This window comes from Copadichromis virginalis, linkage group LG12, assembly GCF_057382275.1.
Source record: "Copadichromis virginalis isolate Kocher_CV1m ecotype Utaka linkage group LG12, C_Virginalis_male_GT1.1, whole genome shotgun sequence".
NCBI lineage: Eukaryota > Metazoa > Chordata > Actinopteri > Cichliformes > Cichlidae > Copadichromis > Copadichromis virginalis.
This window is the reverse complement of record NC_140629.1, coordinates 13,040,249-13,183,703: the sequence shown is the minus strand read 5'-3', so window position 1 is coordinate 13,183,703 and position 143,455 is coordinate 13,040,249. Positions and strand designations below refer to the sequence as shown.

At 42.1% G+C, this 143,455-nt stretch overlaps 7 protein-coding genes across 10 annotated transcripts in view; 3 read left to right on the top strand and 4 right to left on the bottom strand.

Moving 5' to 3' along the window:
• The window catches only part of anapc5 (anaphase promoting complex subunit 5), an 8,284-nt gene extending 6,914 nt beyond the window's left edge, over positions 1 to 1,370 (top strand). Inside the window, exons 14-17 of one of the 2 annotated variants that reach the window (XM_085474755.1) lie at positions 57 to 164; positions 403 to 550; positions 665 to 827; positions 938 to 1,370. In XM_085474755.1, the coding sequence (XP_085330881.1) occupies positions 57 to 164; positions 403 to 550; positions 665 to 827; positions 938 to 1,158 (640 nt within the window). In that variant the 3' untranslated portion in view covers positions 1,159 to 1,370. Of the gene's footprint in view, positions 1 to 56; positions 165 to 402; positions 551 to 664; positions 828 to 934 lie in introns of both variants that reach the window. The other variant, XM_085474754.1, reaches the window with a different exon arrangement.
• A 3,540-nt stretch (positions 1,371 to 4,910) lies between these two features.
• On the bottom strand, positions 4,911 to 13,947 carry LOC146696597 (glutathione hydrolase 1 proenzyme-like). The gene is made up of 12 exons (XM_085474136.1): positions 13,775 to 13,947; positions 13,570 to 13,700; positions 13,395 to 13,484; positions 12,867 to 13,059; positions 11,875 to 12,035; positions 11,630 to 11,779; positions 11,082 to 11,218; positions 10,732 to 10,919; positions 10,473 to 10,600; positions 10,003 to 10,115; positions 9,796 to 9,909; positions 4,911 to 5,933 (listed from the first exon to the last, which is right to left on the bottom strand). Exons 1-12 carry the CDS (start codon positions 13,945 to 13,947, stop codon positions 5,787 to 5,789), a joined length of 1,725 nt encoding a protein of 574 aa, XP_085330262.1. The 3' UTR covers positions 4,911 to 5,786.
• A 4,506-nt stretch (positions 13,948 to 18,453) lies between these two features.
• lrrc75ba (leucine rich repeat containing 75Ba) lies at positions 18,454 to 33,423 on the top strand. The gene is made up of 4 exons (XM_085474752.1): positions 18,454 to 19,198; positions 21,955 to 22,083; positions 23,037 to 23,149; positions 31,068 to 33,423. The coding sequence occupies exons 1-4, from the start codon at positions 18,917 to 18,919 to the stop codon at positions 31,663 to 31,665; spliced, it is 1,122 nt and encodes a 373-aa protein (XP_085330878.1). The 5' UTR covers positions 18,454 to 18,916; the 3' UTR covers positions 31,666 to 33,423.
• A 56-nt stretch (positions 33,424 to 33,479) lies between these two features.
• Positions 33,480 to 49,886, bottom strand: LOC146696595 (glutathione hydrolase 5 proenzyme-like). The gene is made up of 12 exons (XM_085474751.1): positions 49,642 to 49,886; positions 49,125 to 49,252; positions 48,940 to 49,035; positions 47,982 to 48,168; positions 47,739 to 47,899; positions 47,364 to 47,510; positions 46,999 to 47,129; positions 45,520 to 45,704; positions 44,583 to 44,674; positions 36,719 to 36,825; positions 36,462 to 36,572; positions 33,480 to 36,369 (listed from the first exon to the last, which is right to left on the bottom strand). Exons 1-12 carry the CDS (start codon positions 49,806 to 49,808, stop codon positions 36,223 to 36,225), a joined length of 1,659 nt encoding a protein of 552 aa, XP_085330877.1. The 5' UTR covers positions 49,809 to 49,886; the 3' UTR covers positions 33,480 to 36,222.
• A 3,107-nt stretch (positions 49,887 to 52,993) lies between these two features.
• On the bottom strand, positions 52,994 to 56,776 carry LOC146696594 (uncharacterized). The gene is made up of 4 exons (XM_085474750.1): positions 55,734 to 56,776; positions 55,051 to 55,206; positions 54,844 to 54,936; positions 52,994 to 53,778 (listed from the first exon to the last, which is right to left on the bottom strand). Exons 1-4 carry the CDS (start codon positions 56,076 to 56,078, stop codon positions 53,479 to 53,481), a joined length of 894 nt encoding a protein of 297 aa, XP_085330876.1. The 5' UTR covers positions 56,079 to 56,776; the 3' UTR covers positions 52,994 to 53,478.
• Positions 56,777 to 81,699: 24,923 nt separating this feature from the next.
• On the bottom strand, positions 81,700 to 83,523 carry LOC146696593 (uncharacterized). Its single transcript, XM_085474073.1, has 4 exons — positions 83,347 to 83,523; positions 82,960 to 83,202; positions 82,304 to 82,393; positions 81,700 to 82,133 (listed from the first exon to the last, which is right to left on the bottom strand). The coding sequence occupies exons 1-4, from the start codon at positions 83,474 to 83,476 to the stop codon at positions 82,057 to 82,059; spliced, it is 540 nt and encodes a 179-aa protein (XP_085330199.1). The 5' UTR covers positions 83,477 to 83,523; the 3' UTR covers positions 81,700 to 82,056.
• A 4,542-nt stretch (positions 83,524 to 88,065) lies between these two features.
• LOC146696592 (histone-lysine N-methyltransferase EHMT1-like) lies at positions 88,066 to 142,868 on the top strand. Of its 3 annotated transcripts, none has more exons than XM_085474747.1 (23): positions 88,066 to 88,119; positions 90,514 to 90,883; positions 90,990 to 91,125; positions 97,781 to 97,863; positions 98,485 to 98,713; positions 98,855 to 99,000; positions 99,986 to 100,129; positions 101,512 to 101,816; positions 101,945 to 102,028; positions 102,119 to 102,207; positions 102,307 to 102,413; positions 105,873 to 105,995; positions 107,837 to 107,938; positions 108,029 to 108,133; positions 119,335 to 119,489; positions 120,207 to 120,374; positions 120,520 to 120,664; positions 120,833 to 120,910; positions 121,205 to 121,320; positions 137,757 to 137,843; positions 137,950 to 138,028; positions 138,819 to 138,994; positions 142,390 to 142,868. In XM_085474747.1, exons 2-23 carry the CDS (start codon positions 90,521 to 90,523, stop codon positions 142,484 to 142,486), a joined length of 3,117 nt encoding a protein of 1,038 aa, XP_085330873.1. In that variant the 5' UTR covers positions 88,066 to 88,119; positions 90,514 to 90,520; the 3' UTR covers positions 142,487 to 142,868. The 3 variants fall into 3 exon arrangements, with proteins under 3 accessions (XP_085330873.1, XP_085330875.1, XP_085330874.1); XM_085474749.1 differs by having other exon boundaries at positions 88,096 to 88,115; XM_085474748.1 differs by lacking the exon at positions 88,066 to 88,119 and adding an exon at positions 89,217 to 89,409.
• Positions 142,869 to 143,455: the final 587 nt, after the last annotated feature.

Below are 143,455 nucleotides of genomic sequence, written 5' to 3'. Positions count from 1 at the left end.
TGCTGCCCTATACACTTTTTATTTGAGCTGCACAATAACTGTGTGCTCTGTGACAGGAAAGCTCAAGTTCTGAAGGCTCTCAACCGCAACACTGAAGCATACCACATCTTACAGCAGCTGCAGGCTCGCTGTGAGAAGGCTAAGTGTACAGAGATGGTTATCAGGTAGGACCCGGTTTTCTCATACCGTTACGGCTCCATTCAATTTGAGTAAATGCACTTATTCTACTATCATTTATTTTTATTTGTCCAATCAAACTTGTTTAAAAGGAATTAAGTTCAAACTATACATCACCGTTGCAAGTCTTAACTGTTCTCCTGTAAGATATAAAGATCCCAACATAAATGTATTTTGACCTTTATGCTTCAGAGATCACACAAAGTCATTTTATGTCTCTTTCAGAGTGATGCTGTCCACTGCTGAGCTCCACTGGGAGTCGTCTGGCTTCTCCACAGCTCTTCCTGTCCTCCTGCAGGCCTTGGCTCTGGCTAGACAGCACCACCTCCAGTCACTGGCCTCGGAAACCATCCTTCACCTGGCCTTCACTCAGGTCAGCTGCAGCATTAAAAGAGACTTCACTTAGCTGTGCAAATACCAGCTTGCGTTTATGCAAAAATCCCCCACATGGTTTATTTATTGCATTTGTTGTCTCTCGTTTCTGCAGCTGATGTTGGGGGTTCCTGAGCAAGCTCTGAATGTGCTGCATGAAGCCATCGAGCCTATTCTGGCCCACAGAGCAGTCATGGACAAAGGTCGTGCCATGCTGCTGGCAGCCCGCTGTCAGATGGCAGTGGCTGGGTTCAAGCCAAACAGACAAGGGCAAGCAGGTAACAGTTTGCTCCCCTGACACACCACCTCACCACATATATTGGTCCTCTGCTCATAATGCTGCATGGTTTTCATCTACATTTGCATACTGCTGTTTATGTCCCAGCAGATTTGTGTTTAGCAGCTTCGGCTCTCGACACGCTAAACGAGGCCGCCGCCTATTTCTCCCAGCTGAACTGTAAGGAGCGGCTGCGGGACGTGCACTATCTGCAGGCTCAACTCCACCGCTCTCTGGGACAAATCTTGGAGAGCAACAAAAGTGCCATGCTCTTCCGGCTATTGGACCAGGAGCTGCAATCGCCAGCACCGCCGGTCTCCATGCGGCTCTAAACTGCTCCCACTGCCCCATCAACAAAAACTGAACTGAATCACTGCAACTCACCACTAGATGGTGCCGAGGCTCTGTCCTGTTTTCTAGACTAAAACATTTCATTTGTGGCTGTGTTGAAAGAGAGGTGTTTGTGAAACATTTTGCACGGAGTAACAGGATGATAACTAAAAATGTAACATGACAGCAGCCATGAATTAAAATGAGTTTCCAGTACAAGAAGAACGTGTCCATTGTGTGTTTACTTACAGATATATGCGAATTTGAATGATGGTCCTAAATATAACATGTGCTTTAATGCCTTCCACCATAGCAAGTTAGTCTGACAGAAGTACATGTCACGCACCTGTGTAGGTTTAAAAAGAAAAGAAAGAAAAGTCAAAAGTTTAGATCAAAAGCCGACACGTGGCGTCCCGATGCACCCGCTGCGTTTTGATGAATGAGGGTAATATCAGAGTTGGCGACGAGATTAATGCATTCACTAGTGTGGATGATCCTGATTTTGCAGGAGGAATACTGATGAAGCCAAAGGCCATATTAGGAAATCATATCAACACTGTGTATATAAATGGCACATTTTTCTGAATTGTTTGCAGCAGTTATGTTGATTTATCAGAAACAGAATACTTTATTGATCCCTGGGGGAAATTATTTAATGTGTTCTGCCTGATGCGTAATACATTCATTGTGTCATGTGCTTCCTTAAGGAAAATAATTGGCTTCATCTTGGTTAATTTACATTTGGTCTGGCAAAAGTAGTCACAGGAAACACCTGCAGGAGGAATATGCTCACGCTAAGGTTCTCAGTCGTTGTGCTCGAACCCCAAAAATTCCGGTTGAATGAGTTTAAGTGGCGTGTTTGTCTTCCTGTACTTCTGTTGATAAACAGATTTCTAGTAAAGGCAGCCTTGTTGTCTATGCAAATACCACAGTGCTGTGGTAATTGGCACAGAGCCATAAAATACATGTATTTACATGTTTAGCATAATTGCAAGTGTCACCGAGTAGACTTCATGTAGCAGTTCCTCAATTTAAAAAGTGACAGTTTGTGTTATCATAGAGATTTGTAGCATGTGGATTTCAGTGCATGCTTTTTTACTCAGTCAGAGCGGAGCTGTCTCCAAGAATAAAGGTAAATTTCACAAAAGTAACGCTAATAGACCTTAAAAAAAACTTGTTTATAAGAAAATGATGCCATTTCTCCTTTTGAGTTATTTTCAGTCCTTTGCCTTAAAAGCCACACAGGGAAAAAATAAGTGTCTAACCGATCCACTAAGCCTTTAATCTTTGTTCATTGTGTGTTCTGCTGATTAAAGTAAACAAGTTAATAGTGTATTGTATAAAATGTATCTATTCATAGTTTGTGTAGCTGTTATATATAAAACGGCAATAGAAGCAGTCCCTGCACCCCTCCCCCCACTCTGTACAAGGCTAATAAGTTCGCAGGTTTTGCTTCTTACTGATCTAGTGGAAATAATCTAACTGAATGTTGCTTTTGAGCCCTGTCAAGTCCCTGAGTGCTTTCCATCTTGTGAATGCCTGTCTAAGGTTCATACTTGTCTTACTTGCAGTTTCCGTGACTCTCTTGCTTTGACTTCTTTGCCTCCCCCAGAAGGGCATTAAAGAAGGCAGATGCAGGGTGGCTGATACAGGTTGCAAGATTACTCCAGGTCCAGCATCCATTATGGAAAGCTATCTTGAAAACAAAAATGCTTCTTTTTTTTCTGTTTTCAAGATTGCACCATTACCTTGGGAGATGTTATTCCCAGTGGGAGACAAAATTTCATTGCTAAAGTCAGGACAAAAGGGAGTCAATCTGAAGGCTGATGTTGTCATTAGTCTACAGCCATAATGCAATTGACATTTAATGTCTTAGCACAACTGTCCCATCTGTTTTTAGTTGGTTTCTAGCAAGTCAAAGAAGGTGTGCAAATAAAACAAAAATAGAAAAAATAACAACTCAAGTAAAGTACAAATCCCTGAAGATTGTACTTAAGTACAGTAACAATGTATTTTCACTTCATTGCTTCCCGCTTCTATATAAAGACCAATACAAGAAGTTTGTGAAGGATATTCCAAATTTTACCAGTGCTGTTAATCACACCAGATGCAAAGTATAATTTCCCATTGTCTACTAGTATTTCATCATGTTGGAAACCCTCAAACATTCACCCCTCACAGGACACAGGGTGAGGCAGAGTACAGCTGATAATTGGAATCACGCTTCTGAAACCTCTTTTCACAAATTGTTATCCTTACTGTTACCATCCTGTGATTTCACTCACTTCTCTCCAAGTCCTTTTCTTTCACTCCTCAGCCATATAAGGCTGGGGTATTGTTGTCTGCTTACCAGGCAGGTGTGTGGCCTGAATATGCAATAACTGGACAATGAGGCCACATAGGCTTTTCAAATTATACCATAGGAGTATAATTGCTAGGAGCCTGAGCAAATACTCCTAGCTATTTGTTTTTTGTTTCGTTTTTTTGTCCATCTGAAAGAGAAATTGAACCTTATAGTTCTACCTGCTTTTCTTATTATCAATAACATCAGAAGACTGTTCATGACTCTGATGGATCCCAACTGATGGATTGTTGCAACACAGTGTTAAGCAAACTTTTTGCTGTAGCTGAAATATTTTCACTTGCACACAATCTCACATCAAAAAATCTTGTTACACAGAGTTTGCATTTTGAAATAATGTTGCTTCACATTTGGTGTGAATGCACCAATAGAATCTGTGGAAGCAGCTTGCTAGCCAAGTTTGCTAGCGCTAGCTAATAACATACACCCATTTGTGCTCAAATGGTAAATTCTGCCCCACCAAATTGCGCTAACAACACCAACACTGAGGCTCTCTCCAAAACCAATGGGTGACAACATAGTGTCAGTCTTTTATATTGAGTCTATGGTTTATTAGGCTGCTGTAATCGAATGACTTTAAAAACGGCTGTTCAGTTAGTCCAGAATTTCAGACTGAAAAGTCTGAGCAGCTGGAAGAAGCTGGCAGATATTTGTTGCCATCACAGTCATTCTTGTTTCACTGTGAGCTTCATAGTAAAATTTGTCAACAACTACTGATAATTTTCCCAACATTTGGCATTAAAACATATTTTCCATTACGATGGTTCAGTAACTCTTAACTTAGGCAAAGTACTTGAATTTGTTTGTAACCTCTGTAACTACTGACATTTCTATGAGGTTCAGCTGTAATTGTTGTTTGTTTTTGGCAGATGTTATTATATTAGTATAATGCACCAAGAGAAGCGTAAACATTCTATCTCGCTCACATTATGTATGATTGGTATTTAGCTAAAAAACAACATTATAGCTCTGTGTGCTTATAGTAGTTTTCTTCAGGTCTGGATATTAATGGTTGTTGTTTGTTTTGTTTTTTTAAATTGATTTATTAACCTCCTAGGACCTGGCATCCACATATGTGGACATCACATTTTGGGTGATGTCCACAAAATACTTAAATTTTCTCTGCAAGGGCCTGATATCCACTTACGAGGACATTATACTGAGTTCAGGTCTTAGGAGGTTAAAAATGAAAAAGAATTGATGATAGCGCTGGTATACAGACAGACAGAATCTGAGTAACATTGAATTTTGGGTCATTCTGACATTGAATCCATGCTCTGGAAAACAAACTCTCACTAACCTCAGATTTCTTGCCAAATATCCCGGTTCAGAAATAGCACAGCTTCTGTGGTAAAATATAACATCTTTGTTCAAAATGTTTAATAACAAGCATGGCAACAAACATGGCATATGAACAATGCATGTTTAGAAAAATATATCTGCAAATGTATTTTTCAGAATACACTATACATCGACTTAACCTCTACTCGATATTAAACATTTACAATTCAGAAGTGATAGTGTCACGGTAGAAAACAACACGGGCAGTTTCCTTTTGAATAGTGTCCATTTCAGGATCAGCTTACGTCAGGAGAAAAATGTGGGCAGACATTCGAGTAAAACAGGCAAACAACCTGAGATGTCTTCATGGTATACCTGCTTGCAGCTGTTTTTTTTTTTTTTTTAACTCATGCTTCTTTATTTTCCCTTACCAGTTTCACATAAACAAACCCTCCTTTTCCAAACAAACTGTCCAGGTATTAACAAGAGTTTTTCCTTACAAAAGAAATGATATTACCTCGCGGACAACCTCCAACTTGTTGTTGAAACCTATGAACATTTCTTAATATGACATTCCCAGCGTTGGTTTATATTTGGATGTTTATAATAATGATGTGTCATACATGAACTGAAATGAATGTTCAAATGGTTTCTGCTTCAGTTCTCAAATACAACCCTGACCAGTATCCAGTAGTGATGATACAAGAGTCAAACTAGATACAACCTCTCATTTTACTTCAGAACACAAAATTAATGCCAAAAAAAAGAAATGAAGTGATGTTAAATAATTGAGTAAAAGAGGTATTGAAGTGGAGTTAATTTCCATGTTTGATTAAATTAATCTCAGAGAAGGCGCAGTGGCTGTGTCTCCGTAGCTTAAATAATGCTTAAGTCTTCAGTGCAGACACCGTCTCATTGTGATTCTGTCCAAGTGTCTTTGAGGAGACTGTCCCGCTGAGGGGAGCTGAGAAGAAATTGCAGCAATGCTCAGTATCCCGCAGGATAGCCTCCTTTCCTGGGGTCAGACTCTGCACAGAGACGCTCTCCCTGCCGCACCACAGCCTGGACCACCGAGTCTGGAGTCCTTAGCAGCTGCGTTACATGGTTCTTCTGGACCAGACCCTCCAGGACACTCTGGCATAGTTCCACCACACATACAAAAACATAGAGAAATAGTCTTGTGCAGGAGTTTTGGCTTTGTAATGCATAGAACACATGTGGAATTATTTTTTACCTTCCTGACTGCTGGCACATGTGTAAAAGTCAATGTGCATAAATCTAAAACTTGGTTGAGATAAGTAATATATAAAGAAACACTTGATTCCCTTTCCTTATTATCAAATCTCATTGCTATGTGTTTTTAACCCTGCTAAAGGGATGTCTAAAAATGTGTAGACCTTCAATGTGTCCAGAGGATGAATCCTTGTAACTCTGGTGATGTTATGGCTTTTCTTTCAGTACAAGGTCTGGATCAAGGTCTGATGACCAATTGCCAATTTAGGGAAACTGAAGGCCTCACAGAAAGAAGGAAATAAAAAATCGAACACTTTCATGCCTGAGTCATCTTAACGGTCAGAATCCTCGGAGGTGGGAACAGAGGAGTAGCAACAATCTTTCACTCTAGCTTCTTAATCAACCAAAGATGGAGACAGAGTTTTAATTCATTTGAAAACCTGACTCCTAACCTACACTCTAATAAAAAAAAAATAAAAAAAAACATTTTTAGTTAAATTTCATCCATCTCCCCATCCATTCTATCCAATTTGCCAGTGTTTTTATCTGTTTTGGTTCAACTGTTTGGTTTTGTCAGTTCAATTGTAGTGGGTGATTTTAACATCCATGTAAACTGTAAAAATGACTGCCTCAACACAGCATTTAATCTATTCTCTCAAAATGTTAATGAGACCACTCACTCTTTAACCATACTTTTGATCTTACTCTGACATGTGGCACAGAAACTGGACATTTGACTGTATCGACATTAACTGCCGTAACTAAGTTTAATATCTTCAACACCGTGTGCCAACACAGTACAGAGCAGCTACCCAAACTTTGCTCCCACAGTGGTTGATTATTTTCTTATAAGTGTAACATCCTCACAGCATACAACCCTAGATAGTGTGGTTCCTCTTAAAAAAAAAAAGAAAGCATCAAATCACAAGCGCTTGACTCCCTGGTGTAACTCACAAATGCACAATTTAAAGTACGTAACTGGCAGAGAAATGGCATCTGATTAACAACGAGTTTGTTGCTCTATTTGTTTTTGTTTTTTAAAAAGGACTCTGATTGATCTTTCTGAGTTAATTTCAATAATTGCTTCCTAAAAATCATCGACCTGTCTATTAGGACCCATTAAGACTGCTCAAAGAAGTCTTACCGTTAATTAATGCTTCAATCTCAGATATGATCAGTCTGTGCTGGCAAGTGTCATCTGCTCGTCACAGTACACAAAGAGTGCTAGCTTCTGTACAAAGGATCCTTTTATTGCCTGTGACAGTGGACTCTTGTCCTGCTTGACTTCAATGCAGCATTTCATACTGATGACCATAATATTTTATTACAGAGATTATAGTGTGCTGTAGGTAGGGAGGGATTCCTCCTTAGACACCAATGTTAATTTTGGTGTCCCACAAGGTTCTGTGCTGGGATCAAGTCTGTTTACATCATATAGGCTTCCATTTTGTAACATTATGAGAAGGCATAGCATACATTTTCCTTGCTATGCACATGATACCCAGCTTTATCTATCCATGAAGGCAAATGCGAGACACCACATTGAAGGAATATCATAGAGACCTAAAGGTCTGAATGACCTCTGGTGCTAAATTCAGATAAAATTGTTGTTATTTGGCCCTAAAAATCTTAGAAACGTGGTCTCTAACCAGATACAATGAGTGGTATTATTTATAGAGAACATATATATAGAGAACACTTCTTCACTGCTCTAGAGTCCAGTGTTGGCATGCTTTATATCACTGCATTCAACACTGCATTTGGTGATGTAAGGCTTGCATGCAGCTGCTCGGCCATGTTAACCCATTTCATGAAGCTCTCTACACACTGTTCTTGAGCTAATCTAAAGGTCACATGAAGTCTATAGGTCTGTAGCAACTGACTCTGCAGAAAGTTCGCAACCTCTATGCACTTTCTTCATCCGGTGATCCTGCTCTGTGGTTTTATGTGACATACTCCTTTGTGACTGAGCTGCTGTTGCTCCCAGTCACTTCACTGTGTTATAATACCACTAACAATTAACTGTGGAATATTTAGTAGCAAGGAAATTTTACAACTGGATTTGTTGCACAGGAAACATCTTATAATGGTACCACACTGAAATTCAGTGACTTCCTGAGAGCCACCCATTCTTTCACAAATGCTTGTTGAAGAAGTCTACATGCCTAGGAGCTCATTTTTATATACCTGTGACCATGAAAATGATTGGAACTGGAATTTAATTATTTGGATGGGTGAGTAAATACTATGGGCAGTATAGCGTATTGCATTTCAGTAACATTTGTGATATCATAACATCTTGTCTCAGGGTGAGCTTCAGTGGAACCAGCTCTGCCCATATGGAAAAGAAATAGTAAAAACATATATGATTTACTCATGAAAGTGGCCACTTTCTCATTACTTTCATATATTTTTTTAGTAAGTATACAAAACATAGTTTCATTATATGATTTTTCAAGGGATCTTATATGTGTTTTCACTCTTGTATGCTTTTCATACAAGTTTCATACAAGACAGATAAAAACTTTAAAATATTTATATATATCTTTTCCATATGGGTGAGTTTGGATTCATGAAACAGAAAACTTCTGTACCTCTAAGATTAGGCTTAAAACTTTCCATTTTGATAAAGCTTATAGTTATGCTGTAATAGGCCTAGGCTGCTGAGGGCTTCCCACAATGAATGGAGGGTTTCTTGTTCACTCACTTCTAATCATTAGTTGTTATTAATCTACTGGCTCTCTTTCATAGTGTGTCTTTTGCCCAGCCTTGCTCCCCTCACCCCAAACCGGTCATAGCAGATGGTTGTCCCTCCCTGAGTCTGGCTCTCCTGCATGTTTCTTCCTGTTAAAAGGCAGATTTTTCATCCAGCTGTCACCAAGTGCTTGGTCATAGAGGGTTGTCAGATTATTGAGAGTTTTTCTGTATCATTGTGGGATCTTTACCTTACAATATAAAGCACCTTGAGGAGGCTGTTTTTGTTTTTTGGTTCTTTATTTAAAAAGGATTCGATAAATGTAATTGAAATGAATTGTTTTCACTCTTTTAAGGCTAAAAAAAACCTTTTTAAAGAAGTGTCGTGAAAATCAGTACACACGTTCTAGCATGAGGAGGATTTGTTATAGCTCTAGTGACCCTTTTGTTTTGAACTTTGTTTTTCAAGTCAAAGATTCATTCTTTTATATTATACTTATACTACATACTATATACTTATACTATACTACATTCTTTTATACTTCCCACTACACTCAGCTAAGTAGCAAAATGCTGCACTCTAAAACAATAAACAACTATTGTAAACAATATACAATCTAAGTATGAGCACAGCAAATTCATTCTACAAAATATGCATAAACATTGCGGTGGGGTGTGGTTTGTGGCTCAGCTGCAGGAGTGGAGCAGTGGGTTCAGGGTGTATTGTCAGGGGAGGCTGACTCACACACCTGACCTCATCACCTAATCATGCGTCCCCTGTTAAAGATGTTGTTCAGGAGGCTGTGTGTGCCACAGAAGCAGGACAGCTGGAAAGCTGCACCTTGGAAAAGTGGTCAATAAAAGAGGTTTAAAAACTGCAACTCTGCTGTCGTTGGATCCTCGTTGTCACACATATTTTTGTACTTTTGTACTTGATCCTGTTTTCACAGCAATTTTTATAGTCATAGTACACTAATGGTCACATGCATGGTACATTCATACATGCACATTCTTTGCTTATGATACAACTGTAATACTGCTAAGCTATGTTGCTGTCTGTGTGACCCACCTTTTCAAAGCCCTGCTCCACTACTGTCATATTTGGATTAAGCTGATTGTGAAGTCGTGGCTCTGTCACGGCTTTCTTTAGGTCATAGTTGAAAAACAAGGAGTTGAGGATTACCTGTTTTTAGGTAAGAAAAATGACAACATGTATGGGAGGTTTCACATTCCCAAGTCAACATGAGGGTGATGCATTTGAATGAATTAGACTTACTAATGCTGTGGCTGTGGTTATTTTTGTGCCCCCGGATGCTCCTACAACCATCTTCACTTGGTTTTCTTGGTCAAATATGATAGTAGGACACATGGAAGACAGCGGCCTTTTGCCTAGAAACAGATTGTAAAAAGAAGGTGGATTTGACTGCCTGATAGTTTTAGCAAAGTCATGCTGAATGTCAACAACTCAGCTCAATCACATCATAGTCTATTTGAGACACTACAACAAGCCGGTGACCCACAGAGTGAGAGAGGCGATTAGCTTATTGTATGGCAGCAAAACTGAGGATGAGTAAAAGGCCCTCCTCTGAATCATCCTAACCAGAGGAAGAATCTAGTAACACCATCTATCTTTGAAAAACATGAGGCTTAATTTAGCAAACACTGATATCCATCAACACTGACTAAAGGTCACTGCCCCACAGGGGATTAGAGAAGTACTAGTGTGATAACTCATTTCAGTCACACCTGGTTGAATGAAGTTGTTGGGTGAAGGGGGGATTCCAAACCCATTGGTCATGTATGGAGAGCTGAAGTCATCCATTTCATCATTAAAAATGATCCCAGTAGATCGAGACATGACCTTTGAACCAAAGCTGGGGAAATAAAGCCATTTTTTAAACCTTCACTCAGTGCGCTACATTGTAGTGAAGACAGTTCATTTACATGCATGGCTTTTGAGAGGCACATTTACTGACTTGATGTCAGCCTTGTCAGAGAAACTCACTATAGATTGATGGTGCTGGTTGCTGCCACAGCACTGCCATCCTCAGCAATGACTGACAGATGAGCTGTCCCGTGGTTGTCTGGAACAAAATACTCGGGCTCATAGTAGCTGTCTGGGTGGGTCGTGTCATCTGTAATTTTGCTCCTTATGCCATCAGCAAAGTAGTCTGAGGTCATGTTTTGGATTAGCTGAAAGGAGCAAAACAAATCAATTAAAGAGGAGAAAACAGGCATTTCAGACTGTTTAAGAGTTAAAGAGTTTCCAGGAGACAATTTTATGGCCACAGTGAGAAAAATTATGCCGTAAATGCTCAAAAAACGAATGAAGAGGATTATAGCTGGAGCCCTTACATCAGTAATGTTGAGATACCGAGGGTCCCCCAATCTGCTCCTCTTGGCGTAAGCAAAACGAAAAGCCTCTACAATGCGATGGTACGTCAGAGTTTTCTTCTCTGCTGTAGAGACGCTCGTGTCTGAGAAGTTGTACCCTGCAATATATCCACAGGAAAAATACATCTGGAGCGAATGACAGTTAGATGACAATTTACTGGCCTGATCTGATCTTCTCTGTTATTGTGCTAAAAGTCAATGGCATGTTATTAAAAACTGCAATACAAATAGAATAAATGTGCAGGCACGCACCCCTCCAACTTCTTATATGAACACATTCAGTGCTCAATTTAAATGAATGATGCCACTTTTATTATGAAGCATGGCTTAATGATTCTCTGCCTGAACAGATGGAGTGTTGATGGTAAATTAAATTTGGCAGGCAGAACTAAGCAGCAGCTCAGTTTTCTGCTTCCAAAGAAGGGAAAGAAACATTCTAGAGATGACCTGGGGAAACCTGACATCCTCTCTTCTGCATGGCTGCACAAACACTCAGCCAGGCTGCTCACCATCCACTATGTTGAGTATGAGTGCCAGCACAGGGCCACTGGAGGGGGCATCTGGGACATGTATGGTGTATTCCCCGACGTTCAGCTTCAGAGGGTTCTCATTCAGCACGGGCTGGTACTCCAACAAATCTTCCAGGGTGATGATACCACCTGGAACCAGTACAGAAGTGTCGTTGTGAATTCAATAGGAGGAGTAACAACTGAAGCATCTGAAGACAACAGCGGATGAGGATACAGCAGAGCACCTGCCGCCTGGATGTCCTCAACAATGTTCTGTGCCATCGCCCCGTTATAAAACACATCAGGCCCCTCTTCTGCTATTCTTTGGTATGTTTCAGCCAGCTTTGGGAATCTAACAATATCATTCTCCTTCAGGATGTTTCTCTGAGAATCACAAAAGACCTCGCTGAGAGAGGGAAGAAAAGAAAACATGTATTAAAGAATATTAAAGCCATTGTAAGTAGAAATTGAGACCTTTAAAAAGAACCGCTGTGGTAAACAGCAATGCACCCAATTATCAGAGCAAGATAAGGGTGTAGAAAAGAAACACAGAGCCACTGAGTAATATCTGAATAATTTTCACAATGTGTTTTTAAAAGATATATATATATATATATATATATATATATATATATATATATATATATATATATATATATATATATATATATAAATAAAGGCACAGTTTGACATGAAGCACAGTTATTATAGATATTTTATTTCCATCTAACATTTTGATTCATTTAGGTTTTGGTACCTCTGTCATTTCTGCTAAAGCACACCTGCTATGCTCATTTCCATCTTCTTATTCTTGTATTCTCTAAAGTAGAGAATAGTATATAGTATATAAATGGTAGACTCTAGGAAGACTGTTTTTATTTCAGTGAAATAAACAGGGTCAGCCATTTATTTGGCTCAGATTCTGAGGTAATGATGAGGCATTTATCATTAGATGTGCTGCTGGGTGGGTTGCTTTACCTCCAGCAGCAGCAGATTCAGACAACTGTTTTCCCCTGTTTCTGGTTTGATGCTGAACTAAGCTAAGAATAGTCTAATAAGCCAAGAATATCTACTGCAACATGTATTAGGCTACTGGCTGTAGCTTAATACATGCTGGCATAAGCATAGTATTTTCTCCTCTAACTTGTAGTTAAAGTGAACACATTTCCCCAAATATCTATTTCTTTCGGTTTACAGTGTATTATTAAGTATTCAGATATGAGAATATCACCCTCACCACATGTTGGCGTCTCCTTGAATGGAATCCTTGCTTTTTAAGATTGCATGAGCCAGGGCTTTTCCAATCGGAAATCCGTCACGAGCCAAGGCAATGCTGGGCTCAAACAGCTCCTTCCATGGCAGCCGGCCATGCCTTTTGTGTGCCATCTCATAACCGCGGATCTCTCCCGGAATGGCTATGGACAGTCCACCTGTCACGCAGAAACAGCAGTACCACTGATTTTAATTTCACAAGCTCTCTTTCTACCCCTTCTCTGAGTGAGGGACCACCATGCTAAGAGACATCAAGATAGTGTGCGATATCTATCGCTAAAGTGTTCTCGTCCCAGAGCTTTTAAATGGGGGCAAAGGAAGGTATAATAAGGTTGTTAAGAATGTGAGAACATCTGACGAGAGCTCGATGGACTCTAAATCCCTATTTGATCTTGGGTAGCATCAACAACCTTTGAGAATTAAATGAAATCTGGTCTACATTTGGCCAATCAGCACCCGGGAAATACTCCAGCAGAGCACAGCAAGGTGCTACCTGTGCGAGAAAGCTTAGTGTTGTTGCCAAACATGTCTTCAGTGGCGTTCATGGGTGCAGTCTCCCTCGCATCAATGGTTTCCACCTTTCCTGTTGAGCAGAAAACGAGGACTGATTGATCAGCGTCTCCTCGGTTGTCTGTGCTGGCAATTTCTAACTAATGAGGCACGCTCACCTGTGGAAGCGTTATAGATGACAAAGAAGAGCCCTCCTCCGATGCCCATGCTGTGAGCGTTCAAAAGGCCAACACACAGCAAGGCAGCGATTGAAGCATCCACAGCAGAGCCGTTTTTCCTCAGAATGTCCCTGGAAACAAGAGAATACACTTAACAGCTAAGACGCGCACAGAAGAGCACGGCATCTGCTATATGTCGTCTTACCTCCCCACTTCCGAGCACTTTCCAGCATCAGCAGCCACGGCGGCCTTTGAGTAGAAGTGGTCTGAAGTGGGAGGTGTGTTTTTCTTCCCCAAACCCATGAACACCCCCAGGAACAGGCTCACTGCAGCCACCAGAAGGACCACCAGACCAGCAATCAGGGACTTCCCAACCATTTCTCTGCCGGGAGGGGAGAAATCAGCACACCTCGGAAAGACACCGGATTCTTCAGCTCAGAAGCAACAGTCTTCTCCTCCAGACATCGCCTATCATTATTTTTTAATTGGGAGCCAAACATTTACATATGTTTAACAATCTGAAGCAAAAAGAACACCACATTTTTATTTCACTCACCTTTGGTTTGTTTGTTTCACAGACTCATTGGAAATGCTGGACAGAACAGAAGGAATGACCTGACTCTTACTGAGCCTTAGCAATAATGACAGTGTTTTATATAACTAACTAAAGTCTCCGCTGATGTGTGCTGTGTCATCTTGGTTTGAAGGTGTGACTTCGCTCGGGTGTCACACTGTGATTCTGATGAGCAGTCCTTTCATATGAGCAATGCTGTTTTTTTTTGTTTGTTTGTTTTTTTATTAAGAAGAAGAAAAAGAAATGTGTATATATATGGAGAGAGAGAAAAAAAAGCATAGAGGAAGATGAGAGGTGGAAAGCAATCACCATCAAAGCTTTCTGGAGTGCCTACTGTGTGTGTGTTAGCTCTTGGGGATGTTGGAAGAAAAACAATAAGGTTCAAAATTCTGACAGAAAAAAAAACACATTTCCAGACATCCACATTCAATTCTTTAAAAAAAAATCTGAATTTAGGTGCTGCAATCTATTATTTCCATCATATTTCTCTCTCCAAACAACAACTGCTCTTTGCATCACTGATCACTTTGGAGTGAAGCTCTCAAGTTTGTCTTTCTGGTGCTCTATAACTTTCCATTTCACTCGGATATCAATATGCCAGGTTTGACAAAGTGAAGGTGAGAGTGATCTGTTTACAGATGCAAGCAGCATTCAGCTCTGACTCGGGGCTCTGTGTGATTGGCTCGGCCAGCAGCGTTGCCATGCTCAGTAACCGTGTCACATTCTATTTGGCTTTTTCTGCAGGCGTCCTCAGACCGATTAAGATGCCTTCGCCTTCGCCCGGGAGCACAAGTCCAAGCTGGCAGTGTCGGTGACGGTAGCTGCAGAACAGCAAATACCCTTCTGTGGTACCTCGGCTAATCCAGCGTGCACTCCTGTTGCTGGGCCACACTGATAAAGTGCTGTCAAAGGAGCCTGTGGTCTGCTGCTGCTGCTGCTGCTATGATTGTCTCTAAATCTAATTACTATATCCTGTTCTGGATCTCCCATGTTCAGAGCCACCCCAAGAGAGGGGAGTTTGTTCAGCAGGCAGAGCTGATTTATAGCAGAAGAGAGCAATTATATTTCTGTTTAGTTACAGATCACAGTGCTTCCTTCAGTTTTAATGCGAACAGCACTGTCACTGCACCGGAGTTGTTGTGTGAAATATCAGCTGGAGCTCTTTTCATATTTTTATCCGTCAGCTTAGAGGCTTATAGGTTTCGTTTTGACTTTGATGGGAGCGATGCACTCACACTACCCACCATGTTTCCCTCCAGTTGTTTTTCGTACAATAAAGAGGGAGGCTTGTTTATTCCTGTATACGCAGCAGCAGATCTGATCACACGCTGCTGTTGTTCCTCGGCGACAGGTGAAACGCAGCCTGCAGAAACATGGAGAGCAGAAAGGTGATGTAATGTGTTTTTATGGCCGGCTGCGCTCCTTTTAATGATAGGGACGCCACAGACAGGCTCTGGGATGTGTGCTGCAATTAGGTAGCTAAGCTGCTTCTGTCATAGCAGCACTGTACAAATGAGGGAGAACAGAGGCCACCCAGTCTTTTTTTGTTTGCAACCTCTTACAGTGTACATGAACGGGTCAAATTTAACACAGTGTGCAGTGTTGGGGGGATTTTTGACTGATTTTGTGAGTTATAGGCCAAGGGGTGCAATTTGAAGTGACGGTATCGCTGCTAGGTGGAGTGGGAAAACTGAAGGCCACAGCCACTACTTTAATAGGCCCACACAACAACAGTGAAACCTGATCGGTGGTATGTGCACAAATTAAGAGAACTGGAGTTACATTTTTTCTACAGCAGCTGTTTTTGGATATATGTATGAGGACAGGGATCGTAGGGTGAGGTGTGCAATAAGACTGAAAGGTGGGAGTGAGATTTTATCAAGAATTGACTCTAAGACCCTTCTTGTTTGGAGTGCTGATGGGCAGGCTGACAGATGAGGTCAGGCAGGAGTCTAAATGGACTGTGATGCTTGCAGACAGCTTTGTGATCTGTAGTGAGAGCAGGGAACAGGTGCAAGAGAGCCTGGAGATGTGGAGGTATACTCTAGAGAGAAGAGGAACGAAGCAAGAAACAATACATTTGTGTGAATGTGAGGGAGACAAGTGTAACAGTGAAGCTGCAAGGAGTAAGGGTTATGAAGGTGGATGAGTTTAAATACCTGGGTTCAACCATCCAAAGCACAAGAGAGGGGAAGATGAGAGTAGAGGTAGGGTGGAGATTAGTGACAGGGGTGATATGTGACAGAGGAACAGCAGCAAGCATGAAAGGGAAACTATACGGTAGTGAGACGTGCTATGATGTTTGGTTTGGAGACAGTGGCACTGACAAAAAGAGAGAAGGCAAAGCTGAAGATGCTGAAGATTTCTTGGGGTGTGACGAAAATGGATGGGATTAGAATATCAGAGAGAGCTCAGGCTGAGCAGCTTGGAGATAAAATCAGAGCGGCAAGGCTGAGATGGCTTGGACTTGTGCAAAGGAGGGATAGTGAATATATTGGACAAAGTGTGTCCGAGATGGAGCTGTCGGGCAAGAGGAAAAGAGAGAGACCACTAAGAAATGAAGGACATGCAGAGGGTTGGTGTGACAGAGGACGATGCTGGGGATAGGGCGTGATGGAGGCTAATGTTCACTGTGGTGATCTATAGGAGAAGAGGCCAGAAGAAGAAGAAATTGCTTATTATATATGAGTCATCATAATATAATTAGATGTGACAGTAGTAAACGGCCACAATAGAACATTACTATTGAGTCTACACGGATTCAACAGCAGAACAAAAGCTCAGTTTTGCCAACCCCAGAAAAATGGTTGCTACTCAGAGTCAGCATCCTAACCACTAAGCTGCTTGGGGGCAAGCAAATGACATCACTGTTTCACTGTTATCCTCTTGGGCTGCGTGATTTCTTTGCTATTTTGACCATGACCTGTTTTTTGTTTTTTTGTTTTTTTTTACTATTTCATTTGTCGTGCTACATCATGTTGATATCAATTAACCTGCAGTTCATAAACATCTTCAGGTAGAACAGTTATAGATTAACGTGCTTTGGCTTGTCAAGACAGAAAAGGACAACAAATACTGAATATTACAATAAGAGAATTCCCCATATTGTAGATAATGGGCTGATGCAAAGCTTAGAAGAGCTTTAAAATAGTAATAAAAATGTATGTATGTGTACTCATTAATTTGTCCCATTAGACCCTCTCTGCCTGTTAAATGCGAGTCTCTTTCAAACAGCGATAACCCTGCTGCCACTGTGAAGCTGCAATCACACAGGATATAATAAAGCTGACAGAGTAGTGCTCCCTGCGATATGTAAATCAAACAGAATCTGTGCACCTTAATCATCACCAGACCCCACCAAAAGTTGGCCACTGGGTTGAGAATCTTTTTTTTAATGTCCATTAACTGTTTCTAGGTGCAGATTTAATTCTCTTGTCACAAAAACTTTGCAAACCTGAAACAGGAAAGCAGCATTTAGAGCAAGGTGTTCAATTGGGTCGCTTTACCGGCATTGCTCCGAGAGTCAAGGATCTGACAAAACAAGTCAGTGCCGTGAGGATGCTGCATTAAATTAAGGGCACTGGTCAATCATAATTACAACCTCTAAAAAAAATATGCAGCTGGGCCGGTCCAGAGCCAGGGAAAATAATTATTAGACAACAGATCACAGCGCTGTGCTCTCCACTAAACAAGAGTGAGCCTGAATCATGAGAGCAAATAAGGTCAAGTCAGGCTCAAAGTCCTTAAAGCCACAATGATGGGAGCTGGGCTACAAATAGAATAGGTGTGGATGGGGGCTGAAATAACTGAGAGCTGTCTATTATGTCGCTGGCTGCACCTCAGGGGCCCCCCATTCACCGACCTCCGTGGAAATAAATAAAGAGAGATGGCAATGTGACAAAAAGACGAGATGTGGACATTTTTCAGTGAATTCTGTGATTTAGTGAAGCTGTGATTGATGCAAACAGGAGCTGACAGCTCATGCAAAGGCTGAACAACAACAAGACTGCCAAAAGAGAAATTTCAGATTTACACCGGGGCCCATGGCGAAGCACGTACTTGAGAATCTGGAGCTAAAAGACAAACTTTCAGGTCTTCTGGAAGATAAACCGAAGACCCCCCTAAGAGAAAAAAAAAATCAAACTGAAAGTGGCACATTCAGAGCATTTTTTAAAAATCCCTTTCTTTCAACGATTCTTTTGCTTACATTGGTATCACGTGCTGAATATTCTTGTGATTTGATTCCCCTTTTTGCAGCTGCACGGGGAGGAGAGGGAGAGGGCTGAGGGGGGTTTATGGCTGGGAGGAGAGACGCGCAGCAGGCACCAGATGCTGCGATTGGTCGGACTCTCCACGTTGCACAAATCTAAACAGCAGCGTAAAAGCAGACACGACCGGAGGATGAAGCAGCCGGAGCATCATCATCATCATCTGAGCCTGGCGCACGTAGCGCACAGTGGCGGCGACGGAGGAGAAAAACAAAGCGAGATATACTAACGCGTGACGGGTGCACAAGGCAACGATGATCGTTTAGAGCGTTCTAGGATATTATGTGGCTCTGTACCGGATCCCCAGCCATCTGACAGCCAGTCGCAGAGCCAGACAACACGACGCTGTTGTTTTTTGTTTTTTTTTTTCTCTACCATCCACTTAGGAGCATCTGCTGGAAACGGGCAACTGGAGCTCGTCATGGGATTGTCCTTTTGGTAGTGGTGCTGTCTGACTGTGTCAAAAAAAAGAGAAAGAAACAAGCCAACAAACAACAACAACACCATGGGCTCCAGACTGAGCAGGCAGAGCAGCTTGGACAACGAGAATTTCTCCAAAAGGCGACGCAAGCTCCTGAACAGCGCCGGAGAGAGCGAGAGGGGAGGTCGGGGCGGCGGGGACTTTCTGTTTGCGCTGATGCTCAAATCAGACAAACTGCCTGGAATGCTGCGAAGGACTAACCACAGCCCGTACATGAGGAGAGTGGCGTGGATCAAAGAGATCCAGAAGCTGCTCCGTGACCGCAGGATAGACCAGGCGACCGACGTGCTCAAATTACTGAGGAAGGTAAGGAAGAAACCTGCACAGGGCATGGTGAAGTCGGACGTTGTTTGCCAACAGCAGCGCTGCCCTAAAGCCTGCTGTGGTGTTGATGCGGGCATGCATTGTTTTCCCATCTCACAGAGAGCGGTGAGGGACTGTGTACGTGCGTGAATGAGTCTTTTGCATGCATATCCAAAATGTAGCGGTGGCACAGGTGCACTGTAGTGTTCTCCAGCATTTTCTGTAACGGCCTCTGACCTCTGACCTAAGCCCACATTATTCGTTCATTTCCCTTTGCGGTTATATACACGCGTGTGTGGGCTCACTCCTTTGGCCACTTCCTCCTGAAGCATTTGTTTTTTATGGAAAGTAGGCCACTGGCAGAGCACTGTACCTGTGACACAGTGTTTCATTGGCAGACACAGCACGTGACTCACCACTCTCTCTCACTGTGGCTAAACGTGCTCAGTGTTGACATTAGATTTGATAGGATTACCTACCCACCAAATGAGGAAATGTTCAAACTCCACACTGTGTCATCGCATTACCTCAAATTTGATTTTCTCCTGATGGTTCTGGATATTTCCTGAAATGCAGAGCACAAATAAATCTCCATCCCTGTCTGCATTTGTCCTTGTTTCCCTTCTCTTCTAAAGCCAGAGTTTCACCTTTTCCTTAGGCTGTTCTAATGTGCCCATTAGAGCGACCTAGCACCTCCATCACTCCCCACTCTTAATGTCTCTCTCTCTCACTGTAATGGCCTGTGCTCCAGCAGCAACAATGAGAGCCCTGAAGTCTTGTGTTCACCAATACAAAATATTATTCCACTTCAAAAGGTTTTATTAACTCTTACCTAAAGAAATGAAAATCTAGGCCACTGTCATTGCTTTCCTTATTTATTTATTTTTGTAAATATTCTAGTGTGTGTGTGCCTATAGTCATGTGAAGATTTGGTATTTTTGTCATTTTAAAATGAATTGAGGAAACTAAATCAATTACCTCTAAAATGCATCATCATCAAGCTAAGAACACACTCAGTGCGATGATTTGATGTAGTTTTTGCAAAATTAAGTAGGATGAGTTTTCTACACATGACCTCAAATGTCCTACACTCCACCATACAGGATCTTAATCAAAGGGCTTCTTTAAAGCCTCTTCTCGCCTGCTTTGGCAAATGTGTAAAACACGCATGAAAGGATATGTGGACACATCAAAGATACAGCAATATCCTAAGTGATCTCATTTGTTTGCTTGCCCTTAGGGCTTTCCTCTGTCTTTTAGCTGTCCGGTGTTAATTACTCTGAAGCCTTGACACAGGAGAGAGTGGAACCTCCTTAATCAAGCCAAGGAGATAAACTGGCCTGGCCAGGCTCCATGACAGCCACATCACAGGGGACGGGAGGCTCACTTTCCCCTAAATGAGCTCTACTTTTATTAAATGATCCTCACTTTATCTTTTTTTTTTCTTGCAGAGTTTGCAGCAGATATTGACGAGATTCTGTTCTCAGAATTAGCTGCAGATTTAATTGGTGTGTAACAGCGAGCTCTGCCGCAGATAGGAAAGAGATCTGAGCTTCGTTGCAGATATGAGGACGGATCCAGGCTTGGTTTCACACTCGCACGTGACAGTTGATCAGGCATGAACACTGAAGGGAGATATTTTTACACCTTCTCTTTCTTAGAAGTCTTTCTTAGAAGAGCAAAAGCAGCTTCTCCCATGCTTTGGGTTCAGTCTGTGTTTACTGCCACCCTTGTTAAAAGGACTGCCAGGAATGTGGAGCTGCAAGCCTCCCACTCCAACTGTCTTTTACAATCAATGCAGATTGTGTTTAAGGAAGGAAAAAAAGCGGATGTGTCTGAATGTGTGTGCATGCGCGCAGGTGTGTGCGTACCGTATGTAGTGTCGCAAAGGCTTTCTTTTCTCATTAAACTTGCATGGGCTGCACAAGTGCTCGCCATCATAGATTGGCTCATTAGGACCTTGAGGATGGACATGTGGATGAAGGCGAGTTGGTATGGTTCAGCGCGCACAGCAGCACCGCTGACTGCTGCTTGTCTCATCACTCTCGAAAGGTCATCTGACATCTCCTCTTTTTAGTTGGTTTGATTTCTTTTTTTCACCGCAGATCCTCTCGGATTCATCATAACTGCGTGCAAGCTGCCGTGACAGCTGTCAGTTCTGACCTCTTTGCAGATGTATTTACGTGCAGCACAAATGAAATGTATTCAAACTCTAACATATTGAAGTGCCACGGCAAGAAGAGAATTATAAATGAGGAAAAATAGATGCATGTGCACTGAGATATTAAATGCATTTGAAAGTTATTGGGTTGAGTTGTTTTTTCCCCAAGTTTTAAACAACCAATGAAAGTAGAGCATGTAGAAATCAGAGGTTTGATCTGAGGTATTAAACATGAGGTCAGAGAGAGTCAGGCATGGGTTGCTTTCTGCAAACAGTAAGCACTATGGTATGTCAAGATATGCCCTGTGGATAAGTGCCACCGAGGGGTGATATGTCCAAACACAGCCTCTCCCCAGTGACTCCCCCCCACTTATATTTCACTTTGCTACTGTAGATGAAAACGCAGCCTGTCTTCTTTAATGAATATTTAAAACAAAACGCTTCTTTTATCTTTCCATTAGGAGTCACGATGCCCTTGACACAGTAGGGACCTGTTTGTCGGACTAAATCAACATTCTTAGACCCCTAATTGTGTATTTCTGCAACTGCATCTTGCTGGGTTTGTGATTCTTTTTTGTTATCTTGTCTTCTCTGGTAGGATCTGGGTTTAGAAGGCACATCGCTCAACGACATCTTGTACAAAAACGCTGCCTTCCTCAATCTAGTGGATCCCATCTCACACGAGCTGCTGCTCAGTCTGGCTCGAGAGATGCAGTGTCCTAAGAAGGTCAGGTTTCTTTCCTTTTTTCTGTGTGTTTTTGTGTTTCCCTGACAAGCTTGGTGTTAGCACTCTGCAAAGGAAAGCTTTCTCCTAAGAACATTTCCCTTATGAATTCCGTTTGTGAATCGCTGTCTTCTTAAGAAAATCTCATCCGAGGATGTTATTGACATTCCTACAGACAGATGCTCGAAAGAAATTCCGCCGACACATGTTACTCTCGAGGAGCTAGAAATAGCTGCTCAGTAAGAATCCTGGAAAACCGCTTAATGCAGTTTGTTAAATTTTTCATACCTGAAACTCATAAAGCTGGAGTGACCTGACAGTGCCAGCAAGATTGAATAAATCAAAATAGCACCTTGAAACAGAATAAGGTTGAATTTTATGTACAGATGGGAATGTGTAATTCAGCCTGTCTGAAAAATCAAAGATGAAAACTGAATCATTATTATTATTTTTATTTTTATTATTATTATGATGATGATGATGATGATGATGATTATTATTATTATTATTATTATTATGTAGGCAGTGGTCACCAGGAGCCACAGCATGATTAATACATTGAAATTATCTGGGTTTATCAGTAGCTGCTGTATCTCACCTCTGCTTACTACTTCCTGTGTTTTGCTTCCCAGTGCATGCTGCATGTGATTAGATTTTCTTGCTCCAGCAAGTCAGTTAAATTGTGTTTTGTTCAGGAGTAGCTCAAGGCTTCAAGAATAATAATAAACCATTAATATTTCTGTTCAGGTGAAATATGGTGGAGCTACAGGTTGATGAGTGTAAAAAAAAAAAAGAATCGAGGAAACTTGGCAGGATTTAAAACCTTGAGAGGTATAAGAGCTGCAAAGAACTGTTTTTCTCTTTTACTTCCACGGGCAGAAAAAGCTGCTGCCTTAGTACTATTACTCTCATGCTCTGTGTTCCTTTATCAGCACTCTTTCTGTCCTCGTCTACAGGATGCAGACACCATAAAGTCTTCTGATAAGATTTGCAGACAGCTGATCTATCACCTGACCCCACACTCAAAGTGGTTGAGGCAGAGCATGTCCAGACGGAAATCCCAGGCCTGGTAAGCCCTTCTGTCCAGACATTCAGTCTGTAATAAGTCAGCCGCCGCACACACAACAGAGAACAGGGCTCGGCTCCATGTCGAGCAGTAGAGATTTTCATCTTTGTACCTGACACTGAAATACGACGGAGCTGGCCATGGGCTGACCTGATAGAAACGTTAAGAATAACCACAGCTGTCAATCATATCTGAGAGGACCGTGCGGTGGATTTGCATCGCTACTGGCGTTTCGCTCTTCAAAAGTGGCAGCAAACGTGTCATCTGTATGCCAAAAAAAGCTGGGAGGGTTGTGCTAAAATGTAATTGTAGCTATTTTCATGAAAAAGTGCATTGCTTTTGATGTGCAAATGATGAATAGAGAATTAGGTTGCACACAAATAACACAAACAAAATTTTTTGTGTCTAGGTGTTACTTGGTAATCCTATTCATGAACAGAAAAAGCCTATCATAATTGTTTCTCGTGTAATTGCTTATTCTACATCTGACTACACACTGCAAATAATGGATTAATTTTAAAGAGATGAAAACAATCTGAGGGCTGAAAACGAGACGATGTGAGCTCAGCGAGATCAGACGGGTTTATTGCGAGTCATTCAGAGGTGACACGCAAAAACTGGAAGAAAAGCTTATGTAGATCAGACATTTCACTGTTTAGCTGCACAGGCAGGGCTTTGTTGTCCTCACGGACATTTATTTCAGCTCGGAAGAGGAAAAAAACACGACTTTACTGAAACTGACAGCTTCTCTGAAAATGTGTGGAATCATACAGTCGCTAAATTCCGATAGCTCTTTTTCACTTAGTCTTGTTGTTGGCTTCATAAACCTGCAGTGAGACGGTGTGACACTGGCTGAGACAGCAGGAACAACATGAATCATTAAAACAAGAAATCCACCCTAAAACAGAATATTAATACAGCAGGTGTTGTGAGCTCTGACAGCTTCGCCTGCTGTTGTGTTCATGAACAAATACCTGTCAAGGCTAGACAGAGATGAGACAGGTCCAGTCTGCTGCTGACTGTGAAAAGGAAGTTCACCTCCCAAACTTAAGTTTTTGGAGATAGCCTACTTTTTCCAGTTAAGAGCTTAACTCGTCATTTTATTTCTGATTCAAATATTTATAAGGTCATTTAGAGTAACTTGCATTGCCTCTTGGGAACTCTGCTAGCAGTTTAGCTTAGCAATTAGCTTAGCCTGGAATAACTACTAAAATTAGGCACAAAGATTGACTTTGTTAGATATATTTAGGACATCTGCTAGCATCTGTGAAGCTCACAAAAATCAAACCATATAATTCATTTTTTCCTCTAAGATGTAAAGTAAATAGGAAAACATGTGTATTCCCCAAGTAAATTGCAACTGGTTGCTGGCTGTCGCTGGATAAGATCGGTTGTAAAGATGGTCATGTACCAAAACCCTTCATGTATCCAATCAATTTCCCATCAACTGTCAGGCACCACTCACCAGCAGGTCAGGGAATAAATATTTTTCCCCTCATTACTAGTGGTTGCTAAATTGTCACAATCCAGTCTCTAGGCCTTTGTGACCGGAAACAGTCACATATCTACAAAACGTTAGTAGCTATTTTGCTTTTGTTGAAAACTAAAAGGTGAAGATTTCTTATATAACTTAAAGCTTGTGAATATTTTTTTTACAGTAACTAAAGTATGTATTATACTGTGTGGCATAATTTTGTGCTTGTGTTGTAATTACTTGCCTTGTAGGTACAGAAAATATATATTATTACATTATTGTTGTGGCCAGAAGAAGAAAGTAGTGCTTTTAGGGAATGGCAGCTTTGAGTGACAACTGGGTGCTGTATCGTCGAGTTTCAGTCACACAAGAGAGTCGAATTTGGTTTGTCCAGTTCATTGAGTACAGATACAGTCAATTATATGTGCCATGCTATCCAAGCCGACTAGTCATCGTTGGCTATAAACTGTAAAAAGAACCAACCCCACCACCCCCTCAAAAACGAATTTAGCCAAGGTTTAGCCAATACAAAAACATTGGCTAAACCTGCATTCTTTCTAAAGGTCAGCAGGAGGCGACTCCTCTTGTTACTAAAAGAAGTCCACACTCAAAAAAAAAGAAATTGGATGGTTGTTACATGTACTAAATAATTTCATGTTTCTATGGTGAACGTAATTAAATCATGTAGCATCTGCATGAAATTCAGCAACTTAATTTGTTCTTTTTTTGTTTTTGTTTTTTTTTATTAATTTCACCTGTTGAGAATGAAAAAAGAAAACAAGCAGAAGAAAACGAGAGCAAAAGAATAAACAACATCACGATGACATATGGGAATATAACAGTAAATACTAAATATTAAACATTATTGTGCAGCACGTAAGATTGACAGCGCACAGTGTGCTTTGAGGTAGGACTTAATTTGTTCTTGTTGAGATGACATGATAATCTAGTAAGAGTGGTTAGTTGTTAGTTGATCACAAGATCACATTAGATCTCAAACTGCAGGAAAATCGCTGGAGTTTTAAGAGCCAGACAACTATACCCACACCATGTATGTGCTATCGCTATTTATTGTGGTTTAACCTGTCAAGGACAAAAACGTACGGAGAATTCTGTATCAAGCCTTGTAATCATAGCTTTCCTAGTTTTGTTAAGCCTGGCTTGACAGTTTTGTGGCGTGATGGTTAGTGCTGTTGCCTCACAGCAAGAAGGGCCTGGGTTCAAATCCACATCTGGCTGGTTTGCAGTGTGTTATTAGAGTTAGGTTAATTGGTGATTCTAAGTTACCCATGAATGTAAGAGCAAATGGTTGTTTGTCTCTATGAAATCATCAACCCCCATATTGGTTCATTAAGCAAGACTAGCAGTAATTGCCTTGATTAACAAAGTAGTTGTTCAAACAACAAGATTTCATTGTGTTTTCCTAAAGTTTTTAACTTGTGTAGAATAAATTAAAACAAATTTCACTCTACATACTTATTTAAATCACTTCAAGTAATTCCAAGTATACTACGTTGATCCAACGTAATCTGATTACATTAAACCACCAAATGCCAAATGTGTTGGTTTGACATGGTCAAAAATGGGTTATTGTACTTGGTTAAGTCACGTGGAAAAAGGTGCCATGATTAAATTGTGTTCATTCAACAACTGATTTTTTTTAGTGCAGCTGTAGAGATGTCTAAGGAAAAATTACCTTTTGACTCCCTGGTTCTTACTAGTTATAAGTCTTCTTGATTATAATTATAATCTAATGTTCATCATGTAAATCATGTTCCACATTAGAGTCAAAAAGAAGGTTAAAGCAGGATATGTGTGATTATTAAGTTGCTAGCCTATACTGTAACTATCCAGTGTCTCTTGGCTTCTCATTCAAATCTGCCGCTTGCTTACATCTGATTTTAAACACACAGATGACGTAGGCGAAAACCCTCGGCTTTTTCACAGTAGCTATGTCCATCTTTCATATACAGTCTGTGGCTTAAGCTGGCAGCTCTAAATGGCCTGCATTTGTATAGCGCTTTTCTAGTCCCTAAGGACCCCAAAGCGCTTCACACTACATTCAGTCATTCACCCATTCACACACACATTCACACTACAATATCACTCTCTTGTCTGAAGTCGAGTGCTAAACCTAAGGCAACAGAAACCAGTAGGAGACAAACTTATTACTATGTCCATCTTTTATAAACAGTCTATCAACTTTGAGTGTAATAAAACATTAGAACCGTGTTTTTTGTCAATAATTAAACAAAAACATCATATTTTGTTTTTAAAAAAGTGAACTTCAGAGGTGCAGCTAGGCCGCTGCTTGTGTTCTTGGCTGTAACTTTATAACTATCACACAACCATAAGAGCATTTTTGTAGAAATTCCAAGTCTATCCTTTGTCAAATAAGGTTTTATTGGTCTACATTTACAGAGCAAATAAACCAAAGAAAGTGTGTCACAAATACAAATTTAGAGTGGATTTATATTCCCTTTCTCTTCCATCTTTGTTCAGCTGCAGACAGCCTGGCTCCTCTGTGCAAGAAATAAAATTTTTAAAAAAAGCAACAAATCCATTTCTGTGGGGTTTCTCTCCACTCAGAGGAAACAGAAACAGCTCAGTCCTTTTTAATGCCACGGGACTGTTCATCCCTTCATTATCTAGCATTAGTGCGGCACACGCAGTCCTCTAAGTACTGTACACACTTGTGTGACTGAAATGCCACACTGAATTAATATCTGAAACTCAGTAATCCCATTAATCTCAATCTAATCTAATTAGTTTATTTAGGATTGGCTAGAAAACTTTCCTTGGTTTTTTTTTCCAAGTGCAATGAAAAAAAATGGGCTTGATGGATGCAGTGACCCAGATACGCTACTGAAGTGCTCTCACCTTAAGGCTAAATTCATGTCAGTATAAAATTTGCAGACACTTTTTGTGACCTTTTCTCTTTTTTGACTTTTACAGAAGTGTTTTTCTTTCCCATAAGCTTTACGTGACTTAATAATTTGCTTTTGTTTTCTCACCTAACACTCAGAAACAGAATAACCTGAACTATCATATAGTTTTTAGGCTTAATCTGTGTTGTATGGTCATTAAAGGATCCTCAAAAGCACCACAAGTTCCCTCAAGTACTTGCTTGGGGCTTGTATGGACGGGTGTCAGCCAAGTCTATAGGGATGTTAGGTAGGCAGTATATGTCAAAATAATGTCCACATAAACGCCAGGATCCAGCATTTTACAGCAGTCCATTACACTGCAACAAGCTATTCAGAGTTATCCACTTTCCCTGTCAGTGGCTTTAATGTTGCGGCTGATTGGTGCATGGGAGGGAACTGCCTTTAGCGATACGGATTGTGAAGTGTGAGGTTGAATACCCTGCAGCATGAAGGACAATGCAGTGCTGAGAGGGATTATGTGCGTGTGATTTCTATCTGTAGTGCACGCCGACCTCATCTGTACGTCTTTATGATGAGCGTGCAGTGGAAAATATACGTGACATCAGGGAGCAGGTGTGACGAGACTGCTCATCTCGTGCAGATGGGCTTTACCCACCAGAGGACTGAGATGAATAATAGAGAAAAGTTTGAACGTAAATGACTCGACAAAAAAGACAAAATGGCGTGAGTAATGCAATAACAGCCCAGAGGGGAGATGAGGAGGAAACTGAACTGCATGTTTAGAAAAAACTGTTTCTTAATTTAAAAAAATATATATATACAATCTCACTTCTACTCAGCAAGCTTTAGAATGAATATTTACTTTATTAAATCCCAACAGCGATTTGATTTGTGCTTACTGAATTAGAACGCGGCCTCGTTGAATTAAATCGCTGACACTTGGAGACTGATGAGCCACACGTAGAGACAAGCGGTGCACTCTTGGTGGGAATACTTAATATATGGCACCACAATGTAAAATTAATTGATTTCTTAACTATGTAAAGGGTGTTTATTAGGTTGCTTGTTTGTAAATATGCATTGTTATTAAAGGCTGATGTCATTACTGTAAGTCCTTACTGGATTCAGTGTATAATTATTATTTCTTTGGGCATCTACTTAGCCACAGATATCCAGCATCATACCTCTGCACTGTTTCTTAATTTAAACTGAGCCCTGATATTCATGTTCTTGGATGTAAAATTCACAAGAAAAACCATCTACTCAAAGTTATCAGTAGCGCTCATGTTTTGTGGTATCAGATCTTGACGCAGGATGTAAGAAGCTTCCAGTGTGTATGCCTCAGACATACTTTTTTTGTGCAGACTGGGCTCAAAAGCCTGTCTGAAAAGGAAGGAGCTGCGTGATCAAAACCTATTCACACCTGGAGCGAAGCCTCTGCCACGGCCATTAGGACCTTTGTGCCTCTGGTTAAAATGAGGTTTCTGTCATGTAAAAAAGGATGCGAGAGACAGAAGAGAGAGAAAGAACTCTGGCTCACAAGAGTCTGATAGAAGTGCAGCATGCTTGGCATATTTCTTGTCCTCTGCACCTGATTAAAACTTCTTTTTAAATCCTGGTGATATCTGCAGATTTTGGGGGGGTTTTCACGAGTTATTTGATCATCAGCCCATCACCTGCTTTTAAAAAAAAAAGGAGCTGTGCATGCTGCTGAGGGCACATCCATTTTCAGCACCACAAAAAAACCCCACTTGGGTGCATAACAAGTGACAGGTGCATGTCACAGTAAGTCGCAAGGGCGCTGGGAATGCTTTAATTCACTCTGACACCAAATCAGCTTGGAGGCCACTTCAGTAACAGCTCAAGTTAAACACACTGCCTCCTCTAGGGCTGGGGTGAGGAGGTGAGTGAGGAGTCGGGCGCTTGTAAATGTAAGGGACTGCAAACAAAGGGGCAAAGGAGCGTGCAAGTAATTCAGAAATGTTTTCGGCACGAATGCTAGCTGCAGAAAGGGATCATAATATCGCCTATATTTAGATTCAGCTTCAAATCGTGCTTTCATTATGCAATGTCCTGAAAGGATTTCGAAGATATTCCAGGGGTTATACCGAGTATGCACTGAAACAGATAGAAATCCTGGGCAGAAAAGTAATCATTTAAAGCTTCCCTGATTGAATTTCAACTCAGAAATCCCCTTTAAAGACAGAAAAATCAGGCAGAGGGACTGAACTTTTCAAACATGCTATAATCCTGTTAAAGCATCTGCTGAGCTTAAACAATGTTTGTCTGCCTTGTTTATAGCAGGTGTTGTAAAGTCACTGTAGTCAGATCAGTGTATGTTCATGTGAGCAAATTAAACCAATCTGCCAACAATTAATGTCTGTCAGTATCAGAGTTAATGCACTCATTTCTATGCCACCAAACTCACTGCAGTTTTCCACTGCGCTCAGTCGACCTTTATGAAAGTCCTCATACATAAGGTGCTTTGAGAAACCTGGCTGGCAGGTGTACATCTACATGTTGCTGCATGAACCACTGATCCACAGATACAGTACTGAGTAATGCTGACAAGCCACAGTCAGAAGCCAAAAACAAGATTGATATCAAGTTTTCCTTTATGAGCTCATGATCGTTTATCTGTGACATTATTCATCACCTGCTAAATGTTTTTGGCTACTTCAAACTCACATTGCATGTTCTTCCCTCTCAAAGAGGCTTGTCAAAAGCTGCTGTCTACAACAAACAAACAAAAAAGCACTTTTCTGTAATAGAATCACAGTTATTATGATACAGGTTACTTAATGGGTGAGATCATATTTAGCTTGTAATTTATTAAGTGTTAGCTATTTGCATGAATAGTCATTCTGACGTGATAATTTATTAATGGCGAGCAGTGTGAATTAATGACGCATTATTCATTGCTGCATTCCTGCGGCATATGTTTTGTGGCCTAATCATGATGTGTTACAGACATTCATACACAACATGTCAGCCACGGCTCATGAGAAGATTCTGTTATGTGTAGCAAACTGGGGACGTTTTGTGTGATTCCATACTCCTTTGCTCAATTGCACCAAAATCTTTTATCAGGTGGCACGTCGCTGACCAACAAAAGAAAAGAGGCAAAGTCATGTCTTTCTTTAGCCTCCCCATAACTGAAATGGCCAGATTTATTCAGATTAGTTCCTCCAAAGCACTTCATAATTTATCTCTGCAGGGGGAAACGGTTGTGACCTTGCACTATAAGGAGCCCCGTGCTTCTGGCCCACATAGCTTTAAGCTCAAGCTGCTGGTTCGCTCGGATGTTTTGACTCTTCTGTTTACACTAGCAAATCCCCATGCTGGAGTCTCTGTACCAGCCTTCCGCTCAAGCTGGACCAGTTACCCCCCTCCTTTATACAGCTCAGGAAACACAGCATAAAACTACTGCTTTGTTTTTTTCATCAATCGGGGAATCATTCAAAGATCATTTCATCCTCCAGCCAAAAGCAATTTCTGTCTGTGTATGTGCAAGAGACATCTAAGTAATACCACTCTCTTCTCTTCATATTCCCAACAGTCTCAAGACAACCCTACAGAAAAAAATGTCCAGCGACTCCGTCGACTTGTCTGGTATTCCCCTCTCGACCCGGGACGTCCGTCAAGTCGCCTTCTACCTCCAAAACAACAGAGACAGTGTGGTGGCTGTAGACATCAGCTTCACCGAACTTGTTGACGAAAATTTGAGGTTTCTCTTGCCTTTCCTCGCCTCGCTGCCCAAACTCAGCACCTTAGCCCTCAATGGCAACCGCCTCACCCTGGCTATACTCAAAGACCTCACCGAAATGCTCAAAGACCCCAAGAAATTCGCCAGCCTGGCCTGGATCGACCTAGGGAACAACATGGACATTTTCACCATGCCTCAGCCTCTGCTAGTCGCATTGCGCCGGCGCTGCAGCCTAAAGAGCAGCCTGCCGACGATCTACGAGTACACCGAGGGTCAGCCCTACTCCTACCACCTGGAGACATCCATTGAAGAGCCCAGCCACTATGAGGAGGACGAGGAGGAAGATGAAGATGATGAGGATGATGTGGGGGACAAATTTGAGCTGGAGCCCTGGGGGTTAGGGGAGAAGCAGCTCTCCAAAGACTTTACCCTTCACTACTGTGAGAGGTGATGGGGTCATTTTGTCTCCGAGGTTCTTTCAACTGTGGTTGAAACGTCGTCCCACAGCACTCCGCTACTTCCTTCGCCTTCTTGCCCTCACACCACGAGCCCAGTTACCCCTCAAGACATGAGGGAGACCAGTGCCCACATTGTGAACTTCTTGTCCCAACACAGCTACCAAGCTATTCCTAACCATCTCTGAGTTAACCCACACAAGATAGTGACAATGAAGCGACAGCCGCAGCGGCCATGACTTACCGTGTTGGTGGATGGTGCTCTTGGGAACGAGGTGCGGTTTCATTGGAGGGGGGGCCGGAAGGATTAACAAACCAGTGCTCTCTCTCTTTCTCGCTTGCTGTCTCTCTTTCTCTCTGTCTCTCTTTCTCTCTGTGACAGTGGCAGCTGAGAAGCCAATCTTGAGGAGGTTTGAGATCAGTTGCTCAGATGGAGGAGCAGCATCCCGGCGGTAGCTGAAGAGGAACTCGAGCCAGTTTGGAAACAGTGGGTCCCCCCGGGTTTCTCTACCAGGACTGAGTCTATCTCTGGCAGGCAGGGCCTAGCTCCACATTGTGTGTTCTCTGTTAATCTCTCAACAAAAGCTATGACACAAGTTCAACAGACTATACAGCCGACGACCCATCACGTGACGCCCGGCAAAACTGCTAGGTCGACTTTTTGCGTTTTCCCCCCCTTTCCAAATGTCCACTTGTGAATACCCACGCACACCCTTGTGTAGTTGTAAATGAGGACACAAAACATGGCTCTGTTGTGTTTCCACAGGCTATTTTTGTGCACTTTTCGGTGAACAAAGCAATCTTAGAAGACAACAGGTAGGACCAAACAATGGATAGCGGTCACTGATTGCTTTTGTACTCGCCCGAATGCTCTTATTCCCTTCTCTGTGTGATTATTGAGATGTTGTGCTCATCCCCACTGTGTGTTTCAGTGCATTTGTGACACCACAGCCAGCTGTTCATGCGGGCCACTAAGTCAGAGCAGTGTCCAAGCTGCCCTTTCCTACTGCTGTGTGTCTCTACAGATATGTTGTCGTTCCCATTTATTGATGCTGTACTTTAGTGGTCCTGTGTTTTCTAATCAGACGCAGCCATGACTGTTATCTGTTGGTTCTAGTCTGCTTGTAGTAGCACATGATGTTTAAGTTAGACTGACCGAAACACTGCGATGCACTTTAAGGCAGTTTGATTTTTTTTTTATATATTTCAGTTTCACCATAGCATAGCCTCTGTGTACATCGATTATAAGCAGTGAAGCAGAGAGCTGAAAGTATACCTGCAGACGGGGAAATGACGGCTCCTGATTGTTGAAGCAATCATTAAAAAATCATCACTAGATATATAATAAATGTTTGCTGTGTGTTATATGTGTGTATCCGTAATTTGTCCGATTGTTGCTGTAATGATTTGTGTTATTGTTTCGGTGTTTTGTCACTTGTCCAACTCAGTAGTTACAATAACGACTATGAAACTGAGCCCTGCGACCCGCTGTTAGCTTGAACAATAGAGCAAAAAGGGAAGCGGCCGATGGGACGACGCAATAAAACAGAAAATAGATCAGTGAATGTAGTTCACAGTCAGAGCGGACACCTCTTTCCATGTCGAATGTTTACTGGGAGTGATGGAGAAGGCTGTCCACCTGGTTTGTAGTTTGTTTTCATGTGTCAATGTCAAACTCTTCCTTGTTGTAGCCTTTGTGTATCTGTCTCATGCCCAACACTGACTGCCAATAAATGAACCAATTCAAACTAAGAGCAGATGTCGGGTTTTATTTTAACAGTCAAAGTACACACCGAACAGCTGGAACATCTGGGTCACCAGAAGAGCCTGCACCTGACCCCCAAAAGGAAGATTTATTTATTTATGCAGATTAGTCTGCAAATAGGGCAATCAAAGAAATCAGCTCAGCCCGTGCTGTTTGGGATTTGTTATTGGAATGTCGTGCTTGTTTCCCAGCCAGCAGATCATCTGCGCTGCTGTGAGCTGTCAGTGAAATGCCTGAACTGCCACTGTTTGCCAGGGAAAAGCAGGGTGGTCATCGCATGAGGCCCTACCCATGATCCTCTCCTGGCAACCTTTTGTTCCTGCTGCCAGACATGGTAATGTGACATTTGCAGCAGGTGGCTCCTATAAGGTCAGGGCACAGTGTGACTGTCACACCCCCCGAGGTCCAAATACCATGTGACGGGGCAAAGCAGCCCACCCTAAAAAACACCAGGATCTTATCATCTGACCTTTTCCCTTCAGGATTGATTTATTTTCCTGTATTATGAGTAAAATAACATTTTATCTGTGTTGCTGTGAGAATTGATTGCGTGCTGTAGGTGTTCACTGGAAAGTGCGTCAAACTTTCGCTCAGCAAACGTCTCTGCTGAATGTATGAGTCAACGTTTGATCGGATTATCTTGTTCCAACTGCTACAATGTCCCCCACAAAAAATTTCAAACTGATCTATGAGAAACAACATAGACAGGCTGCACAGACTACATTACGGGGCACACATCAATAACAGTGACCTCAGGTTGGAGGGAGAGACCAACAGCAGAAGGGCACATTGGTACATCCACAAAAAAGCCATTACTGCCCGGCTGTCAAACATCGACTGCGACCAGAATTTATTTTTTCCTTTTGTTTACTTTATTTTCAACTGTATATTCATTTTTTAATCATTTTGGTTTTACAAAAAAAAAAATAGAAACCAGATTTTCAATGCATCTATAACATTTTAAGGTGAAATTTAAAGTACTGACCATTCAACCATTTATTATAAAAATGAGCAACTTTGAAGATGTATCCATTACTATTATACACACAGGGAATATGTTTTGCACAAATGCAAAATTTTCATTTGATATATGTACATAAAATAACAGTGACAAAGCAGCTCATGTGCAAAGGGTAAAAATGCTATGCATGAACAGCTATTTATATGTCAGACATAAGAACCTCTGATCCAAAAGAAAAAAAAAAACTAAAGTTAAGAAGCAAAAAATATTTAGTATTTCATTTTTTTAAAGAATTTTAACCTCCTAAGACCTAAACTCTTTCATGGCATGCATTTTTCATTTCTCTTTGTTATTTGGGCTTTTGGGACCTGATGAATGTAAAAAAATTACCTGATTTTTTTTTTCCTGATTTTTGTTTCTGAGAAAAATGAGATCCACATAAGATGACATTCTATCTAAATTTCGATAGAACAGTGGCAGTATAATGTCCTCGTAAGTGGATATCAGGCCCTTGTAGAGCAAAATTTAGTATGTTGGTCTAGACAAACCAAAATGTGATGTCCACTGATGTGGATGCCATGTCCTAGGAGGTTAAACTGATGCCACACACCCTGCGACCAAATGGACGAATATCTCAATTTAAGACAACATTATGAATTAATCTCTATAGTCTGTTGCCTCTAGATTTTGTGAAGCTGACAATGACAATCGCACCAGTGTTATTTGGTTTAGCCTATTAAGTTTTAATTGTGAGTTTTACAAAGCTTGAATATACAAGTGGGACACGGGCACTGTGAAGTTACCCACTACTTTGTAGTGTTCTATTTCTAATGTCTTATGCCTGTCACCATTTTTTTTGTTTCATCCATCTGAACAATCATGTGAAGCATAGTTTACAAAACATGTAATCTATAAGACTTAAAAGCAAGAACTGAGCCTATAAATCCACCACAATCGAGCCGTTTTCCCACAGATTTCTATACAACTGTCTCTAGCTGGCACGACGCTTAGAAAAAACGCAGGTTTAAGTAATTTTAAACTATGTGCTTCTTTCACTTCTTTTATCTGCAGTCTATGTGAATGATTGTTTTTTTTTTTATTCAGTCTATTCATGTCCAAATTTTGGCATCAAACAAAGAATATTTTTTGAATATTTGCATGATTGTGAAATCAACATTTAAGAGAAAGATTTGGCTGTTAAATATCAGACCAACTATTATCCTAAATTGGCTGATAAAAATTTAGATAATGAAATTCAATATCAATATATCCCCAATAATTTATAAAATATAATAACATTTTTTTCAGTTTTTATGATGTATTTGTTTTCTTTGTACTCTTTTGGCTTTATGATTTGAACATTGAATTATTTTATCATTAAACTCAGTTTTATTATGCACATGCCTGAAACACGAGTGTAGTATCATGTACCTTACATATGTATCTGTTGCTTTTACTACAGAAAACCTGAAAGAAATGCCAGAGAAGAGAGAAATGGCAGAAGTACCAGATGGTAAAATGTGTACAAATAAGCAGAAGAGTGAAAGGGGGGGGGGTCAGGCACAGTCACAGATAAGGCTGTTGCTTCTTCTTGTGCAGCAAAATCCATCATGTTACTGTTAGAGTCAGTTGTGTCTAGAGGCCACGAGTTCAACTGCTACATGCTTCTGTAGGTACTCAGCTGAAGAAGACAGATAATCAGCATCTTGTTCAATGATTTTCCAGCAGGACAGACACCATCTGCTACAGATTTTGTGGTTTTGTGGCTGCAAGAATTTGTATAACCTTAAAGCTATGCTATTAAACTAACATCCCTGGCTTTTGGCCTCAGTAACCAGCTGCTTTGCCTTTTTTCCTTTCATCAGACCATGCAGAGATACAGCTGTCTTCCTTTTCCACAGCGTTAACTACATTGTAGAAACGTGTTGCTGGTTGATGATTGTGTCCCTTTTTCTTAAGAGCCTCAATTACATCCTGAAGTACAAAGAGGAGAAGAGATTCAGATAGAACAAAAGCAGAATTTCTTATTGTGCTATCATTTAAATACACTGAATATTTACACGTACCTTTTCAAAGTTGGGTTCAAACTTTACTGCATTTTCAGAGTCGACATAAACAACTGGAGTATTAATTGCGTCCTTAAGGCTCTTTCCAAACCAAAGGTGGTTTATGAGCGCCTTGAAGAGAAATAGTAGAATACATTGCAGTCTTTCAGATGGGAAAGTGATGATTAAAGAATGGATTAGGGTGAAAATGCCTCTGACTACAATGTTTACTCTAACACCAAAGAGGGTTTGCATCATTTTATCTCCTGGACACGTACCGAGGCCATTCCAGTAGTGATCATATTCCCACCAGTCGATCCAATCACCAGTGTCTTCGACTGAGACTTCAGCACAACTGGAGCCATAGAGGAGGGAGGCTGCTCTCCTGAGAAATACAACAAAAGCCTTGAGTGACAGCACAAAACTACAATCCACACTCATCACTGTTAGGAGAAAAATGATCACAAAATGATTGCTTCTGAATGATGTGAAGCAGAGGGTGAAGGGCATTTATTCAACCCTGACATGTGCCGTTTACTTTTGTTCAGCATCTGACATCAGACATCAATGTTCACATTGGCATCCTCGTCTTCAAGCAACTTAAAGAAGTCCAGACGCTTTTCTTTGCAAGCTCCTTTCACCAAAATAAAAGCTTTCCAAAAACCTCCGGTGCAAAAGTGTGCCGGTAGTGGTCAGACACGTTCTCACTCCCAAAGCGTAATAATTTTCGCTAGGTGACAAATTGTCAACATTTTATGCTTTCGGGTACCCAACACGTTCCTAAATTACGGCATCGGAAAAAGGAGAGCACATGAGAACCGTTTGGACTCAATCTACACATGTTGTTCATTTTCTAAAAATCGATTTGGAAAACACTATTTTACGTCATTTAACTGCTAGTAAAGGTTAGGAATAAGGTTATAGTTAGGGATAAGGTTAGGTTTAGGGCTGGAACACATGGCTGGAACGTCTATTATGGCGGGACCGTCATTCCACTGGAATTCAGCCATAACCCGACCATGAGAAAGCACGTCCGGCGATTTAGCTGACAACATCGGAAGATCCGTTTTGTCGGCCATCCAAAGGTTTAGCAGTAGTGCACTCTTAGCAGCTGCAGTCTCCACTTCACAATCGCTGCAGCACATGTCCAGCAAAATCGCTGGACATGCTCGTAGGCAAGAAGTGAAGCGGGGAGAAGTGTGGAGGAGAACAGACAATTTTGCACCGGAGGTTTTCGGGAAGCTTTTATTTTGGTATTTCCATTGATCCGTACAATTAATTTGCATATTAGCCTAAACATTTAGGTTTAACATTTAACATTTAGCATTTAGATTTAACATTTAGATTTAGATTTAACATTTAACATTTAGATTTAAATATAATATTTAGATTCAACATTTAACATTTAGATTTAACATTTAACATTTAGATTTAAATATAATATTTAGATTTAACATTTAACATTTAGATTTAACATTTAACATTTAGATTTAAATATAATATTTAGATTTAATATTTAACATTTAGATTTAATATTTAACATTTGATGAAAAGTTACAAATATTTTACTAAATGTTGTAAAAAATTACTCAAAAAAATACGTTTTTGTAAGGTTTTGAGCTAAATGTGGAAAAATGTTGCCGTTAATTTCAGCATGTTTCACTTTACAAACGGCGCCCCATAGATATCCACAGCTCCTAAAGGTGTAAAAGGTGCTAAAGCTTCATATTAACTAGCTCTAGAATACAGCCGTAGCCATGAATCCCTGCTTTGGTACAGAAGAGCTTTTAGCATTTAGCTAACAATAGCATGCTAATTTTAGCTAAATGCTAAAATGCCAACATGCTCACAACCTAACATGCTAATATTAAATATGCATTTTTATCAGGTATATAAATACCTCAGTTACATCAACATATGATACATCGACAGAAAAGTGCCAGTGTAGCTAAGTACTCACACGTGTTTGTACAGAAATATAGAAAGAAATTTCGAATATGTCTGGACCAATAATAATATCCAAATAGAAAATGATTTATTCAAATGCCCAACCACAAACGCATAAAATGTGCCGCTAAGTAAACAGATTATTTCTAACCTTGGACAGCTTGGTATGTAGACTATTTGAAGTTGGCTAAATCTCTATTACAATTACTAGCAAAAACACCATTCTGTATTTAGTGGTGACTTAAACAATACACAGATGCAAATGTTGGTCACCTTTAAGTTAGGTATAGGTGGGGTACACTGAACGTGACATGTGAAACAAAAAAAATGGAGAACATAACGTCGCATTCGCAGAGGAATGATGGAAAAAAAACATAAAAATTGCTGTATTAATAATATTAATAATCGCTGTATGTGTGACGATGTTTGTGCAAAGTTTTGTTCAGATTAGTCCACCGGTTAAGGAGGTGATAGGGTACATACAGACATACAGTGGGGCAAAAAAGTATTTAGTCAGCCACCGATTGTGCAAGTTCCCCCACTTAAAACGATGACAGAGGTCAGTAATTTGCACCAGAGGTACACTTCAACTGTGAGAGACAGAATGTGAAAAAAAAATCCATGAATCCACATGGTAGGATTTGTAAAGAATTTATTCGTAAATCAGGGTGGAAAATAAGTATTTGGTCAATAACAAAAATACAACTCAATACTTTGTAACATAACCTTTGTTGGCAATAACAGAGGTCAAACGTTTACTATAGGTCTTTACCAGGTTTGCACACACAGTAGCTGGTATTTTGGCCCATTCCTCCATGCAGATCTTCTCGAGAGCAGTGATGTTTTGGGGCTGTCGCCGAGCAACACGGACTTTCAACTCCCGCCACAGATTTTCTATGGGGTTGAGGTCTGGAGACTGGCTAGGCCACTCCAGGACTTTCAAATGCTTCTTACGGAGCCACTCCTTTGTTGCCCGGGCGGTGTGTTTTGGATCATTGTCATGTTGCAAGACCCAGCCTCGTTTCATCTTCAAAGTTCTCACTGATGGAAGGAGGTTTTGGCTCAAAATCTCACGATACATGGCCCCATTCATTCTGTCCTTAACACGGATCAGTCGTCCTGTCCCCTTGGCAGAAAAACAGCCCCATAGCATGATGTTTCCACCCCCATGCTTCACAGTAGGTATGGTGTTCTTGGGATGCAACTCACTATTCTTCTTCCTCCAAACACGACGAGTTGAGTTTATACCAAAAAGTTCTACTTTGGTTTCATCTGACCACATGACATTCTCCCAATCCTCTGCTGTATCATCCATGTGCTCTCTGGCAAACTTCAGACGGGCCTGGACATGCACTGGCTTCAGCAGCGGAACACGTCTGGCACTGCGGGATTTGATTCCCTGCCGTTGTAGTGTGTTACTGATGGTGACCTTTGTTACTTTGGTCCCAGCTCTCTGCAGGTCATTCACCAGGTCCCCCCGTGTGGTTCTGGGATCTTTGCTCACCGTTCTCATGATCATTTTGACCCCACGGGATGAGATCTTGCGTGGAGCCCCAGATCGAGGGAGATTATCAGTGGTCTTGTATGTCTTCCATTTTCTGATGATTGCTCCCACAGTTGATTTTTTCACACCAAGCTGCTTGCCTATTGTAGATTCACTCTTCCCAGTCTGGTGCAGGTCTACAATACTTTTCCTGGTGTCCTTCGAAAGCTCTTTGGTCTTGGCCATGGCGGAGTTTGGAGTCTGACTGTTTGAGGCTGTGGACAGGTGTCTTTTATACAGATGATCAGTTCAAACAGGTGCCATTCATACAGGTAATGAGTGGGGGACAGAAAAGCTTCTTACAGAAGACGTTACAGGTCTGTGAGAGCCAGAGATTTTCCTTGTTTGAGGTGACCAAATACTTATTTTCCACCCTAATTTACGAATAAATTCTTTACAAATCCTGCCATGTGAATTCCTGGATTTTTTTTTTCACATTCTGTCTCTCACAGTTGAAGTGTACCTCTGGTGCAAATTACTGACCTCTGTCATCATTTTAAGTGGGAGAACTTGCACAATCGGTGGCTGACTAAATACTTTTTTGCCCCACTGTATATACATAAATATGCTATAATCATTATAGTAATGTCATGGTCCTGCGACCATGACTCGGTGACTTTGTGTTTGTGTTCTTTATTGTTATTACTTTTATTATTATTCATGGCTGTTTTGGGATGGTTTGTGTTTGGGATTTTAGATACTGGGTTTTGGGTTTGTGCTCCCTCTATTGGTCCCTGGTGTCAGTGTTCCCCTGTCTCGTCAGGTTAACCAGGTCCAGCTGTGTCTCCCACCTGTGTGTGATTTCCCAGTGTCTCTCTGTGTACTTATAGTGTGTGTTTTCCTCTGCTCCTCGTCGCGTCGTCTGTATTCATACCTTGTGAAATCCCCTGCGTGCTCTCCCTGCTGTTCTCCCTTCATGTTCAGGTTTGCCACTCCTCTGTGTAGTTTATCCCAGTTTAGTTCGTCCTTAGTTCTGTTTGCCATCTCCACTTTATGTCTGGTATTGTTAATAAATCACCCTTCACATCTGAATAAGTGCTGCATCTGAGTCCTCCTTTCCACTCTTCACACGGCCGCTGCCCCGGACCGTGACAGTACGACGTGACCACAAGATGGACCCAGCAGCGCTTAATCCGTCCAGGGAGCTACGGGAGACGCTCATCGATGCCACACAGGAGCTCATCGACCTGTGGCTGGAAAACCCGGGTGGCACGTCCCAGCGCGCTATAGAGAGGCGGCTACAGCGTCTGGTGACCGGTCTCCCATGGCTTCTGGGCTCGCTTCGTTCGTGGGAGCAGGAGTTTCTTCTTTTGGACCTTGGACTTCTCCCCCCATCTGCATTCACTTTCGAGCAGCCCGATGCGGTGAGTGAGCGGGATGCATTGCTTTCCCCAGTTTCCGGGACTTTGTTTTCTGGGGCTATTCAGAGCGGGATGGGAGACTGTATGGATCGCTTACCTACCTTCGTGGTAACGGATCCTTCCCAAGTGGGCGTGTACAAACCCGCTGCAAAACTGACAGACTGTGTCTGTCTGAGCCAGGACTTTATTGCCATTCTCCGGCTCAGTTCTGTGTCCAGCCACAAGCTTCCCAGTCTGTAGCTCAACCATTAGCCTCCCTTAAGCCACAATTTTCACACTGTTTTTCCACCGCTGTTTCTGAGCAGGGAGACAAACTGTTTCACTACGGACCTGTTCCTCAAAAGCTGGCTACATTAGAGACTATTGCTCACTCCGGGGCTTCCCCAGAGGCTGGGTTACTGCCCTCAGCTTACTCTGGACCCCTGGAGGCCAAGATGCCAGCTGTGAACTGCACCGGGCTGTCACTGCCTGAGCAGGGTCAGTGCTCTGCGCAGCTGCAGCCCTCCTTATGTGTGCCGGAGGCCCACGTGCCTACTGGTTTTGTTTCATACGTGCCAGAGGCCCACGTGCCTACTGGTTTTGTTTCATATGTGCCAGAGGCCCACGTGCCTACTGGTTTTGTCTCATATGTGCCAGAGGCCCACGTGCCTACTGGTTTTGTTTCATGTGTGCCAGAGGCCCACGTGCCTACTGGTTTTGTTTCATGTGTGCCAGAGGCCCACGTGCCTACTGGTTTTGTTTCATGTGTGCCGGGGGCCCCGGTGCCCACTGGTTCTGCAGCTGTTTTCGCTGGGGGGCCCGAGGAGCCCGTCCAGCCTCCTGCTTCGCCTGCTGGGGGGCCCGAGGAGCCCGTCCAGCCTCCTGCTTCGCTAGCTGGGGGGCCCGAGGAGCCCGTCCAGCCTCATGCCACACTGACTGCCACGTCGGCTGGGGGGCCCGAGGATCCCGTCAGGCCACCTGTGGCTGCTTCTCCACCTGTGGCTGCTTCTCCACCTGTGGCTGCAGCGCCGCCTCCTGCAGTACCATCACCTGCAGCGCTACCACCTGCTACTGCCACGCCTCAGCCTGAAGCTTCAGCCTCGCCTGGTTCTGGTCCAGCTTCATCCTCACCTGGCCCAGCTTCAGCTTCAGCGTCAGCTTCGCCTGACCCAGCTTCGGCTACAGCTTCATCATCGCCTGGTCCTGCTTCATCCTCGCCTGGCCCGGTTTCATCCACGCCTGGCCCGGTTTCATCCACGCCTGGTCCGGCTTCATCCTCGGCTTCAGCCTCGCCTGATTCTGGTCCAGCTTCATCCTCACCTGGCCCAGCTTCAGCTACAGCTTCGTCCTCGCCCGGCCCGGCTTCAGCTACAGCTTCTTCATCGCCTGGCCCGGTTTCATCCACGCCTGGCCCGGTTTCATCCACGCCTGGCCCGGTTTCATCTCCAGCTTCATCCACGCCTGGTCCGGCTTCGGCTTCTGCTTCAGCATCGCCTGGTCCAGCCTTTGTGTCTGCATCCTCGTCTGGTCCAGCCTTCGTGCCCGCATCCTCGGCCACAGCATCCTCATCTTCACCCACTGCGCCTGGTCCAGCCTCCGCTTCAGCATCCTCATCAGCCTCGCCTGGTCCAGCCTTCGTGTCTGCATCCTCGTCTGGTCCAGCCTTCGTGTCTGCATCCTCGTCTGGTCCAGCCTTCGTGTCTGCATCTTCGCCTGCAGCAGCGTCTTCAGCATCCGCACCATCGCCTGCAGCAGCGTCTTCAGCATCTTCGCCCGCTGCGGCCCCGGCTTCCGTGCCTTCAGCCTCGCCTGGCCCAGCCTCGTTTGGGTCTGGAGCTAAACGGCCGTTTTCTAGACCGCTGGCTAGGCTACTGGCCGGGCGCCATCGCCTGAGCGGCCGCCGTTGCCTTCCGCACAGCCGGCCCCCGGACCGCCATCGCCTGAGCGGCCGCCGTTGCCTTCCGCACGGCCGGCCCCTGGACCGCCATCGCCTGAGCGGCCGCCGTTGCCTTCTTCGTGGCCGGCCGCCTGAACTGTGTTTCGGACTCGGCTCCCCTGTGGGTTTTGTGAACGTTTGTTTGGGACTCTGGGGCCTTCGTTTTGGTCATGGCCCGGTCCCTCCGTCCTGGGCCCCCTGCCACCCGCCCGGGTCTGGTGGTGTGTTTCTGTGGCTGTCAGGGGCCAGCCCTTGAGGGGGGGGTACTGTCATGGTCCTGCGACCATGACTCGGTGACTTTGTGTTTGTGTTCTTTATTGTTATTACTTTCATTATTATTCATGGCTGTTTTGGGATGGTTTGTGTTTGGGATTTTAGATACTGGGTTTTGGGTTTGTGCTCCCTCTATTGGTCCCTGGTGTCAGTGTTCCCCTGTCTCGTCAGGTTAACCAGGTCCAGCTGTGTCTCCCACCTGTGTGTGATTTCCCAGTATCTCTCTGTGTACTTATAGTGTGTGTTTTCCTCTGCTCCTCGTCGCGTCGTCTGTATTCATACCTTGTGAAATCCCCTGCGTGCTCTCCCTGCTGTTCTCCCTTCATGTTCAGGTTTGCCACTCCTCTGTGTAGTTTATCCCAGTTTAGTTCGTCCTTAGTTCTGTTTGCCATCTCCACTTTATGTCTGGTATTGTTAATAAATCACCCTTCACATCTGAATAAGTGCTGCATTTGAGTCCTCCTTCCACTCTTCACACGGCCGCTGCCCCGGACCGTGACAAGTAAGTTGCAACCTTACTAATTGTTTTGGAACTGTGGAAATTTCTCTGTATTTATGTAACTACATCATAAGTGTGAAGTCTCTCCTTTGGGTCCCAAACTGTCCCAGTGACCTAGATGAGCAGCTGGCTGGCACTGACATTACCTGATTTTGAGGAATATGTGTCTTAATGTTACGGCAGCCTCTTCTGAATCTTTGACATAATTACATAAAAGAAAAATATGTTGTGTCAGGAAAATGATTTCAGAACTGTGAGATAATAATAGGTCACAACAAGATGTGTTTACTTAGTTTATCTTGTTTATCTTGATGTAAGGTATGATAACGTTTTGGAGGGTTTTTTGTATCAAGCTCCTGAGTCTCCCGTTGCTCCAGTTTAAAACTGGTCTCACAAGATTTGTCTAACAATGAGGCAGTGTTTCATTAATCCCACTGCTGAAAGGGAAAATAACAGTTACCACTAAAAAAATAAACTCTTTGTGCCATTAGTAAAAAGCCATTGAAAGAATCCTCACTGTGCCACCTCTTCTGCCTAATGCTCTCCCGTGATTGTTTGAGTTTCATAAATATTAAATGTAAAATGGATCGTGCTGATCCTTTACCTGTAGAGATACTTTCAGCTCTTCTACAGAAGTCATACAACTGGTTGTTGAGGATGATTCCAGTACTTGGAGAGAAGACTTTGGAGCCAAATCTGTAAAGAAAACAACATTAAATCAACTAGATCTACACCCTGTGACGCAGACAACACAAACTCATTCTGCAGTACAGCCATTGTACAAAGCAGCTTCTAAAAATAATCTCTTAAACCTTTTTAATCTTTCAGTTTCAAAGGAAGACACATTTTTGATAGCTGCTTATGTGCGATTTTTTTCAGTCGCGCGATTAAAAGTTCATAGGTCACGATGCAGGGTCTCACACTATACGGCCCGATGCTCTGATGCGACCTGAGTGCTCACACTGTGCGTACATAAAACGAAGGTTATAACAGAAATTCTATCGCTCGCTCTCCCTCTCTGTCTTTCACTCACACAGACACGCACACCACCACCATCAACTTTGCTAAATTGCTAATGAAAAACATTGATCAGGCAGCTGTGATTGAGCAGCAGTGTAGATCCAACTATTTTCACGGTTGTTGTGGTCGTGATAATTTTGTGAGGCCACATCGAAAAGGCTCGGATGAGCTTTCCAAAGTTCTACAAGTTGTGCCTCCATCGCTTGTGTCCAGATCACACGCTGCACTGCCGTGCTGCGCCGTCTTTTTCGCTGACATTTGTGTTTGCGCGTGCGCAGTGTGACAAACTGCAGTGACACCCTCACGACCAAGCGATTGATGATCTGGAGCTGGTCGTGAGGTGTTAATCGCGTCTCGTTACCCCACGTATACTATACGATGCACGATGAAGGCCAAAATCGGGCCGATCGCCAAAACGGTCGCACGACTCAAAAATCGGCTCAAAATGGGCCAAAAATCGCACAGTGTAAGCCCAGCATAAGTCCAGCATAACAGTGAAACAGATTCATCCAGACACTGACATGTGGTTGATGCTGCTGGTGACAGACACAGCGGATCCATCTTCAGTCAGCACAGACACATGTGTGGTACCCATGCTCTCCAGATACGGAGTGATGCCGTAATACTGGAGATCGTGAGTCTTGTCGCTGCTGATCAAGATCCGTATGTTGTCTGCAAAGCTACCCTCTGTGAAATTCTTTGCCATCTGTTAGAAGTACAGATGGCAAAAAAACAAACGCATTACAGAAAATACAGGAATATCAAGACAAACAACAAATTAGAGCCAAATCTAAAAGGGATTTGAGTTCATCTGCTTTTAAAACTCTTATTTGTTACTTATTTATTTCAAACATTACACTGCCTGTCAGAATTATCATGTTGAAATGAAAGATTTATGGGAGAAAGCACTCTATGCAGTAATGTGAAAAACTAAGTACACCCTTACTGCTTCCATAAGAATTAAGAGGGTAAGTAGCAGCCTGATGCTGTTAATCAAATGCACTTGATCAGATGTAAGAGTGAGCACACATACATGTATAAAAGAAGACGTTTGCTAGTCTAGAGTGTTCCATTGCTTTAACACAATGCTACAATCTTCCCACGACTGGAAATTGCTGTAAATTTACCCTAAAGTCAAAGTGTGCATTGCTCAAAGAAATTGATATAAACTAGAGAAAACCTCTAAACTCACAGTACAGCGAGGAAAGACTAACACTAATGGCTTGTTTAGAAGGGTTGACAGAAGAAGGCCTCTTCTCCAAACCACCTCAACTTGAGGAGTAGTGGCTGTACTCTGAGCCCCTCCTGAGCTCCTCATCCTAACTCAGAGGCTAAGCACAGTCACCCTTCAGAGGAAGCTCATTTTCACTGCCTGTATCTCTTCCTTTCTCACTACCCACACAGCATATCATCACAAACACCTCATAACGAACTGTCAAGCACAGTAGTGGAGGAGGGACGGTTTGGGCTTTGGTACCTTGTGAAGCATGTAAAAGGCAGACATTTATTTGCAAACGTTCAGTTTTGCAAATGTTCAGTCATGATCCAGACCCTAGAGAGGGCCAGATTCCTCCACAGTAATGTGAGAGACTGATAAAGCCGTATAGAAAATGATTGTTTTAAGATAGTGTTGCTAAAAGTGGTTCAACACACCACTGAATCATGGGATGTACTTAGTTTTCTACAAGACTGTACAGCAAAGGTCCTGCAAGTTCTTTTTCACATTACTGTACAGTGAAGGGGAAATAATTACTTGATCCCCTGATTAATTTGTAAGTTTACAAAGAAATGTCTCTAATTTATGGTACTTTTGTTTTAACGGAGACAGAATATCAACCAAACATCCAGAAAAAAAACCAAAAAACAAAACACACATTACATAAAAGTTATAAACTGATTTGCCTGTTACTGAGTGAAATTAGTTTTGGTAAAACATGACTTTGTACTTGTTGGAGAAACCTAATGCCTGAATCTTCTTGTTGGTATTTTCAGATACTTACTTTATTTGAGTGGAACTTTGGATCTCGGATATGTTTCTTTAATCCATTGGAAAATTTGAAAGCTTCAATATAACGATGATAATATAATATTTTTTCATCAGTCGTCTTAAGTTCTGAGTTCATTTTATATCCTGAAAATATAAACAATTGTTATTTCTTTTATTTAAAAATATATTCTCACTGTATCACACTTGTAAAGATTTGATAGGACCTGTTTCTTCCATGCAAAAAACACCATATGCAACAACCAATAAATGCAATAATTTGAACAGCTCAGCTCAAAAAATAAAATGATCCAAAAGCATCACATAGTGATTTCGAAGTATAGATGATCAGAATCTCTGCAGTCAGTGTCTAACAGGAACCTTTCATGATGTTGAGGATGAAGCTGAGGATGATTCCTCCGGCAGGGGGCGGAGGGAAGTACATCTGGTACTCTCCCAAAGGAACAGCCCACGCATCAGTCACTGTAACTTTATATGAGGCCAAGTCCTGCAGTGTGAGTGTTCCTCCTGAGCAAAAACATTGAAATAAATGGTTCTGCTAAGCACAACTGAACACAGTGCATCTCATAATCAAAACTTTTAATGGATCCAGACAGCCCACAGTGTAGCCTATGAGGGATCATGGCAGAGATTCACAGAGCCAATTGATTTGTTCGTTTGTAATTAGATCATTGTGCCTGGCAGACATAGAAAATGGTCAGAAAAGAGAGCAGGATAAAACCTGTCTGACAATACCTTCTTTCTGTATGTCACTGATTAAATCCTTCGCTATTGTTCCGCTGTAAAACACATCTGGTCCCTCATTTGCGATCATCTCCAAAGTGTCAGCCAGTTTCTCAAATTTCACAGTATCACCGGCTTTAAGAAGGTTTCCGTTCTCGTCTGAATATAGTTTCCTAAAAGACAAAGACAGGGAGATAAAACATTGATTGCTTGCTCCTCATATTTTTGAACTCACATTGTCGACATATTTCATACCGCAGTGACTGGGTGCTGCTTGTATTGATGGTTGGGAGGTATAGACTTTGGACGTAAGGAAGAGGGAATCCTTCCCTGGCCAGTTTGATGGTCGGCTGAAAGAGGTCGGCCCACGGCAACTTCCCATAAAGCTGATGTGCCTCTGCATAACCTCGAATTTCCCCAGGAACCCCAATCCATCTGCTATCTGATCACAGTAACACATACATTTACTCATGTTTTGAGTTTACTGTAACTCCTTTATCATCCATATGTAGCGCTTCTCTACTCTATCTGAGCACTCAAAGTATTTTATACAACTTGTTCATTCACCCAATCACTTTGCTAGGTTTTTAGTTCTATCTAACTGACATGCATCCGTCGAGCTTCTCGATGGATGCATCAGAGAGCAACCTGGGGTTAGCATCTTGCCCAAGGATATTTGGCATGCAGACTGGAGCAGACTGGGATCGAAACAACCTTCCGGTTAGTAGGTGACCCGCTCTACTACCTGAGCTACAGCCACCCCATGTTTCTATTTGACTATTTGTTTTTACATGTCTACAGTTTTCCTGGTTTAATAATGTTTACACAATATAATTTACATACTTTACTTTCCATTTATGTCCGCCTACATTAACACTAAACTGAATAGAAGATTAATCACTTTGCTGTTCTAGCACGTGTGATCTTGCAGTGCCTTGGGTATGTAACCGCAGCTACTTGAAGTCATCCCTGTCAAAGAAAATATATCTGCAGAATGGTCTGACAGGATCTGCTGCTTATGTCATGACAAACCACCAAACAGAAGTCTTTAAACTTTGAGCCCTGAGCTTGTAAATTCATTACTCAATGTGGAGCTTCTCAAGCCGGTAATTGGGCATGACACATGGAAGATTAAAACAAGAAAGACAGCCTACAAAAGACGCAGGGGAATAAAAAACTGATGCAGAAGTCTTATAAAAGAAAAGCAGCCTACCTTTTTTTACTTGAATAGTGCTGTTACATGACTTAAGCAGGTCAGGGTTCAAGTTTGCAGGGGCGGTCTCTCTGGAATTGATGATTTTCACTTTACCTTTGAAAAGATGAGACATTATAACTTGATCCTTTCCGGCAGGCCTGAAGCGCTGCATTAGAATAAGGGGAGTGAGGGTGTCTTGTTACCAGAGACGTCCATAATTGTGAATATGGACCCCCCTCCGATACCAGCACTCTGTGGATTCATGATTGAGGTGCACAGCAGCGCAGCAATGGCGCCATCTACTGGCGAGCCGCCTTTCTGAAGAATGTCCCTAAATGAACAGAAGAATGTCCTTCATCACTTTGCGTTCCTATTTTCGTTGTCGAGTGCGCCTTAAAAGTAGGGAAATGTTTATGTTTTGCATAGACCGCTGTTTTGCAAATCACCTCCAATTTCCACTCTTATGAAATGTTACATGGTTATGCAATCGCATACTGAAGCGTGCTCATTGAACTCATGAACTCATTACTTGGGTGAGGAGCTGCCTCGTAAATAGAGAAACACCATAATCCTCCACTTCCGTGATGATGATTATCCGGGTTAAGATCCCCAAAATGTTTTAGTGTTTGCCAAACTTTGGTTAAGAAACCAGCATATTTTGCCTTAGTTGGAACATAGTAAAGAGAGCAGTTTGGTCGAAAAGTTTCAAATGTCACTCACCGTCCGATCTCTGAACATCTCCCTGAGTCTGCGGCCACTGCAGCTTTCCAGAAAGTGCCAGTTGGGCATTTGCGTCTCGCAAGTACAGCAATACACACAATTATAGCAACCAAGCAGAGTAGTATCAGTGCGCAACAAGTGTACACTCTCGCCTTAGACCTCGCCATGGCTGTTGTTTCTCTGTGTCACCACTTCATCTGACCGACTACTTCTCTAAAATTTTACAACCTGATGAATAAATTGGGACGTGCTTGGCTCCACCCACCGCGATAAGCGCGCGGAGAGGAGGACAGGAAAGAAACCAGCTGCTGATCCAGTCTCAGAACTTTGCGCAGAGAAATCATAGAGTTGATAGAGTCGAGTAGCTCGATAAAACATGCTTATTAAAAAAATAGTGCAGCATTCTGGGATTTGCTGGAGATGCACAAAAACATTACAGCTTAAATCGTCAAGAATATGAGGTTTCATGGGAGGGGGGGGGGGTCTTCTTTTAGTCTGGAAGCTGCTTTTTGTGTGATATCTTCACAAGTGTTTAAGCAAATGTCTGCCTTTTACATAAACCAGCCAGGGCCTGTCACAATGATATTCAGGAAGAAGTCGCAGGTAACAGTGTCATATCATGTTACTATATGTTGTTGTGCTTGTTCTACAAGTGAGGCTCGTTTAGAAAGGAGAGTGCACAGCTGTAGATTTCCCTGTGGTGGAGCCAAGAATGATTGTACGGTGTCCAGCTTTCGTTTTAACGACAGGAACATATATTATAGACATACTCCAGATCTCCAAAATAACCTTCTTTTGGACCTTATTGCAAGCTTCAAAAATATGATAAAGCTGACAGATGTGCTCTGGAAAGTAAAAATGATTTCATCATCACTAAAATGTGTTTGCAAAAGAATTTGCAAAGTCATGCCGATTCATCACGAAACACTGAATCAAACTCCTTTATAAGTTAAAAGTATCCCTATTGGTATTGGCAATAGTGGCCCTGTATTTACTTGGTTTCAGATCAATACCAAAATGTATTGTATTGCACAGCACTACCAAACTCTCAAACCACAGGCGATGGGTGAGCCACGAGAAGGACCTCCCAGCTCAGTGAAGAGATTATGAGACAAAAAATGGATATAAGTCCATTGGGCTATTACTTTACCTTCAAGGTAAAGTAATAGCCCATGGCAAATTTGGAAACTGTTGGCAGTTGACTATCTTCAACACATCTGCATTTGTTTTGCAATTTTCAAGTAGGCTCATGTGTTAAAACTACCTGTGCAAGCTCAAAGTACTTCCCAAAGTCTGCATAGGCCCATCTGCTCAGTGTCCTCCTCAGTCACGCTGGTTACCATGATTTCTGGTACGATTCAGTTTAACTTACACCCACAGTGTATCAGTGGAATTCAGCTGTGTGTGTGTGTGTGTATCAGTGGACATAATTTTATACATAGAGGTTAGAGTGTGGCTATGAAGAAAGCTTTTCTTAAAAAAAAAGAGTTTAGGGACAGTTTAGGACATAATTACAAAACTTGTCCCATCCTGACGACCTCTTCCACTGTGATCTGGACCAATCTGTATTTTATCTCTTCTACACCCTCCAACTTGAACTTAAGTATGTGAAATATACTTTTATCAAGATTAAAGAGAGTACTGCTTGCTACTGACTTTAATGTAAATTAACTTTACTGTTAACATTCCTCGTCTTTTACTTTGAAAGGTACAAATAGAAATAGTATTGGACATTCCTTTCTTTGCTACAGGCCGGGTGGGCTCCTAGTAAAGTTTGCAGTATTTACATCAGTGTTGTCTGAAGCCTGTCCATCACAGACAGTGAATCCACCCGTTGGATCTTTTAATGAATTTATTCGATGGTTCTTGGTTCCAGTCAGCTCTGTACATTTATTCGCCCCAGTCTTGGTTCCTGTATGACTGTAGCACACACAGAGTGTGTCTAGTAGAAACTGAAGCATAAGTTACATGACTCTTCTATAATTAACACATCAACTGTGAGCATTCCCTATTTCCCTTACCTCTCTCTCATGTTGGCCACACACCTGAGACTATTCAGACAGATCTGTTGATCACAGATAATTATGTTGTTTTCTAAAGCAGACTTGCATTTGACAACTGAAGAGCATTTTAGGCCAGTAAGTTTCTTTCTGGAATCAGTGGGCCATTCAGAGTTCATTGATGCACGCTCATTAAATGAGACCACCTCTTCCTTAAAAATAAAGTCTGCCAACTTTGACAAGAAATGAGTCGAAACACAAGCATTTTAAAAAAAAAGTAATAAGAAAAATGTATGGATTTATTTGAACTGATGAAAGATGAAAAGCATTCAGTTATGTTACACGCAATAACTCCATTTGATGTTACATCTTTATGATATATGTGATCAGTGGGAGCAGATGACTCCTCAATCCCTCATTGAAAGACCTTGTGGTTCATTAAACATGCATCTCCCTCCCACCATCACCACCAAAGAATATTGTAAATACAATGCAGCAAACAAAGTGGTGGCCTTCCTGTACCGTGTCACATTTCTGCAGTTTCAGAACCTCAATAGAAGCCCCACATGGACCAGAAGAGTGGTTTTCTTTGTCATCACTTACCTTCCTTAGGTTTTTGTTTCTCCTATGCCAAACAAGAATCTATTAAAGATCCTTTTTTGTCTACATCTGAGTAGGTGGGGCGATCGTGGCTCAAGAGTTGGAAGTTCGCCTTGTAATCGGAAGGTTGCCGGTTTGAGCCTTGGACAGTTTCGTTCGTTGTGTTCTTGGGCAAGACACTTCACCCGTTGCCTACTGGTGGTGGTCAGAGGGCCCAGTGGCGCCAGTGTTTGGCAACCTCGCCTCTGTCAGTGCGCCCCAGGGTGGCTGTGGCTACAATGTAGCTTGCCATCACCAGTGTGTGAATGTGTACACTCTAAAAACTATTGTTTAAGCTCAACAAAAAAAATTAACGCAACAGTTTCCATTAATCTTTTTGCGTTAAGATAACTTGTGTAGAAATTACGTTGAACCAACAAACTACATTGAGTTAGAGGAATGAACTTTTCCTCTATAAGTAAAGGTAATTTTAATTACCATATACTTAATAATTGGTAACTTAAAAACATGTTTTTAAGTTGTTTACTCAAATAATTTATGTTCCTCCAACTTCTTTTTCCATATTATTCAAAACTGTTTTTTAAGTGTTATGTAATTAATGATAGTAGTTACGAAAACATTTTTTTAAGTTAATCATTTAAAATATTAAGTAGCTGATTTTCTTCATTATCATCATAATTTTAGCTTTTTCTTGTTTTTATTATTGCACTAGCTTTTAAGAATTGAATGAATTCCACATTTTTAAGCAATTAACTTTTTTTATTGTTTGTACAGTTTGTACAATTTATATTTTACTTTAGGCAATTCAACACCTTATAGTTAAACAGTGAAAATAAACCAGAAATCCACTTAGAAAACATTTGTACTAAGTGTTCAGTAAATGTTAACTTTCAGTGTTCAAACTTTCATGCAGTAAACACATTTAAGATTAATTTTACACATACAGGACTCAAAATGGTTAACAATTTTTGAAACAGAGTCAACATGTTTAACATAATGCTGGTTCATTCATCAGCACATCTCTTTGAGGATTAAATGCAGGATAAGTTTTAAGGACAGGGTAGTACAACAACTGTCAAGACACATTTCTTGAATATAATATCAAAAATAACTAGATAGAAAAAAATTAGTGTCTTCTATTTTTTATCAACACTATCATTTTTTTCCCAGTGGACTTCCAAATACAAAGTAACACAATCTGAATAAAATTTCTTAGTGCTCAAAACAAGTGACATCTTTAGAACATACTGTTCTTGAGACTTACTTTTGCACTGGCTCTCAGTCCATCAAGATCAAGCAACAGCTTCTGAAAGACTTCGAAAGTATATTTCAGTTCCTTGCAATAGCTCAGATTGAGAGCATATATTATGCCCATGAGTAACGCACAGCAACTTGGGATATCCGGGCCCTCCAGGATTTTTGTTCCTTCTACCACAATGGTTGCAGTCTTGTGGTCAGATCCAGGGGTATACCGGTCACCGATGATGGCAATTTTCATCACCTGCCTTTCTAGGTTGGCCTCAAATTCTTCTGTGTCCTTGTAAAGCACATTTTAAAAATAGGTTAGTTGATTATAGTGTTGCAGGAATTGCTGTCTTGTGTGTGACTGGGTGCAGTAAGGAGTGTATGTGATGTGTGTGTGAGCATGCGCGTGAAGGAAACGCGGGGCGCGAAAGAGGGAAAAGAGAGAGAGAGAGCGTGTCATGGGTAGAGAGGGCGACCGGGAGCAGCGTTCTAATGGGCTACAGGCTATGCAGTGTGTTTTCAAAGTGTGCAGTACTGTTATTAAAGCCTCATCTCTTCAGTACTCTCCGGTGCCTCGGCTGATTTCTGTCTGCCTCACTACTCCACAAAAGTGAAGGGAGTTAACCCCGGAGGAGGACAAACTTCGGCCCTGGAGGAAGCATCTCCCCTCGCGTCTCCCGACCACGGTCAGAGGACTGACGGCGAGGAATGGTTAACAATAGATTAGACTTTTATCCTTGCTGAATCTTAATAATTCAGAAGATCAGTGCACACACACACACACACACACACACACACACACACACACACACTGACCCAAATAGGATGCATCAATAAGCATGAGACAAAATTATGGTATCATAAGACAAATCAATAAAAACACAGCCCGTTTTTTGTTTTGATTTTTTTTAACCACACAACATGAACAACATTTTCTATGACCAGTTTGACCTGCTCTACCTAAATCGATTTCTAACATGGGATTTACTTGCTTAATGTGAGGTTCACTTGTGTAGGCCTAAAGACAACATTCTAGTTTGTTTTTAAGAAAACTAAACAACTGTATGCCAGGTTTGGTCATCAATTTAGAATGTAAAACTAAGGAAAACAATAAACTCAAATCGAACATATACATAATTATTAGCTTTGACATATTGGATTAGCTGAAATGATTAAGTGAAACGCTACAATCATTAGTTGAATTGTTCAAGGAGCCTTTTGCCATGCCCAACACCTAAGCTGAATAGGCCATTGCTATGATATTATTGGTCAGGGTGTGACCTTAAGTGAAAAATATTTACAAATTTACACTGTGATTGTGTGGATTTATTTGTGTTTAAGATGCTGAATTACTTACACCAAACTCCATGAAAAGGTCTTCTTCCTTCTCTCCAAGGTATGTGATAAGGCAGGGGATGGCTACTTCTCTGCGCATTTCAATTGTATTGTGCTATTCAAGAAAAAAAAAGATAAAGTATGAGTATAAACTACATGGGTGACTGCCAACAAAGTGCATTTCAAAGATAACACAAAGTGCAACACAAAGTCTAAATAGTTATCATACCTCAAGAAGCATGTCCTTGATCTGCCTGATTCTCACTCCTTTAGCTCCTCCCCTTGATGAAACGACATCCATCAGTTTTGGGATGCAATGGTCAAGTTTAGCCATTAACGTGGATTCCAGGCTTACAGTGGTTATTCTCTTGAACTCTTCCTTTATCTGTAGATGACACAAACAGAAGAATTAATCCTTGCAGACAATTAGCTATATTGCATTAATGAATGTTCTAATACATTAGTTAAAGAGGAACAACTAAATCTGTATGAACCACAGCAGTAAAATGGACAACATCAAAATGGCCCACTATTACTGATTGTTTTTTCCCCATACTCTTTAAATGAGTCACTTGTGAAAACCTGGACCAGTTAAATACTCTGTTATAGGAAACTGCAGACTTCACCAAAATTATCTTTAAAAGAAACCTGTTGTTTTTAAAGCATTTAGGATAAACTTGCTTTAAACTGATAATCCACCACATTCATCTTTTTTTTTTTCTGTAATGTTGGAGTCATGTTTCTGCTTATTTACTGTTGCATTCAAAAATATTTGTGTATGAGAATGTTTATTTATTTATTTTTTTACTTTGTGCATTAGGATTAAGATTGTAATCAGAAAATCAAATATAGAACATATGGGGAGTGATATGAGTGTATTATGTATGAAATGTAAGAGAAAATTTTTGTTACCTGTGTCGCATCAAATAATGCAGGCCAACGCTCCATGAAGTTCCTGATAGCGGGTGCCTCATATACGATTTCTTGCCTGCGAAGAGAGAATGTCTTACCCATTTTCCCTGCAATCACCTGGCAATTATCCCTCTTCATCACTTCACACAAGAGGTCCACTCTTTCCTTCTCCAAACTTCCACTTGTTTCCCCTTGAGGATGTGGAGGTAGGTAATTTACTTCAGCCTTTTTAGGCTTTTTAACATTTTTAGCAGGAGCCTGCTCATGTGCTGGTTTCCTCTTGAGTGAGTTCACCACAATTTCGGGGCAGCCAGTACCTCGAAGATTGGATCTGAAGTTGTTCATTTTATATTTGAGGCGCTGAATCCATCCATAACATCCATGAAAAGAACCTGGTTCTTTGAGGCAGGGATGTTTTTTAGTCAAGGTCTCTGCTACTTGATTTAGTTGTGCACTTGATGGATAAGCAGTGTACTCAAAAATAGCCTCAGCTAAACTTCCAAGGATGTCTGGAAGTAGTGTGATGAGATCTTTAGTACCAAAAACAGTCCCAGAACAAATGAAGTTTTGATTGCCGGACTGCAGCAGAATCTCCGTACTGGTAGAGAAACGAGGGATTGGAAATTCTATGGGCCATCCATTTGATCGCTGGACTGGTATTTCTGTCTCTAATTCTGAAGAGACAGGCAATGTGTCATGTGACAATGCAGATGAGCAGGCATCATCAGAAAATTGAAGAGGATCATCAGCAAGGCTTGTAAAGGATCTGTCTACATCTGTTAAGGTCAGAGTTAGTGTAGGAGGTTCCTGGATATAGATCACCTTGATAGTGTCCTTATCCTTAATGTCAGTTGTTGAAAGCAAGGAGAAAAACTCATTACCAAAATCAGCATCCTTGTAATGAAAACAGAAATCCCCAGAAATCCTAAATGTATCTTGAACAACTGTTTGAAGTTCCTCAACTGTTCCAGGGATTCCAGATGGTAATGCCAGTTTCTCGACATCATGTTCTGAAAGAATCACTCGTAGATGGGCTGGTTGTGACATCTGTAATAATAAAAAAAAAAGGTTTAAAATGTTTCAGTGAGCACCATAACAATGAAGGTAAGTAAAAAATGCACAATAGCGTTTCCCACAGAGTTGGCTTCACAAAATACCAGGCCAACACCAAACTCTATTCCTTCTAATTTTTCTCAATCTGTTTTAAATGCAAACATGAAGACTACATTATAACAACGTCAACAACAATATCATACTATGTTCTTGCACTTTATTTGCATCTTGTACCCACATCTTAATGTAATGTCAAGGCTGATCATCATATAAAAGTTACAAATGAGAAAACCCTGTTACTGTCTTTTTGTTCTGGACTTTTGTTGACTTCCAAATTTGACAAGTCAAGGCTATGTTGGCATTCTATGGGACATAAATGTAACGTTTCAGGGTTACAATGCTTTTTCCACCAAGCATGTAAGGTGTTAAGGGGAAGATATCAGACAGCTCTGATGGCTCTAGCACTTTCACAGTGTGTGTTTTCTCAAGAACATAGCTCCTGAGATGCTCAATTGACCAAGCACTTAAGCATTTAACAATGAATACAAGCATGCCCTTCAAAACAACTATTTGGATCAACTCTCCAAAATCTGTCACACCACCTGTCGAGCCATTAGCCAAAATCATGCCAACTGCATACTTTGTGCCGCTATAACATACATTGTTGGCTATCTGAATGCGTGTTTCACCAGCAAATTTAGCATGCAGTGCTTCCTTGATGTCTTCTCTTAGCACAGTAACATCTACAGTAGACTAGAAAAGCGCTATACAAATGCAGGCCATTTACCATTTTACCTCCTCCTCCAAGCTCACAAGGTCTTTCAGCAGTGGCTCCAGTACAGTACTGTAACCAAATCTTTTCACATCATCAGCCTTGCAGAGAATTGCTAAGAAGATGGAGGTCAGTGAAGATCTGAGCTGTGCAGGAATATCAGCTATCACCCAGTACACAGCAGTGACTTTGTGTTTTTTCCTTGACGTACCCAAGGGATTGCATATTTCAAAGTCATCAATATACAGAATAATAGCAATGGTAGGATCTTCTCCAGAAAACAACTCATTTGTTTTATAATAAATGCCATCACAAAATGCCCTGTACTGTGTTCCATCTTTACCTTGAGGTTTTTCATCATGCAAGATCAAATCCTGGATCTCTTTCCGTGTCATAGCCTGAAGCAATGACTTCAGAATAGGAACATACTGGAAGCTTCTGTCTGCCTCCCTACTAAGTGCATACTCCACTGGTTCCACTACAGCAAACTGCTCCCTAAAATATGCCCTTCTCTTGTAGGCAGAAGAAAGTGAACCACCACTACACAAGGTGGAGGTAAAGGGGTTGGCCTCACAAAGCTCTGTCACCATATCTGACACAACAGATTCATCTATCTCACAATTGTTCTTCCTCAGACAGGACTGTAAAATCTCTTTTATGAGGGGGCCTGATGCTGTTTCGGTGATAAAGTGTAATTCCTCAATAATCTCATCAATACACTTGTTAGATACGTTAAATTTGCTCTCCAGTTTTAGAAACAACAATGCCATGTTTTTTTCAATGATATTTGGTAGATCTCTCACATCATCATCGTTACCTTGACCATCATTGGTAATCGATAATTCCTCATCCTGAACATCCATATTACTACAATCTTCTGTGTTTGAAGAACACACATACCTTTTTAACAGGTTTTCCTTGAAGTCTTGCAGTGAATGAGGAGTATGCCTTTGGCTTCTGTGGGAGGCAAATGTTCCATAAACATTAGTGCTGAAATTGCAGTTTTTAAATACACAAATGACCGTTTCGTGTTTTTTCAAATGTCGACCAAGGTGCTCGAAAAACATTTTTTCTGTGGAGATTGCACTGGTGCTACAACACTGGCAAGTGAAAGACAGAGTTTCTGCAGATGTGACTCGTTCCTGAGTTTCCTGAGAGTGATTTCTTGATAGATGTGATCTAAGGCTACCCCAAGTTTTGAAGGAACAAAAACAATCTTGGTGAGGACATGGGAGACATCCCCCTCCATAACTATGGCGTAATCTATAATGTTTTAGCAGCCCTGTTTTTGTAGTGTTTTTGTAGTTAGAAATGTACACATTTTGCACACCCAGCCCATTTTGTAAAAATGTGTACTAACTTAACAAACTACTAATGACCCTAGATAATCATACTATGTACAAACTGCTTACGTAAAGTCTTAATGTCAAGTAGGTTTACATAGCCTATGCCAGAATGATGCTGTCGGAATCACATTAACAATATTTCACACAACCTGTGTTAGAAAAAGTAATAAAGCTAGTGTTGGGGGAAAACTCTGTAAAAAACCCAGGAGAAATAAAGACACAATGAGACAAAGTTACTTTCTTTATCAAACGTGTACACGGGTGAGCTGCTAAGAACAACTCACACCGTGTACAGAGGCTGGGCACTTTTTATAGGAAAGACAGTGAGAACAGGATAAGAAAATACAAAACAAATAAAATAAACAACTCCATATGTGGCGCTAGTCTCGTCAGCAGAGAGCTGGGAGAAGGCTGTGAGAGATAAAACAATCTAAAACAATATGTCCCAAAACAGTATGTCTTTGCTGAGAAAGTCTAAAAAGATAATTCTAAACTAATCTAACCATAGACAAAAGGGCATGCTTGCACATTTAAAAGAAGGTAAAGAAACATAGAATCATTTTTCCTGTAACATTCCCTCCTGTTTTAACTTATTTTAAATGTATACAACAATTGTCTGTGAAGGTTATTTATTAAGTATCTTAAGCAATTTTTTAATTTTCAAAATGTCAGCATAGCAGAAATGGAAATCATTTGGTCTAAAGAATAAAACAAAATAAAATAAGAAGAAGAAAAAGAAAAAGAAAATCATAGTAAATGAAATAACAAGTGGAATAAACAAGAAAAAATAATAAAACTAAACTACAAAAAAAATAAATAAATAAAAGGATGAAAACTAAAATGAAAACTTTGTATTTAAAAATGATGAAAACCTAATATGTAAAATGAAAACTTCAAAAAATAAAAGGATGAAAACCTTATATTGTACCTGCATAAACTACTAATGTGTTAATCAGTGCATGATCACTTGAAAAAGGCAGAAGTCATTTTTAATCACCACGTCATTCATTAGCAGTTATTACAAGTTCTCCTCTAACAGAATTGCAACGGGATGCTGTTCTTCTTTAGGCACGGCAACATAAGCAGTCATTGTAGTTGTTATCATCTTTGAAATCATTACTCTTAGGCATGGCGGTGTAGCTGCTCCAGATGTGTGGTCAGTGACATATTTTTGCAAAATGGACAAATTCTGCAAAGCTTCATAAATGTCTCCTCCAGTTTCGTATCCATCAGGGATAAAAGTGCAACATGTTTCCCCGATCAGCTTGCAAACTCCTCCTTGTGATGCTGTTAGCAGGTCTAGTGTCAGTCTGTTCTGCAGCACCATCGTTCTGATGGCCTGCTGTTCTCCTGCTAAGGCCGTTCCCAGGGCCTTAGTTAAGTTGATGTGTCGTAGCAGAGCATATCGGTTGATTTCCACGTGATCCCACACCTCGGCAACTCCAATGCCGGGGATCAAGCTCTGTAAGAATTTCACTCCTCCTCAGATGCGAAACTCTGGTTCCTTTACTGCTTGGTGCCGTCCGTGCACATCCTGTCTGGTAATGAGTCTTTGTTTGTAGTATCATTCGGTAGCTGTAGTTGGAGCGACAGTTGAGGCTCATCAGTGTCGCGTTACTGGCACAGGTTTCGTTGAGTGAACAGTCCATACACTTCCTCTCGTTCCTCGGTGGGCAGAAAGTGTATATGTATTTGCATAGCAGTCAGTTTTATTATTCAAGTAAGCTGTAGTGTTCATAAACTGCCACCAGAAATTAGTGGCATAGCCATGGGGAAACTTGGTGTACTTTCCTTTGTCATACAGTGTCTGCCTTTTCTTCATATAGCGTGACTTATTGTCCCTCACGGAAGCAAAGATGAGGAGCCCGGCCATGGTCAGGGCCGCTGCAGTTATTAAGAGCCACCACCTCATGACGACGGGACACACCCTCCTGTTGCGAATAGACCCCCCGGCCAGGAAAGCTGACCCCTCCACCGGGCGAGATCACAACAAGTGGGCAAGCCTGCTGTCAGCTGTGTTTAGATGGCTTCACTTACTGGCTCTGATGGATGCAAGATGGTCGTTCCGCTATTTTGCAAGCTCCAGTTTTTCCTTTGGAGCACTTTGATCAGAACCCAGTCACCGGGCTGTGATCTGCAAGACACTTGATAGACATCATTACATTCTTCGTCATTTACAATCATCTCTTTATTTTCCTACAACTTAGACATACATTTTGCTACTGAAATTGTATCTGCCTTTTTCACTGGGTAGATTTCTGGCCACTTTGAGAATACATCTATAACCACTAGGGTGTATTTTTACCCTTGGCATTCATTTAGTTCAATAAAATCCATATGGATTGTGTGGTCTCAGGTTTCCCTGAGCATTACATTTTTGACACGTCATGCATGTTCTGACAAATTGTTTTGCTGAGGTTTCAAAATTTACAGTGTAGAATTTACAGTGTAGAAATGAGAGTTGACAATACTGGTCAGTCCCCCCGTTGACAAATGCGTACAGCCATGAGTCACTAATGCCGCCATTTTGTGGAGGAATTTTGGCAACACTGGCTTGCCATAACACATCATTAATTCGTTTGTCAGAACTGCACCGTGTTTTAGCCATTTTGCCTGCTCTGCTGTGCTTGCTGCTTTTTGTTCATTTTTCAACACATCCAGTGGAATCTGATGTGTGTTTACTGCCATCAATGTGATGTTTGCCTGTTGTGCCGCCTATTTTGCTGCTCTGTCAGCAAAATTGTTGCCTGTAGTAATGAAAGAGTCAGTAGGCGTTGTAAGAGGTTGGCATGCTGGTTTGCCAGTTGGTGTAATCATTCCTCTGGTTTTCCAGATTTTTTGCAAAATGATGCACAGCAGAGAAAACATACTGGCTGTCTATATAAATGGTTATTTGTTTATCTTTGTGTATTTCACATGCGCAACAATCTCGTGTGAAGTGACCTTCCTCTCCACGGTTCTAGCAGGCGTTGTCTCTATGTTATCTGCTGTTTCTGCGTGGCTGTCTGCGGCCTTGGTGTTTGTGACTTTGCTCGCCTCTCTGTTCCTGATAGCCACCTGCGAATTAGTGTTTTAGTCTGTTGTCAACAGTCAGCCTTATTTTTAAGTTACAGAATGCTTCTCCCTTTTTTTGTTTTTTGTTTTTTTGTTTGGGAGAATAGATGCAACTCTACATTTTCACTTAAGGCAGTTTTAGATAATTTCTAGTTCTTCAAACAATGCATGGATCTCACACATTTCAAACTTTCAAGTTAGGGTTGTTTCCCATTTATACAAATATATATATTTAACTTTGCATTGCTCACAGCTCATAGCTCACAGCTCTAAACCTAGGCATTTTTCAATCATATGCCTAATCACTATGTGTCACTGTGATTCTCAAGTATGGTCACAAGTTCGTTTAAATTCATTTCCAAAACCAACAAAATAATCAAACAAAACCAAAAAACATAAACGTGTCAGGACACAAAAGAAAAAAAGAAAAATGCTGCCACCCGAACAAGGCAGAAGTCTGCATATGTTGGCTTGTAATAGCATGCAGCTTGTAACATGGTAGACTAATGTGCCTGTGTTAATTCAGCTCCATATTATTGTGTGAAGTTGCACTGGGTTGGGAGTGGTTTTGTGTGTGTCACATTTTTGGTGAGCCAATGGCTGGAATGGGGTTGGACTAATTAGAGGCAGGTGTACTTGATTGCACTGATACACTGGTCTTCTTATAGCCCACACTACAAACACTGCTGTGTTGTTTTGTCTCTCTGTGCAGGTATGTAATGTGATGAAATCAGATATGTTTGGGATGGATGGGTTTTGCGCTATGAATTTTATATTAGGTGTGTCGTTTTGTCTCTCTGTGCAGTCCAGGGCCTATTATATGCCACAGCCTAAAGGCAGCAGGGTTGCAGAGGCTTGAGTGACCACTGACTATATGCTTGCAGGGTGGTGGGTCTCCAAGGACAACTTCTAACCCTGTTAAAGGCAACATGTGGAGTGCAACTTGGCTATGTGGCATAGCTGGCTCTGGCCTTGGGACTGTGTGTTTTTATACAATTCATAAGTGGGACACTGGACTGTTTTATCTTTTATCTCTTGATATATTTTTCGTCAACAAATTATCTTTTAGAATTTTATTGACTGACATCTTTTTGCCCACGACTGAGACGGTTGGTCAGACCTAGAGTCTTTCTTTGGGTGTGTTACAGCAGCTTCTGCTCTAAAAGAAACAAATAAATAAAAAGAAAAGAAAATGTGTAACATGCTCATCAGCTTAGCAGTGTCTACATATTTAATTCAGCTTCTCAATCCTGTAGTTTTAGCTGTTGTCTACAGGGTTTTGCTTATTGGTTGTTATTATAGGTGTGCTCTATATCTCAGCAATGTGTCATTCTAGGATGATAGGTTTCAAGCTGGTCAAGTGCCTCTATGCACTTCATTAGTTTAGTTATTCTCTGTAATGTCTTCATCTCACATGTCATTACACTGAGTTTTAGCAAACCTTAAGCTTGATGCAGACTACTGCTTAACAATTATCCACCTCACATCATAACCGATTAAGGTGCCTCTTCATATTAATATTATGTCATTGTTAATATTATACCCTTTGTCTTATATAACAGCAATAGCATAATATTTTATCAGTGTGTACCACTATACTACTTCTGAGCCAATTTGTTAGTTAGGATCATCTTATTCAGCAAACAGATAATTTAGAATTCATCCAATCTGCGGTCACATTTGTTCTCTCTGTTGCATGGCGGACCAGGCAGTTCTATTATAATATATTATTTATATTTTATTTTGTATCCATCAAGGGCTTCAGATGACCTGCAGAATCATCCTTTTCCCAGGGTGGAGACAGTTACCTTTTCACACACTGTCCTTGGCTGAACAATGACACAGCCTTAATATACCTTATTTATTTTATTAAAATATTTTCGTGTGAATTATTTGCTTTATATTCATTTTATACATGCTGGGCATGGTCATCATGCCAACTGTGTTTCATTGTTAATATCACTTTACAGGTTGTTATCCTTGCTATTATTAATTTCAAATACTCTAAAGATCATTTCTACTGTAATTTTCCCTTTGTTTATCTTTATTTCGTACTTTTTATATTTATATCTACTCAGTGGGGTCTGTTTTCAACCCTTTTAAACTACTTCAAACTACTTTGATCTCTAGTTTTCACCTAATAAGGGATTATTATGTTCTTCCTGATATGGGTGTTGCTGCAGATGCGGCTGCAGGAATGAGTGATGGTTTACTAAAAGGATTGTGGGAACTGCACAGTGTCTCGTCTTCTGGTTTTACTAAACTGGCAGTTGAGTTCTGTTCTTCTGACTGTTTATATTTTGTTTTCTTAAATCTCTCAGTTTACAGACACTGTTTTTGTCCGGCGTCTGGACTTTTCTTTTCTCACCACTGCTCGTCAGCAGGAGTGAGTTTTAATTTCACTTGCTTGATTACCCATCTTATTTATGTATTTACTTATTTTTGTTTAAGTAATATATACACAATACAGCTGCTATCACCTTCGCTGGTATTAGAGACGAGAGTGGTTGCTCACACGCCCTTCTACTTTCGGACTATTTCCAAAAGCGGTGTGAACTTTACGAGACGGAACTCGACCGTTCTCTCAACTCACCAGCACGTCAGTGAACAGCAGTAAAAGAAAAACACAGTAGGAGCAGCTCAGTCTCTTACTGGACCGTGAAAATTCAGCTTGCTCTGTTAATTAAAACAATACACACACACACATTCACACCTATTCGCGCGATCGGAACCCTTATCATAAGGGGAGCTGCCAGTCTTTCTGTAGACGAGCTACTTATTCCCTTGACCCAGCTGGGGGAGCTACTCAGAGCTCCAAACCTAACCCACAAGAGTGGGGAGCTTCCAGTCGACGAGCTCCAAGCTACCAGCCGACGAGCTACTTTAAACCCACAGAAGTGGGGAGCTTCCAGTCGCGACGAGCTACTTTCGCTATTTTAAATTCCCTGAATTTAAAATACGTTTTTACGCAAGATTGTGTCAGTGTGTCTGTATCTACCTGGTCAGTGTCGCCGGGTCTGGTCCACCTCGATCGGGCCCCACCACCGTGGGTCGCTTTCTAAGAACGTTGGCCAAGACTCGAATTTAATGCCCTTGGTCTTTGACCACACACCTAGTGTGTGGGCTGTCGACAGACGAACAACGTGGACTGGTCACGGAGATGGGACACGATGGAGGCGCTCCGGCTCCGAAGGACCAAGAAATGTTGGGGGAAAACTCTGTAAAAAAACCCAGGAGAAATAAAGACACAATGAGACAAAGTTACTTTCTTTATCAAACGTGTACACGGGTGAGCTGCTAAGAACAACTCACACCGTGTACAGAGGCTGGGCACTTTTTATAGGAAAGACAGTGAGAACAGGATAAGAAAATACAAAACAAATAAAATAAACAACTCCATATGTGGCGCTAGTCTCGTCAGCAGAGAGCTGGGAGAAGGCTGTGAGAGATAAAACAATCTAAAACAATATGTCCCAAAACAGTATGTCTTTGCTGAGAAAGTCTAAAAAGATAATTCTAAACTAATCTAACCATAGACAAAAGGGCATGCTTGCACATTTAAAAGAAGGTAAAGAAACATAGAATCATTTTTCCTGTAACAGCTAGATACAACTTTAAAGATCAAGAACAATACATACTTTAAGCTGTATCACAATAGTAACCACAATAAAATGTAATATTATTTATGGCGTCTCGTTATGCAAGTTTTATAAAGACATAAAATAAGTGAGCCAGACAGAAAAAAAAAGGTTTCTATGGTTATCCCACTGACAAAGCTATTCACAGCTTAAAGGCTTCTAATGTTGGTTTTTAAAAAAAGTCAGCCTAAAAAAAGTCACAATTTCTGATCAAAATTAGATTGCATTGTGTAGCAAAACTTCAACCATGCTTTTCCTAGCCACAGCAACACTATCTAGCTAAAGACTTTTGTCAAATGAAACTTTATAAGTCTTAACCACACCTGTGCTAAAGTTTAGAATGGCTAGCATTAGCTACATGTGGTAGTGTAAAATATTTCCTCAAGTGTATCAGCATAACATCATACACAAATCCACCAATGTGACTAGCACAAATCCTTTGCTTTAGTAGAACTGTTATTTGTAAATTAAATGTTACTTACCTTGAAATTTCTTTTACATAAGCTTGCAAGTCCGCCATGCAAGCACAGTCTTAATATGTGAATTTGCCCGGGTACGTTAAGTGGGTAGGGGAGGGAACTTGAAATCAGAAGTTAAAATGGAGAAAAAATAAGTTATCTATTCAATTTCTTTGAGTAATTGCAACTTGAATTTTGTTTTGGACACATTAATATTGGGATTTAATTTCATATTACATACAAAATTAATTTGATGTAATTACCAAAATTATTAATTCATCACAACCCCAAAAATAACCATGGATTTAATCAAGTGGTGGTAAACGGCCTGATGAATTAGCGCTTTGGGGTCCTAGGAACTAGTAGAGCGCTATATAAATACAGACCATTTACATCTGAGTAAAGTGCTCAGGCATTGAAATTAAGTTTTAATTCATATGGAAAATACCTGATTCATTCACTATCTGTGTATAAAAGGCTCTGGGAATTTATGTTCTGCAATATTGTGTGGGGTGGAGCCATAGGAAATGACATAGGCGGAAGTTTAGGGTACCGCGCAGTGTTGCCAACTTAGCGACTTTGTCGCTATATTTAGCGAGTTTTCAGACCCCTTAGTGACTTTTTTTTTTTAAACCAAAAAAAGTCGCTAAAAAAGACGTGAAAGCGCGTATCACTTTTACTCTGAACAAGCAGCGGGTGCTGTAACGCAGTCAGTTCTTTTACTCTTATGCTGTTACTCTTATGCTGTTTTGTGTGTGTGTTTACTTATAAACACACACACAAAGTAACTCCACCAGAGTGCCTATTTCGGGTCACTTTTGCCGGTCCAAGCCCGGGTAAAGGAGCAGGGTTGGAATTGTGACATTAAAAAAAACAATAATTGCTAAAATAAATTTAATTTGTAGTTCTAAATAAACTCTAAATGCATTTAGGACGTTTTTTTACTCACTTTATGTCTCTTCCACGATGTTATTTCTCTCTCCAACAACATAGGTTACAATTAGATTAGCATGACCAATTTTGCAAATTAGGCGATGACGTCATTTAGCGACTTCTAGCGACTTTTAGGACAACCAATAGCGATTTTCCTTACTGAGGAGTTGGCAACACTGGTAACGCGCTGCTAATCCAGAAGGGGAGATTGTTTTCCGTGTTAGTTCTGTTTACCTTGTAAGCTATGTTCCAGGGGCCCGTTCTTCGTACCTCGCTAAGTAAGTTAGCTGGATTAGATTGTTGACGATTTCGCGTGATCTTGGATCGTTCGGTTCCCCGAAGCTCATCCGGGACTTGCTGTCATAGCAACAGAGCCGTAAGCGTAAACCTGCTCGGGAGCAGGTTTACTTTATGTAAACAGGATTAGATCGCGGCCACGCAGGCATGTCCGCTTCAGTTATACGAAAGCAACAGCGATATTCCACCACTGTTTCCACCATAAATAAATAACATCAATGTAACTAAAGATAATGCAGCACTTGATCCTGTTATTGATGTCACACAGATACATACAGGTCATTTCCTAAAAAAGGGAAATGTACTATTAACATTCTATTACATGTATGTGATTATTACAGATGTAATTCATATTTCAGAGTAGTAATAGTAAATTACTTCATGTAAGCAAGATGAGAGACCACGGCTATAAAAGCGAAGGTGGATTTGGGAAGCCTGTCGCAGCCATGTCCTGTCCGTATACGCGAGCCACCCATTGCGGAAGGTGCAAGATTGATAAGGAGAGTCCTCAGAATTCAGCGTATATTGCGGGATAGACAGGATCCTTTAGCTCAGCGCGACAGTGTGCTCATTGAGAGATATCAATATTCCTGTGAGGGTATTATTTACTTAACCAACTTGTTGACGAGGGGGTGCAGGACCACCACCTGTCTTTTTTTTTGCTCTGCCCTTTTCTTGGTTGCTGTTATGAACAAACTAACAGATTATTCCAGGGTCTCTTTCCAAGAGACTAAAAGCAATATAAGTGATAAATATTACCATTCTGTAGAATATTCTTATATTTCACTTTTACTTGTTCCCATGTTCTAGTGGGTCCTGTTGTGGCTCCAATGTGAAAGGGGATATAATATAACATAATTTAACATAATATAATATAATGTAATATATTATTGGATAATATAGTGTAATATAATAAATCTACCCTACCGCCTACTGGTGTTGGCCAGAGGGGCCGATGGCGCGATATGGCAGCCTGGCTTCTGTCAGTCTGCCCCAGGGCAGCTGTGGCTACACCTGTAGCTGCCTCCACCAGTGTGTGAATGTGAGAGTGACTGAATAGTGGCATTGTCATGCGCTTTGGGTGCCTTGAAAAGCGCTATATCAATCCACTCCATTATTATTGTTATTATTAAATTACTTACGAGTTTAATTTGTCAGCAACTTTCTGCCAGCCCTCTCTCCTTGCTTTTGCAGCCTTTGCAGTGTTCCCTTGCGTTCTGATTAAACTCTGAAACTCCTGAAATCCCTCACTCAAGAGTTCTTGCTCTGCTGCCGAAAAATACCGAGCGCGCTCCTTCGACATTTTCGCCGACCAATCAGAGGGTTGCCGATCAATGTTTCTACTATCGATGCGTAGCCCCTTTTACGACACCCAGTGATCTCACATTACTTCATCCAGCTGTACTAATCGTCAACAGCAGGTGTGTTCGGAGAACCGGGATAGCGAGCTCACGGTTAGCGCGATGATTTGGTCTTGGATGTGTCATTTGATCTTGGATGTAGTAAGCCACGTACGAAGAACGGGCCCATGGGCCCTGTTTCAGAAAGCCGGTTTAGTGCAAACTCTGAGTAAGTATACCCTGAGTTAACGAAAACTCTGGGTTTTCGGTTTCACAAAGCGAGTTTAGATTAATTCTGAGTGAGTTACTATGACGACACACTCCGTGAAGCTAACCTGCCCCCTAGCAGGTTTACTTCAACTAACCCTGACGTTCTAGGCCTCTTTGTCAGAAACCTGACTGTAGGAAGTGTCAGACATGGCGTGTCCCTTCCTTGAAGAGCCAGTAGATGTTGAAGCCCAAATTCTCCGCAGAGCTCTCCGCCGGGAGAGAGTGATTAGAGCGCGTTTGGACATTTTATCATTTCCTGATGATTTTCTGTGTGAACGTTACCGTTTTTCAGCACAATCTATAATTTATTTGAATAACATCCTCAGGCCTAATATTGCTCATGTGACACATCGCGGACATTCTCTCAGTTCTGTACATATTATTGTGTGGATGCTTTAAGCATCCACACAATAATATGTAAAATGTTCTCAAATTATTGGGCTATTCAGGTATGATTCAGCTTTTTCAAATCTTTTACCGTTTTACTTTTATGCCTCTTAAAGTTTTCAGTTGCAAAATTTAGATTTTTCACAAAATACATGCGTTGTTATGGTTGCTATGCACTTGGCTTCCAGTGTGCCACTGAAGGTTTTGCAGTCTTCTCTTCATGTCCGAACAACTTCTTGCTACTTGCTCAATTTTCACTCAACTTCCACAAATTATACATCAAAACTTAGGTATTTTTGCTGGGTTTCCGAAAATGTCACTATCATTGTTGTGGGATTTATAAAATTTTGGCAAATCTCGTCAGACCAACACAAAGTCGCAAAACTCTCCATAGAAAGTCAATGGAGAGCTTGTTCAAAATCACTGCTTGATTTCTGTAATGAGAGGCATATTCGAATCGTCATATCTCAAGCAAAGTTAAGACATAAGGCTTGTCCCAGTATATCTTCAGACACTCCTGACGCTCACAATTCAAGAATTATTTTCTCACCTATTACCGTTCTGAAATGAGTTAGACTTGTTTGAGGGTAGGAAATTCGTCCTTCGCTCAGATTTCTTCAGATTTCAAACTCTGGAAATGAACCACTTTTTTCTCTCGTCATATCTTTTTAATGGATTTCCACAGAGACCTGAAAATTTCCATGATTGTTCACCAAAGCCTGCTGTCTCTTACGGTGAAAGAATGATATTGATACTCCAAATAGATTTAGAGTTAGAAAGCGTTGTTTGAGGGCAAGTCAAGGCAGTTTTTGCTTTGCTCTACTCAGTTATGGTGCATTAGAAGTAAATTATCTTTAATAATTCATATTTTAATGATAAATTGTCAACACTTTAAGATTCCCCCATCTCTTCTGAACAAAACGGTGTAAGAATGACCGTTCTAGCCCCTACGGTTAGGAAATTATGGTCATTTGTTTGAGGGGAGTCGTCATTATGAGAAATAGACTGCAAAAATCCTGTGTCTCTCTGTGCTGCGTGCACCTGTTTTGGCGGGAAAAAGTGCACAGGCTCTCTGATTGGTGGATTCAAATTCAGCAGCTCCAAGGCTGCTTGACTGAGCTAGAAACTTACCTCTCTCCCTGTGTGTGTGTGTGTGTGTGTGTGTGTGTGTGTGTGTGTGTGTGTGTGACAGAGAGAGAGAGAGAGAGAGAGAGAGAGAGAGAGAGATTCAAATTCAATATATTTAGACTGGTTGACTGAATTGGATCTTGTGTGTGTCTCTCTCTGTGCATGTGTGTTTCCATATGTGTCCATATTTGTGATTGTGTGGCTGTTATTTTTTTTTTGCCAATTTTTTTCATTTAACAAGTATATTTGAGGGACCCTTAGCATGTTCAGCATTTTTTCAGCTGTCCATTTTGCTTTTCCAATTTTTCTGTTTAAGTTATTACTATTGTGCTAAATCATACTATTTCTGCTATTTTATAAGATTTGTGCTAAATATAGTATTTCTGTCAAATTATAGTATTTGTGCTAAAACATAGTATTGATTTAAAATTACAATATTCATAGTTCATCACAGTGTCACTGGTAAATCACAGTATTTCTGCTCTGTTGTACTATTTTTCTAAATCATAGTGTTTCTGTAATGCTTAAGTATTTTTGGCTAAATATATTCTTTCTGTTATCTTATACTATTTCTCCTAAATTCTTGTATTTTTGAGAAGTTATCATGTTTCTGGTAAGTTACAATATTTCTGCTAAGTTCTGCTATGCTATTGTATTTCTGCCAAGTATTATGTTTCCTCTAAGATATTGCAGTTCTGCTAAGTTATTCCATTTTAGCAAAGTTCCTTTGCTTCTGCAAAGTTTTTACAATTTCTGCAACTTTTCAGCTTTTTCAGCTAGTTTTTGCATACAGCTTCAGCTTTAAAGCATCCACACTGCATTTTCGCAGGAAATGCAAATTTTTCTAGTTTGTATTGCACTTCGGTTTTTTGCAAACGGGAGCTTTCTGTATAATATTGGTGACGCTGAGCACGTTTCCAAGGCTACCGTTTGTCGGGCAGTCAGGAATGTTACAGTTGCACTGAAACGTCTCCTGTACTCGTTTGTGGTGTTCCCCGGTCATAGACCCACAAGATTTATCAAAGAGGGATTCCACAAAATTGCAGGTATCAGGATGAACAAAACTTAATTCATGATGTGGTGATACTTGAACTACTACTTAAATTTTACATTTATTCTCACGGTTCCCAGGCGTGATTGGCTGTATAGATGGCACTCACATTCCAGTCATTGCTCCTTCAGTAAATGAAGGAGACTATGTGAACAGGAAGTCTTTCCACAGCATTAATGTACAGGTACATAGCTCCCTGTAGCATTTCAAACTAACAAATTATTTCATTATAGTAATGGATGCTAATTTGTGTTCTCTGCACTGTGAAGATCATATGTGATGCTGCCAACATTATCACAAATGTGGAAGCCAACTGCTCAGCCTCTGTGAGTGGTGGTGGTGGAGGACCCCCACCTGTTTTTCGGGCCTCCGCTTTTTTTCTAGTGGCTATAACGGGTCGCATATGAGCATACAGAGTAAGCAAATATGTACTTGTAATGTGCTCAGATAATTTCAATAAGTGCTTACAGAAACAAAATTAATGTAGCCTCTAACTGCAATTGATTTACATCGGACAAACAGACCAAGCACTATGGCTCATAATACAATTACACCTTACCTGTTTGGACTATATTTTTATATTTCATTTTTACTTGCTGCCAGGAACGTTTGGGGCCTGTTGGGTTGCACCTGCGCTCACATCACATCACAAAATAAAATGTATGAAATAAAAAATATAATATAATATAATAAAATAACGTGTTAAATGGGTGGAAATCCCTAGATCAATGTTTAAATTAACACTCACGCATTGACTCTGTCGGCTATGTTTTGCCATGCATGCTCCCTTTCTTTTGCAGCTGAGGCTGTGTTACTTTTTTTCCGCAAAATTTGCATGTTATCGGCATATGCTGCCATCAGAATTTCGGCCTCAAGCGCTGTAAAATACATTGAATGCGCCTTCTTTCCCTCCGTCTCCATGGTGACTCGCTTAATCTGTGTTCCACTAATCAGGGCTTTATGTATCCTCGTGCGCGCGCTTAATTTGGGGTTAAAGCAACTCCGCGTTGATTGAACTATTTGTTATCAGCCTTTCTGAAACCGAATATTCCGAGTTGGACAGTTCGGGGTTACTCAACCCTGAGTATCGTTTTTCACTCTGAGTTTTCTAAACCGGCTTCCTGAAATAGGGCCCTGGTAATGAACTAATCATGCGGGACGGTCCCTCCTACACTGGCCACGATCATGAATGTTATGAACAACTAGTCATGAATCCAAAACTGTGCAGGAATCATGTAAAATATCGAGTATAAAGAAAGAAACCTGAAAAATTGGACTGCAGAGAATGTTGCTCCTTAAAAGCTCCTTTGAGGATGTTTTCATTATATAAAGCATCTGAACAAAAGGGACATTTTTTGTACGAATATTCATATTTAATTGAATATATGTATATACAATAAACTTTAACAAAAGGTTAATTTATAAAAAAGTATAAGGACATTAAAATCCCCTTTGAACGCACGAGGGCAACATATCAGATGCTGAAACTTGTTTTATTATTTTTTAATATATGCAAAATATAAATTTTAAATTTGCTTACTTCACGGATGATGTCCTACAACTTGATGATCATATGGACAATAGATTCCTCCATTTAACACAGATGTACTTTTTGCTGCTTCTTCATGCTCGAAGTCGAAATCACAATGGATGGATGTTTGATTTGGCACAGATTTTATATAATATGTTCTGTCTGACACAACCCTCCAATTTATCCTGCCTGGGACCCACAATAAGAGTAAACTCGCTTGTGATTCCCTAGAGGTGGGTTTGATATTTAATATAATATTATAAATAAATCTCCATAAGATGTAGCTTTGCTAAAACTGACATGCCCGTGACAATAACTGCACCAGCGTTTTTGGACTCTATTAGCTGTGATTGTGTGTTACAGATATACTGTATATTAGAAGTTGGGTGTGGTTAATGAGGCAATCACTTTTTCACACAGGGCCATGTAGGTTTGGATGTTTTCCCTTGATAATAAACGCCTTCATTTAGAAACTGGATTTTCTGAAAAGTAAACAGGCTATACAGAAATACAGTTTCTATATAGGACGGTAGGACCTGAAAGATGGTGAACTATGCCTGAGCAGAGCGAAACTCTGGTGGAGGCCCTGACGAGCAAGTTGAATTGAACTTGTGTTATATTTGTGTAATATTTACATTTGTTTGATAAACTAAAACATGTAAGTGTGACAAACACAAAAAATAGGAAATCAGGAAGGGACACTTTTTCACACCACTGTGCATGGACAATGATCTGTGCTGAGCTTTACAATAATAACCTTTGCTCATGTTTCAGGGATGCTTTAAGAGATCGATATTCAATGCCCTGAGATGACATTGAATTTTAATGATACAGCACCAACTAACAACAACTAAATTTTAATCAACTACATTTCAGAGGAAAATAGTGGGGGTGGGGGTCTATTTATAACTAGTTATGTTCGAGTTAACAGTTTGCATGTTTTATCTACCTTTGCACTTTATATTATGTTAAATTATGTTTACTCTTTTTCAGGACCAACAGTGTTTTCAGGATATCAGATAATTAACTTCATTTCTATTTAGGCAGGCCAAAAAGGGGTGTACCATGGATTTCTTGGCATTATACATAGACAGTTTCTGAGGGCACTTCCTTCCTTAATCCAAAGCTTTCACGCTGACTGTTCCTTCATTTCCCATGGTGCAGAACAGAACACCAGGCCTTTTGCCCTGTAACCTTGAAATATCTCATCGGTGCATTTGTACAGAAGGTTCCAGTGCTTCCTGGATCTAGGAACACGTACAACTCAACTTTTTTTGCTCCCTAAACAACAGACCTTCAACTGCATGATTACAAGTAAAGTGGAATGGAAATCTCAGTGTCAATGAAACTGAGGTTGCTTAAAGTGATGAAGACAGTCATGAACCCAGTCTAGAAAGTTCATCATAGGCTATTTGTGAAAAGTGTGTGATACAACAAGCTTTGAGAAGAAACATACACACACTCACATCTTCAAAGGCCGTTTCTTATTGATTATATTGGTTAAACTTACACCTGATTATACCCTGATCTGCATTAAGCAATTAAGTATAATTAACTATCATTAATAATGGATTGGATTTATATAGCGCTTTTCAAGGCACCCAAAGCACTTTACAATACCACTATTCATTCACTCTCACATTCACACACTGGTGGAGGCAGCTACAGTTGTAGCCACAGCTGCCCTGGGGCAGACTGGCAGAAGCGAGGCTGCCATATTAAAATCACATATGAATTATGGTTCTGTGTTCAACAGTTAATACCTCTTTCTTTTAATCAGTATCATGTCTAATGTTGAGTTGGCAACGCCTTTTTCATCTTTCACATTCCTGCAGCCACACACAGACACTAATCTGTCAAAGGTCAAAGCTGGATCATGTCTATGGATACAAAATCTGGACATTAAAATTATTTTCTCAAACTGCATTTCTCATTCAACATACTGATCAAACTTAGATTTTAATTATATTTTTAAGACTAAAGATGATTAACTATAAGAAAATATAGATAAGATCTGTTATAGTGCTCTGCATCATTTTAAATATAGAAGGCTAGATGTCTTTACCCTCTCTCATATGTCCAAGAACTGGGACAAGGGGACTCTCAATCCCACCTTGAACTCCATAACAAAAGGGCATGCTTTATAACTAACATTACTCTTGCACTCAGTAACCAGCTGCTTTGCCCTTTTTCCTTTCATCAGACCATGCAGAGGTGCAGCCACAATCCCCCTTCCCCACAGCATTAACTGTATTGTAGAATTTTGATATTTTATGTCCCAGAGCTTCAAGACCATCCACTACACCCTGCAGGGCAAAGAGGAGAGAGACTCAGACAAAAGCAGCAGTATTTCTTATTTTATCATATAAATACACTGAATGCAAGAATACATATTAATCTTCCAAATGGCAAAGGGATGCTCGCAGGATGAATTAGGGTGCAGACACTTAAGACCATGATTATTGCTATGAGGACAGAGAAGGGCACTAGTCTGCATCAATTTATTTTAATGACACTTTATGTGATGACCATGGAGCATACTGAGGCCATTCCAGTTGTAAACCAACTCCCACCAAACAATCCAATCACCAGCATCCTTGACTGGGTCTTCTGCACAGCTGGGGCCATAATGGAGGGAGACCGCTCCCCTGAGAAATACAATAAAACCCTTGAATGACTGGACCAAGCTAAAATTGAGACTTGTCACTATTAGAAAAAAAAAAAAGAACAAAATGAAACTCTGTGAAACATTCACACAACTCAGTGATTCAGCATTATAACACCTGAATTTGTTTCATAATGTCCTTGTATACCATGTATACCAGTGTTTCTCAGACCTTCCCTACATTTCTTCTTCCACGGTGTTGTTTCTGGAACAAGTGTTCTAATTCACCACCTGTGGGTCTTTTGTAGCCCGTCCCAGGGCATTCATGGTTCCACATCATAATGGATTTTGTCTACCTGCCTACCTCCATTAGCAGGTAATACACCATACTCACTATGGCTGACTATTTTTTCCAAAGCTCTTCCTGAGCTCCCTTCAGCCCCACATGGACCACACGTTCCAACTTCATGGGATACCTGCTGACATTTCACCTCTCACATTTGAAGGGTGTTCTACGTGATCATTGCAGCCAAGATTAGTCTGTCCTGTGGTTTTCACCAGTAGACTAATGGTCACACTGAGAGAACTAGCCAAGAGCAGGAAGCAGTCCTATGGTGCATGGTCCAATTCAACCAATCAACTTGGAGCTCACACTTGGCCTGGGCTGATTAGGCTCACAATTCTATAATCTCCTCTACTACTGGACTATCTCTGTTCAAGGCCTCTCTAGGATATCACCCACCACTGCTTCCAGGTCCAAAGAAATATGCTGTCTGTTTTTGGTTTTTTTTTTGGGGGGGGGGGGTTGTCCAGGATAAACATAAACATGACATACAGGATCACCAAGGCAACCTTCCTCAGAACAGCAGAACAGAACTGATCATCATTTGACCCCTGGCCCCCAACTATGTCAGAAAGTTTGGTTGTCTTCCAAAAATACTCAATTAAGAACATAATCTAAGAAACTGGATCCCCGCTCTACTGGTCTATTTGAAACAGAGTCTCTCATGAACCCTGTCAGATGCGCTGCCAGCTAAAAGACATCCCTTCCACATCTCCCAGCTGAAACTGGTTCAGTCCAATCCTCTGTCTACTAAAGCTGTAAAAGAGATAAAGACAGATACCTTCCCCTACTTCAGGTGACTGTATCTAAATTTGATACATATATGTTAGTCTTAAAAGAATGAGGAGGATACACCATGATACACTAAGACTCACTGAACTCAGAAAGCAGAACGTTCTGACAGACAGACTAAAGCTTTTCAGAAAAATAGATAATAACATTCTTCTTTGAAAAAGGGAGCTTCACTTTTTAAATATTTTATACCATCTATATTTGGTGTTTTGTGGTATTTCTAGTATTGCTACATTCACTCTGATCAAGGATTTATTTCTTTAATCTACTGGCAAATTTAAAAGATTGATCATAACAATGATAAAATAATTCTTTTTCATCAATTGTGTTAGGCTCTTCACTTTCTTTTAAACAACTTTATTTTTAAAAATTCTATTCTCAAGGCCTTTACACATCACACATGCAAAATTCATAACAATATTTTGTGCATTCAAAATATTTTTCGGACTGAGCTATTTTTCAACTTTTGTAATTGTTCACATGTTCACACCGACCGCATAATTTCTCTGACATCATTTATTTTTTGAACCAAGCTTGATTTTCTTCATCTAAATAAACTGATCCGACCAGTCAGAACACTGCATTTGGCAACAGCTGAGCTCTTGACTCAAAACAGACACTGGTACTGAAAATACAACAATATGGAAAGAGTAAAATAAAACAGTTTTATCTCAGGCACACAGCTGGATGCTTCTCTGGCTAAGTCGCTTGTCTAATATTATTTGTCTGCCTCCTCAGATGTGCTGCTCCTTAAATCCTGAAACATGTGCAAAAGTGATTCATCCAGCATCCTGGATCACATCATAAAATTCTCCCTTCTGTTGCCTTCTTGTGAGAACTAGGTAAACTATTTATTCCTTTTCCTGTTTAAAAACATCAGGACGAGTTGATCATCACTTGATGTCATTTAAAATTTTTCCACAATGTTCTTTGAAAATACATTTTCTGCAAAAATGCAATCCCTTTAGTGTGTATATAGATTATATAAGTTTAGATCCAAAGAAATTGTAATTTTGTGACAGTGTGCTCTATGTGTCATGGCTTTCAGTCTTTAAAAAAATTGTAAAATTTTGGGAAGGATCATTTTTTCCAAGTAATAGACCTTTCATTGTATTCAACAATCAATAGCTGCATTAATGTGAACAGCTCAGCTCAAAACAAAATTATCTAACAAGCATCATTTTGTGATTTCAAAGAGTAGACGCACTGCAGTCCATGTCTAACAGGAACCTTTCATGATGTTGAATGGAGGGGTGGAGGGAAGTACATCTTGTACTCACCCAAAGGAACATCCCACACATCAGTCACTGTAACTTTATAGATGCCAAATCCTCAGGTGTGAGTGTTCTCTCTGAAATAGATCGAAACATAGTTCTGCAGAGCAACATATTTCATAATCTAGACTTTAAATTGATTCAGACAGTGGACAATGTAGGATCATGGCAGGGCTTTAAAGAGCCAACTGATGTGTTTATTTGTAATTAGATCATTGGCAGACATAGAAAACTGTCAGAAAAGAGAGCAGGATGAATCCCATCTGACAAGACATGTTATTACACGTAGTCCCAAAACACATGATAATATTATTATTATTATTGTTGTTGTTGTTGTTGTTGTTGTGAGCACACATCAGCAGAATTAACTGAAATTACCTGAAATTTATGACAGCAGAATCGATTTGTGACAGCAGAAGGAATAATAAATCATTAATTAAGTGCAAAATAAACAAATAAAATCAAGATTAAATATTACAAAATGCTACAAAATAAAGGAAATGTTATATTAAAGGAAATGTGATATTAGTAATAATAACAAAGTAATAATAACAAAATACTTCAGTATATTTGTGTCTCAGTATGTTCACGTTAAAGTCTGACGTGAATTTCTCTATGGCTCAAACACTACATAAGCAGTGAGGGTGTAATTAATTTTTGCACATGCCATCTATAACTACAGGTTAAAGCTCTGTCATGCAAGAAGGGGTCATAATTGGGTGCTGGGTGAGGCTGGGTGCTTTGACAAACTGGAAACATCTGGATCATCATGACATGAAAATGACAAAGAGCCTGTTTAGACTGTTTAGAGACTGCTGCTGTAATATGAAAATGCTTGCTTGAGTGCACACAAGCACTGCTGTGCTAATAACAACACAATAAGGAATCCGGTCGTTAATTGATGACATGACGAATCCTACTTCCGGGTCTAAAGTAGTCTGCGTTTAATATGGCTTTTGTGTTGTTAACATGTTTAATGTTATGTATTTCTTCTATTTAAGCTCAAAAAGCTCCTAAAACAGTCAGTGATCACTGTTGACCTCCCTCGGCTTTTATTACCGCTAATCATTTATTTAAGCTCAGTTTTTAAAACCTTAGGATGTAACTACAGCCCAGCCCATGCAACAGTATATGAATGACTAACCTCATATTGTGGATGGATTATCTCAGTTGTTCTCCTGGCTGAAGTTTGGTCCTTTTACAGCATCCTGCCATGCGATTACATTTGTTCCTGACCACCGAGTACACTCACGTTAACTTTTATCGAGTGGAAAAAAAGTTAGCTTGCTTATATTATGCTACACAGCTGTGTCACTAGCGGTCACGTAGCACATCATTATATAGCAGCTAGCCAAACTTCAGTAACCCTACAAACGTCACTGCTGTTTAGCTTTCTGTCTTCATTTATGTTGGAAGTGATAACAGAGCTGTACGTTTTAATTTGTTTCCAAAACCCAGCAGTCAGGACATGCTATATTGTATTTAGATAGAAGCTAGCGAGCTAACTTCTTGCTTCTAACTTCTAACTCCGTTAAATATCATAAATTCCGTTTTCATGGATGGCTGGATGTTAAACTCAATTGTTACACCTGGTAGAGCATTTTACCATAATCATTTTAGCTAAAATGGATGTGGTATGCTAACAGTGAATGCCGTCGGTGTTTACTGATAGCAAACTGTGGTACGGAGATGACTGTTTATAATATTTCTAGTGATACTCGAAAGGTCTCATCAAGTCCCGATTTAATTCGATTTATGCTGTTATCAGTGTTTGCAACGATAGCATGGCTGTGGTGTTATATCAATGTATGCTCTTGGTGTTTGCTGATATCAAACTGTAGCATTAGGACCACTGTGAGTTAACCTTTGTAGTGATACGCACGCCTTTTTATTTAGACCTGGTTTAATTCTGGGATAGTTGAATATTTGTATATAATCCCTGTAGACCGTTTTAGATTATATGTAATATACATTATGTAATTATCCTTATAATTACAAAATGTTTTATGTAAGATTTATGTTTTGTAATTTAAATCTGACATCACAAAAGTATTTTGGAATTTGAATAATGTATTTTGTAACTGCAGTACACATAATACTAATTTTAAACAATTTTGTCCAGGTTCCTTGCCACTGGGGACCCCTTCAGGACCATTGCGTTCAGTTTTCAAGTTGGTGTGTCCAGGGTGAGCCAGATCATCCCCCAGGTAGCGACGGCCATCTGGGACTGTCTAGTGGACGATTTCATGGCTGTGCCTTCAACTGCAGACTGGCAGTCCATTGCAGAGGGATTCCAGGAGCGCTGGAACTTTCCTCTCTGCTGTGGAGCTCTGGATGGGAAGCACGTCCAGACGAAGGCACCCCCCCCAACTCAGGATCCATGTTCCACAACTACAAGGGAACTTTTTCCATTGTTCTCCTTGCGGTTGTGGATGCAAGGTATCGCTTCCGCGTTATTGATGTTGGGGGGTACGGGAGGACCAGCGACGGTGGTATTCTGGCCAACTCCACCTTTGGTGGCTCTTCGGGCTGGGACTCTCCATCTGCCTCCTGACCAGCCTCTACCCTGTGGAGAACACCGTGGAGCCCAGCCCCATGTCTTTGTGGCTGATGAAGCGTTCCCGCTGCGGCGTGAGCTCATGAGGCCTTTCCCTGGATGCCTCCTCCCTTTAGAGAAGAGGGTCTTTAACTATCGCCTTTCCAGGGCCAGGATGATAGTGGAGGGTGCCTTCGGTGTCCTCTCCTCACAGTGGAGGTTGTATCGGCGCGCCATGGAGCTCCGTCCTGAAATTGCGGAGAAGTGTGTGAAGGCAACTTGTGTTCTCCACAATTTTCTGCGCTGTGTGGATGAGAGAGGGGCACCTGCTGTGAGGGGTGTGGCACCTGCTGTGAGGGGTGTGGCACCTGCTGTGAGGGGTGTGGCACCTGCTGTGGTGGAGCCGTTGCAAGGCCTGGGTCGTATAGCAGCAAACAACTCCTCCAGAGAGGCTGTCCTGGTGAGGGAGAAGTTCATGGCCCACTTCTCGGCGGAGGGAGCTTTGTCTTGGCAACCAAATGAGCAGCCTGTTTGAAGTCCGAGTGACTTCCCCACAACGGCTCTTTTAAGAGCTACCCACAAACCTCTAAAGAGTGTTTCTGTCTTTTTAAATTTTTCTTAATAAATGGAGCTCTACTCCAAAATAAACTAACCTCTTTTTACTCTCTTAAGTAACTTGTCTTCACTATGTTCCTATATACAGTGTGATGCAAAAGTTTGGGCAACCTTATTAATAGTCATTATTTTCCTGCATGAATCGCTGTTACAGTAAAAAATGTCACTTGCATATATCATACAGGAGACACATACATTGATATATACTAAATATTTATTTCCTTTCTCTTTTTTGTGTTGCCAATTTATGCACCTGCTTGATTTAGTTTAAACAGTTATTGCACACTTTCTGTAAATCCAGTGAACTTCATTTCACTTCTCAAATATCACTGTGTCTGTCTCCTATATGATATATTTAACTGATAATTTTTATTGTGACAACCAATGATTTGTACAGGAAAATAATTACTTTTCACAAGGTTCACAACTTTTGCATCCCACTGTATTAGTATGTTTTGCCATTAGTATAATATGAAATAAATTCTACTTGTGTCAAGTCGTGTGCCAACATTTGCTGTATAGTAGAACAGAGACATTTGTCTTTATAAATGTTTATTGGAAAAAATGTATAAATTCACTAACAAAAACATTAAACATAAATATATAAAATTTAACTATTTACACAGAGAGAGGAATAAAAAGGACCCAGCTTGGAGTGGAAGAGCCTCAGGGAGAAGGAGAAAAATAAAACATTGTTTCTGCCCTGGAGAGCTGCTGCCTCATCAGAAAACTACTGATCATTAGTGTCCAATGTTTCCAAATTTAACACAGCTGTGCTGTTTTCAAAAGCTAATTTATAAATTTCAAATTTCACGGATTCTCGTGTCTGAGGCGGCATGCTCTCCAGAGCAGGAACAAGGCTCAGGAGGAAATGTTCTGTTAGAGACTGGCGTGACCTCTTTAGGGACTCCAGGATGGCCAGCTCCACCGCCGATGGACCGTCCTCGACCGCCTTCGAGCTGTCCTCCTCTGTGGGCCTGTAAAACACAGCACAAAACAACACAAAGTAATGAGAAGGCTGCTACTAGATTTTCATTTTCAAAATTGAAAAAAACAGGATATAAACAGATTGGTTGTAGATATTTAGTAAAGGTGATCACAAGGGAATTCAAGCAAGTAAAAAGCTATCAGTGTTTGATGTACATACCTGTGCGTGCAGCAGCAGGAGCTGAGGGACCAGGGACTGGGGAGCCAGCAGAAGCAACAGGGGATGACTCTGCTGCATGATTACTTGACTCTATCAAGACAATATTAAATATTAACAGGTTGAAGACAATAGTCATAGAGAATATTATTATATACTTATTATTATATACAGTGGTTTCTCATTTATTGCAGCACATGAACAGTAGGCGCAGTTCTCACAAGTTGATTCTCAAAGTGCAAACCTTTGTCGATTTTAAAACGTAAAAGTATTATGCCGTGCTTTTTCTCCGTCTGCAGCGCCACTTTTGTGCGCCTTTTTCGCTCGCGGTGCAGGTGTCTATTTCCGAATGAGGGTGGTCATAATCATGAGTGTTTTTGTGCTGTTTTTTCTATTGGACGTGATGGTTATCAAAACCAAACATGATAAGTTTGGCAAGCGCAGGAGACACGACACGGAGGAGATTTGTCAATTGGGCTGCAGAATGCAATGCGCATTGTTGAAAGCTGTACGGTGCAATAAAAAAAAATCAGCGAAAAGGCGAGGCAGTGACGGATGAACAGCGGGACCACTGTATACTGTTTATTAATAAACAAAATATATTCCTATATGACAACACGCATAAATTAACTGCCTACATTAATTCATTGTAAACATACCTTCTGACTGACACTCCCCTGCTGCCTCTTCGGGCTGTCCCTGGTCCTCAGGGGAGAAGTTCTCCACGGTCCGCACCATATTACTGCTAGTCTCCCGCGGGGTGAGGAAGGGGTCCAGAAACTCCATGACCGCGAAGAACTTCCATCTCCTCCCCGATCCTGCTGCAGACCCACTCCTCCTTCTCTGTCCTCTTCTCCTTATTATACGTCCCTGAGGCTCTTCTACTTTCTCCTGCAGATGTCCTCTGAATAAACGCATTATCTTGTTAGCGGAAAGGTATTTTGTACATCAGTAGGAAAATAGCGGGACAGTAGGCGGGCTTGCTAGCTTTTGCGCGGCTACATCGGGTCAGTCTGAAAATTAAAAAGAAGAATGAATGAACTTACCATGTTGCCCGATCTCCTCACTTATGTGTCTCCAAGCTAGGTCCTTTTTATTCCTGTCTCGGTAGAAGTAGCAGCTAGCATCATATATCTCTGGATGATTAGTCACGGAACTGATGAGCTTTTCCTCCATACTGAATGAAGAATGAAGGGCTCCTGATTGGTTGTTGCGGCGCGATTTGACGCTGGAGTTCAGATTTTTCCAACTCCAGCGGTAGACGCGAAATGCGCTTATGCACAAAATGCAACACAAAAATTCATGGGCGTGGTTTTTTTTCGCGAGTCAAACGCGCCAGACGCGCTACACTGACGCGCGTTTCACGACGCAAATCTGCATCCGAATTTTCGCGGAAGCCACAATCGCGAGTCATCACGCCTTTCCATTGACTTTACATGTAAATCTGACGCTCTGGCCGCCTCTATCGCGTTCGGTGTGAACACACCGTAAGATAGCTGGGATAGGCTCGAGCTCCCCTGTGACACTGAAAAAGAAAGACAGCAGAGAATGGATGGGTGGCTGATCAAACGTAAACATTTAGATAGAAGCAAAGGCCCTGATGTGTTGTAGATGGCCTCAGCAAGTAGCACAGGCCCTGGTGTGGCGTAGATGGTCTCAGCCAGCACCACAGCCCCTTTAGTGGTGTAGATGGCCCCAGCCAGCAGCACAGGCCCTCTTGTGGTCTAGATGGCCTCAGCCAGCAGAACAGTCTCTGGTGTGGTGTAGATGGCCTCAGCCAGCAGAACAAACCATGGTGTGTTGTAGTTGGCCTCAGCCAGCAGCACAGGGCCTGGTGTGGTGTACATTGCCTCAGTCAGCAACACAGGCCCTCTTGTGGTCTAGATGACCTCAACCAGCAGAACAGGCCGTCTTGTGGTGTAGATGGCCTCAGCCAGCAGCACAGGTCCTGGTATGTTGTAGATGGCCTCATCCAGCATCACAGGCCCTTATGCGGTGTAGATGGCCTTGCTAGCGGCACAAACCCTGGTGTGTTGTAGATGGCCCTTAGGCACCAGCACAGGCCCTGGTGTTTTGTAGTTGGCCTCAGCCAGCAGCACAGGCCGTCTTGTGGTGTAGATGGCCTTAGCCAGCAGCACAGGCCCTCTGGTGGTGTCGATGGCCTCAGATAGGAGCAAAGGCCCTGATGTGTTGTAGATTGCTTCAGCCAGCAGCACAGGTCCTGCAGTGTTGTAGTTGGCCTCAGCCAGCAGCACAGGCCCTGCAGTGTTGTAGTTGGCCTCAGCCAGCAGCACAGGCCGTCTTGTGGTGTAGTTGGCCTCAGCCAGCAGCACAGGCCCTATTGTGGTGTACATGGCCTTAGCCAGCCGCACAGACCCTGGTGTGTTCTAGATGGCCTCAGCCAGAACCACAGGCCTTGTGGTGGTGTCGATGGCCTCAAATAGAAGCAAAGGCCCTGATGTGTTGTAGATTGTCTCAGCCAGCAGCACAGGCCCTGCAGCGTTGTAGTTGGCCTCAGCCAGCAGCACAGGCCGTCTTGTGGTGTAGATGGCCTCAGCCAACAGCACAGGCCCTGGTCTGTTGTAGATGGCCTAAACCAGCTACACAGACCCTGGTGGGGCTCAGTTGGTGTCTTCTAGCATCACAGGCCCTGGTGAGGTGTAAATAGCTTAGACCTACGGTACAAGCCCTGGTGTGGTGGAGATGGCCTCAGCCAGCAGAACAGGCCTTCTTGTGTTGTAGTTGGTCTCAGCCAGCAGCACAGGCCCTGGTCTGTTGTAGATGGCCTCAGCCAGCAGCACAGGCCCTGGTCTGTTGTAGATGGCCTTAGCCAGCAGCACAGACCCTGGTGAGGCTCAGTTGGTGTCTTCTAGCAGCATAGGCCCAGGTGAGGTGTAAATAGCTTAGACCTACGGCAGAAGCCCTGGTCTGTTGTAGTTGGCCTCAGCCAGCAGCACAGGCCGTCTTGTGGTGTAGTTGGCCTCAGCCAGCAGCACAGGCCCTATTGTGGTGTACATGGCCTTAGCCAGCCGCACAGACCCTGATGTGTTGTAGATTGTCTCAGCCAGCAGCACAGGCCCTGCAGCGTTGTAGTTGGCCTCAGCCAGCAGCACAGGCCCTGGTCTGTTCTAGATGGCCTCAGCCAGCAGCACAGGCCCTGGTCTGTTGTAAGGCAAGGCAAGGCAAGGCAAATTTATTTGTATAGCACAATTCAACAACAAGGTGATTCAAAGTGCTTTACAGAGACATTAGAAACAAAAACAAATAAAAAGCATGATTTAAAATTTATTAAAACAAGCAAACAAACAAACTAACTAAACACACACATTTCACACCTGTTCGCGCGATCTGAACCCTTATCGTAAGAGGAGCTACCAGTCCTTCTGTGGACGAGCTACTTTCTATTTTAAATTCCCTGAATTTAAAATACTCTCTAGACCCAGTCTAGACCCAGTTGGGGAGCTACCCAGAGCTCTAAACCCACTTAACAAACAAACAAACAAACAAACAAACAAACAAACAAACAAACAAACAAACAAACAAACAAACAAAACAGTATATAAAATCAAAACAGATAAAATCAGAACAGTAGATAAAATCAGTAGTTAATGTAAGTTTTGAAATTTAAGCTTAACAAACAAACAAAACAGTATATAAAATCAAAACAGATAAAATCAGAAATAGATAAGATCAGTAGTTAGTGTAAGTTTTGAAATTTAAGCTTAAAAAAGCTTATATAGAGGCCCTCAGGCCTCTATAAAAGCTTAAAATTTTAAGCTTGTAGATGGCCTTAGCCAGCTACACAGACCCTGGTGAGGCTCAGTTGGTGTCTTCTAGCAGCATAGGCCCAGGTGAGGTGTAAATAGCTTAGACCTACGGCAGAAGCCCTGGTCTGTTGTAGTTGTCCTCAGCCAGCAGCACAGGCCCTGATGTGTTGTAGATGGCCTCAGCAAGCAGCACAGGCCCTGGTGTGGCGTAGATGGTCTCAGTCAGCACCACAGCCCCTTTAGTGGTGTAGATGGCCTCAGCCAGCAGAACAGGCCCTCTTGTGGTCTAGATGACCTCAACCAATTTTCACACTTATCAGTGGCTCATAGCTACCTAACTAGTCCACTTTAAGCATGTTTCCTAATCTGTCACACTTATCAGTAACTCATAGGTATCTAACTAGTCCTGAATATTCTGAATAAATGTGTGAGATGGCCCTCAGGCCTCTACGTCCAGGCTTTGGTGACTACTTGGATTGTCTTATTTAGAGCAATGTGTGTCACTTTGGTTAGTTGCTCAACTGAGGCTGATTTTGTTCAGTCTTTTGCTAACTGAACTTTGACATTTAACATGCTAATTGAAGCGTGTAGAGTCTGAGATGTAGCTCTTTTTTTCTGTATTGTACAATCTGATTTAGGGGTGAATTTACTGTGATTTCCACCCCTAGAAAGATTGTCAACTGTGTTGCATGTTTTGAATAATCTTCTTCAGAGTAGACTTCTGGTGTAAGCTAATAGGGAATGAAAAGAACTATAAAAAGCTGCTGTGGTTTTAATTTTCCAAGAGAGGTGTTATGTATTTAGCAATACATTGTTTAGTCACACTATTATTATTATGTTCTAAACAGAAGAACATCAAGTGTGATGTATGTGCGCATTGATCCACCTGTGCTTTTCCATGACATGTTTAATAAAAGTAAGTAACTTTCCACTTAAAGGGTTGTTGTGCCTAAGTAGCTAAGTTATAATGCTCCAAAGACACCTGTAAGCTATTGCCATTTATGTAAACAGAGAACTCGTGTACATTAAAGGTGGCGAATTATACAAGGCATAAAAGCAGCCTGATATCAGATATAAGTGTTACAGGGTAGCACAAAAGAGGAAAGAAATGTAAATCATGCCTATGTGTCTTGACTCAGCATGTGATGACAATGTATCAGAAAAGCTGAGAATAATTACTCTAAAGCAGGGGTCTCAAACTTAAATGAACTCTGGGCCAATGCTGGCACTGTCATCTCATTGGAGGGCCACTTTATGTTCAAGTAGTACAGTAGTGCATTTTGTATTTAACAAAATAAAAATACAGACATTAGTTCAATGAGAGAATCAAACACTAACACAGCCAATCCCTCAACATGTTTGTAATCTCTGCTCATATTGCCTTCATAATAAACTAGGGTGGCCATAGTTTGACTTCCAAAAAAAGAGGACACTTGACCCAGTCAGGAAGAAATTTAATGATACTGTTTGTTTAAAGAAAATTTTAACATATTCAAACGATGCCTTCTCTCTGCGGTTAATGAATGGTGAAAAAAAAAAAAGTCATATAGGCCTTTACAAGTCAACTAGTGCAAAATAGGAGGACGGTTGGACATCTTATAATAAGCTTTTCTTTTCTTTTTTTTGCTTTTTAAAGAACTTAATTTAAGATTGCACTCAACAAGGAACAAATCCTTCCTAACAAAAAAGTAACTTCAGGTAGTGTTTAACTAAAACACACAATCTTTATTTGAAATAAAGTATGGGATTGTTTTGTAATTATCCAGGAAAACACCGACTTATCAGGGGTAGTGGCAGTATTGCCAGTTTAAAGACTGGCTCGTCTTAGCTGAAATAAATACATACGTCTGGTTAGTGCTACTGAATGAGTTGAGGTCTTCGGCTAATGAAAGCAGAGACTCTACAACACTTGAAAAAGATTTCACCAAGGATGCAAGTTGCAAGCGCTCCCAATGCGTCACGTGAGCATGCGGGTGGGGCGGAAGTGAGGACCGTAGTCTTCCTGTTCCATCGGTCCCACCTTAGTTTGGACAGCTATGCGGATGAGTGTAGGTAGGATGAAACTCTGCTGGTGTAACTTTTTGTTTTGGCTTTTAGCGCTACAACCTCCGGTTGCCCGTTATCACTCGTGGCTTGCAATGCTTCTCTACGGAAGCGAGCTTTGCACGGCCTTTCTTGCATCTTTAACCCAGTTTGTGTTTCTAATGTATTAGCATACTTTCTGGTCACAGAGCTAACTGTTGACTTCTCTAAAGGCGCTAAAGAACATGTAATACTTGAAAAGCGTGAAGGGTGGTTTTTCAGACACTCCGAGTTGTTTTGTGGTATCTGGAGATTCCTCAAAGACTCCTGTAGCGATCACGACTAAAAAGAATTCGTCCACGAAAGGATTACAAATATTTGATTTCGTTTCCTAACTTAGGCTTTTGCTTCCGAATGAAAATAAAGATGGCAGCCCATCTGCCGCAAGAATAACATGGGAAATGGCATTTCAAAAACGTATTTTGCATGGATTGGATTGTTTGAAAAGGTCTTTTGGGAGTCTCCAAACAACCCCGATACGATAGAAAGTGCCTTTGAATAACATTCAGTAGTTTTCGAAAGTACCCGCTAAGTTTACTTTTAGGATAAACGGTGGTTAGCTCTGTTACCGCTGAGCTGCTATTGGAAACCAAAAAAAAGGGGCACAAACTGACAACAAATATTCGTATTCTTTCTTTACTGCTGCTTTCGAACTTCTGTGTATATAAAAGTTGTTAGAATTCAGTCCTAAGCGAAACACGCAAATAGGCGACGTGAAATATGTATACTGTGTGGTGTGTCACGTGACATGACAAAAATGAATGGCCAGACCCCTTCGGGTCAAAGTTCATTGACATGCAAACATGTGATAATTGTGTTTTTGCTGCAATCTCCATTACCCTCTATGTTGAAGGGTATTTGCACTGCTTTTAGTTCGTCTTAAGATCAGATGTCTCAAACTGCATAGCAGTGTAACCTCGAAAAGGAGCGCTAAAAACAACAGTACAATTTAATTCTCTTTAGCTTTATTTATGTAGTGAGTTTACAACAAGCTCAGAAGGCCTTTTGGTAAGGTCACTACATGCATAAGGAACCTTTCATGTAGTCTGTTGATGAATAAAGTCTAACCTGGGGTCCGTTCTTCGTACCTCGCTAAGTAAGTTAGCTGGATTTGATTGTTGACGATTTCGCGTGATCCTGGATCGTTCGGTTCCCCGAAGCTCATCCGGGACTTGCTGTCATAGCAACAGATCCGTAAGCGTAAACCTGCTCGGGAGCAGGCTTGCTTTGTGTAAACAAGATTAGATCGCGGCCACTCAGGTATGTCCGCTTCATTTATACGAAAGCAACAGCGATATTTTACCACTGTTTTACCATAAATAAATATTATCAAAGTAACTAAAGATAATGCAGTATTTGATTCTTTTATTGATTTCATAAAGATACATACAGGTCATTTCCTAAAAAAGGGGAAATGTACTATTAATCATTCTATTTCATGTATTTGATTATTTCAGATGTAATTCATATTTTAGAGTAGTAATAGTAAATTACTTCATGTAAGCAAGATGAGAGACCACGGCTATAAAAGCGAAGGTGGATTTGGGAAGTCTGTATACGCGAGCCACCCATTGCGGAAGGTGCAAGATTGATAAGGAGAGTTTTCAGAATTCAGCGTATATTGCGGGATAGACAGGATCCTTTAGCTCAGCGCGACAGTGTGCTTATAGAGAGATATCGATTTTCCTGTGAGGGTATTATTTACTTAACCAACTTGTTGACGAGGGGGTGCAGGACCACCACCTGTCTTTTTTTGCTCTGCCCTTTTCTTGGTTGCTGTTATAAACAAACAAACAAACAGATTATTTCAGGGTCTCTTTTCAAGAGACTAAAAGCAATATAAGTGATAAATATTACCATTCTGTAGAATATTCTTATATTTCACTTTTACTTGTTCCCATGTTCTAGTGGGTCCTGTTGTGGCTCTAATGTGAAAGAGGATATAATGTAATATAATATATTATAATATAATATAATATAATATAATATAATATGGTGTAATATAATAAATTTACCCTACCGCCTACTGGTGTTGGCCAGAGGGGCCGATGGCGCGATATGGCAGCCTGGCTTCTGTCAGTCTGCCCCAGGGCAGCTGTGGCTACAACCGTAGCTGCCTCCACCAGTGTGTGAATGTGAGAGTGAATGAATAGTGGCATTGTAAAGCGCTTTGGGTGCCTTGAAAAGCGCTATATAAATCCAATCCATTATTATTATTAAATTACTTACTAGTTTAATTTGTCAGCGAGCTCAAAGTTAGCGCGATGATTTGATCTTGGATGTGTCATTTGATCTTGGATGTAGTAAGCGAGGTACGAAGAACGGACCCCAGATGACAGTACTACATGTGATTATTTTGCACAGCACAGCAATGGATCACAGCGCAGCCGATGAGGGTCCTTCTCCCAGCAGACAACCTTCAAGTCCTGCTTCTAGAACACCTGTGGGTGTCAAAGGACAAGTGTCACTGAGCAGTCAAAGGCCCAAAGTATTGATAACTCCCTTTCACAGCTCACCCATAGCCAATGCAGCTTTTCACAGCAAACGGACAGCAACTGGGAATCCTCTGGGCTCTCCTGTCAGCTTTTTTCTGGGCACTGCTGGATGTGTGACCACTCCACTCTTCAGAGAAAGACCTACTGCTGCTGGGAACTCAGAAAGACAGGCTCACAGTTCAGGCTCATCACAGGTGACGCCAGGAAAAAAAGTGCAAGCAAGTCCGTCTACTGACAAGGTAAACAGATTTACTTTGAAATGTTATCAGGCAGTATTTAGAATATCCTGTGTTTATATAATGCACATATAAACTTGATAACATGACATTCTCATCGTCTTCAAAGGGTGCCAGCTTGAAGATGTCAAAGTTGGCTGTGAGAGACTCAGTGAAGTCTGGACCGCTGTTCAACATGGAGCTTCATCACAGCCCCAAAGGCAAAGGAAAGAAGACCGTCTCCACTTCAGTCAAACCTCAGGCTGGTTAGTCCATCCATTCCTTTGGAAACTTAAATTTTTATGAAATCTTTTATTGATTCCAGTTTGCTGCAGACAGATGGCATCATAAGTAACAAGTATGCATCAAAGTGCATGCCACGTTTACTGTTTAAAGGAGTAGGTGAAGAAGAAATCTGTGCATATATATCAAAGGAGCTATGTTTAGAAATGTGTCCAAACAGCAGTTTGCATCTGAGTAAGAATACAGGAATTCTCTATATCTGTGTCCGTTCCCTACCTTTACTTCATCTGAACTACTTACATACTTAACAGATTTTTTGCTGGGAACAAGTGGAAAAGACAAATAATGTTAAAGGCTTTAAGATAGGTAGTTCTTAAATTTTAACTAAAAATTGTTTTCTGTTCTTGTTTTGCAGTTGCCTGTGTGAGGCATTTAGTAAACAGGTGTAAATTGATACTGTGCAGTCAGTAATCATGCTCCAAATATTTTTAAAAAGGCAAATCATTTAAGCCTATATACCCGTATTGATAGAATTTCTTCGTTAACTCAAAAGACACGACGTTGAACTTTCATTCCCAGCGCTTTATTCGTTACGCCATTTTACATACATACAACAACAACACTTCGCGGTCAACAGTACTCTCGCGATATAACAGAAAATAACAAGTTAACAATCTCCCTCTTTCTTTTAAAAAAATAAAAGTATAAACACACCCCTGTAAACATTTGTATACATATATGTATATATTTATATAAACAAAAAAAAACTTTTCAAAAGTGCTTTGCTTTACTTAAAGCATACTATCATTGCACACAATAAACAATGGTGCATTTTAATGCAAAGGCAACTTTGTAAACAAACGATTACAGTATCCAGAGTCCTTCATCTAGCGCCTTTAGAAGGGTTAAAGGTGAAACTCCCTTTTTTGTCAGACAATCAGCAAGTTGAGATTTTGAGTCTGACCAACAAACCTGTCTGATTTTCTTGGCTTGTATGAGCTCTTTAATGCTGCTCATTTCTAGCCTCAGTCTCTTCTCTGTAACCTGCTTAGTAGACTTGAGTGCATCAGACATGGAATGATTGTCAGTCACACAGATCAAAGGAAGAGCGTTCAGACTAGTGTTACCAGTTGTAAGCTCAGAAAAAAGTGTTGCCAGGAAGACAGCACTGTCTATTCCATCTGACATGGCAAGAGTTTCTCCTGCCAGTATACTTCTAACCACACGCCTGATTTTTTTTTAAAGTGCCAGAAGAGAGGACAAAACTTTCCTCCTTTACCCATAAGGACAATTAATGCCCCTCTTTGAATACTGCCATCAGGAAGGTTGCCAAATGATGAAGCATCACTGAAAACAACCAATGCCAGATCCTCACCCAAGTGCTGAAACTTAAGAGTCACTTTCTCTGCCTTAAGTTTACGGATAACTTTGTTCACTCAGGGCTCGCATAATCGCTAGCCCGACGTCCCGAGGCTAGCGATTTTTCCAGTCGGGCTACCAAAATCTATCTCTGCCCTGCCCGTCGGGCTATCATAGGAAGAAAAAAAAATATGTCAATGCTTTTGCATTCTTTCGGAAATGTAGCTGGGTAATTATGTCATTGGCATCGATGAGCCACTGTAAATATGTGACATATTGAAATCGCGTTTGAATTTGCGCTTGTTTTTTGCTTTCACTTTGCAATCGCACGAACTGTGTATAGAGAGCGACAGTACTGATTGGTGAGTCACGATAATTTGCGCAGCAATTCCTCTGACATCGTCTTATCAATCGTTAGCTTACTATGCAAACATGACGAGTGAAATCTCCCGCAGCAAGCTTAAACATGTGAGAGGTTGATCGCGCAGAGAATCGCTGAGCGTTATGTGAGTGCATGTGTAAAAGCAGCAGGATATATATTTTAGTTCTGCTGAGCTAAATAAGACAGGTCAGGGTGAAGAAGTGACAGCCAAAGAAAAGCTTACCACAAAACGGAAAAGTTATGACAAATCAGACTATAAAGCAAAAATAAAGTGCAGCTTTATGGTTTCATGTACAAAAGAATTTTTGTGGCTGCATTATGACGAGCTAAATAATAACCAGGGGTGCAGATGAGTGGTCCGCAGGTGCGCATTCGCTGTCAAAATAAAAAAATGCGGACAAGATAAGAAGTTGCAACGCGTGTTTGCGTACATAAGATTTTCTGGAGGAGGACAGACATTTGTTTAGAACTCATAAAGATGTCGAAGAAGCAAGCTCCTTTAAGCAATTACTTTGGTGTTCCTCCACCGCAAAGGAAATGTCAGAAGGAGTCCGAACCACAAAAGAAGCACGTATTCTCGGAAAAGTGGTTGCAGGAGGTGAGCTGGCTTCAAACAAATGATGAACGCACAGAGATGTGGTGCAGAATGTGCCGTGAAAATCCCACTCTAGCGGACAAAAACACTGCCTTTTATATGGACGCAAACGTGCGTTGCAACTTCTTATCTGGTGCGCGTCTTTTATTTTGACAGCGAATGCGCACATGCGGACCACTTATGTGCACCCGTGTAAATAACATAATGTTCTGCCGGGTGTGTTGTTGGTTTTCCCTCGATTTCTGAGTTGACAAGCGCCTTTGTTACTGGGACCAGTAATTTTAAGAAAGGCCCCCATTAGAACCCATGAGAAATGCAAGAAATGCATTATTGCTCAGTCTGCAATATCTTTCCCAGAACAAACACCAATTGCAAATAACATACTAAAAATAAACCTGAAAATTCTGTTTAGAACAGCGTACTATGTTGCAAAGAGTGAACTACCACTGACAAAATTTAGCAGTCTTTGCAAACTTCAAAAAGCAAATGGCCTAGATCTTGGTTCCACTTGTTTCTTACCCGTGACTTCAGTGGAAATTTCAAATTCAGGATCTGACACAGACGGATTCATGTTCTACACAGTTCTTACAAGTTCATAGAAATTTCTGTTCAATTAGAACCAAGTATTTGAGTTGATGATTGCAATTTTTATACAATGTTGTAATTTTTTTGATTAATTTTTTGTTTCTGTTACAATATTATACTTTTATGTATCATATTGTAAAGGAAACAAAACAGGAAACAAAACATCAGTCAAAAAATTGCTCTCTTTTTTTATTCGGGCTACTTAAATTTATTTTGGGCTACCAAAAACTGAAGAGTCCCTGCCTGAAGGGCTACCAGGGATTTTGAAATTTTGCGAGCCCTGGTCACTTCATGAATGAAGGAGTTGACGATCTCTGCAGCTTTCTTTCATGAATAGACTGTACAGTTGCATCTTTGATATTAGATCCAAGGCTACATGTGTCAAACATAACATCAGGCCTTGTTCATCAGGCCACATTTTTTTTTGACCTGAGTTGCTCACATTCCGTTTCACTTAAGGAAGCATCCCTCTGTACAGCCCGTGCTGCTTGTAACTGAACCGGTTGTAGGTTGTCAATGTAAAGTTGTTGATGCACCTCTATTACATCATTAACTGTACAAATGTCCATACCAACATAAGAAAAGCTGTCATGTTCTTCACGGCCCACAAGGAAGGTAGATTTCAGTACAGGAATGTTATGAGTTGCAAAGTGACTTGAACCAGCCCAAAGGAAATCATCAATGTGACATGCAAGCACTCCTGTAATCTCAGATTGTTCATTCTGCCAATAGAACACTGCAGGATCAACCTGTGATATTTTACCACCAGTTTTGAACATAATGTCTTTGACCTTATTATACCAATAAAGTGAAGCATGCAAGTCCATAAACACACTTTTTCAGTTTCCATAGAACATTGTCCTTGCCAGCTTCAGGTGGGGGACAAAGATAAATGTCTCTTGACAGTTCCATTCCCTGCAATAAGGCAGATTTAATGTCCATTGAATTTACTCTCCACTTGTTTTGACATATCACAGCTAGCACCAGTCTGAGGGACTCAGACACACATGTTGGAGAGTCTTTCTGTAGTTCTTTAGTATTTACCTCTTCAAACCCCCGTGCCACAAGTCGAGCCTTTGGGACAACACCATTAGCAGTTTCTTTGAGTGTACAGACCCATCTGGTAGACACAGATTTTTGACCCAGGTCTTTCACTTCATCAAACACACCATTACTTCGCCAGCTCTCAATCTCCTGCTGCTTACAACAACAACAACAACAATCTTTATTTATAGAGCACATTAAAAGCCAGGGGCATGCCAAAGTGCTTTACATAAAACAATAAAACAATAAAATGATTTACACTAAAACATCGGAGTCATATAAGTGTGGGATTATGTTCACAGGTAAAAACCACTGATAGGAATAATCTATAGCACACAGCTATAGCAAAGTAGAACTGTACCATCATACACAGTGATAGAGAACATAGACAACGCAACAATAAAATAATAAAATAATTAGCACTATAACGTCAGAGTCATATAAGTGTGAGATTATGTTCACAGGTAAAGACCACTAATAAGAATAAGCTATAGCACACAGCTATAGCAGAGTAAAGCTGTACCATCAAACACAGTGATAGAAAACATTGACAGCGCAGGACAATGCAAAACAACCAGACACATTAATAGAATAACTCACAGAAGCGAGGCGAGAATTTAACTAGTAGAAAAAGCAAGTTCAAACAAATATGTTTTAAGCCGTGATTTAAAAGATTAGCAGAATCAAAGGAAATATCTTTTGTTATGAGTACATCTGCATCTCTGTTTTCAGCTTCAGTGCAAAGACCATCAACAAGTGACATGTCTACAGCTTTCTTTTCACCTTCACTACCATCATGCTCAAGATATTGCACATTGTACCAGTTTTTGTATTGCCCTTTTGCTTTTCCCGCTCTGCCTAGCACTCTGGCTGTGTGTTGAACACCGTTGTCTCTGTTGGTAAAAGTGATCAGCTGTCCTGCCCTTAACTTTACATTTGCAGAGACATGATCAGTGGGTGTAGAGGGCTCATTTGCAGTTTGTGTGACAGACATGTTTTCTGCAGTGTGTGTGACAGACATGTTTTTCTGCAGTGTGTGTGACAGACATGTTTTCTGCAGTGTGTGTTTATCCAGCTCCGTAACTTGTCTCTAGATATTGACTTCATTCTTCCAGCATTCATATGGCCTGGCTTCATCAAGCTTTGGTGGTACTTTGCAATTGGAAACCATCCGATGCTACCAATGTTAACTCAAAAGACACGACGTCGTACTCTCATTCCCAGCGCTTTATTCGTTACGCCATTTTACATACATGCAACAACAACACTTCGCGGGCAAGAGTACTCTCGCGATATAAAAGAAAATAACAAGTTAACATTCTTTTCCTGACCTGCTAACGTAGGTCACTGTTTACAGAAGACATAAAATTTTTTAGAGCTTAAGTTTTATTTATAATCTGGTATTAAGTTAAAAATGTTTGGAATTTGCATGGTTTTACACCATTAATCAAAACCGTTCTCACGGTGAGAGTTTAATCCACTATATTTTTGAGTTTCACATCAGCAACTTGTAGACAAATATTTTCTCCAAAGTTTTTTGTAGTTCTAACTTGAATGGACTGAATTGACCATCATATTTAACAACAGTGTTGGTCAAGTTAGTTGAAAAACGTAAACAGTAACTGATTACTGATTACTTCCCCAAAAAAGTAATCCCGTTACTTTACTGATTACTTGGTTTCAAAAGTAATTAGTTACTTAGTTACTTTTTAAAAACACGATTTATAACCTGAATAGGTGATAAAGCGATAGGTCTTTCAGCCCAATTCTACTTTTTCTGCATAATCCATCATACAAAATGTAATCAAATGGAAAAGTCTCTTTTTTTTTTAAACTTGTTTTATCAGTTTTAATCTTTTAACTTTATGCATCAACTAAAAATTAAATGATATGCACCATTCTCTGACTTGAAGAAATTTGTTTAACATTTAAACCTATTTTCTGTACATTCCAGCACATAAAATAAAAATATTTTTTGTGTTTACACTCAGTCTTTCAAATAGATGCAAGTAAAACGCAGCAGAAAATAAATAAAATCAAACACTAGCGGTCCTGTTGCTCTATTTTCACCTGTAAAGCAGGAGTAGGGTAGGCGGAGGTTTACCCTGGTGCAGGTGTGCCGCAGCGGTCAGTGGAAGAATCCGCGAGTTTCTCTGTGAATTTCCCATTACGTTGTTGCGCACTCGGTGCTTGTTTAGGGGTTTTTTTTCGCTGTAAAAAGAAGTTTTCTTCCTACGCACAACGGACACTAATGTTTTTGTCACTTTTTATGGAATCAAACTCAAAGTAAGGTCAGTACTTCCACGCTTTAAACGCTGCACGCTCATACTATCTCCCCTACATGATATATTATCCATTGTTGATCTGCACACAGCTGTTGTCGCGAACGTCGCACTCGCTTACGTCATTGTCATGAGACATTCTCGCAAAAAAATCACGGTTTTAGTAACGCAGTAACGCAGCGTTCCTACAAGAAAGTAACGGTAATCTAATTACCATTTTTGCGATAGTAATCCCTTACTTTACTCGTTACTTTAAAAAAGTAACGCGTTACTGCCCATCTCTGTTTAACAATGAGATGTCGCTGAAGTTCATGTGCGTGTGAAGGCAGACAAGCGAATACAGTTGACAGTATAAAATTTCACAGTTTTGACATTCGCAGAATAAAAATGTTTATGGTCAAATATTTTTGGTCTTTTTGTCCCTTTCCTAGGTCTGAAGAGGAAAAAGCGGAAGATGGGAATGTACAACCTGGTCCCTAAAAAGAAGGCCAAGGCAGTTAAACAGCCAGAGAAGGCAGGTCTATTAATTTATTTGCTCACTGACACAAACGTTGACTGGGGGTTTGGTTGAAAAGAGGCACTCTACTAAGATATTACGCAGTTGTTAATACCAAGTGCAGATCTTTGAATCACATGGCGTTGTATGTTTCCCTGTTGTTCTGCATACACTTACAGACATTGTTCTTTTGTATGGTTAAATGTTGTTAATTCATTATTTGTCAGACTGATTCTGAGTGGGACATTGGCATTTTTCATTTGTCACTGTCACGATGTGGTTTTCTTGTTCAACTGTTTCAGAACTTTTGCTATGAAAGGATGTCTACACAGAATTCTGTTTGCTTGTTGCAAATTGCTTTGTAGTTACTGGTCACTCGTTCGCTTCAATTTGTTATCATACATGTCAGTCATAATGTCAATACTTTGCTCTCACTGGTAGTCACTTGACCTAGAAGTTGAGAAGCTTAATTTGAGACGTGCCCACTGGACTTTGAGGTTGGCAAGTGTTGTCTTCATGGACTTGTTCCTGCAGACTACTTCCAGTTTGGACTAGCCTTTTTTCAAATGACTAGACGTAAATTGTCAGAAAATGTTATTCCTGTCTTTATCAATTTTTTATTATTTTTCTGTGTTTTAGAAAGAGGAGCCTAAAGTCAGAATGGAGAAGAACCAAACTGCAGTTGTTGAGAAACCAGTGAGTCCTCCTGTAACTGTACAGGCTGGAGCAACGACAGCTGTCAGGAGGGAATCGCACGTGGAGGAGATGGAGTCAGGACAAGGGAGCCATGTAGAATACACAGAGCTGGCTTTGGACTGCCTGGACCTGAAAGCTCAGCAGGAGCTTCTCTCACCATCCGTATCAGCAGGTAAGATGAACTTACTGAAGGATAACTGGATTACCTCTAACCTGAAGTCATCACAGCTCCTCTTTTCTTTCTACAATGCTCAGTTTTAGAGTTCACAGGCTTGCTGTGATCTGTATTAGAATAACAGGATTTTGTGTGTAGGTCTGGCAGCATATTCTGAAGTGGCAGAAACAGACTTGGCTGAGGAATTGCCGCTATGCTGCTGTCGCATGGAGACACCTAACAGCAGAGGAGGCCTCTCTGCGTTGGATCAGACCTGCATGGCCATGGAGAGTGCAGATGGAACGGTAAAGATCAACTAGAATAACAAAGACATTCATGGTCTCATTGCCCCTGGAGAAAAACGCTTCACAGTAAACTATATGAAATAAATTTTATTTGTAAACACATCTTCAGATAAACAATACATGACTTTTTATTTAGCTAAAATTTAGGGTTAGCCAATTAGTGTATGGCAAAACTAAGTACAGCCTTTCTGCTTCGATAGGAATTAAGAGATTAAGTAGTGCTGCTAATCAAATATACTTGATTAGATGACCATTAGTAAGTGTGGGCACCTCTATAAAAGCAGAGGTTTTGGTAAGGCTGGAGCATTCAGCTGTGTTATCAGAAAAATTAGTAATGGTCTTAAAGAAGCAATTGCTGCTGCCCATCAGTCTGCAATGAGTTTTAAGGCCATTTCCAAATAATATAAACTCGTATCATTCAACAGAGAGAATGTCTTTCCATGAGTGAATCTCCCAGTAAATTCACCACAATGGAAGACTGCAGCGGTCAGAGAAATCTGTCTGACAGCTAAAACAGAAAGTCCACAAGTTACATCTCAGACTCTATAGGCCTCAGCATGTTAAATGTTAAAGTTTATCACAGTAAAATTAAAAAATGGCTTGATAGGAAAGGTTTTTAAATGCTATTTTCTCTTAAAAGGTCATGACATCACAGCTTGGCTTTGCTAAGATGCATCTGAACAAAACACACAATTTCTGAATCAATGTCTTTTGGAGAGTTGAGATCAAAGTGCAGATGTTTAGCCTTAATACACAGTGCCACATTTGTCAAAAACCTAGCACAGTGATGGAGAGGTGATGATTTGAGCTTGTTCTGAAGCCACTTTTGTATAACAAAGTATTCTAAAATTAAAAGCAAGACCATCAGCGTGAGAGCTAAAGCTTGGCTGAACTTGTCCTGTCATTCAGCGTGACAATAACCTTGTTTGCATTAATGCTGCATCAGTGTGGTATTCATTTTTTGTGTCTGTGTGTCTCCGCTCAGCTAAATCGCTGTCACAGGCGAGTGATGAAACAGGAAATGATGCGCCCCTCCAACACTGTCCATCTGCTGGTGTTGTGCGAGGATCACCGAGCCGGTATGGTTAAGCACCAGTGCTGCCCTGGATGTGGACTCTTCTGTAGGACGGTGAGCAGACAAAGCACACAAAGTCCTGAGATTATTAATTTACTGCAGTACATGCTCAAATATACTGCAGGACATTTTTGGCTGTTTTTGACTACTTTTGATTTTACCTCTATATTTCACTTTTAAAAGCATTTTTCATTTTCACATACTCTATTAGTATATAGTATATTTACTATACATACTATATACCAGAGCTTCCCAAAGTGTGGGGCCTGCCCCCCAGGGGGGGGCGTAGAGCCATTGCAGGGGGGCGCGGTATGAAAGGGGAGAAAAAAAACAAAAAAATGCTTGGACACTGCTAGCACGGGGCGCCCACACAAACGCATAGCAGGAGATGAAGCATCACTGAATATGTTTCCAAACCAACTTCATTCTAAGCCAAAGACTAGAAAATATGGTGAAGCATATCTTCCCTTTGCCTTCACCTGCACATGTGCCAAGTACGGATGGGTACCGGTAATGGCACCGGTTCTGACATAAACGGTAGTAACCAGACCGAAAAGCAGCGCACATTTCGGTACTTTTTTTTTTTCCCCTGAGATGTCATACACTTTGGATTCTAGCCAATCATTTAACCTTCACAAGGATAGTAGGCGGGCCCACGTACATTCTTTTAGAGCAGAGCTACAGATTAAAAATGCCCAAGGCAAAGAGGTCTAAAGTCTGGCTGTACTTCACAGCAAAAGATGCAAACTCAGCAGCCTGCAGGTGATATTGTGCAAAGGACGTTTGCACAGTATCACTGTTTTTCATTTTGTCATTATTGTATGTAGAAAAATTGACTTTAATCCATTTTGGAATAAGACTCTAACATGACAGCATGTGGAACAGTGATGCGCTCGGAATACTTTCCGGATATTCTGTGTATTTACTTTACACATTTAAAGGGATGTCTGACCTCTCTTCCAGGAAGGTTCCTGTCTTCAAATCAACACAAATTAACACAAAATATTAGTAATCGCTTTGAGTGTATATGTGGCTTGACAAGTGAAAGATGTGGCGATCGTGGCTCAAGAGTTGGGAGTTCGCCTTGTAATCGGAAGGTTGCCAGTTCGAGCCCCGGCTTGGACAGTCTTGGTCATTGTGTCCTTGGGCAAGACACTTCACCCGTTGCCTACTGGTGGTGGTCAGAGGGCCCGGTGGCGCCAGTGTTCGGCAGCCTCACCTCTGTCAGTGCGCCCCAGGGTGGCTGTGGCTACATGTAGCTTGCCATCACCAGTGTATGAATGTGTGTGTGAATGGGTGGATGACTGAGTATGTAAAGCGCCTTGGGGTCCTTGGGGACTAGTAAAGCGCCATACAAATACAGGCCATTTAGAAACGTTTCAATCTGAAACATGTTGAATGTTTCACTGCTGTTCTTCTTAACTTTTATCCCATAGGGCACCTTCATGGAGTGCAGGCCCTATGGCAGCATCTCCCACCGCTTTCACCGTGACTGCGCCTCCATCCTGAAGGACCGAAAGTTTTGCCCCCACTGTGGAGAGGATGCCTGTGGGGCAAAGGAGGTCACAGTCCCCAAGGCTGATCTGTCACCCTCTGTCCCTAGATTGAATCCTGAGTCATTGCTTCCAGCTGCATCTGCGGTGGCTATGCCGGCTTCAGGCCCAAACATGTTACGAATACAGGGGCTTAGAGCTAAAAAGAGCAGTGAGCCGCAGAGAGGCAGAGATGAGAGCCCAAGCAGGTAACATAGTGCTGCTTGTGGCCATGACATCTCTTCTCCTCACAGATGAAAAGTAAAGACTAACTTCCTGGATGAAAGGAACTATTAAACGATAAATCAAGCTTACTACTTGTTTTTTTTCTCTGCAGGTTAAAGGATGAGGCTGTGAACACTACAGAAAGACTTCCCAAAGAGTCACTGGAGAGCATTCTGTTGGCACTGGATGATGAGAAGTAAGGTTACCCATGAAATATAAGAGTGACATCAGTGTGGGTATCAAAGTTTACACTTTGAGATAAATGAATAAGCTGTATTCTTTTCAGCCTCAAACCAAAGAAGGTCAAGTACCCCACAAGGCAGCTGTACATTTCTGCAAAGCAGGGAGACCTCCAGAAGGTCATCCAGCTTCTAGGTAGCTCACATATGTTCTCAGAAGAAAATTGGCTTTAGCAACATCAACTCTGGATCTACTTCTTGGCGGCTGTGTAAGACCAAAATTTGTGTGTTACAGTTGATGGGAAGGACCCCAACTTTTTGATGGAGGGCCAAAACAAATGCACCCCCCTTTATGCAGCAGCTGCTGAAGGTCACCAGGAGATCTGTCACATGCTGGTCCAGGTGAGACGATATTAGCTTCACTGCAGACTGTTTGATAAGATGTATTGGAGACATGCTTTTTGGACACCCAAGTTGTAAATGCGATTACTCAAGACAAGGTGATACCTCAGGTGCATCTACCGTATTTTCACGACCATAAGACGCACTGTACTAAAAGGCGCAGTCTCAGTTATGTGTGCCATTACTGTATTTAACACACACATAAGGCGCACTGGATCATAGGGCGCATACAAGTACCGTATGCGTATTTAAAAATAAAGCGGGAGCAAACCTGAGTTCGGTACCTTACTCACATTTTTATTACCAGTAATCATCATCATCAACAACACACAAGCATACAAGTGTGCATATTTAAAAATAAAGCAGGAGCAAAACAAAGTTTGGTACTCACATTTTTATCATCAATCAAACCCATCGAAGTCCTCATCCTCTGTGTCTGAATTGAACAGCTGCGCTAAATCTCCATCAAACATGCCAGGTTCACTTTCTTCACTGTCAGAGTCACTTTCCGTGCCGTGCGGCTCCTCGGAAATGATGCCAGCTTTTGCGAAAGCTCGAACAACAGTGCCAGCAGACATGTTAGCCCAAGCATCTACAATCCATTGGCAAATTATGGCGTAACTCGCCCGGCGCTGCCTTCCACTCTTGGTGAAACTGTGGTCTCCATCGGTCATCCATCACTCCCAGGCCGCTCGCAGCCTTACTTTGAACGGGCGGTTCACACCGATGTCCAGCAGTTGGAGTTCCTTTGTCAGGCCTCCCGGAATGACAGCAAGCTCACAGTTAATTTGTTTCACTAGTTTTTTCACATCGGCTGTGAGATGGGCACGCATAGAGTCACAGATTAAGAGCGATGGTGATGCGTGGAAAAAACCACCTGGTCTCCTTACATACACCTCCCTCAGCCACTCTTTCATCATTTCCTCATCCATCCAGCCCTTTTCATTTGCCTTAATGATGATTCCTGCTGGAAACTTCTCTTTAGGCAAAGTCTTTCGCTTAAAAATCACCATAGGCGGCAGTTTCTGTCCATTAGCATGGCAGCCAAGCACAACAGTAAAAGAAGACTTTTCATACCCCGTTGTGCGTATCGCTACCGTGCTGGTCCCCTTCTTCTCCACAGTGTGACTCACCGGGATGTCAAAAGTAGAGATGGACCGATCCGATATTACGTATCGGTATCGGTCCGATACTGACCTAAATTACTGGATCGGATATCGGAGAAAAATAAAAAATGTAATCCGATCCATTAAATATCACGAAAGCACCTCACAAAACTTGCAACACGCCGTAACTCACCTCAGAACGTTAGCACGTCGGAGCAGTATGCATCACGTGATAGAGCGGCTGTGGCATGCGGGACCTGTCGGTGGTCTGGATAGCATTTGGAGCTTCGCTAGCAACCCGGCATTTCATCTCCGACAAAGTTATCCTGAGAGAAGTAAAGCAAGTGTGTAAGTCCATCTCTGAATGTTTGTAAAGCATTCCTGCGTTAAGCTTAACAAGCGACTGCCTCTCCTGCTGCTACTTCAATCATGAAACTGCTTAACGATCAGCTGATTGACTTTTCTGTCGCGAGTCCATGTCTCTAGTTTGCTTTTGGCCCATTTTGCACCAGAAAGAGGAAACCAGCGGCTGAACAACAGCAGCACGTTTAAGCTTGATCAGCTGTTGTTATTGCATTTGCATTTGTTTATCTGTCCAGTATTATTAAAATTCCAACATCCTTTCTCAGAGTGGTACTGAAAAAACTGGTTCATGCATTTATTACTTCAAGGCTGGACCAACTCCCAGTTTAAATTCAGAAGTGAGACTCCCTCTCCGCTTTTAGTTGGGACTGATTGAGGTGACCTTAGTTTGGCGTTCACTTTTGGGAGATTTCCGATAATGCACTAGTACTTCTACATCGCTCCACTTTTTTCCTCCCCATATGATCATATGAAAGCATTGTCATTTGTTTTTGTCTGCTCTGTTTGTTGTTCATGGTTTCTCTGTATGAGTTAACATGCCCGTCTTGGCTCACAGGTGGAAGGTGTAGTCATACTGAATACTGACTTTAAAGCTTACTACTACGGTACAAACTCTATTTTTTCAGTATGTACTCTATTTATGTATGTTTGTGCACATTGCTTCACCTAGGTCCCATTTTCCTATCAAAATATAAAGTAATTGAGCAATAAGATATCATCTTAAATTTTGTACAGTACAGTATGTGTGAGTCAAGGATTCCCAGTTTAGTCTCTGGTGGAAATTATTCTTTACAAATTTAAAAAAAAAAAAAAAAAACACATCAGGGTTTTAATAGTTTTGCCATTTTCATTAGTTTTTATTTTTATTTAGTTTTGACTTCAGATTTTCAATTTTATATCAGTTTTAATTAGTTTTTACCAATTGTTTGCTAGTTTAGTTTAGTTTTTATTTTTTTGAAAATCCTTAGTTTCAGTTTAGTTTTGATTAGTTTCAGTTATAGTTTTAGTTGTGTTTGCAATAATTAAGTGCAACAAAATCCCAGTTTCATCATATCAGTCATGCTCTTCTGCTTATCCTTGGGTATGTTGCTATTCCAGCTACCACACCCTGCACCCTGGACAGGTCGCCTGTCTGTCGCAGGGCTAACACGCAGAGACAGACAACTCACATTCCCACCTATGGGTTCTTTAAATAAATAAATAAATTAGGGCAGATGAACAACCATTGATACCAGGCAACTATAAAATGTATATCTTGGCCCCAATGAGACTATTAACTCTTGCAGCACCGGGTGTTCGTAATTTTGGTTCAAGTGAATTGATAAACTTTTTGAAGGCAATTGACTCACACGGTTATGTAGATATCCCAGTCCTGTTGTCTCGGGATGCATCACGCTGCCTTGCCTGGGGTTAGCTTCTGTTTTCTGGGGATGAGGGTTGAGTGTGCTCCCTTACCTTCTCAAGGTAAGCTAGGTTAGCCTTCTTATGTGAGCTTTTCAAGAGCACTTTAAGGTTTGTGGGATTTTTTTCCCCTTTAGAAATGTCCCTCATAATTTGTCTCTTTCCACTACAAGACACTTGCTTTATCCAAAACACAGTCATATTCAAAGTAATCCCAAATTGGACTCCGGCGCTTTCTCCTGACTTTTCCTGACATGATTCTGCGAGTGGACGGAGCAGCAACACAGACGACTCAACTAACGTACTGCCACCTGCTGGCATAATGAGACAGCAAGAAAAAAATCTGTAAACTAAACTTCATTTTTACCCTTGACTATTGTATGACACGCACACATCAATGAAAACTAGACACATTTTTACTATAAATTCAGTTAATTTTAGTTAGTTTTGTGAACACTCATTACAGTTTTAGTTAGTTTTCCTTTTTTTGTTTTTATTTTTATTTCCATTAACAAAAATGTTTTTTCACTTCTAGTTTTCGTTATTTCATTAGTTTTCGTTAACAATAACAACCTTGGTGCACACACAGGCTGGAGCTAACCTGGACATGTTTGATGAGGACCAGAGAACACCACTGATGGCAGCCTGTGAAAACAACCACCTGGACACGGTGAAGTATCTTCTTCGAGCCGGAGCGTCCGTCAGCCACAAGGTGGGTGGGTCAGTCCCCATCTTGGGCACCGTTAGCGTCTCCTATCAGCCTGGTGTATGCTTTACTCAGATTCTGTGTCATCCATCACTCAGTCTGATTCCACTCTCTGTCATCTGCTGCCACTTCTTAGGACCTTCAGAACCTGAGGTTCTGTTTTTAGAATCATATTCATTTTTTTCAACTGCTTATTAACAAGTCAGGTTAAAGGGGGGGTCCAGGCGAACAAAAGAAAACAACCCCTAAAACATGACAAAGGCATTAGATTACAAGAATCTAAGATTATCGTATAGTTTAAGAGATTCAGGGACCTGAAAACAACCAATACAGTAAAGCAAAAAATATATTTTATTTTCACTACATGGGCAACCTGGTAGCTGTACAGTTTCTAGCTTTACACAATTCAGAAGATCAGTTTATTGATGGGGAGGATTGAACGTGAGTTTTGTCTCGCACGGGAAACTGGTCGCAACTAGCATTGAGAGGTTCAGGCAGCAGCTAACCCAGGTACAATTTTGCAGAAAATCTGCCTACAATTTTGTCTGTGTAGGTTCTCAGCCATCCAGGTCGTTGTAGTCTAAGGAGCTGGGAAGAAAGCAACTGGACCTCTTTGAATTTTGTGAAGATGTTTTACCTCATCCAAGAAGCTTCTTCAGTTTTAAAACCAAAAGGTAGACAGTCCCAGGTATTTAGACCCTAGTGTGGGTTGTCCCTTAAGAGGGTCTAAGGAGCTTGGAAGGAAAAGCATCTGAACTTTTTTAAGTTGCTTGAAGATGTTTCACCTCTCATCAGAGAAGCTTCTTCAGTTCTGGGGTCAAATGGTGGAGAGTCCCAGATTTAAACCCTGTGGGAGTGCCCCCCCAAGAGGGATAAAAGGACCCCCTAATGATCCTCCACCTAATCACATGAGTAAAGGTGTGAAAATGGGTGTAGGTCACAATCAGCCAAGGTTTCAGGTGAGCTCATTGTGAAACCTAGCCCCACCCTATCATGTGATTTCCTGAGGATGTGAGTGGGTGTTAAGGTGTCTGGGAAGGGATCTCAAAACTAGATTATAGATGGCAGACATTTGGTGTCGTAAACCACCGCCTCTGTTCAAAGATAGTCACTCACAGTGGACATAAATGGCTTCATTTATATCCACTGTGAGCGACCATCTTTCTGCTGTCTGCCATCGATAATCCAGTTTTCAGATCCCTTCCCAGGCGCCTCAATCCCCACAAACATCTCAACAGGTCACATGTGTCAATCATACACATTAGAGACCAGAACTAGAGTGTCTGAGTCAACCTACTCGATAGCTTTGCAGTGTGAAAATTGTCATTACTGAGTAATGAATAATAATCCACTGGTTTTCCTGGTGTGATGATATGATGGCAGCATTACTACACTAGAATAAAAAAGTGTATTGTTTTGATCTACACACATAGTTTGATTTGTTATGGGTTAGCGAAAATAGGATATGCAAAGTGTTCTGAGTATTTTCAGAATCTGCTCTGTTGTGATTTGTTATTTTATTTATGCAGAGAATTGGTTATGTAATTGTGGCCAAGAAAAGAATTAGCATTGAAGCAACAAATATGCGAGAGACCCCCATTAAGCAAGTTTCTGAAACTACTATATGAAAAATAAATACGCTCACCAGCTGTAAGGCATAAACAGTGGAGCAGGAGCAGGTAGAGAACATTTCTGAGCTGCTTGATGCACTTTGCTTCATCATTTTTTGTCTATTGTCCTGTTTGACTCACAAGGTCCAGAAATCAGTAAAGTTCTCTTTCTTCTGGGCTTTGACAGTGTTGGCAGCAATGCAGTGTTGTTCAGTGTGAATCATGTTGTCATCCCAGGATATCACGGGCTTCACTTGTCTGCATCTGGCAGCTAAACTGGGGCATTACAATGTAATTCATCATCTGCTCTCCAAGGCATCCAAATACATCAATTGTCAGGTAAAAACACGGTGCGATTCACTAACTGCCCCTAATAGTCATGCGTTATGGGGAATCTTGGTGTGACATTTTCTGCGTATGTGTGCACAGGATGATGGAGGGTGGACTCCCATCACCTGGGCCATCGAGTACAAGCACAAGGAGCTGGTCCACCTGCTGCTGGCCAAAGGAGCCGATGTTAATATCAGAGATAAGGTTGGTGTGCTCGGCATACTGTTTTACTCTTGTTCCAGTGTTGGGTAAGTTACTTTAAATTAGTAACTTAGTTACATTACTAGTTACTTCTATTAAAAGTAACTCAGTTACTTCAAGTTACTCGTTACTTTCAAAGTAACTAGTTACTAGGGAAAGTAACTTTGGTTTTACTCAGAATTCTCTTGTTAATGTGTTGCTTCCGTAACTGGATATCCAGCAAGATAGGTAAATGCACTTCCTCCTTCTACGCACGCACCTGATTCAGTAAACAGGTTCTAGCACTTGTAACAAGGTGTCGCAGGCAACCAGAACAGTGTGAAAAAGTATGAAAATATTTGTTGAACACAATACAACAAACCATATCACCAGTAATAATCTCCAAAGAAGAAGAAAAAGCCACACAGTTCCCGCTTGATTGCGTTTGTGTTTTAGTTTATTGTCCTGGCTCATCTAAAGAGAAGCACTAAGTTATTTGTGAACCCCCGCTACAAGAGCGTCTCTCAGCATGGGCCCGAAAAAAGTTCTGTCAGCCGAGGATATTAAGAAGTCGCTGGAGTTTATGACAGAGGAGATTTCTGCTGTCAAACTGCAGCAGAAAGCCGTCCTGGACCTGGTCGAGGAAGTTAAGGCTCTCCGCATCCAGAACGCCGAGAAGTAGGGCTGCTCGATTATGGCAAAAATGATAATCACTATTATTTTCACTGAAGTTGAGATCTCGATTATTTGACGATATTTATTTAACCCTTTAAGACCTACTATAGAACCAAGTCCGCCAGAGCTTATATTATTTTTTTACATGTTGTAGTGCCATTTGTGGGAGCATTTCAAGTTGCTATACGTCAATACAACTGTTATAGCCCATATTTTAATAATATGTATGCATTAAGTCCATAGTAACTACATTAATTGCAAAAAAGTGCAATAAACTACAAAAAAATTTAAAATCGTTTTTGGGTTTTTTTTACATATATTTCTACTTGGAGAAATTTAAGAGGTTTATCCCTCAAAACTTTAAATACAAAAAAGTTGCAAAAAATAGTTTACAACAACAGGAAATTTATTGAGTGTCTTCATAGTTTTATTTTGGAGATACACCAATTTTTATATACTGCAGGAAAAACAAAAAAACAATCCTATAATGCCAGTTTGCAAAGAAAACAGCATGTGCATCAAAATAAACTATTTCCAGCAGTGCAATTTGAGTTCTAAGCATCCCAGAAACTATTCAAAGTCAAACATGACTTATAAAAACACCAGTATAGGTTTTTAAAGCCTACAAGTAAAAAACTACATTTTCCGCGAAGATGACGTCACTTCCAGTTTCGGGCAGGAAATGGCGGACCTGCGATAGTTCGGGCTGACGTCTTTTTCAATGTGGGAAGTGTTACGAACAGCTGATCGAACAGCTGAGAAAAATGTAATAATTAGCTGTATATATAGAACACCTGGCTCTAGTATTCAAGTATTTAATGACTTCATAGAGGAAATATTCTCTAAAACAAATCAAAGTTATGTTTATCTGTGGTGATTTTAATATTGACCTGTTGAATCCGAAAAAACATAAAATGACCGACGAATTCCTAAACCCTATGTACAGTTTGAGTTTACATCCTAAAATAACCAGGCCTAGCAGAATTACACCACAGGGATAGCTCAGTAGGTAGAGTGGTTGCCCCATGATCGGAAGGTCGGGGGTTCGATTCCCCTTAACAGCTACCCTGAGGTACCCCTGAGCAAGGTACCGTCCCTACACACTGCTCCCCGGGCACCCAATGGCTGCCCACTGCTTCACTAAGTGAATGGGTTAAATGCAGAGAGCAATTTCCCCACGGGGCTCAATAAAGTACAATAAAGTACACACTTTCTTCTTTCTTCTTCTTTTCTTCATTGTGCCACCTTACTTGACAATATTTTCACTAACAATATGGAAAACAACATTGTGAGCAGAATATTAATTAATGACATCAGTGATCACCTACCAGTTTTTGCAGTTTATGACACTAGTTATAAGAAAAATCAGCATGAAAAACAACTGAGATACAGACGTGTAAGGACAGAAGAAACTATGAATGCACTTAAGAACGATCTATTAAATCAGGACTGGGACAATATGTACAAAGAAACTGATATTGATATTGCATATGGCATATTTCTAAGAATATTCATGGAATTGTACGATAAAAACTGTCCAACAATAAAATACAACAGAAAGCACAAATATTCAGATAGACCATGGATCACTAAGGGTTTACAAAATGCATGTAAAAAGAAAAATACACTCTATAGGGAATTCCTAAAACAAAGAACAAAAGATGCTGAAAATAAATATAAAAAATACAAAAATAAGTTGACCAATATTATACGTATATGTAGAAAGGAGTATTATAGTAAAATATTTAACAACAATAAACATAATATGAAGGGAATATGGGATGTTTTAAACGGTATCATTAAAAATAATTCTGGACAACAAAGTTATCCTCAATACTTTATCGACAATGGCAATATTATGGAAAACACTGCTGATAAGGTCAACAGCTTTAATCATTATTTTGTAAATATTGGACCAAAACTGGCAGAACAAATTCCTGAGTCACTGCCATCAGTAGACTGTAGTGAAAACCTGATTGATAGGAACCCTAACTCAATGTTCCTCACAACAGTGGAGGAAAAATAAATAATTGACATTGTACACATGTGTAAATATAAAACATCTACTGATTGTAATGATATTGACATGAAAATCGTCAAGAAGGTCATTGAAGGAATTGTAGGACCTCTAACATATATTTGCAACTTATCATTTCAGACGGGAAAAGTTCCAAACAAAATGAAAATAGCTAAAGTTGTGCCGCTGTATAAAACTGGGGATAGACGCCACTTCACAAATTACAGGCCTGTTTCTTTACTACCACAATTCTCCAAAATCCTAGAAAACCTGTTTAATAAACGATTAAACAAATTCTTAGATAAATATAAATTACTCTCTGACAGTCAATAGAGATTGACAGACCACGTGACTTTCGCGCATTGCATGCCGTGAACTCGTGGCAAAACAATCCAAGTACCGCATCAAATGCAAGCATTTGCAGCACCGCAAAACGTTCATTCTTCGGTTCCAATAAACTCTTGCTTTTTCTTTGCCCCCCAAAAAGGTATGTACAAAACGAAGGAGAACAATGCCGGTCCGTACAAAGACAGACTTGATGAAAAGTCAAAGAAAAGATACGAGGAAAAAAATCAAACCAGTGAAAGTGTTAGACCCTTACGAGCACACAGAGGGTCAAAAGACGTCAGCGTGCTGCCCAACTTTCACCATGCTCATATTTATAATTATACGGTTCTTGGAGTGAGTGCATACACTCGTGAAGTTTAGTAACTTCAGGTCACTGCAACAAGCCCAGGTACAGTTTACCGACGGATGGGTACAGGACCTTGAAATGCACCGTGTAGAAAGTAAAGACCATCGTACGTATCATAAGTTTACCAGTCTCACAAATCGTCTTCATAAATACACATTCGTTAACCGTTTATTAATATAACCTTTGAGCTCAACGGTAATTAATTAGTAGTGGAAATAATTTCTGGTACGCATCACAGAAATGTAGCAGTGACAATAATATTGTATGCTGTAATCGTACTGGGCAATTAGTGATACAAAACAACTGTTTTATCCTGTGAATAAAATGTTTTTGTTAGTGTACCATGGTAATAACAGAAGCGAAACACAATATTGTGTCGGGACAATTCACTGTTTATGCACAATAAACAAAGGAGCATAAAGCGACAATTTCTGTTCAGCGCCAGACTTGCTTGTAACCTATATCACCAATTATGTTAAGAAAAATGACGCATTAACTACAACAGCAGACTGACCTGTGTGGAAATGCTTGGAGCATTAACCTGTGAGCTGGAGTGTTCTGGGACGTTATATTTTGTCTTTGAATGGCTGCAATCCAGGCCATCCGTCGCCTCTTTGTTACTTCGGAAACATGGCTCGAACAATTTCTCTTCAACGACGTAATCCGATAACAACCGATCTCTTTACCCGTCGGCTTCCCGTGGCTGTCATGCGACCGGCTATTGCAGTTAATAATACAACAGCTTCTTGCCATTTTTTGTGTTTCTTTTTATCGCTGTATAACTGATTTCAATTGAAAGCCTACGTGCGCTAGTACCTCTTGCCACGAGTTCCCAGAATTCTTTGCGGTTTTACCCCTGAGTGACGTCACATTTTCAATCTCTATATGGATTCAGATCAAAAAGATCAACATCTCTGGCATTAATCGAATCAATTGAGGAGATTACGAATGCTATAGATCAGAAACAGTATGCAGCTGGAGTATTTCTGGATCTCAAGAAAGCATTCGACACAATCAATCATGACATATTAATTAATAAACTGGAGCGGTACGGGATCAGGGGGGTTGTACTGCAATGGGTGAAAAACTATTTAAGTGACAGGAAACAATTTGTGAAGCTGGGTGTTAGGGCTGCACGATTAATCGTTAGAAAATCGCGATCTCGATTCATACTTATGTGCGATCTCATTTCCAAATGTCAATGATTTTTTTTAAAAAAAAAGAAAAAAAGAAAAAGACGACGACGACGATTGTGCCGCATCTTGATCCGGGACGTACTCTGCATGAAAACAAGTGCTCACTCTTCCTGCTCAACAAATGACAAGGGCGGAGCCTTATACCACGTGATACAGAAGCTGTGCCGTGTGATGCTAAAATTAGCAGGGAAAAAACAACGGAGAGCACGTCAGGGATGATGAGAAAGTGACAGGAGAAAATCCGTTCCGGTCAACCACCCAAACATCAATAACGGGAACCTTACACAGCGCTTCCCTATATATGTCGAACTCAAAGAAATTACGGAGGCTATCACTTATCACCTGACCAAAGATATGGCTCCCATCAACACTGTGCAAAACGAGGGATTTAGGAAAATGATCAACACCCTAGACAAACGCTACACAGTGCCGTCCCGCAACTATTTTTCTATTGTTGCACTACCTGCTCTATACACGCAGTGTCGAGCAACGGTGGAGACGGAATTTCAAGCAGTACAACATTTTGCGGCAACAAAAAACGTGAGACATTTGTTGTTTTTATGTTTATTTATTGTTTTTATGTTCAGTCTCAACTGTTACGAAGTTGATGTGCAGTTAATAAGTGCAATAAATATTTATACTGGAAAAGAGAATCGTGAGAGAATCGTGATCTCAATTCTATGCCAAAAAATCGTGATTCTCATTTTATGCAAAATCGTGCAGCCCTACTGGGTGTCCATTCCTCATCATGCTTGGACATTGCTTGTGGTGTTCCACAAGGCTCTGTACTGGGTCCAAAATTAATTATTATTCATATAAATGATATTTGTAAGGCATCTGATATATTAAAATTTGTATTATTTGCAGATGACACAAATATATTTTGTTCTGGGGGGAATCTAAAGGAGCTGCTGGATACAATTACTTCAGAAATGTGCAAAATTAAAAAATGGTTTAACAGGAACAAACTATCGCTAAATCTAAGTAAAACTAAGATAATCTTATTTGGGAATTCCCTTAGAAATGCACAAGTGCAGATTCATATAGATGGCGTGGAAATTGAAAGAGTACTTGAACATAAGTTTCTTGGTGTGATTATAGATGATAAATTAAACTTGAAGTCTCATATAAATCATATACATAACAAAATTTCAAGAAGTGTCTCAATCTTGAGTAAAGTAAAACACATTCTGGACCACAAATCACTCCACATTCTCTATTGTTCCCTGATTGCACCGTATTTGAATTACTGTGCAGAGGTTTGGGGCAATACTTACAAATGTTTGCTATCATCAGTCTTTATATTACAAAAAAGGGCCATAAGGATAATCCATAAAACTGGTTACAGAGATCATACAAATCCACTATTCTTAAAATCAAAAATTCACAGATCTGGTTCATTTTCTCACTGCACAAATTATATATAAAGCAATAAATAACCTGCTTCCTGACAATATTCTAAAAATGTTTTCTAAAAGGGAACGGGGATACAATTTGAGGGGGGAATTAAATTTAAAACATCCTCGTATCCGTACAACATTAAAAAGTTTTTGCATCTCTGTGTGTGGAGTGAAGCTGTGGAACAGACTAAGTAAAGATATGAAGCAATGTCCGAGCATGGCGCAGTTTAAAAAGCGGTTTAAGGATATGGTTTTTACAGGGTACAGGGAAGAGGCAGAGATTTGATAGCGTGTTCTTGTCTAATATTTTCATGTGTGTGCTAGTGCACGGGTATGTTGGCATGGGTATATATTTGTAGGTTGTGTATCCTTTGAGGTGTTAATGGGGTTATTGAAAATGTGTATAAGTGCGTATGTGTATATACGTATGTATGGATATATATATATATTAGGGGTGCAACGATATTCGTATCGATATTGAACCGTTTGATACAGTGCTTTCGGTTCGGTACGCATATGTATCGAACAATACAACATTTGTAATTTATTTTATCAATTTTCCTTCTGACGATGCTGTCTGTGTTGAGCGCTCAGTGAATCTGTGTTCGACTACTCCGCCTAGGCTGCACTGTCGAGCGCAGATCCACTGAGCGCTCAACACAGACAGCATAGTCAGAAGGAAGAGCGCAGGGCAAGCTAGCGAGACAAAAGTTAAGCTCTCCTTGCAACAGGCAAATTGAACGTCATTCAGATCTGGCGTTTGGAATTATTTTGATTTTCATGTGAGGTATGACCCTGAAGGTAAGCGAGTCATGGACTAAAGTAAAACAGTATGTTGAATGTGCCATGCAATGCTCAATTACATTGGTGTGAACTAGTGTGTTAGCGCAGTTAGCTCGTTAACGTGTTGGCCGTCTAGCCCCATGCACGGAGCGATCGGCGGTAGCTCGTTAACGGAGATTTGCCGTGTTGTGGCGTTAAGGTCATTTCAACGAGATTAACCTGAAAGCACTAGTGGGAACACAACGAATATGACTGCACATTTACGCCGACATCATCCTAGTGCAAAGACAAGTGGAAGCAGACAAAAAAAAGCAAGCATGCTACTAACTTTAGCTGAGTCATTTAGACAGCTGTTAGCACATGATTCTCCTTATGCTGCTGAGAATATAGCCCAGAAGAAGCGGATAGTATAGCTTTTATTTTGGAAAGAGCCATTTCTCTGTAATAAACTCTCTTTTCCAAAGATGAGTGATTCCTCAATCAGATACAGGGCTTGCAATATCGCTAGCCCGACGTCCCGGAGCTAGCGATTTTTTCAGTCGGGCTACCAAAATCTATCTCTTCCCTGCCCGTCGGGCTATTGTAGGAAAAATATATGTCAATGCTTTTGCATTCTTTCGGAAATGTAGCTGGGTAATTATGTCATTGGCATCGGTGAGCCACTGTCAATATGTGACATATTGAAGTCGCGTTTGAATTTGCGCTTGTTTTTTTGCTTTCACTTTGCAATCGTGCGAACTGTGTATAGAGAGCGACAGCACTGATCTGTGAGTGATGATAATTTGTGCACCAATTCCTCTGACATCGTCTTATTAATCGTCATGTTTGCATAGTAAGCAAACAAGTGAAATCTCCCGCAGCAAGCTTAAACATGTGAGAGGTTGATCGCGCAGAGAATCGCTGAGCTTATGTGAGTGAGTGTGTAAAAGCATTTCAGTTCTGCTGAGCCAAATAAGACAGGTCAGGGTGAAGAAGTGACAGCCAAAGAAAAGCTTACCACAAAACGGAGAAGTTATGACAAATCAGACTATAAGGCAAAAAGAAAGTGCAGCTTTATGGTTTCATGGACAAAAGAATTTCTGTGGCTGCAATATGATGAGCTAAATAACCAGGGCTGCACATAAGTGGTCCGCAGGTGCGCATTCGCTGTCAAAATAAAAAACACGCACAAGGGTTAGGGTTAAATTTAAAAACTGTACTTTTGAGTTAAAACATATACTTATAATTTTAATAAATGACAAATAAAAAATGCATGAACATTTTTTTGTATCGAAAAAATATCGAACCGTGACACCAAAGTATCGAACCGAACCGAACCGAACCGTGAATTTTGTGTATCGTTGCACCCCTAATATATATATATATACATATATATACACTCAACAAAAATATAAACGCAACACCTTTGTTACTGCTCCCATTCCCCATGGGATGGACGTAGAGACCTAAAATTCATTCCAGATACACAATATAACCATCCCTCCCAAACAGTGGTCACAAATCAGTCCAAATGTGTGGTAGTGGGCACATCTGCTATATTGAGATAATCCATCCCACCTCACAGGTGTGCCACATCAGGATGCTGATCTCGTGCATTGAATGTTCATTTCTCAACCATAAGCCGTCTCCACAGGCGTTTCAGAATATGGCAGCACATCCAACCGGCCTCACAACCGCAGACCTCGTGTAACCACACCAGCCCAGGACCTCCACATCCAGCAGGTTCACCTCCAAGATCGTCTGAGACCAGCCACCCAGACAGCTGCTGGAACAATTGGTTTGCACAACCAAACAATTTCTGCACAAACTGTCAGAAACCGTCTCAGGGACGCTCAACTGCATGCCCGTCGTCCTCATCTTGACCTGACTCCAGCTCGTCGCCGTAACAGACTTGTGTGGGCAAATGCTCACATCCGATGGCGTCTGGCACGTTGGAGAGGTGTGCGCTTCACGGATGAATCATGGTTCACATTGTTCAGGGCAGATGGCAGCTGAGAATGTCCCAGTTCTTGCATGGCCAGCATACTCACCGGACATGTCACCCATTGAGCATGTTCGGGATGTGCTTGACCGGCGTATACGACAGCATGTACCAGTTCCCACGAATATCCAACAACCTCGCACAGCCATTGAAGTGGAGTGGACCAACATTCCACAGGCCACAATTGACAATCTGATAGACTCCATGCGACGATGTGTTGCACTGCATGAGGCAAATGGTGGTCACACCAGATACTGACCGGTTCTGGGTCCCCAGACCCCCAATAGCGCAAAAAACTGCACATTCCAGGGTGGCCTTTTGTTGTGGGCAGTCTGAGGTACACCTGTGCACTACTCATGATGTCAGATCAGCATCCTGATGTGGCACACCTGTGAGGTGGGATGGATTATCTCAATATAGCAGATGTGCCCACTACCACACATTTGGACTGATTTGTGACCACTGTTTGGGAGGGATGGTTATATTGTGTATCTGGAATGAATTTTAGGTCTCTACGTCCATCCCATGGGGAATGGGAGCAGTAACAAAGGTGTTGCGTTTATATTTTTGTTGAGTGTACATACATACATACATACACACACACACACACATATATATATATATATATATATATATATATATATATATACACACACACACACACACACACACACACACACACACACACACAGTGGGGCAAAAAAGTATTTAGTCAGCCACCAATTGTGCAAGTTCCCCCACCTAAAATGCCTCAAACAGTCAGACTCCAAACTCCGCCATGGCCAAGACCAAAGAGCTTTCGAAGGACACCAGGAAAAGTATTGTAGACCTGCACCAGACTGGGAAGAGTGAATCTACAATAGGCAAGCAGCTTGGTGTGAAAAAATCAACTGTGGGAGCAATCATCAGAAAATGGAAGACATACAAGACCACTGATAATCTCCCTCGATCTGGGGCTCCACGCAAGATCTCATCCCGTGGGGTCAAAATGATCATGAGAACGGTGAGCAAAGATCCCAGAACCACACGGGGGGACCTGGTGAATGACCTGCAGAGAGCTGGGACCAAAGTAACAAAGGTCACCATCAGTAACACACTACAACGGCAGGGAATCAAATCCCGCAGTGCCAGACGTGTTCCGCTGCTGAAGCCAGTGCATGTCCAGGCCCGTCTGAAGTTTGCCAGAGAGCACATGGATGATACAGCAGAGGATTGGGAGAATGTCATGTGGTCAGATGAAACCAAAGTAGAACTTTTTGGTATAAACTCAACTCGTCGTGTTTGGAGGAAGAAGAATAGTGAGTTGCATCCCAAGAACACCATACCTACTGTGAAGCATGGGGGTGGAAACATCATGCTATGGGGCTGTTTTTCTGCCAAGGGGACAGGACGACTGATCCGTGTTAAGGACAGAATGAATGGGGCCATGTATCGTGAGATTTTGAGCCAAAACCTCCTTCCATCAGTGAGAACTTTGAAGATGAAACGAGGCTGGGTCTTGCAACATGACAATGATCCAAAACACACCGCCCGGGCAACAAAGGAGTGGCTCCGTAAGAAGCATTTGAAAGTCCTGGAGTGGCCTAGCCAGTCTCCAGACCTCAACCCCATAGAAAATCTGTGGCGGGAGTTGAAAGTCCGTGTTGCTCGGCGACAGCCCCAAAACATCACTGCTCTCGAGAAGATCTGCATGGAGGAATGGGCCAAAATACCAGCTACTGTGTGTGCAAACCTGGTAAAGACCTATAGTAAACGTTTGACCTCTGTTATTGCCAACAAAGGTTATGTTACAAAGTATTGAGTTGTATTTTTGTTATTGACCAAATACTTATTTTCCACCCTGATTTACGAATAAATTCTTTACAAATCCTACCATGTGGATTCATGGATTTTTTTTTCACATTCTGTCTCTCACAGTTGAAGTGTACCTCTGGTGCAAATTACTGACCTCTGTCATCATTTTAGGTGGGGGAACTTGCACAATCGGTGGCTGACTAAATACTTTTTTGCCCCACTGTATACAAACAGAGGGTTTGAAGCAGCTTGGTGGGCTTAGCTAGTTGTGTCTTCCAGATAAAAAAATAAAATTAAGGATATCAGCTACGTCTAACAGACTTTTATCAGTTGTGGGCGTTACTTGGAGACCTAATTATTATTATTATTATTATTATTATTATTATTATTATTATTAGAACTAAGACACAGTGACATGCCTTGATGGAACTCTGTATCCAAAAAAGTGTTTTCCTCCTGAGGTCACAGTTCAGAAATTCACATACTCAAAATAGTAGCTTCTTTTTCACTTGCATGTCTTGCTGGAAGCCTTTCTTTCTGCTACCCCTGGGGATTAGTCAGCGCAAATGGCGACTTCAGTAAAGTCTTTGCGAGTGCTTGTCGAGATGTTTTAGAGCACTGTTGCCGAGGGTAGAGGTATGTCATGTCTGATGCTTACATCTTACACCTGTCACTGTCATTTTAGGAAGAGAATGTCTGCCTACACTGGGCCGCTCTATCAGGCTGCGATGACATTGCCCAGGCTCTGCTAGAGGCTCGATGCGACCTAAATGCTGTGAATGTTCATGGTGATACACCACTTCATGTCGCTGCCAGAGAGAACCACCTGGAGTGCATATTGTGAGTGTGAAGTCTGAGAGGTCACAGAGGTCACTCAGTTTCTTCACATCAGATGATGATGATGCTGATTTTGAGGAAACTTTTTTTTTTTTGGGTTTATGTCTGTAATGAGAGAAGAGAGTATTATTGGAAACAAACAAATACAGCTATTCAGCTATTTAGTCACTGCATTTCTTGTATTTGTTTGCTTCCTGGTTTCAACCACAAACAGATTATTTAAACATTTTGTTCCTTATACACAGTGTTCAAATGTTTTCTCTGCAGCTGTAGAAAGCCTTATCTATAAAATGCAGTCTGCTTCTCCTGAAAGTGTATTAATATGCAAGAGTTCTAGAACAAATAGTACGTGGGTTTGCATTCTGGGAAATCAGCGCTCAACTGATAAAACCAAATGAAGCCGTTAATTTCTGAGGCAAACTGATATTAATCAGATGGTTTGATACCTGGCTCCTCCAGTGCACGTGTCCTTGTGTCCTTGCTCAAGGTACAGAGTTGCATATGTCCATCAAGTGTGTGGGCGAATGTTAGAAAGTGCTTAGGCACAGATAAAAATGCTCTATAGCTGTGTGTGTAATTAGGTAAATGAGATTTAGAAACGATTTTGACTGCTCAAATTGAGCAGCGACAGTGCATACCAGTCTATCTCAGTGCTTGTCACCTTCACTCTGTTTTTTTTAGATGACCATAAGTCTTAACTTAAACATTTTCCACGCGCAGGTTGTTTCTGTCTCGTGGAGCTGATGTCAGTCAAAGGAACAGGGATGGAGAAACAGCTCTGGACTGCTGTGCTTCCGGTTCCAAAGTGTGGACAGCCCTTAATACCAACAAGAAGCTGACTGATGCCAGGAGAGGAAGGGAAGGCCGTGGAGAGAGAGTGCTCAGCAGGTAGTGCTGCACTTTGTCCTGTTCTTTTGTTGGCTTATGAATTTCTGCTTTCTCAAAATCTGCCATTCCTCAAAAAGGAAAACTAAAAACTTGTAGATTTTTTTGTTTCTTTGTTTTGTTTTTGTTTTCCTTTTCTGTCTGTTAGGGACATTTCTCGGGGGTATGAGGCAGTGCCTATCACCTGTGTTAATGCTGTGGACAGTGAGCCATTGCCTGAAAACTTTAAATATATACCAGACAGCTGTGTCACCTCCCCGCTGAACATAGACAAAGATATCACTCACTTACAGGTAAGTGAGTGATGACAGGTAAGGTGTAAATTACACATTTATTGCAGCAGTCCAGAGAAGGCACTAGTGCTCTGAAGAAGTTTGCAGTCATTATGCAGAAAATGACTAGCATTGTAAAAGAATAGGTACATGGCCAGCTTCTAACGGCTCACTGATTGTGTCACTCAGCACTGCACCTGCACAGATGACTGCTCATCTAGCACCTGCATATGTGGCCAGCTCAGCTTGCGTTGTTGGTATGACAGTGTAAGTAGAACCTGTGTACCTACTGAAATGATTTCACGTGACACCCACATTTCCTCATTTTAAATAAGAATGTGTTCTCAACGACTTGTTTAATAAAGCTTACATTTGCCCCCTTCACTGCTGGGGTCTAAACTGGTTTTACATTACAGTACGGCCTGGCCCACTTATATTTTGTTTATCTCTTCAATGTAATGTTTCTTCACGTTCTGTTGACTAAAATTACCAACAGATGCTCTGAAGAGAATCTGTTTTTATTCCCAATGACTATTTATCTCATGGTGTATGTGACTGCAGGAGGGTCGACTACCAATGGACTTCTGCCAGCGGGAGCCCCCGGTGCTGTTTGAATGTAACCATGCATGTTCCTGCTGGAGGACCTGCAGGAACCGTGTGGTCCAGAATGGACTAAGGTAAAGTGCTGCTGTTTGGTAATCTACTTTTAAAGCTGTGAAGAAAGTGAGCCTCATAACAAAGATCAGCTTAAAGGATCCGCTTTGATCACATGGATGAGTTTTTGCAAAGAAGATGCTCAATGATAAATTCTGTCAATGGGTCCTGAATAGCGTTGGGAATCGAGAACTTAAGGTTATGTATATAACCCCGGTTCTCTGAGTAGCATGAGTGAGTGTCTCACTATGGGGAACGCCTCCTGCGTGACCTCATCAGAAGCTCAAATACCATTACGCCAGCCCTTACAGGCTGGCTAGGTGACGCCCATGTCAGGAGGGGCCAGTGCTTCCCTATATAATAGGCTGACATAGCGTCAGATGTCATTCAAAACAAGCCCACCTCTTCCTCGCTTCCATAGCAAGGAGGGCGGTCTGGTGAGACACTCACTCATGCTACTCAGAGAACCGGGGTTATATACATAACCTTAAGTTCTCTTTCATAGCATTCGTTTCGTGTCTCACTATGGGAGAAATACTGACTCCCGGATTGCCAGACATGCCTGTTAAGAAGACAACTGTCCCCAACAGCACTTCACAGGGGAGAGGCCCCCACCCGGGAAGAACCTGCACTGAGGACTGAATGTGCTAAGTTAGGTGCTGTCACATCTAACCTGTAAAACCTAGCAAATGTATGAGGTGAGGTCCAGCATGCAGCTGCACACACCTCCTGAATAGAAACTCCCCTAAAGAGAGCCCATGAGGTCGCCAGACCTCTAGTGGAATGCGCACGTAAGCCAGCAGGGGGCTGAAGGCCCCTGCTAGTATAGGCCAAGGCAATTGCCCCTACTATCCAATGGGAGAGGCGCTGTTTAGACACAGGCTTTCCCATATGTGGTTTAGCCCAGGACACGAACAGCTGGTCACTTTGTCTGACACTCTGGGTTCGGTCCATGTAAATGCGCAGAGCCCACCGCCTTTCTCTGAGGAGAAAGGCGGTGGGCAAAAGGCCGGCAGTTCTATAGGGGAACATGTGCCGACAACCTTCGGGACAAAGGCAGGGTTGAGCCGCATACAGACCCTCGTATTATCCGAGGAGAACTGAATGCATGACTGATGCACTGAGAGAGCGTGTATCTCTCCCACACGTTTAGCAGAAGCTAAAGCAATTAAAAGAGCCGTCTTCAAGGACAGAAATTTCAACTCAACCTGTTCCAGGGGTTCGAATGGGCAACAGGAGAGCGCAGCCAATACTGTGGGAAGGTCCCACGATGGAGCCAATGGCCTAGACGTAGGCAATTTACGCTGTGCACCCTTCATGAAACGGCATATTAAGGGATGCTGGCCAACAGTCTTTCCCTCAAAACCAATATGGCAGGCTGAAATTGCTGCCAAATACACCTTGATGGTGGAGAAGGCTTTACCCTTATCAATCAGGGCCTGAAGAAATGACAGAATCACAGCCACAGAGCACTGAAAAGGGATGGCCTGTGATTCTAAGCACCAGCTTTCAAACACACGGCACTTATGCTCATATAGCGTCCGAGTAGACGATGCTCTAGAACACTGAATAGTGTCGATAACACTATGAGGGAGCCCCACCGTGTTCAGGTTAAACCACTCACGGGCCAAGCCCACAGAGCCAGCCTCTCTGGGTGGGGGTGGAATATTTCCCCCCGTGCCTGAGACAGGAGGTCTCTGCGTAGTGGTAACAGCCAAGGTGGGCCGCACAGCTGCTGAAAAATCTCCGCCAGCCAGTGTTTCCCTGGCCAGTGCGGGGCTATCAGGATCATATAGTGACTTCTCTCCCTCACTCTGGCCAGAGTTGGAGAAATGAGGGCCACTGGGGGAAAAGCATAGAGGAGGGTTCTCGGCCGCTCGTGAGCTAGAGCATCCACCCCGAGTGGAGCTCTCTGATCGTTCAGCGAGTAAAACAGGGGACACTGAGCATTCTCCCTGGATGCATAAACGTCCACGGTCGCCAGACCGAATTGCAGCCAGATCTGCTTCACCACCTCCGGGTGAAGCTTCCAGTCCCCATACAGCGGGTTGCCCCTGGAGAGAAGATCTGCTCCAAAGTTCAAGATCCCCGGCACGTGAGTTGCTCTCAGTGACAGCAGGTGAACACTGCTCCAGACTATCAGTCTGTGTGCCAGCGTGTGTAACTTGGGGGACCCCTGTATGAGAGCATTTGTGTGACAAGTCGCTCCCTGGCGGGTTGGGGCTGTCACCAGCCAATCGTCGATGTACGTGGCCACCCGAATGCCCTTTTTCCTGAGCGGGGCCACTGCTGCCTCGGTGCATTTCACAAACACCCTTGGGCTCAGTGAGAGACCAAAAGGCAGGACTACAAACTCGTATGCCATCCCCTGGAAAGCAAATCTCAGATACTTTCGGTGTGGGGGATACAGTGGGGCAAAAAAGTATTTAGTCAGCTACCGATTGTGCAAGTTCCCCCACCTAAAATGATGACAGAGGTCAGTAATTTGCACCAGAGGTACACTTCAACTGTGAGAGACAGAATGTGAAAAAAAAAATCCATGAATCCACATGGTAGGATTTGTAAAGAATTTATTCGTAAATCAGGGTGGAAAATAAGTATTTGGTCACCTCAAACAAGGAAAATCTCTGGCTCTCACAGACCTGTAACGTCTTCTGTAAGAAGCTTTTCTGTCCCCCACTCGTTACCTGTATGAATGGCACCTGTTTGAACTCATCATCTGTATAAAAGACACCTGTCCACAGCCTCAAACAGTCAGACTCCAAACTCCGCCATGGCCAAGACCAAAGAGCTTTCGAAGGACACCAGGAAAAGTATTGTAGACCTGCACCAGACTGGGAAGAGTGAATCTACAATAGGCAAGCAGCTTGGTGTGAAAAAATCAACTGTGGGAGCAATCATCAGAAAATGGAAGACATACAAGACCACTGATAATCTCCCTCGATCTGGGGCTCCACGCAAGATCTCATCCTGTGGGGTCAAAATGATCATGAGAACGGTGAGCAAAGATCCCAGAACCACACGGGGGGACCTGGTGAATGACCTGCAGAGAGCTGGGACCAAAGTAACAAAGGTCACCATCAGTAACACACTACAACGGCAGGGAATCAAATCCCGCAGTGCCAGACGTGTTCCGCTGCTGAAGCCAGTGCATGTCCAGGCCCGTCTGAAGTTTGCCAGAGAGCACATGGATGATACAGCAGAGGATTGGGAGAATGTCATGTGGTCAGATGAAACCAAAGTAGAACTTTTTGGTATAAACTCAACTCGTTGTGTTTGGAGGAAGAAGAATACTGAGTTGTATCCCAAGAACACCATACCTACTGTGAAGCATGGGGGTGAAAACATCATGCTATGGGGCTGTTTTTCTGCCAAGGGGACAGGACGACTGATCCGTGTTAAGGACAGAATGAATGGGGCCATGTATCGTGAGATTTTGAGCCAAAACCTCCTTCCATCAGTGAGAACTTTGAAGATGAAACGAGGCTGGGTCTTCCAACATGACAATGATCCAAAACACACCGCCCGGGCAACAAAGGAGTGGCTCCGTAAGAAGCATTTGAAAGTCCTGGAGTGGCCTAGCCAGTCTCCAGACCTCAACCCCATAGAAAATCTGTGGCGGGAGTTGAAAGTCCATGTTGCTCGGCGACAGCCCCAAAACATCACTGCTCTCGAGAAGATCTGCATGGAGGAATGGGCCAAAATACCAGCTACTGTGTGTGCAAACCTGGTAAAGACCTATAGTAAACGTTTGACCTCTGTTATTCCCAACAAAGGTTATGTTACAAAGTATTGAGTTGTACTTTTGTTATTGACCAAATACTTATTTTCCACCCTGATTTACGAATAAATTCTTTACAAATCCTACCATGTGGATTCATGGATTTTTTTTTTCACATTCTGTCTCTCACAGTTGAAGTGTACCTCTGGTGCAAATTACTGACCTCTGTCATCATTTTAGGTGGGGGAACTTGCACAATCGGTGGCTGACTAAATACTTTTTTGCCCCACTGTATATGGGGATGTGGAAATAAGCATCCCTCAGGTCGATTGATGTGAACCAGTCGCCCGCTCGTACAAACCGTAGCAGCGAGGCGTGCGTCAACATCCTTAACTTGTATGTCCTCAAATGCCGGTTCAGGGCACGGAGATCCAGAATGGCTCTCATCCCCCTTCCCCCTTTCTTTGGCACAAGGAAATACCCTGAATAAAATCTGCTGTGCATTTCCTCGGGAGGGACAATTCTTATAGCTCCTTTGTCTCTCAAGGTGGAAATTTCCTCCAAGAGAAAACTGGCAGACTCGCCCGGAGCACGAGAGTAAACAATGTCTTTGAATTGTGGTGGAGCGACACTGAATTGCAACCTGTAGCCCTTTTTCAATGTCCTCAGCACCCATGCTGACTGAGTGCAGGTGGCCCAGCTCTTCATGTGGAGAGACAGAGCGCTCACTGGCCACTTCACCGAATATGGCGTTTTGGCGCCCCCTTGTGGTCGCAGCGCGAAACATACGCCATTTCGGCGTCCCATCACCTCTGTCACAGGCGAGCGAGGTGACGGGCTCATCTGTATCATCACAGCCGTGGAAACGCGAGTCTCCACGGGCTGCGTTATGGCAGACGGTGCTCCGTTTTTCAGCATGTTTGATTTTCTCATGTGTTTTGCAACACTCGACAGCGCCCTCGGCAAACTGCCTGGATGCGCGTGTCGGGGCTTTTTTAATACAGAATGCATGAGAGAAGTGCTCGTGAAACAACACTGCGAACTTTGGCTCTCTTTCCCTCTGGCGGGTCCGGTGACAGGAACGCCGGCCCGAGTCAAGCACTCTGTGTGGAACATGTCCCGTTGAACTTGCTCTGGAATGGAGCTGGGAGGCGGGAGGGTGGCCCATGAAGGGGGGAAACTGGGTTCGCTCCCGCCTAGAGGAGAGGCTGTCAGGCCGGCCGCTTCTTCCTCCTCACGATCGCGGCAGCGGGGGGAGGAGGAGGGGCCGCTTGAGGTCTGGCCTGGGGAGACTGCTTCAGAGTCCATGGATTCTTAGGGGCCCCGGCAGCCTGGGGGGCTGCTTGCGTCTTAGGCACTTTGGGAATCCTGAAAGCGGGGACCGGGCGAGACGCTGCCTGCGTGAATGACTGGCGCGGCGCTGCTGGGGTGGCGTGCTGGGCCCTCCTCGGCAGGCAGAGTTTCAGAGCCTCATCATCTCTCTTTTTCTCCTCACATCTCTTCTGCATGGATGTAACAGCCGCACCGAAGAGACCGTGAGGGACGACAGGGGTGTCGAGGAGTTCCTCTTTTTCCTTAGTCGTCAGGTTGGTGAGCCCGAGCCAGCGTGCTCGCTCCTGAAGAACCATGAGGCCCATGGCTCTCCCAGTAGCCTGTATGGCTACCTTGTGGAGGCGGAGGACGTGGTCAGTTATAACGCAGATTTCTTCCCACACTGTGGTATCTGTGTTAGCTGTCATGTCCTCTTCTAGCTCAGCTTGGTAAGCCATTAGCATAGAAGAGGCATTGTGGGCTCTTACTGACAGAGCCGCTGCCTTGTAGCACTTATCTGTAAGGCTAGACTGGAAGCGGTCTGTTTTGGAGGGGAGAGATGGGGCCGATGAGGACAGAGACGTCTTCGGGTGAAGATGGCTCGCCACTAACGGCTCCACTTGTGGCATCCGGCAGAGGCCGATAGACTCCATCCCCTCCAGTCCATCCAATCCAGCAGGGAGCTCCCCACGATGGGGTGTTTCTCGCTGCAAGGTTTTGCTTTCCACGTCACCGCTATCTCATCGAGTAGCTCAGGGAAAACAGGCAACACATGCTTCCCCGTCTTTTTCGCCTTCGGCAATTTCTTACCGTCAAAACGAGACTTTACAACCTCTGTTTGTATGGCGGGCCACGGGATGTTGAGCCTAGCGGCTGCGCGCTTGCACATGTCCTGCATGTCGAGATCCAGGGAGGACGGCGGAGTCGGTTTTTCAACCTCGCCGGTAGCCGAGGGCTTTGCAGCCCAGCTGATGCTAGCCAAGGAGGTGGAATCTTCCTCCTCGCCGTCGTCAGACAGCAGGAGCTCCGAGTCAGCCGACTCATCTCCGTCCTCGTTAGCATCTCCTCCCCAGGTGACTCCAGCATCGCGGAAAAACACACGATCTCCGTGTGCCTCCAGCGACGGGAAAGCGGTCGCGATGGGCTGAGGGTCTGCCTCTGCCCAGCTCGGCCCTGGCGTTGCGGCCAAATCATCGGGCATCTCAGTTTCTCCTTGCACCGCAGCAGCCTCACACAGCAAAGGGTCGCCGCCCGACAGGTTAGCCTGGCGAGCTAGCCTGCGGCGGAGTAGTTTGCGTGGGAAAGCCGCGCAGTGGATACAGTCGTGTGCAGGTGTCAGGGCAGCCTGAGCGTGAGATAAGCCCAGGCATGCCGCACACACGGGGTGTGTATCCCAGGCAGAAATCTTCTTGCCGCAAGGACAAAGTTTTGCAACTTCGTTGGCCGTTGTAGCCATGGTTAGCTAGAGGGTTGCGCACGTTAGCGAGACTGACACTGAGTGCGGAGAATATTGCTATTCCTCGCTAACGTGGGTTGAAAAGTGTTGCTACTTTTCTACAGGTATTGCTACCTAATGTGTAAAACCGCTAGCGTCGAAGGGTATCGCTACCTGATGGTGAAGCTAGGGGTACCTTTATTAGCAAAGTGTTGCTACTTCGCTTTCGGAAAGTATTGCTACTTCCCTGGGTGAAAGTATTGCTACTTGGCACCAGCACTAGCTACAGAACAGTATTGCTACTGCTTGTATGCTAGTGGACAACTGAAAGGCTGGGAACAAAGCGCCCGGCGACCGAGTTGTTCACTCGAATCTGTGGACAGTTTAGCTTTAGCACCCAATAGCACAGTTGTCTACAGGCTTCTGTGAGAAGCGAGAAGAGGTTTTTGAATGACATCTGACGCTATGTCAGCCTATTATATAGGGAGGCACTGGCCCCTCCTGACATGGGCGTCACCTAGCCAGCCTGTAAGGGCTGGCGTAATGGTATTTGAGCTTCTGATGAGGTCACGCAGGAGGCGTTCCCCATAGTGAGACACGAAACGAATGCTATGAAAGAGAACCAGTTCTTGTAGAAAACCAGTTCCCAGTAGACCAGTTTCTTAGAATTGTTAGTCTGCCTGCCTGTTGATCGCTTATCTTCAGGGTGCTGTAGTTAGCACTGTCACCTTACAGCAGGGAGGCTCTGAGCTTAAGCCTGCTTGTGACATTTCTTTGTGGTGCTTAGAGGTTCTCCCTACATGGGTTTTCTCCTGGTACTCCAGCAGATTGCTGTGCTTTTTCTGCCTAAGTGCTTTCTAGCTAGCACCCAAATCAGAGAGTGACTTATTTTGCCCAAGGACTGGAACAGCAAAAGGATCAAACCACCAACCTGCCAATTAGTAGATGACATGCAGGCACCCCATTTAGAGCAATTTTTTCCTACTTCTTTATTTAGCACTTGCACTTTCTTTTTAAAGATTTAATGGGGCTCCTATTGTTACAGAGAACATACTCTGAATAGCTGTTTCTGCAGTTACAATGAAGGATACGCATTTTTGAGAGAGATATTTTCAGCAATTAGGTAAAATGTGTTTTTCAGGCCCAAGACTAAAAATTAAGTGTCACTTTTACCTGTACCAGTTTACATACTCTTCAGAAATCCTTGCTCATTAGCTCAAAACTTGCTTTATGTTTGTGTTTCCTTGGAGAGTGCCTCTTGTTACTGCCTTGATTGAGGTTTTGTGCAAGTTCGGGTGATAATAAACTGCATCACATCAATCATGCCAGCTAGATGTGTATGCTGTGCGAACCATTAGGTGACAACCTACGTGCCCGATACATTCCTGGCAGGCAGTGTTATCCTTGGCCAGAAGAGGGAGAACTCAGCTTGATGTGGAAGGAAAAGGACTCACTTTCTAAGATGTTTTCTGTCTTAATGTTCCTCTAAAGCACATGTGTCAAAATCAAGGCCCGCGGGCCACATCCGCCCCGGCGTACATTTATATCCGGCCGCGAGATCATTTTATATAGATGTATTATTATTGTTATGCATGGCCCGGCATATGAGCCGCTAATAATATACAAACTACAGATACCATAATGCAGTGCTGCAGCCTCCTTGCGGAACGCTAGGCTAACTGGGAACATTCCCGTCAGTGAAGTCAAACTTCTGTTATTGCGAAGGTAGGTGCTCACAATAGTGGAGAGAAAAGTTGATTCTGAAAGCAGAGCCTTTCAGCGCCAGTGGGTGACTGAATATATGTTTACAGACATTGCTGGTAAACCCGTGTGTGTTATTAGTGGAGCTAATGTGGCTGTAATTAAGGAATTTAATTTAAGACGGCACTACGAGACAAAACGTCAGGATAAGCTGAAAAACCTAAATGCAGATGAGAAACTACAGAAAGTAGAAGAGCTAAAGAAGAGTCTGACATTTCAGCAGACTTTTTTCACCGGAGCAAAATCACAAAGTGAAGCTGTTGTGAAAGCAAGTTTTACTGTAGCAGAGGAGACAGCCAAATCAGGCCGGTACCACTCTGAAGAGCTGCATGATGAAGGCGTGCGACGTCTTGTGTCCAGACAAAACGCAGATTTTGGCAAATGTGAGCCTGAGCAGAAATACGATTGCTGATCGGTAGGGATGGGTATTGATTTTTTTTTTTTTTTTTTTTTTCTGTCCCGTTTGGCTCTTTTGCCATCAGAATTGTTGTCTAAAGGCAAAGAAAGATGCCCAACGGATTTACTTTACCAAATTGACCATCCCAGCCTTGCCATAATGGTCCATTTGATTCACCTTTTATTGTTTATTTTATTTTCACTTACTGACTATGGGACAGACTTGACTGGGGGAAAGAAGGGGAGAAAGAAAGAGGGAAAGAGAAACAGCTGAGAAGAGGGACGGGGGAGAAGGGCAAAAACCAACAGAATGAGCAGAAAAAGAAAAAAAAGAAGAAAAAAAGAAAAAAAATGCATATATCAATCACCTGGGTCACCTGCTGAGAAAGAAAAAAGAAAACAAGCAGAAGAGAACAAGAGTGATAGAATAAACAACATCACAATGATATATGGGAATATGACAGTAAATACTAAATATTAAACATTATTGTGCAGCACATAAGATCAACAGAACACAGTGTGCTTTGAGGTAGGAGCCAAAAAGGGTGTAGTTTGTGGGTGTGATCACCCGTGTGTACACCTGTGAGCATGGATGCGTTTGTTTTTTGTTTTTTTAAAAGGTTCCTTCATGTAATGATCTGCTAGAGGGTGTGGGGGGGCCACAGCCCCGCCCTCCAGGGCATGAAGCAGGTATGGAGGAGATCAAAACTCCAGACATCCAGAGGCCCCCAGAACACAAGAGACCAAGGAAGACCAACAGAGGGGCAGCCGCGCCACTGTCCCAGAAAGAGCTGAGGAGAGTCCCAGATGAGGGCTCACTCAGCAGCCGCGGAGCAGAAACCAGGGGGAGTTGCAGTGACGCGCCCGTGAGCTCCGCCGGCAGCCAGCCGTGCCTGAGTGACCGAGCCCCAGGCCGAGAGGCCGGGGGCACCCCACCTCCAAAGTGGCCCGAGCAAGCCCCAGGCTCCAGGCCCCGATAAGCGGCCGCCAAGGAGTGAGCCGGTGTGTACCTGGACGCCCACCCCCGGACACAAAGAACCACCAACGCACCGATGTCTGAGGGAGTCCGCCACTGGCAGGGGAAGTGGTGGTAGGGGGAGATAGGCCTCCATACCTTGGAGGGCCTAAGATGTCCCCAGAGAGGTGGCGCCTGACACCCAACCTGACATATAGACACAGAAATACAGGCACACACATATACAAACATCCATTCCCACCCTCATGCTCTCATATACACTTACTCCACACTCAACCAACGTGGAGACAGACATAAAGAGACGCTGTACACACGATCACACTCCCCAAGCGTACTCTAAGCCCCGGGTCTAGGTACCCTTGCCCCTGGAGGGGGGGAACTGCCCCCAGACCCAGGTGGTGTTACCCTTTTCCCTGCGGTGGGGGGAGGCAGACCGCCCCGACTCCGCAGCAGCAGGGAGGCCCCACACTCCAGACCGCAGTCGGACGGCCAACTCCTCCTCCTAGCCCCCCCGCTCCAGCAGGTCACAGAGAATGGGGGTGAGAGAAGACTCCAAACCTCCCTCCACCCGCTCATTGTAGTGTTGATGCATGTGTGTTCTAAGGTGCATTTAAAACCCAGGAGGGCATGGAGCTACCTGCCAGAGAGCAGCAGGTAAGCGCATGGTCCCTCCTGCTGGCCCTCAATGTCTACGTGTATTTAACATTGAGAGGTGGGCAACGACGCCAGGGGTGGGGTGTACACCCTGATGGTACTTTGGATTCCGTGTATCGTGCCCACCCCCAAGATCCTATATGTATGTGTAACGAGAGTGTGAGTAATGTGAATGTCTAAGTTGTGGGATAAAATTGAGGCAGAGGCAGCCAGAAGGGGACAGGGGGGGTGGCCTCCTCTGCACCCTGGTAACATACCCCTACTCCAAGGTCCTGCATGTGTGGGTGGTTGTGGTGGAGCGGGAAGAGGGAGGCAGCTGGAGATGGGGAGGGAAGGAAGGGAGGGGCAAGTGACCCCTCCCTGGGGCCAGCTCCCCCGCTGACCCCAGTAGGCACCCCCATACCCCGCGACCCACCAGGGAAAGGGGGCCCAGGCCCATCCAGACCGGGGCCCAGCGCAGCAGCGCCTCCCGGCCCCACAGAGCCCAGGACAGTCTACCCAACCCCACCACAGAGAAAACTGCACCCACCCCACCATCCACTCTTCTTCCAGACTACATAAGACAATAAACACCCAGGCTGAGATCTTCCTCCACCTCTCCTGTATCTCCCCCTCCTGTAGAGAGAGCCCCTGAGGAGAGGAAAGCTCCTGCAAGATGTGACAATCTTCCCCACCAGTTGAAGAGCCCCCCAGGTGGCTCGATGCACCGGCGGCACCCTGCTCCAGGGCTGGGCCCCCATGCACCCACCCGCCCACAACCCCGGCAACACACCAACCAGGACCCAAGCCCCCGAGGCCCGGCCCGAGCCCCAGCCCAGAGATGGGATGGGTATTGATAAGATTTTAACGATTCCGATTCCATTTTCGATTCTGTTTAACGATTCGATTCTTTATCGATTCTCTTATCGATTCTTATTTTTAAAAAAGAACACTAAGGTCGATTAGCTTAGAACTTTGTTTTTTATCTTCTCTTTGAACAAGATAGAAATTTAGGAGTAACATGGCCTTACAAACCCAACAGTGAGATCTTAAGAGATCCAGCCTACGGCTCTTCAATGGGGTGTCACAGGGTCCCCAGGAAAAAAAATGTAAATGTAAAATAATAAAATAAATATTCTCCTGTAGCAATAACAAAGTGTAACATAAATTATTCTGTAGCAATTACACAAGAATATCCAGTAATGTCCCTGCCTACAATTAAACACATTCACTTACCAAAGTGAAATCGGGGCATCTGCTGTGGCAAATGGGTGCAAGCCTTTGACCACAAACTCAGTCACTGCTCGGTGACATTCGTCTATCCTGGCCTGAAAGGAGACGCTACCGGTAGACTGCAGTGAGAACTGCCAGCATATGAGACAGCCAGACTCTGTCTGTCTCTCTCGTCATGGTCACCTAAATGCACAGTAATGGCAGGTTTTGTAATAAGGCAGATCGCGCTAACATAATATGCACTGTTAGTTGATTATTTACCTGCCGCATTAACGGGAGAGGACGTGCAAGCGTTACCGCTGCTGCTCGGTTGAGATTCACGAGTCCGGAGCGGAATTAAAAACACGACATTCATTTAAGGTTATCACGTGTTTTGTGAGCAAATGCTTTTGCATATTCGTAGTGTTTCCTCCCTTAAATGAAATATCTACTTTGCAAGTATTGCAAGTTGCCCTGTTGTCATCCGTTCTCGTAAAGTATAACCAAGCTTTTGAGCATTTGAGCCGCTGGCGCCGTGTTTCCTGCCAGGTAAATGATGCTCCGCAACGTGGTGACGTCATTCGGGGCGACTGGAATCGATAAGGGAATCGTTTGCAAAAATGGCAAACGATTCCAAGGAATTGAAACAGTGGGAACCGGTTCTCAACTAGAACCGGGTTTCGATACCCATCCCTACTGATCGGGTTGGTGAGATGGCCACTGATTTAAGAACAAAGTTGTGTGAAAGAAGCAAAAACTTTATTGCATACTCTCTTGCTGTGGATGAAAGTATAGACATGATGCACATTGCACAGCTGGCCATCTTCATCTGTGGAGTGGAAATATTGAACATTAAGTCGATGCACGGGACAATGACAGGAAAAGACATTTTTGAAAATGTATGTCAAAGTGTAACCAACATGAAACTGCCCTGGGACAAACTTGTTGGACTTGCAACAGATGGAGCGCTGGTGTTGTGCGGTGAAAAAAGCGGACTAATCAGCAGGATGCGAGTAAAGATGCAGGAGGAGAACTGTACCGGTGAGCTAACAGCATATCACGGCATCATACAGCAGGAAATGCTGTGTGGTAAAGTCCTAAAAATGGAGCATGTAATGACCACTGTAACGCAAACCGTAAATTTTATCGGAGCTAAAAGTTTAAATCCCCGTCAATTTCAGTCTTTTATGTGGGAAATAGATTCAGAGTTTGCCGACATTCCTTATCATACAGAGGTCCGTTGGCTGAGTTGGGATAAAAATTCTCAATAGTTTTTGAGCTCAGCAAGGAAATCTGTCAGTTCATGGACATGGCATGCATGATGCGGTGAAGGCATTTTAAGTGAAGCTGTCAAAAATGCACCAGTGCAACCTGCCTCACTTTCCCCGTTGCCGGGTAATGTTGAACCGAGTCAGCGGACTTTGCTGAACTGCAAAGACGTTTTGTCTCGTGTGGGTGTATATACACCCACACACACACACCCACACACACACACACACACACACATATATATATATATATATATATATATATATATATATATATATATATATATATATATATATATATGCCGGCGCTATCCAGCTGTAATAAGCAGCTGGATAGCGTAGTGGTTAAACTACACGCCTTTGGAACAGAGGATCGCAAGTTCGATTCCTGCCTGGGGCGTCTGTATCCAGTAAGGGTCCTAAGGCTAGACCCCCTATGCTAAGCAAGCCTACCGCAGACATGAGCGAGACAGATAAATATGAAGGCATGCCGGCTCGGACGTCGCCCGGATCAACAAGGTCCGCGTCAGGTGTTGAGGAACCAGGGCACCCTGACGAAAAGTGGGCTACTGGAACAAGAAGGCATCGGTGGGCAAGGGACGAAAACAGGGCGTTGTTGGAATGCTACTACGCAAGTAACCCCGGCGGAAGGGGCTACATGAATAGGATGAGGGACCTATGGATTCTTCGATACCCAACATCCACAATGACGGCGAAACAACTAGTAGCTCAGTGTTCCAACATTCGAAAGAAGGGACTGCTCTCACAGCTAGAGATTGACGAGGTACAACACAAATGCTACGGCAAGGAGGAGTCAGGACGCCAGGTCAGGGGGGAGATATCATCACCCCCACCCGAGATTGGGTACATAGCCCCAAGTGCGATAGGAGAAGGATCGTTGAGTGCGAGAGGAGCTGACCTGAAAAATAGGATCATGGCCAAGCTTGAAACCTGGATCCCCCGTAGCCGGTTACCAAGATTACGTGAAGTACCCTCAGAAGGTCTGCTAGATGATGTTAATGCAGCACTACGGGCAATACCTACAACCACGATTACCGACACTAACAAGCTGATCTACAATACGGCAGCAGTGATCAGTGAGATGCTTGGCTACAAGTTGAACAGCCACAAGGGGCAGTACCCTCCATGGAGAAGGAGGCTAGAGGGCAAGATCAAAGTAGCACGGAGGGAGGTTAGCCAACTAACGGAGTTGCAGAAAGGTGCGACAAATAAGGTGCCTAAGAAATACAGCAAGCTGTCCATACCTGAGGCCTTGGAAACTGCCAAGCAAAGACTCACAGCCTTGGCCAGCCGCTTGAGGAGGTACACCAGAGAGATAGAAGGCAGGAGAATAAACCAGCTGTTCTCCACAGAACCAGCAAAGGTGTACTCTCAGTGGCAAGGGAACAATAAGAGAACAGCACCAACAGCACCAGACGGAGCAATACTGGAAGAGCATATGGGAGAAGGATGCAACCCATAACGGCAATGCTCAGTGGCTAGTGGATCTGAGGGCAGACCACAGCGACCTCCCTGAACAGGGTCCAGTAACCATCACAGTGGCAGATATCCAAGAAAGGGTCTCCAGTATGAAGAGTTGGACAGCACCAGGGCCCGACATGGTTCACGCCTACTGGCTGAAGAAGCTGACTGCACTCCACGAGCGTCTGGCAGCACAAATGAACCAGCTGCTAGTTAACGAGAGACACCCGGAATGGCTAACTGAAGGCCGGACGGTCCTGATCCCCAAGGACCCCAAGAAGGGACCGGTCCCCTCCAACTACCGACCAATAACCTGCCTCAGTACTACATGGAAGCTCCTGTCAGGCATCATATCGGCTAAGATGAACAGGCACATGGGTCAATACATGAGCGGGACACAGAAAGGAATTGGCAAGAATACCAGAGGTGCAAAACACCAGCTACTGGTAGACAGAACAATCAGCCGAGACTGCAAGACCAGACTGACCAACCTGTGCACTGCCTGGATTGATTACAAGAAGGCCTATGACTCTATGCCCCACAGCTGGATACTGGAATGCCTAGAATTGTACAAGATCAATGGGACCCTAAGAGCCTTCATCAGGAACTCAATGGGGATGTGGCGTACAACACTAGAGGCCAACTCCAAGCCCATAGCACAAGTTACCATCAAGTGCGGGATCTACCAAGGAGATGCTCTGTCCCCACTGCTGTTCTGCATAGGCCTGAACCCCCTCAGTGAGATCATTAACAAGACTGGCTACGGATACCGACTACGGAACGGAGCAGTTGTCAGCCACCTCCTGTACATGGATGACATCAAGCTGTATGCCAAGAGTGAACGAGACATCGATTCACTGATCCACACTACCAGGCTATACAGCAATGACATTGGAATGTCGTTCGGACTGGAGAAGTGTAGTCGGATGGTAACAAAGAGAGGGAAGGTAGTCAGAACTGAGGGGATTGAACTACCAGAAGGCAACATTGCAGACATAGAGGACAGTTACAAGTACCTGGGGATCCCGCAGGCAAATGGGAACCATGAAGAGGCCGCTAGAAAGGCTGCAACCACCAAGTACCTGCAGAGGGTCAGGCAAGTCCTGAGGAGTCAGCTGAATGGTAAGAACAAGATCCGGGCCATCAACACGTACGCCCTGCCCGTGATCAGGTACCCTGCTGGGGTAATAGGCTGGCCAAAGGAGGAGATAGAAGCCACTGACATAAAGACAAGAAAGCTCCTTACCATGCATGGAGGGTTTCACCCCAAGTCCAGCACCCTGAGGCTGTACGCTAAGCGGAAGGAAGGGGGCCGGGGACTGGTGAGTGTCAGCACCACAGTCCAGGATGAGACAAGGAACATCCAAGAATACATTGGGAAGATGGCCCCAACTGACCGAGTGCTCAGTGAATACCTCAGGCAGCAGAAACCCAAGAAAGAGGAGGGAGACAAGGAACCATCATGGAAGGACAGGCCCCTGCACGGTATGTACCACCGGCAGATAGAGGAGGTGGCTGATATCCAGAAATCCTACCAGTGGCTGGACAAAGCTGGACTGAAAGACAGCACAGAGGCACTAATCATGGCAGCACAAGAACAAGCTCTGAGTACAAGATCCATAGAGGCTGGGGTCTATCACACCAGGCAAGACCCCAGGTGCAGGCTGTGTAAAGATGCCCCAGAGACAATCCAGCACATAACAGCAGGGTGCAAGATGCTAGCAGGCAAGGCATACATGGAACGCCATAACCATATATATATATATATATATCATTCCTGCCTGTGGCCATCTCCCTGTACAACGCATCCACTTAACACACTGTTTGCTGCTACAACTACACATGTTTCTTTTCCAAATATTTATTTATAAGTGACTTATGTATGTATGTATGTATGTATATATATATATGTATATATTGTACTATTCTTAGTTAGCGTATTGTCTGTCTTGTCTTAATGTTGGTTTAAAATGGAGCACTGTAACAAAAAATAATTTCCCCCAGGGATCAATAAAGTATTCTGATTCTGATTCTGATTCTGATATATAAATAAAATAAAATCTGGAATAATATTCCTGTCTGTTTTTATTCATATTTATGTTTAAAAAAAAACATTGTTTTAGTGTGTTCAATAAACGTTTATCTTGTTTGGCCTGCGACCTAAAGTGTTGAGTTTTGGCCCTCTGTGCAATTGAGTTTGACACCCCTGCTCTAAAGCATGCTGCCACTTCTGCCGTCTACATTGCCTTGTTGTTTTTTTTCAGGGTCCGGCTACAGCTGTTCAGAACACAGAATATGGGCTGGGGAGTGAGAGCCATGCAGGATATCCCTCAAGGAACATTCATTTGCGAGTGAGGATTGTTTCATAAGTGAAGCAATAAAATGTAGTGTGTTTAAGAGCATAAAAGATATATAAAATGAGCTGTGCTATAAGCTCACTTCCGTTCTGATCCACAGGTATGTTGGCGAGATCATCACAGATGGAGAGGCTGACAAAAGAGAGAATGATTCCTTCCTGTTTACTCTCGACAATAAGGTGATTCAATAAGTTTAAATACATTTTTAAAGCTGCACTCAGCAGAGTTTATTTATATATAGCCATGGATAAAAGGAAGTCCATTTTTTGCAATTCTAAAGTCTTAGTGTAAATTGTAGGTTAAGGTACAACGTCTTGAAAAATCAGGCACTGTGTTGAAGACTTTGTAGTACTGTATCACCCCAACAGAGCTCCTCGCTCTCAGACTGCGGGCTTACTTGTGGTTTCTACAGTATTTAAAGTTAGGATGAGAGTCACAGCCTTCAGCTTCCAGTATGGATTCAGGAAACAGACACCCTCTGTATTTTTAAGACTTGGGTTAAAGCTTTTAAACCTTTTCGATTTTGGTCTTTCTGACTTAGTTTCTCAGGTCATTTTAGAGAAATTTTGGCCCACTAATTTTCACAACATTGCTTCAGTTTCCAGGCATTTGTTTATGAACAGCTCTTAGTGTCCTGCCACAGCGTTTCAATAAGGTTGAAAACTTGACTTTGACAGGACTATTGCAGCACCTTCATTCAGTCCAACTATTCTGGAAATGAATTGCTGCTGTGAGCAGCAGTTTACATGTTCTCACTGTAGGTTCAACTTAATGATAAAACTGTTGATAAAATCTAGATTAACTGTTTGCTTTTGTAGAAGCTGATCATATGTTTTTTTGCTCTTTCAACTTCATCATGGGGGTGTCACCTTTTTCTAACATCTATCTTATCAAAAGGCAGTCATTAGCAGGATACAAATTTTGCTTTCCTTTTTTTCTTTTTGGTTTGTTTTTTTAACATGTGTGCAGGTTGGGGATGCCCATTGTATTGATGCAAGACTCTTTGGCAACATTGGTCGCTTCATCAACCACCTGTGTGAGCCCAACCTACTGGCTGTGAGGGTGTTCACCATGCACCAGGACTTACGCTTCCCCCGGATAGCCTTCTTCTCCAGTCGGTCCATCAAAGCTGGAGACCAGATAGGGTGAGTGGTGACGAAAAATCAGTGGGCCCAATAATGGCTATTTGCTAAATGGCTGATCAATTAAAAAGCAAAAAGATGGGAGAAATGCACTTTAACCAAGTTATGAGTGCTGAGGTTGCATAGTTCATCCAGCAGAGGGCACTTTGCAACTTCCCTGTTGGGTAACCATCCAAACAGCATAAAATAGTAATTAAATAAGCGTGTATGTAAATGTGTCAAGTGTCTGCCTTGGGATCTCCTCAGAGTAGTACACTACCAATCAAAAGTTTGGACACACCTTGTCATTTAATGGTTTTTCATTGTATTTCCTATTTTCTATATTGTAGAAGCATGCTGAAGACATCAAATAGATGAAGCAAGATATATTAAATTATGTAGCAAAGAGAAGAAATGGATAAATAACTCTAAATGTGTTTTATATTTTAGATTCCTGAAAGTAGCCACGCTTTGCTTTGTTGATGGCGCTGTACACCCTTGGCCTTCTCTCAGTGGGCTTCATGATGTAGTCACCTGAAATGGTTTTTACTTCACAGGTGTGCCTTGTCAGGGTTTAATTGTTGCCTTCTTAATGAGGTTGGCACCATCAGTTGTGTTGTGCAGAAGTCAGGTTAGTACACAGCTGATAGCCATATTTGACAACTGTTAGAATTCATACTATGGCAACATCTGTTTGCTTTTGTAGAAGCTGATCATGTGTTTTTTGTTCTTTCAACTTTTATGCGTCACACAAAGACATACAGGGAGTGCAGAATTATTAGGCAAATGAGTATTTTGTCCACATCATCCTCTTCATGCATGTTGTCCTACTCCAAGCTGTATAGGCCCGAAAGCCTACTACCAATTAAGCATATTAGGTGATGTGCATCTCTGTAATGAGAAGGGGTGTGGTCTAATGACATCAACACCCTATATCAGGTGTGCATAATTATTAGGCAATGTCCTTTCCTTTGGCAAAATGGATCAAAAGAAGGCCTTGACAGGCTCAGAAAAGTCAAAAATAGTGAGATATCTTGCAGAGGGATGCAGCAGTCTCAAAATTGCAAAGCTTCTGAAGCGTGATCATCGAACAATCAAGCGTTTCATTCAACAGGGTCGCAAGAAGCGTGTGGAAAAACCAAGGCGCAAAATAACCGCCCATGAACTGAGAAAAGTCAAGCGTGCAGCTGCCAAGATGCCACTTGCCACCAGTTTGGCCATATTTCAGAGCTGCAACATCACTGGAGTGCCCAAAAGCACAAGGTGTGCAATACTCAGAGACATGGCCAAGGTAAGAAAGGCTGAAAGACGACCACCACTGAACAAGACACACAAGCTGAAACGTCAAGACTGGGCCAAGAAATATCTCAAGATTGGTTTTTCTAAGGTTTTATGGACTGATGAAATGAGAGTGAGTCTTGATGGGCCAGATGGATGGGCCCGTGGCTGGATTGGTAAAGGGCAGAGAGCTCCAGTCCGACTCAGACGCCAGCAAGGTGGAGGTGGAGTACTGGTTTGGGCTGGTATCATAAAAGATGAGCTTGTGGGGCCTTTTCGGCTTGAGGATGGAGTCAAGCTCAACTCCCAGTCCTACTGCCAGTTTCTGGAAGACACCTTCTTCAAGCAGTGATACAGGAAGAAGTCTGCATCCTTCAAGAAAAACATGATTTTCATGCAGGACAATGTTCCATCACACGCGTCCAAGTACTCCACAGCGTGGCTGGCAAGAAAGGGTATAAAAGAAGAAAAACTAATGACATGGCCACCTTGTTCACCTGATCTGAACCCCATTGAGAACCTTTGCTCCATCATCAAATGTGAGATTTACAAGGAGGGAAAACAGTACACCCCTCTGAACAGGGTCTGGGAGGCTGTGGTTGCTGCTGTACGCAATGTTGATGGTGAACAGATCAAAACACTGACAGAATCCATGGATGGCAGGCTTTTGAGTGTCCTTGCAAAGAAAGGTGGCTATATTGGTCGCTGATTTGTTTTTGTTTTGTTTTTGAATGTCAGAAATGTATATTTGTGAATGTGGAGATGTTATATTGGTGTCACTGGTAAAAATAAATAATTGAAATGGGTATATATTTGTTTTTTGTTAAGTTGCCTAATAATTATGCACAGTAATAGTCACCTGCACACACAGATATCCCCCTAAAATAGCTAAAACTAAAAACAAACTAAAAACTACTTCCAAAAACATTCAGCTTTGATATTAATGAGTTTTTGGGTTCATTGAGAACATGGTTGTTGTTCAATAATAACATTATTCCTCAAAAATACAACTTGCCTAATAATTCTGCACTCCCTGTATGTAAAAAGAAATGACTGTCCATCATTGCTTTAAGAACTGAAGGTCAGCCAGTCCAGAAAATTGCTAAAACTTTAAATGTGTCCCCAAGTGCAGTCGCAAAACCATCAGGCATTGCGATGAAACTGGCTCACAAGGAAGACCAAGAGTCACCTCTGCTGCTGAGGATAATTTCATCCGAGTCACCAGCCTCAGAAATCGCAAGTTAACAGCACCTCAGATTAGAGCCCTGATAAATCCCATACAGAGTTCCAGTAACAGACACATCTCTACATCAACCTTTCAGAGGAGACTGTGTGAATCAGGCCTTTATGGTCAAATAGGTGCTAAGAAACCACAATTAAGGAAAAGCAACAAGCAGAAGAGATTTGTTTTGGCCAAGAAACACATGGACATTAGACCAGTGGATATCTGTGCTTTGGTCTGATGAGTCCAAATTTGAGATCTATGGTTCCACCTGCCATGTCTTTGTGTGACACAGAAAAGATGAATGGATGGTCTCTACATGCATGGTTCCCACCATGAAGCATGGAGGAGGTGGTGTGATGGTGTGGGGGTGCTTTGTGGCACAGTTGGGTTATTCGAAATTGAATGCACACTGAATCAGCATGGCTACCACAGCATCCTGCAGCAACAGGCCATCCCATCCCATCCCATGCCTTCAGTGAGAATCTACAACGTAAATAGTTATAAAAATAAAGAAAAACCATTAAATGACAACGTGTGCCTGGGAGACTTTGGGAGACTTGGGAGCCTTGGGAGACTTTCACATTGACTCAGTAATAGCAACATATTTTAATGAGATGCAGGGACAAAAATAACCACTGCATGTGACTGCTGAGACTAATGTGTACTCAAAGTTTTAGATGAATTTGTTTGGAAACTGAACTGTTCTTCATGCAGCAGGGTGCAAAGATGAAGCTTCTGTCTGAGTAATAATGTGGGAAATCTGTTTTATGTCTCTGAACGAAGAAAACAAAATTGGCCAATATATCGGAATATCTGATTTTTAAATGACCAAATATCAGTATCTGTATTAAAAATCAGAAATTGTCCAGGCTGTAGGATGAACAAGTTAACACAGTTGTTCTCTTTTCCTCAACAGGTTCGATTATGGTGATCACTATTGGAGGGTGAAAAGCAAGTACTTCAGCTGTCAGTGTGGATCTAATAAGTGTCGTCACTCAGTTGCTAGTAAATAGAAACTCACTGATTCCTCTTTGTTACTGTGGCCTCTTTAATGTAAGAAACACTGCCCCCTGAACCAGATACCATGTAAGAGTAATGTCATGACTACACGCAGTTATGTTGTCTGATATTTACCTGAAATGAAAGAGAGACATGTTTTAATCACCAAAGCACAAGATCTAACTTATTATAATGAAGTTACTTTTCTGCCAGAAAAAATAGTGCTAATGAAGACTGAGAGACACAGATGATTTTTACATTCATGGATTCTTCCTTTCATATTTCTACATGTGGAATAATGAAGTTAACTGATTTGTGGTAGTCTGAGTTCTTTTGTGAACTTTTAAGTTTTTAACCTCATGTTTGCTTTGTAGTCATTAAACATATTTTATATCATCTGTGGTATTTTTTCGTGTTAATAGAGAAATGTTTCAGTAGATGCAGCTTTTTTCCCTTCTTTTTGCCGGATGATGAGGTCTGTGTTACATTTGGTATTCCAGTTCATCTCAGGCTTCTTGGATTGATGGTAGTGATTAGGGGTGGGCTTTTATAATCGACTTATCGATTCTGGCTTGGATAACGTAAAATCGATTCATTAAAATCCTGAATCGATTTTTTAATATAAATTTATTTTGCCTGAAATGCCAGAATCTCAGGTAAAATCTCACAAAATTTCAACCACCACCAAACAGCTAAGACAGTAAATGAGAGCAGAAACACGGATTCTGCACAAAAACTTAAACACACAGCGCGACCCGCGGATCAGAATCAGTTAGATGTCGTCTTTCTCACGGTTGGGGCTGAAAGCCGACAGCTTGGTGATTCTGATCTGCCGCGCTTTGTGTTCACGCCCTTTATGCGCTGATTCTAAAGCTGTTAGTTTGATGTCTCTCCAAACAATATTGACCGAACCAGCAGCAAAAGAAGATCCAAACTATGCTTCACATAAACATCGTCATGTATTCACTCTGACTTTTACTGTT

Bases quoted from the DNA above. Each gene is read 5' to 3' on its own strand.
- LOC146696597 (XM_085474136.1), bottom strand. From the start codon at position 13,947: ATGGTTGGGAAGTCCCTGATTGCTGGTCTGGTGGTCCTTCTGGTGGCT. The intron at 12,036-12,866 runs GTGAGGGTGATA...TCCCTCTCTCAG, and splicing joins CAAGGAGACGCCAACATGTG to CGAGGTCTTTTGTGATTCTC. The intron at 9,910-10,002 runs GTAAGTCTAATT...ACCTAAAAACAG, and splicing joins TAACCACAGCCACAGCATTA to GTAATCCTCAACTCCTTGTT.
- lrrc75ba (XM_085474752.1), top strand. From the start codon at position 18,917: ATGGGCTCCAGACTGAGCAGGCAGAGCAGCTTGGACAACGAGAATTTC. The intron at 19,199-21,954 runs GTAAGGAAGAAA...CTTCTCTGGTAG, and splicing joins TGCTCAAATTACTGAGGAAG to GATCTGGGTTTAGAAGGCAC. The intron at 23,150-31,067 runs GTAAGCCCTTCT...TATTCCCAACAG, and splicing joins AGACGGAAATCCCAGGCCTG to TCTCAAGACAACCCTACAGA.
- LOC146696595 (XM_085474751.1), bottom strand. From the start codon at position 49,808: ATGGCGAGGTCTAAGGCGAGAGTGTACACTTGTTGCGCACTGATACTA. The intron at 49,253-49,641 runs GTGAGTGACATT...CTGTTCATTTAG, and splicing joins AGATGTTCAGAGATCGGACG to GGACATTCTTCAGAAAGGCG. The intron at 49,036-49,124 runs GTAACAAGACAC...ATCTTTTCAAAG, and splicing joins CACAATTATGGACGTCTCTG to GTAAAGTGAAAATCATCAAT.
- LOC146696594 (XM_085474750.1), bottom strand. From the start codon at position 56,078: ATGAACAACTTCAGATCCAATCTTCGAGGTACTGGCTGCCCCGAAATT. The intron at 54,937-55,050 runs GTATGATAACTA...TTTCTTGAATAG, and splicing joins TCAAGGACATGCTTCTTGAG to CACAATACAATTGAAATGCG. The intron at 53,779-54,843 runs GTAAGTAATTCA...GTGCTTTACAAG, and splicing joins ACCTTTTCATGGAGTTTGGT to GACACAGAAGAATTTGAGGC.
- LOC146696593 (XM_085474073.1), bottom strand. From the start codon at position 83,476: ATGGAGGAAAAGCTCATCAGTTCCGTGACTAATCATCCAGAGATATAT. The intron at 82,394-82,959 runs GTATGTTTACAA...TTGTCTTGATAG, and splicing joins AGGGGAGTGTCAGTCAGAAG to AGTCAAGTAATCATGCAGCA. The intron at 82,134-82,303 runs GTATGTACATCA...TGTGTTTTACAG, and splicing joins TCCTGCTGCTGCACGCACAG to GCCCACAGAGGAGGACAGCT.
- LOC146696592 (XM_085474747.1), top strand. From the start codon at position 90,521: ATGGATCACAGCGCAGCCGATGAGGGTCCTTCTCCCAGCAGACAACCT. The intron at 100,130-101,511 runs GTGAGCAGACAA...TTTATCCCATAG, and splicing joins GTGGACTCTTCTGTAGGACG to GGCACCTTCATGGAGTGCAG. The intron at 102,414-105,872 runs GTGAGACGATAT...GTGCACACACAG, and splicing joins TCTGTCACATGCTGGTCCAG to GCTGGAGCTAACCTGGACAT.